Here is a 125,305-nt window from a genome sequence, read left to right as displayed (position 1 = left end):
AACCCTGGGTTTTAGTCTGCAGAGGCTCCTGGAGGCACCTGTTCTCTCTCCTCTCTGGCTAATCCCATTGTAATCCTTTTATAAACTTTCACCTGCCTTTAAAAGTCTGTTGCTGCCCTTTTGGAAGGACAAACTTGTTTTCCAAGCGATAATTGCACTGCCCATCTGCCAAGGGCAGGCATTTCTCACTGCACAGGAGTGACAAGAAGATATTAAAAAATTGTTTGGAGGGCTATCACAGCTCTCTTCTTTTTTATGGACACAGTTGCTATTGTGGTGATGGGCTTGAGCTGGGCTGGAGCAGTTGTATCCTGAACGGGGAGCAGATCCTCTCACAGATCCTGGGTGACTCTGAAAGGCTTGACTTTACTGTTGGACCTGGGAAGTTTATGAGCTCAGGCCTGAGCTGGGAATCTGCTGCTGCTGCCGCCAGGATTATTCTTGCAGCAGTGCTGGTGGGCACTGATAACCCTTGCAGCCCCTTTGGGTGCCCATGTGGGATGCCCAGCAATGCCCCAGTAACTGTTGTGTGTAGATTGGGGTTTTCCCACTCCACCACCTCCACTAGGACATACTGTTGATTGCAGCAGGGAAGCAGGAACCCTCCATCTCTGCTCAGAAACATGGCTATGAAGAGGAGCAGTTTGGTTTTCAGCATTTCTTTTCACATGCAGAATGACACAGAATGATGGGGGTTGGAAGGGACCTCTAGAGATCATCCAGGCCAACCTCGTACTAAAGCAGGTTCCCCTTGATCAGAGGGCACAGGAACATGTCCAGGCAGGTTTAGAAACCTCCAGAGGAGACTCCACACCCTCCCTGGGCAGCCTGTGCCAGGGCTCCCTCAGCCTTGCAGCAAAGTTTTTCCTCATGTTCAAGTGGAACTTCCCGTGTTCCAGCTTGTGCCTGTTACCCATTGTCCTGTCACCGAGTGCTACAGAAAAAAGACCCACCCCAACCTCTTGACATCTGTCCTGTAGGTATTTGTAAGTATTGATAAGATCCCCACTAAGTCTCTTCTTCTCCAGGCTAAACAGCTCCTAGTCTCCCAGCCTTCCCTTGACAGAGAGATGTTCCAGTTCCCTCTGCATCTCGGTAGCCCCCCACTACGCCCTCTCCAGTTCTCCATCACTCTTGAATCACAGAACCCAGGACTGTGCACAGTGCTCCAGATGAGGCCTCCCCAGGGCAGAGTGGAGAGGGAGGAGAACCTCCCTCAACCTGCTACCTATACACTTCTTGATGCATCCCAGGATGCCATTGGCCTTCTTGGCCACGAGGGCACATTGCTGGCTCATGGTTAGTGTCCTGCCTACCAGAATTCCCAGGTCTCTCTCACAGCACTCCCAGAGCTGCTCCCCAGCAGGTCACTCCCAGCCTGTACTGGTGCATGGAGTTGTTCCTTCCCAGATGCAGGACTCTGCACTTGTCCTTGTTGAACCTCATGAGGTTCCTCTCTACCCAGCTCTCAAGCCGGTTGGGATCCTGCTGAATGGCAGCACAGCCGCTGGTGAATCAGCTCTGACAGCAGCCTTATCACTTACAAATACTCAGGTCCTCATGTTTTTTCATTTCCAACCTGGTTTACAGGAGAAGCAGCACCCTGGCCTTGGCAGTCAGTGTTGTGTCAGGCTGCAGGGGCTTGCTCCACAGATGAGCTCCTTCCCAGAAGGTGTGTTGCTACCATTGCTGTTTGTGGTCAGCTAAGTGTTACTGGCCTGGTGGCGAGTGCAGGTGGTGCCAGCTCCTCACCCAGGCACCAGCTAATCCAGCATTTAGCCCTCCCTTATGAAGCTATCCTTACCAGGACCTTCCGCTTCCCCAGTTGCTCCTAAAATTTCAACAAGTGATCAGAATGACTCAAAAAAAGGGAGAAGGTGCCCAGGAGAAGGACACCTGTCAGTGTTTTGGGTGCCTGCTCCAGCAGCCCTTAGGGCTCATGAGCGCCCCGAAGGCTCTGTGCTGTGTCCTGGGGAAGCACTGTGGTTTCACTGCTGGGTCTCATGCTGCTTTCATTTCCTTTGAAATCCCTCCTTACAAGCTGCTTGTATGGTGCTTCCCTCTGGCATTCACTAAGCAATCCTGAGCTGTGATCTCTCCTTTACAATATTCCCCCCCAGCCTCCTAACTGCCCTCCCTGCTCTCTGTCCTTGCATGTCTAAGTTCTCTGTCTGGGAGGCTGTGAGCTGGCACGAGCTCTTCTTGGCTCTTACTAGTCCTCTGCCGTCTGTGCTCGGCCTTTCGCAGTAGTTGCTACACAGTACTGATATAAAAATAATGAAGCATTTTTTTCCTGCCCACCCTTTAGGGAAAGCACACATATGGTCTAAACTTGTGTTGTGCCAGCAGAAAAAAGCACATCGCTTGGTGGGTGGATTCACTGCTGACTGTTCCCAGTGGGTCTGAGCGGCTCTGTGGATGGGCTCTGCAGAGGCTGGTGGGAGGACGGACACGGTGAACGGCCCAAGAGCCTCTGGTGAAATGGGACAAGTGGAAGATCTAGTTCTCTGGTTGCTGAACTGAAAGCCTTACATCACTCCTAGGAGTACAGCAAGTGATCCTCGAGTCCAGAGTGGCGGATAAAGAGAAGGTCATTTGACATTGCTCCAGGCAGGAAGAACTTGTAATATTTGCAGTGTGCGATTTTGCATGCTCTGGCTTTGGGTCATTATGTTAAACTCAGTATTTGTGACATCCAGCACATTGCTGAGATTTGTGATTTCTGGGCCGGGGCCAAGGGGCCATTAGGTCAAGCCCTGCAGGATGCACTGGGGGAAAAGCACCGAAAGAGAGCCTCACAAATCTTGATGGATGATGGTTTGAGCCTTTTCTCACTTTCAGATACCTTGTATCCCTCCCCCTAGCTGCCCTTTTAACTGATTTCATAGCAAACAACCTGCTGATCTCATTGTGTTTTGATGTGTTAGCTCAGGATGGGATTCCTGAGGTGCTGACAGCTACGATACCAAGCATCCCTGGGACTATGCACAAATTTTAGCTGTTCAGGTGTCTCATTTTTCCCTGTCACACCCTCCTCCCTCCCACCCCATGTCTCTTGTCTTAGCAAGCTGGCTGCAGAAAATAAAGCCTAGAGGAAGAGAAAGGCAGCAACTTTACACAGGGAAACATCCTAGGATGTTTCTGACCCTTCTCCTACAAGTCACAGGAGCACACAGAAGCAAGCAATATCCAGGCAGTTGGAGGGACAGGGGCTCAGTTTCACCCTCCCCAGGGCTATCCCTTCAGAAATACCTTATTTCTTCTTTGCCAAAGCTTTCTAAGCTTGAACTCATGCCACAGCTCATACAAAGAGGAGATTGTAGTGTTTGCACAGACAAGTTAGTTCCCTCAGATTCTGTGGCTAAACTGGGCTTTGCAATTGCTAGGGCTGGTGTTAAAGTGCAGAAGCCATGTGGCAGCAGGCAGGGAAGACAGCCCTCAGCCATGGTGCCAGCAGTGATGGAGACCATCTGAGGAAGGGAGAGCATGGCTCAGGGCTGATGGTGCTTCCCAAGGGGAGCTCTGCTCCAGCAGGAACTCTGGGAGCAGCCACCAGCCACTGCCTCTGCCAGGTTAGCGTGGGAGCAATACATCCAGAGGCAACTCCTGCCTGAGTCTTGCAGTGTAATTATGGTTGCCTAATGATTTCCTTCATTTCTCACTGGCATTTCCCTCCATCACCCCCGCGGCCCGTGGCACGGCTTGCTGAGCCTCCATGGGGCACTGGCAGGCAGGTTCCGACCCCAGGAGCTGGTGCAGGAGGGTTTCCTGGCGCAGAGCAGAAAAAGCCCAGCAGCATGGGGATGCAGTTCTGCTCATCTTTACTTGCTTAACAACCTAATATTCAAATCCAAACAGAACGGCCCCGCTGCTACTCAGAGCACCTGGTGTTGTTATGGGAGAGCAAAAGCAGAAGGGATCTGCTGGGTCATTTAGCACAACTATACCAAGCAGCCGTGTTGTATAATCCCCTTGACAAATTTCCCTGGCTCCCCACAGCCCCCAACAGCTAATACCCATTTGTTTGTGTGCCAACGTTATCTGTGGTTTAAAAGCTCTTCTCTCCTCCCAGTATTTCCTTCCTCATCTCTCTCTGCCCCCCTCTCACTGCAGCTGAAGGGAAGGACGGTGCATCCTCTCATGCTGATCCCGCCTGGCACCCTCTGCTTTTGCCTGGGCTGTGGCTGACACTGCGCTGGCACTATGGTGCAAGTAGTGGCACCTCTGCTGCCTGCAGTGTGCTACCCACAGCCGTGTCCCATGGATGGCTTCAGCTTTCCTTCCAGTCACCTGAGATTCCCACATCTCACATCAACTGTGTGGCAGCTAAAGCCACACAGACCTGACTGCTGGAGTGTGCAGCCCCGGCTCCGCTGAGGGTCAGGGCTGAAACCCCTCTGCTCCCCTCGGTGTGTGCAGCCCCAGCCCCACTGAGGGTGAGGGCTGAAACCCCTCTGCTCCCCTCGGTGTGTGCAGCCCTGGCCCTGCTGAGGATGAGGGCTGAAACCCCTCTGCTCCCCTCGGTGTGTGCAGCCCCAGCCCCACTGAGGGTGAGGGCTGAAACCCCTCTGCTCCCCTCGGTGTGTGCAGCCCTGGCCCTGCTGAGGATGAGGGCTGAAACCCCTCTGCTCCCCTCGGTGTGTGCAGCCCCAGCCCCACTGAGGGTGAGGGCTGAAATCCCTCTGCTCCCCTCGGTGTGTGCAGCCCTGGCCCCGCTGAGGGTGAGGGCTGAAATCCCTCTGCTCCCCTCGGTGTGTGCAGCCCTGGCCCCGCTGAGGGTGAGGGCTGAAACCCCTCTGCTCCCCTCGGTGTGTGCAGCCCTGGCCCCGCTGAGGGTGAGGGCTGAAATCCCTCTGCTCCCCTCGGTGTGTGCAGCCCCAGCCCCGCTGAGGATGAGGGCTGAAACCCCTCTGCTCCCCTCGGTGTGTGCAGCCCCAGCCCCGCTGAGGATGAGGGCTGAAACCCCTCTGCTCCCCTCGGTGTGTGCAGCCCCAGCCCCGCTGAGGATGAGGGCTGAAACCCCTCTGCTCCCCTCGGTGTGTGCAGCCCTGGCCCTGCTGAGGGTGAGGGCTGAAACCCCTCTGCTCCCCTCGGTGTGTGCAGCCCCAGCCCCGCTGAGGATGAGGGCTGAAACCCCTCTGCTCCCCTCGGTGTGTGCAGCCCCAGCCCCGCTGAGGGTGAGGGCTGAAACCCCTCTGCTCCCCTCGGTGTGTGCAGCCCTGGCCCTGCTGAGGATGAGGGCTGAAATCCCTCTGCTCCCCTCGGTGTGTGCAGCCCCAGCCCCGCTGAGGGTGAGGGCTGAAACCCCTCTGCTCCCCTCAGTGTGTGCAGCCCCAGCCCCACTGAGGGTGAGGGCTGCAGCCTCTCCGCTCCCCTCAGCCGCCACCTCACTCGCTGTGCAGCTCTTCTACTGACCCTCACCTGCTCCCGTCCCACTGACAACAGCTCCCATCATGCTGTCAGATACACGTCTGAAGAGATTTGATCTGTTGCATTGCCCAGCCTAGAAAAATCTGTGCTTGTAGAGACCTGTTGATTGCACTTTTAACCCTTCCCCTCCCTGTCCAGGACTTTGTTGTTTCCTCCAGGCCCCCAGATGCTGTAGGATCCCCCAAACAGAAAACTGCTTGTAAAGTAAAACCAAATAAAATGTCTCAAACCAATGTGCAGGGCAAGAAACAGCAACTGCAGGTCCCTGGCAGGGCTGGACGGGCAGCACACACCTTCCTTCAATCAGCAGCTGATTGTGGGCAATGTCTTCAGCAAGAACAGGTTTGCTCTGTCGTTGACTTGCTTCCCTGCATTGAGTATTTCCATTCCTGGGCCACCCTTCATTCAGGGCTCACAAAACAATCCACAAACCTGCGGGTGTTGCCTCTCAGAAAACCAGTGACAGAAAGGAATTTCTTCTGTATTTCAAACCGATGAACTCAGTGGCAGATGACTCAGTCCACACCAGCCAGTTTAATCCCCGGCTGAGATGAAACTCTGACGATGATTTTCTCATCACCTGCTGGACCCTTTTGTCACGAGCATCACTTGGAGGATGCTTAGAGATGCTGATTGCAAAGGTGCCCTGCTAAATCTACCCAGAAATACTCTCAGCACCTGCTGGAAGCTGATCCAAGAGATCCTGGTTTAAACCTGCCCCTGATTATTTGTATAACACTGAGAAGACGTTCCAGCCTGAAGCGAGACAGCCCCATCTCTCAGTGCTCACAGCCTCCACGCAACAGAGAGAACAATGATTTATTGGGTGTGCTTGGGATTAGCAACAGGACTTGTCTTCAAAACACTTGGAGAGGTTCAGTGTTGGAGGCTGAGGGATGGAGACGTGGATGTGCTGCAGGTTGTGGCAGGTGAAGCCGGATGGGGACAGCAAATCCTGCCAGGGGCTGGTGTGGGCGGCTAGTGGGGGAACAATCTCAGTGCCAGAGGCTCAGGCACGTGGGCGCTGCAGGTGCCCTAGAAAACCAGGGACGATTTGATGGGTAACTGAGCTGAAGCACTAAAACACAGGGGCATACGGGGCACAGTCACCTGGCGCTGCTGCCAGCAGGAACAGCCTGCTGGGCTGCCACGGCCAGAGAGTGCAGAGACGGGGGCTGCAGGGCAAACGCAGAGTCCTGTGGCCACTGGTGAGCTGACCTGGCACTTCACAGGATGGGCATCACTGGCCATCTGGGCTGAAGCCAAATCGGTGGAAACTCCCTGGATGCCGGCCTCAGCCCTGCCTGCTGCCTGCCCAGCCCTGCCCTGCCCCACGCAGGTTTCACCCGGCCGGGCAGCCAGACACGGTGGAGGTTACAGCAAAGACATAAATAAAAAGGTTAATATTTTCCCCCAGTCTCTCCCAGCTGCCATGCAGATTGCAGCTGTTTCTCCCCAGTCACGTTGGCCGCAATACTCGTTGGGTTGGTATTTAATTGCCTCTCCCTAACGACCCGACAGGCAGGGTGTAATTTGCTGGCGCTGGCCAAACAGTACAGATAAACCCCGTTTGCACACAAAGGCAGCGGAGCAGGGAAACTCCGCCGTCGTCTAATTCTGCTCCCCTTTGGAGCTGGTGGCTCCAGACATGGGTGGGATCCAAAGCCACCATGTCTCAGCCTTTGGGAGGAGGAAGGAAAATGTCAAATAACAGGAGAGCCTGGGTGAAGCCGTAAGTGCCCTCAACGTCACCAGGGCTGGGCTGCCGTCTGCCAGCTCAGGGGCTGGCCACGTGTTGTTACAGCTCAGCACGTCCCTTTTCTTGGACTTTCTTTTATTTTCCCTGAATTTCGGGTGTAAAGATGTTTTAAGCTTTCTATTTGCTATATTTTTTTTAACCTTAGTGGTGTGTGCACTTATATGGGGAATGGCAACTTCACTCTTGCTGGGGAATCACCCAGCTGCAGATTAAAAACCCGACAGGTCTTTAACTCAGGAGGCAGAAGGGCTGCCATAACACCAATGTGGGCCCTCGGTGTTTCTTGGAACCTTGGCTTCAGCAGAAACAGGTAAAAAATGAATAAAAAGGGAAAGTTTCATTCCACTGTCACAATTTCTTCCCCCAGCTCTGCAGCACTGTGATGCTCAGAGCATCTCTGCCCTCCCTGGCTCCCCTCACACCCTGGGCTCTGGCTGGGACAGAGAGATTTCATACAGATGGGACAAATAATTAGAGAGTTCAAATTTACCCTGCCCTCACAATATGATCGCTGAAAAAGCAAAGCACACCCTTCCTTGTACTGGCCCAGGGCACAGACCTGTTTGTGACCATGTCTAATAGAGCCACGTGTTAGAGAAAAAGAAAGAAATGGACAACCCCCAATATTGGTAGAGAGAAAAGGGCAGTTACACAGGTCATGGGTGGATTTCAGTACTCTTGAACTATTTACACAAACTCCACTGTTGATGAGAGTGGCTTTTAAAGGCCTGCACATTTCCAGCATGCACTGAGCTTCAAAACGCTCAGAAAGGAACTATCACCACTAAAACTAATTGGGGAATCACCTGGTTTTGGACAGCCTGAGTGTTTTTAGGATGGTGGGTGTGTGATCCTGCCTGTGTAGCAGTGACCCCCGTGGGTCACCCACTTTGTGCGTGGCTCTGCAGGACTCAGTGCCTCACGCTGCAGAGAGTGTCTGGGATGGTGCCAGGTGCCCGCATCCCGTCTCTGGACGGCTCAGCGTTCCCCTCCCGTTGCTCACATGCCACACACACGATGAATCTGGCTGCTTTATCACCAAGTTGCACATTAACGCCCACACCTACAGCGTGGGGTAATTTATGAGAAACTGTAAGATAACCCTGTCTCGGAGCCTGGCGTCCTGGCAGCTGGTACCTGGCACTCGGGGTGCACCCGGCGCTGGGGCTGCCACTGATGCCTGCTCGGACACAAACTGGGAGGAAGCAAACAAACAACAACAACAACGCGGCGCCGTTTGTTTGAAGGTCTCTGGAACGGGAGGAAGTCGAGGGTGCGTCAAAATGGAAAAGCACAAAGCCAGCAGGGAAACGGGGGTTATTTATAAACTCCTAGAGGACAGCTCTGAACAATGGGGTGGGTGGTTTTTATCCCATCCAGAAATGAGAAAGGAGCCTGGGTCTGGCTGTCGCTGCACAGTGGAACAGGTTTGCTGGGGAGCCCCTGGCCCTGTGCTCAGCCCATGGGACCCAAGGGTCTGGGGGATCCAGGGGGTCCCTGGGTCACACCTCTGCTGGCTCTCCAGAGCAGTACTCTCTGCTGGCAGGCAAGGGATGCTCGCTGGCTTCTTCCAAATCTCCACCACTCCAGAAGTTCTGTGTTGGTAAAGAGCTGAACAGCACCCGCAGCACAAGTTTCCTCCCTGAGGTGTAAGGCAGCACCCATGGGCAGGCAGGTTTGGGGGCAGGTCCTCATTCCTGTGCCACAGCAGCCCTGAGCATGTGCCACAGCAAACCTCTCTCCTGCTCATTGTGTGTCTGGTAGCTGTTTGTGACTTGCTGCACGTCCTCACTTCAGACACGTTTTTGTCCTGTATGCAGGGAGTGTGCAGTGGGCAGTCACACCCTGGTGCAGGTTCCCAGGAGCGGGCAGGGGTTCAGCACAGAGAGTTCACTACACTCTCACCAGTGGGCCCTTTGCCTCTCCACTCAGCCTCTGTGATATTTTGAAACAAGCCCAGAAGATACAGCCAGCCACTCTGGACAGCAGCATGATCTCCTCTGCAAAGTTTAAGCCACGGTGGACGATAAGTTAAAGAGCACTCCACCAAGCCCCAGTGAATGGATGTGATGATCATCTCAGTCCTGTCTTACCTGCTCCTCCCTAGTCAGAAGGGACATCAACATCTATTTCAATCACAAGTTTTTTTGGGAAAGCATTCTCTGCCACTACTGAAGCTGGGGTTGTCCCTCCCTGAGCCCTCGCTGCCGCTCAGCCCTCGGGCAGGAGCCAAAGCAGGAGCCCTCTGCCCTGGCTGGCAGTGCTGGGCTGGGCCTGGCGCAGGGTTCAGGTGCGCTGCTGCCCCGGCAGGAGGGGCATGGCTGGAGCCCAGCAAATCAGCCACCACCTGTTTAAGGCCATGTGGGTAAAGCTGAGTGCAGGGGTGAGCCTTGGCAAAGACAGTTTGTGCCTGCAGCTTCCTGCTGCCCAGGGCAATTATAGACGTTTGTAAATCTCTGTAATGGGAAATTCTTCTCTTTTGTCCAGTGCATACCTACAGCTATCCACATACACCTGTATGCACGCCCTTAAACACACAGTCCCTGTGCTCCCTCTGACAGCTGCAGCTCTTTGGAGCAGTATAGTATGGAGAATGGCACAGTAACTCACAGAGACAGACACCACACCAGTGAAGAGCAACAGGACAAGAGAAGCTGTCAGGAGCTTGGTGGTAGCCCCTGCAGCACCGGGCCTGGCTCTGGGGCAAGGAGCACCCTTCCTGGCTGTGGGAAGCCCCTGGCTGCAGCCCTGGCAGCACTTCAGGTGACACGGGAGCTAAAAGGTGCAGCCATTCCTTTACGACTAGGGCAGTTACAACACCTAGTCTTAAAATCAGTTTGTAATCACATCTATCAAATTCAAGGCAGCTGCCAAAAATGGCACAAATGCACATGCACTCGTGTTCCTCGAAGAGCCTGGCTGGCTTCACACAGGAAAAGTCATTTAATCCATATGCTGACATGGGGGAATGCTCCCTCCGTGCCAGACCTTCTTTCACCTTATGGCAATAGGCTCCTTTTAATTGGAATTTTCCAGATATTAAGCCATTTTGAGGACTACAGAAACTTGGGCATCAGGGCAGGCAGTGGCCTTTGCAGGTTGTCTGGTGAGGGAAAAGCTTGCTGCTGACCCACAGATCTTAAGAATTTGCCCTTTTCAAACCCAGCTACAAACGAGTTAGTTCTGGCTGCCTCCACCTGCCTGTGGCCCAGAGCAGCTCAGAAAGGAGTGCAGTACAGCCTGCACTGCTCCTGCAGCAGCTGGGCTTTGGCTTCACAGTCCATGTCAGCCAAGGGCTGCTGATGGGGTATGGCACCTCCCGCGCTGACACTCCTCCTGCTGCAGCCCAGGGCTGCAGCACACACACCGTGGGTCAGCACGATGCCCAAATGGCAGCTGGGCCCTGAATGAGGCTCAGCCATCCCTGGCCATCCCTCATTGCTCTACTGCAGATCTCAGACTTCTGTTCAAAGTTATTCAGTTACAGTAAGAATCACTTTTCCTCTCTCAAAAGCTCACAGAGCTGGGATCACAGAGGGATAATTTGCAGCCCTTCCTTCAGGCACTTCCTTGGGCACGGAGAGGCTCCTGGTGAGGAGCCTCAGTCATCCTGCCAGGTTGAGCAGGAGAAGGGCTTGGAGCTGCCTCTCACAGCATCCTCTCATTTCATTAGGAGCAAAAGTCAAAGCACTAAAGCTGCTCCAAATCATAAGTTTGTGCTAAAACACAACAGCATTTCATGACTTCACTGCTGCAAAGAGCCACCTGATTTATTGTTCCACGGTGAGGAGTGTGTGAGCTTGTCTCCTCCATGGCCTGGTGCTCCCTCACACTGCACATGGACCCTGCACCTCCTCAACAGCCTCTGCCCAGTGCCCAGGGCTCTGCCAGGGCAGGTGCTGCTTTGCCTGCAGTGCCTGTGGGGTTTACATGGCCGCTGAGGAAGCACAGCATCGTGTTTCCTTTCACCCAAACCCATGCCGTGCTGATGTGCGGCTCAGTGGGGACAGAGGTGCTGCCTGGGAGCACAGTCCCTCCAGGGGAGCCTTTGACCTGCTCACACAAACCCTCCAGGAGTCAAAGGCTGAAATGAGGTTATTTTCACACAGATAAAAGTGCTTATCACTGATGCCCCCAGTCAAACTGGATGCCTCCTGCTGCCCTGTGTGGTGTGGGATGGTGGGCACCTCATGGTGTTCCCACCAGCACCCAAGCAGGACACACTGGAGTAAGAGGCTGAAAGAGAGAAGCAAAGGCTTTTGCATGTGTACCTTGCTTTTAAGCCTAAAATGCTCAATGTAAGAAAATCATCAAGAGTATTTCCCCTTGTCCTCCCTGTTTGCACAAAGCTCATTTCAAATGAAGGGATGGGACAGTGTTATTTCTTGGAGTGTTCATACAAGGCTCAGGCAGCCCCCAGGAAGCAGCTGGTGCCACGGGCACCCTCGCCAGAGCAGCAGGCAGGGGGGCCTGGCAGGACAGCCCACGTAGCACTGGCATCCTGCCTTCATCCTCACCCTGAGAAGACATTAGGGGCATCTCTAGTACCAAAAAGCATCTGGAGAGACATAAATCAAGCCAAAAGGAGTAAGTCAGCCCAAAGTGTCTGGTTATAAGAAAATCATTCCAATACCCAAACATTCTGTCATCACTTGGACCCAAGGTAATGCAAAGTCTGCCCAGCATGCCTCTTCCAGGCCATTTAGGAAGTTGGCCCCATTAAATAAATCCAGGAAGTACCAGCTGCTCCAGCTGCAGGGGCATGATCAGAGAGGTAGGTGACACACCAGCCAGGAGATCAATGCTTAAAGAGATGTGGTTACTTATTAGATGTAAACACTGTTGAATAAATCTAAATAAACTCCAGTTATTTATACAGCACACTCCTAATGCTGGTTCAATGTTGAGTCTTGCCAACTTTCAAATAAAACTGAAGCCAGGCAGGGTAAATGATTTAATGTCTCTGTAGATGTAATTAGCATGTGTAATATGTATATACAAATATAAATAATATATGTAATTATAAGTATTGGTGTTTGAGACTTGTCTCACCAGATGGAAAGAGTGAGTACTGAAAACCCTTTACTGGTGCCTGCTAGAGAAGGAAGGGCAATGGAACCCACTGGGATAAGGAACTGGTAGTTGGTATTTGGGGAAGGGAGTTATTACCCCACGTTCCCCTTCTGCTGAGTGAATCTGACAGGCAATTTCTCCCTCTTTTCCACCTGCCTAAAGAAGAACTGGCTGGAAGCATCTGCCATCCAAGGGCAAAGCACTGTGCATAAACAGCAGCTGCTGCAGTGTACTCACACCCACTTCTGTTGGGCATTGGTGGCACCCAGCAGAGACGTAACTCAGGAAATGCTGAGGCTCTGGTCCTCTGGAGCATCTCTGGGGCTCCAGTGTGGCACCCACCTGGCTACACATCTGTACCCCTCAATACCCTGTCTTCGTCCCTCCCCACTCTGCTGGGCCCAAACACCCCTCTGTGTGGGCTGTTGGTACTGCAAAGCCCAAAGACACCTTCAGACAAGCAGGCTGTTCTGAGAAAGGCTTGCCTGCTGCCACTGCCTTCCCTCCTCCACCCCAAACGCTTGGCACGTGCCACACAAGGATCAGCAACGTAAACTCCATTTTACCTGAAAGGAAGTTGTGGCCAAGCGACGGTCAGTCTGTTCTCCCTAGTAACAAGCAATAGAGCAAGAGGAAACAGCCTCAAGTTGTGCCAGGGGAGGTTCAGGCTGGATAGGAGAAGGAATTTCTTTCCTGCAAGGGTAGTCAGGCACTGGAACAGGCTGCCCAGGGAGGTGCTGGAGTCACCGTCCCTGGAGGGGTTTCGGAGTCAGTTGGATGTTGCACTTAGGGAAATGGTCTAGTGGTCAATAGGGCCAGGACAAAGGCTGCAAAAGATGAACTTAAAAGGTCTCTTCCAGCTGAAACCATTCTGTGATTCTATAATTCATGACCCAGCTGGGCTTCAGGCTTTAGTGAGGGCCAGGCAAGGGTTAGTCCTTGTGCCTGGTCTCACTGACAGGGACATGCAGAGCACTTGCTTGTGCAGCTGATACACGTGCAACTGCACATATTAAATGCCTTTATTTTCCAGTTTTCTCAAGGCACTGGCTGCAGTCTCTCTGTATTCAAGTTTGATGTTTGGACATTGGTGCCCAAGGGAGTGTGGTTTCATGCCCCAGGAGCCTGCAGGCAGACGGTGCCTCAGCAGGAGAGGGGCACAGTGACAGCCTCCCACATGCAGGCAGTGGTGCAGCAGCAAGGCAGGTCCATCCCACCGCCTCAGGTTACAGCTGGGGCTCTTCATATCAAGTATTTGAAAAGCCAGCTACTTCCACAGGCAGGCACAGCTTGGGACTGAGTTTATACACGTTTAATGAAGATTTGAAAGTTTGCAGAACCTCTGTTATTCAGCTGTTATGACAGAGGGAAACGGAATGAGAAGATGTCCCATCAGCTGCTTTACCCCACTGTGTGGCCACTGGTGCAGGGATTTGAAGTGACCCCAAACCTTAATGCCATTGTGAGACATACTGGGACAGGCCCCCAGGCTGCTATTAACACTAGGAGACCCTTAACATGAAGGCATGTTCATTAAGGGTCAATTATCTGCCCTTAATGCCTTGGACACACATAATCAGCCACCTGCAGCAACTTCCCTTTGCCAGTCCCTGTGGGGGCACAGAGGAGGGAGAAAGAGCTCAGCTGATGCGACAGATGTTCACCAGGAGACTCAGCCTCTGTAAGGTCCTCAAGCATGGCAGCCATTCACCATGCTGCTGTCTTTTGGGGGCTGCTACTCCCCCTGCAGCTCAGGGGTCATTTGGCTCATGCATCACAAGCAACGTAATGTCCTGCAGCTCTCCCTGGCATGGGCAAACTCGCTCAGACCTTTGAGAAGAATCAGGTTGTTAATTCAAGCACCTCATTCTAGGTAATGTTTGAACTTTCTATACCTTTGGGAGGAGAGGGATGAGTGCTGTGCCTGGTGAGGAGGTCAGAGAGCAGTCAGCAGCTGATGTGCTGAAGGTCAAAACCAGCACCAGCCGGCAGCATTTGCCAGGGAACAGAAAGCTCCTGCTTTGAGCTGTGCCCAGACACCACCTCCGCCCTGGAGTTTCTCAGCTACTCCTCACAGAGTTCAACTGCTCACCTTTCTGATGACCCAGAGCACAAGTTTTGTTTTTGCAAATGACATTTGCACATCAAGAACTTGCAGAAGCTACAGAAGCATCCAGAGACGTGCAGCTGTACCAAGCTACTGCTGCAAATGCAAAGGGAAAGGCACCTGGAAATGACAACTCTGAAGCAGGAGAGACAGAAAGGTGCAGGATCCTTCAGCACCAGTGCCTTCTGGATATTAGACCTTGGAGTGATGGAGAGCCCTGGGAAGGGCCTTCAGTGTCCCCTGACTGCTCTGGTAGGGAAGGTGAGGGGTCAGGCACCTCCGGCACTGCTGTGTTGAGGCCTCTCAAATCAGCTGCTCCCCTCATCCCTCTGGCATTCCGGCTGGGACTGACACAACACCCTCCCTCCAAACATGGGGAGACAAGGACACAGAGCCAGGAGGGGACTTCCTCTTTCCTGAGTGGTGATGGCAGCCATGAACCAGTAACAGCAAACGTTCCCAGGCGAGGCATCGATCGATCCCAGCACAGGCAGCCAAAGCCCACACATCTCCTTTCCCTGGTGTTTGTTCTCCAGAACAAACCTCTCAAGGAGTTTGTCAAAACATTGCTCAGCGCAGTCCATGGCAATTTCTGTGGTGACATCTGAATGCAAGAGGAGGTTGGAACTCCTAAAACATGAGACTGAAGTGAAAGATCTCCAGTGGCCAGTGAGGCCAGGCCTCTGCAGCCAGATGCAGCCTGAAAGGACACTTCCTCATAGTTAGGGGTGAGGGAAGCTCTTGTTTACATGTCAGCGGCCAATTCAGCCCCTAACTGACTTCCTCTCCACCTCATTTCTCATTGTTGATGGCAGCCATTCTCATGCAACTACAGAAGCCAAGGTGTTTGTCACTTAACTTCTTTGGGTGGAGAAGACAGGAGGCAAAAAATGAAAGGAGAAATCCAACAGCAGCAAGCAGCCTCCCAGCATCGACTTGGGGAGGGCCCTGCAGACAGGCCAGAGTCCTGGGCAGGGGGGTTTGATCCCAGTCCCATTGCTCTGAACCGGGGAGATGGTCAGAGCTGACACACATCTCCTGGAACAGCCAGTAGAGCAGAGTGGGCAGTGGTAGCTGGGCTGGCAGGGAATCAGCTGGCTGCCAGACTTCATTCGCTCCCTCTGCATTTAATATATCTAACCTTAATGTAAAACAGCAGTCAGGAGCTGCTGGCAGCAGAGGGACATGCATGGTGAGGACTGGCTTTGGCATCAGAGCAGAGCAGGGGCTGCCCAGCTGCCTTTGTGCACACGGTGGGGCTTGGCTGCCCTCTGGGGGGACCAAGCACATGTGATGCCAGGCCAGGCATGGCCTCTGCTCACCTGGCTGGAGTCCTGCAGCAGGGCTGCCCGGGGCTGGGCACGGTAGAGCTTTGGCAGGACAGAGTGGAGCAGTCTCACACCTCCAACCCCACGATGTCCGCTCCTGCTGATGCCAGTGAGCCTGTCTCTTACCTCTGTGACAGAGACCCCACAGGCTGTGACAGGGACCAAGTCAGCCCTGGGCACAGGCTGATTGAAAGGTGAGGACCTGCATGATATGGATGCACCAACATCACACCTAAAGGATAAGATCCTAGAGGGTAAAACATCAGCATCTGCTTCATGCAAGCTCAAGCCTCTGGTTTTCTCTCCCTGAGTTTGATCCAGTGCAAATGTTGACCAGGGATAGGAAGGTGAAACTAGAAAAGTCAGGCAAGGCAGACTGAAAAGGAAGTTTTGCTGAACACATGCTCCAGATGTGCCCAGACACCACTTTTCCTTTCCCATGCTTCATTTACAGGCAGATCCCAAGTAAGAAATACTGACAACACTTTCCACTTTTTGTAAGTCAAATGATGTTTTTTTCTCTCGAAGACAAAGGGACAGAGGATCTGTCCCTTTGACCACCACATGTGAGACATAATAGTATGTAATATAATAATATCTTTATTATATACTAGATAGCAAATATATCTATCTCCTTCTTTCTCTCTCTTCTCTCCTTCTCTGATTTTCCATGCACAGCAGTTAACAGCACAAGTAGCCAAGTCTTTCCCTTCTCAAGTTTGACTAATATAGAAAAACAAGGGAAACAAACCAGAATGAAGGTCCAACTTTCCCAACATCCCATTTCCCACAAAGACAAAGGGAAGATGCTGGAGGAAAGCAGACAAACAGGGTGAACACGCAGTGATGCTTCCCCAGACCCTGCCCTCAGCCTCCAACAATGCGCAGTTCAGAGTCTGAGACCCAGATGCCTAGTGTGCCTCTGGCAGTATTTACCTGGTGAAGTGCAAAGAGCCACAAGCCAGCTGGCAGTGGCAATGTGTGGCATTCTCCTTTATGGAGCTGTGAAAATCCGGTACAACGCTCCAAAACTGGTGCTCTGAACTCCCAAAGCAGCAGTTTAATATTTTAAAGGAACTTGCTTCAGTGCAGCTCCTCCCAGAGACCCAGGAAGATGTGCCCTGACTCCTGGTTCTCCATTCACATACCCCCAGGTCACCTGAGGGGGAGATCAGAGAGGCACTGCCCTGATCCCACCACATCGGAAGCTTTGCCACTTCACCCTATCCGCTTCTGCCCCAGACACCAGAAATGCTCAGAGCCCTCTGGCAGGTAGGTAAGGTTGCTAGAGAGAAAACATTGAACATAAGGAGATTCTTCTGTTCAGTGGAGTGAGTTTAACAAGTGCTAAAAGAAAACAACCTGTCCTTGGGTAGCTGCGGCAGCGCGAGAGGCTGAGGGGGCGGAGGAGTGTTGCTGCCTGGACAAAGGCCGCTCCGCTTCTGGGTTTTCAAATGAATCCATAAAGGAGTCCGACAGCCAGATGTCAGCTTTCATCTCCCTGCGCTGGAACCGGAATAAAGCCCACAAAATCTCCACCAAAATACTTTCTTTGAAAGCTCTTTGTGTTAATGGCTTTCCGGCCGCAGAGAAAGAGGGCAGAACGTGAAAGTCTGATGCCACCTAAAGGCCGCTTGTATTTCCACCTTCAAAGGCTGCGCTTGACTTTGGGACTCAACGAAAATTTCAGAGGATGAAATCTAGTTTGCCCTCCAGTTCTCATCATCAAGCTTTGTTTTGTTTGCTTACAATCTGACCAAAGTGGACTGCAACTTCCCATGCTGTGCGCCGGCCCAAGTGCAACGCGCTTGGCTGTGTTGGCACGTGCTGCCTGCATGCAGGAAGGGTAACGTTGCTCAGGTAGGCAAACACTTCCAAAGGACAAGGCTGGTGCCAACTATGAGTTTCTTCACATGATATTCTGGAAATCTTTTCTCTTAGAAACCTAAATTGCTACTGCATTTGCAGCTGAGAGTAGAAGTTGTGGCCAAGGGCTGAGTATATTAGGGACTATTCCTCTGAGAGTCTGTGCAAGTTTGAGGAAACTGCAAGCCTCTAAAAGCAGGAGTTCACACAGGCTCTGTGACAGCAAGAATGTCTGAAGGGCCCATGTCCACCAAACGCCCTCATGGCCCTCCTCACACCATCCTAAATTCCCATGAGACCTGTGTTCCCAGTCTGGGACATGGTGGCCCTTTCTCCCTGCCCTTGGCTACATACCCAGTGGTATGTTGTATTTGAAAAGCTTCCACAGTGAGAATTCATCAGTTTTGACAACTTGGACACGTAGAATATTGAAAATCCTCAACTACTGAGCACCAGAGAGAAGAACAATTTATGCCAGGTGCTCAGCAGTGCACAATAACCCCACCAGCAAGGCAGGAAAATACTGGTCAAAAAGGTGTATTGTGGCCTCCACCATGACATCATCCTGTCTCCTCGCAGCCTCTACAGCCTGATTTAAAGCAGATCTCTTGACATTTCAGCAAATCAAGCTCACCTCCAGAACAGGTGAGAGTCTGTAAAAGGAGTGGGCAGGTGCTCACCCAGGCCACAGCACAGATTTCAGTATGGCCAGGCACAGACAAGATGCACAGCTTCAAAACCTCTTTGTTTTCCTTTGTAAGGCTCCTGGGTGGTAGTTTGCATGTAACTTCTCACAGCATACATACACTGCTGCTTCTCTGTATCGCTCCTTCTCGGGTTAAGCATCCTCATGGCAATAATTATTTCCCATTACTTTCATGTCAATGATGCTCATTTTCAAGGGCTCCTGCTTCCCAAGATTTAAGGCTCTACCTATGTTCTGCCTGTTACAAACATCTACTTTACATCCACGCTTTGGCTTGCAGAATGTCAGATCCTTCTTGTAACGCTGTGAAAGACTGAGATCTAAGCAAAAATGTAGGGTCTGCTGTGGTTCATGGACTCCTGGGGGTAAAGAGATTTTGAAGAAGAAAGCTACAGATGCACTTAGAGCCTTACAGCATAAGCTCCTCGGTGTCGATAGTGTCTACTTGCACGTCAGTGCAGCACTAAGCAGTGTGGAGATGCTCCTGGAGACAAACGATAGTAAGAAAATTACTTGAATTTTGGTTAGGATTTATTTAAAATGCCAAACCAAAATGATCCTCCCACACGGGGACTGAGTTCATGAAACTGTCATCAGGCTCGGAGGGCTGGATTTTTGCTTTCTTGTAAACAGAAACAAAAGGCTGACTTGTGGAAGGACAATGAAAATAAACACTTGCAAAGTCCTTACAGAGGCTTCAGAGAGTTGACACAGCTATATAAACATAACGCTGCAACTTCCACAGCCTCAGAGACTCCAAGGTGTCCCGTATGCTGGCAGGGCACCACACAGATGTCTTCAAGTAACCTACAAACCTCTCTTTGTTTTCATTAATAAAATGAAAAAGAAAAGGTAATTTCCACAAGCTATTTCCCTTCTCTGTGCTTCCACAGCACTTAAACCAGCCAAGTCCTGTGTCTCAGGCCATCATATGTAAATCCTCGCTGCAGAACAGGAGGAGGTGGGGAGGAGTTCCCCAGGAGAGGAAAGCAGCACAGACTGCTTTCAAACCAACAGCCTGACAACACCTTGTGCTCTACCATGGGCCTGTCCTCTTTCATCTCCAGGATCTGTCACAGAGTAAACAACTGTCCTCTAATAAGATCAGGCCATTCCCTTGCATAGCTTTCAGAATAAGCACAAGCAGGAAGCCATCTTCAGAATCCATTCTTCGGCAGGAGCGTGCACAACCACAGCACCTTTCCCGGAGGCGAGGGCCGTAAGAGCGCTGTACGAACAAAAGGCTGCTCTATAGAACCCCCTCTATTTAAAATACTGTTTATTTGTGATTTAACATTAATTAGCATTACATCTATGAGCAACTTCAGATAACATTTATATATTTTCCACAGGACACAAGAGTTGGCTGGCTCATTCTTTATGCCAAAGCAAGTAAATAGAGGCATTAGCAAAAGGTGCAAATAGTTCCACGGTTGCGTTTTAAAAAATATTTATGCACATTGCATTCATTTAGATATAGTTTTAAAAAAGTTATGAAAAGCGTAGTTCACAGGTTACTGTTTCTACATATGTTGTAATACAACACAAAGAATGTAGAACATAAAAAAAACCAAAACCCCAAAGTAAAGCGACTGAAAAGTTTCCACTATGATTAAAAACACTGATTCCAGTATTTAGTGAGAGCTAGGAAATTGTTTCCAGGATCCATTCCGACATTGCATTATCACACTGACACGGTCAAAGCTAACCAGCCCCTGAACATGCTATAGTCAACATTTTTGGCATGCCAAACCACTCTCCAGCCATACTTAACAATGACATATTGTATAATAGTTCACCCGGCAGCTTGGGAATCACATGGATCTTCAAAATGTACTTCCTATTGCGATGGCGGATTTACAGACGGCTCGACACAGCGAAGAAAACCCTATGTTAATTTCTATGTTTAGTTTGTATTTACAATACAGTAAAAGTACTAAAATGACAAGAGCAGTAAAAATGAGTAAGTGGCAGTGCCAGCCTTACCCATGGCACTAGGCTTCGATTTGCTCTGGGTTCATCCAAAGGACAACACAGATTCACGAGACCCTTTTACAACTCGAATGAAAGTGAAGAAAACCCCAAAGTGTTGCACTCTGTATGAATCCAAACAAATTATTTAAAACATCTAATATGGAAATGTCACTTTGCTGATTTAATAAAAATATCCCACAATTCATTTCTTATATTTAAAAAAAATAATCACCAAACTTTTACTTTCTTTGTCTCTTCCTATTTTCTTACTATTTCACTTTCCCTTTTAACAGTTTTGTTTCCTTCATTTGGTTATGTTAAGAGATTAATTTTTCTTCATTCATTAGCAATACCATGAAAGAGAAAAAAAAAATCGAACCCACAGGTAACTCTTGAAGATGAATCCAGTTCAATTTTATATGCTTTTACCCTTTGATTTCTAAGTCCCTGGATTCCTGAATTATATTTAAGTATACTCTAAACCAAGCGTTCTTAAATACATTCTACTATTAAACGCTTGGTTCACATGCTTATAATACCTTTATACTGAATGGTATACAAACATTTGAACATATAAAATCTTCTTTTTGTTTTGCCAGTTAAACTAAAGTATCAATGTTAAGTGTATAAAACCCCCCTTCTTGAAAAATAAGGGTTTCCCCCCCCCAACTGATAGAATAAAAAAAGTCTTCAAAAATTATATTTCACTAAAATGAAATATTTGGCAAAAAAAGTTATTGAACAATGGAATTCTTTAGACATTTTGTATAATTCCAAATAAACTTTCTCTTACACAGTTTTCCCTCTAATATTATGTGCCAGTGTATAATATTTCTATATGATCTAATCTTAAAAAAGACTTAAAGGTGTGCTGTTAAGACGTACCCACTCAAATCAGGGCACAGAAACATAACATATATGGTCAAAACCACAATACCAAAATGTATGGTCTGGTTACCAAGTGAGACAGCAGTTTTTTAAAAAGTCGTGTGATCACTCAACAGCAACTTTAAGAAAGACTTTAACTGTACTGAAAATATTAAGGTCTGCAAAACACTCCAAGCAGAACTTGCTGCTGCATACTGTGATGGTATTTGATCTTGCTATGATGGTATTTGAGCACCTACCAGTGTAGTTCTACATGAAACTAATGATTTTTTTCCAACCCTCATAGCAATTTTGGACACAGTTACGTGAGAGATGAATTCAATTTTCAATTACCACGAAAGGTTTTGGTTGCTTGGTTGCTGCGTTGGTTTTTTACTTAAAGCAAAACCTCTTCCAGTTCCTTTTTGTTTAGGTTAAAAGTCCAGTTCCTGCACACCCCTAACACTATGCTGTTAATGGTCAACTTAAACGTTTTAAATGTGCAACATCTCCCCACAACACAACTGCACTTACGCTTCCACCTTCTCCTTCTTTTTACTCTTTTTCAGGAAAGACGGGGTGCGGAATTTCTTCTTCTTCTTTGATGGAGATTTGGAAGGTGACCCTTCAGGGGACAGGGCCTCTTCTATCTTTTCAGAGCTTTTAATTGTAATCTCTACGCTCTCCACAGTACTAGTGGTTAACTGACTGACCCTCTTGGTGAGATCTTCTTCCACGTCATGTGCATCGTCTTTGCCGTTCACCACCACAAGTGGCATCTCCGCAGATATTAGGTTAGCATTCTGGGTATAGAAATCTTCGTGATTTTCTAAAAGGACAGAGAATTTTGCAATTATTTATCTATATTACCATGCAAAAAAAATGAGTGTTGAAACAAAGTCTGCAAGTCTGGACCATGATCCAAAGAATTAAACCCAAAGTGCTTCACGGTGGGCTTTCCCCCCGCCTTTATCTGCACTCTTACTCCTTGTAAACAGGTAAATAGTATGAAAATGTCATTAAAGCAAAATGGGTTGAAAAAGCTAACCTTATCTCTGCCAGGTACATACACAGCTCAAGCTGTGTGCACTACATACAAATCCAGCCTGCATAGCAGACACACAGAGTCTCACGCACACTCAGAATTACACTTTACTGTGAGACACTAACTGATGAAAACGCAGCCACTTCATACAGAAGTCTTCAGAGAACTCCTCTTTACACATGCCTTATAGACATTGCTGGAAAAGCCTTTGGCAAAAAAAATTATAACATGTGTCCTCCATCTCATGAATGGCCAAGTTGCAGTATCCCCTGTGTTATTTTCTGAGGTAATCACGTATTAGCAAAAAAATACAGGAAGCAGTTTTGTGGACAGCCCCACCCACACTTGGTAAAAAAGGGGTCTTTTTGGCTCAGCCTACTTCATGCAAGTGTGAAGAATGCAGCAGAAGTGTGGAAGATGGATGACTCAGGTTACCAGAGCCATTGGCATCGTATAGAAATTGCACGGAATACCTTCTAATTTTTCTGGGGCATTTTGCGGGGACTGAGTTTGTGACTGAATTTGTGACACAGATGAAGCGTCATCTGAGAATAACTCCTGTTCAGCATCTGCAGGATAAGATTTGAATTAGTAGCCATGCAAAGGTAAAAATCAAGCAAGAATGTCAGTGCTAGTGATACAAGATTTACAGCTCTGCTAGCATTGCGTTGCTCATGCTGATAACCTGAAGAAGATACAGTACACAGTTTAAACCCTACAGAATGCTGGATTTACATGTTTTATATGCTAACAATCACTACATATTAGTTCCTTAATAGAAAGCATTATAAAGAATAGCAGGGTTTCATTCCAGGTAGCATGCCCCATGGTTTTATCTAGGCCTAAGTCACACAGTTTGCTGTTACAGTAAGCTATTATGTTGTGTCCTGAATGTGATCTACAGCAAAGTTGTTTTATTACACAATATTAGTGAGGAAGAGCGCACAGTACGTGTTACTGTTCAAAAAAAACCACATCAAGCAACAAACAACCCAACCCTGAATTAGTAATTCCCTATGGAACAACAGTATTGGAAAAAAACCTTAAGAATAAAAGTAGATGAGCCTTCTGCATTGGGAGAATAAAATGAAAATGAAAGAAGCCAAGATCAAACAGCTCAGTAAGCTGCTGGAAACAATAAGTGACAAATGTGTACTCTAAGGGTCAGAAAAGGGAGAACCAATTGACGTGGTTGTACCAAGTCAAAAGTATGGTGTCATGTCTCACTTTCTAAGTGAGAGTCCAACAGCCTTTTCCTGTGAATCCTGGTATAAAACAGATATAAAGAGAACCCAGAGATCACAAAGCTTTTATCCGCTTTGCCACATCTCTCGGAATCTAAGCAGCAAAGATCAGAGTCAATTGTTCATAGATCATCTAGATTACTTAGCAAAACTTCTGTGAGGTAGAAGGTCACCAGACTGGTTGTGGAATCCTGGTATCCTTATGGGTACTCAAAGCTCAGCTGGACACAGACCTGAGCGACTTCATCTGACACTGAAATGAACTTTGAGGAGGAAGTTGGACTAAGGTGACCTTCATGGGCTCTTTCAACCTAAGTTATTCTATGATTCTGAGAAAAAAAATAAGAGTCACTATACTGAAGTGTGATTCTGCCATCCCAGCCTCTGTGCAAACCTTTCATTGCTTTAATCTTAGCGTTAACCAAAGCAAAAAAAACATTTAACAAAAAATTCTCAAGGAATGAATAGTCCCAAAGCAAAGCAGTTGTCAACAGTGTATGCTAACAACACACACATATACAGTTTTACAGTAGCTATTTTCCAAAGAGATATGAACTCATTTTGAAAATGTAACCCCCAACATTTAAAGCCCCAGCACGGACCTTCTAACCCTTGTTGCTTGCGCTCAATTGTTTTCTTGTACTCTTCCAGCTCCTTTTCTGTGAGATGGCTGAAGGGGTTGGGTGGTGCTGGTGGTGCGTGCTCATCATCTTCAAATTGCATTGGCTGGACAAAAGACAAACACAAAATCTCATCATTAAAAAAAAAGAGGCCAGCGAGATGTACATCTTTAATGTCCTGCTTTTTTGCCCAAAGTCTGGTGACACCAGGCTGCCAGGGAATAGACAAGGAAACCATATGTGCTTTAAGACTGAAATTACCCTATCTGGACCTGCCTCAGCAGTGGGGTTGGACAAGATGATCTCTAAAGGTCCCTTCCAACTCCTACCATTCTATGATTGTACGATTCACATAGTAATGAACACTGACCACTGAGCTGTAAATCACTGTCCTTTGCAGCAGCACCAAGGGGGACAGCCTCAGGAGGACAGACCTGCCTCAGCAGGGACTAATATGCTCTTCTGAGAAGCGAAAATTCTTTGACAACAGGAATCCAAAAATAAGGCTTCCCATATTATCTGTAAATGCCTCAAGCTCAAGGACTTTTGTGGGTTTTTTTGTATGAAAGTAACTGTGCTTAAGCTCCAGTTTAGGAATATAACTTGAAGAGCTCTTCTGAGATGAATCTTACAATGACAAAATTAAGATTATTTTCACATTGCAAGAAAACTCATTTGGAAAATACTATTTTTGTCTGAAATAAATAAGCACACTCAGTGTTCTCTCAAAAGAATGTTGGAAAGCAAAACAAGGAAACAGATGCACTAACCCATGGATGGTGGGAAATGAATTACAATTCAGTACAGTTTGTACAGATAACCTCATTAGGGAGAACTGTATCATTTAGAATTAAGCATACTCTACTCAAGAAATGATGGTGTGGACAGGTAAGAAACTGGAAACCCTCCCTCCCTCCCAATAACAAGCTTGTTTCTAATGAGAGCTGCCTTCTACATGGTTCTATCCCACCTTTTAAACTTGGCTAGTTCTGGGCCTCAATTCTTTTCTTTAGCAGCAGTCCCACAGACTGAGGAAAGGATTATTTTTGGCACCATTCATGGCAAAGTTCATCACTCGTTAGCTTAAACAGCCTTAGACAGGGACCTATTTCATTCATATTAATGGCAGGCAAATCTGCCATACACATCTCCATTGGAAATGAACATTTTAAACCTCTGAAATGAAACATGAACAATATGTATCACACATGCAAAACCTGGCTTAAAATATTCAGTTCTAACAAAGCATTTAAAAAGAAAATGGTTCAAAGTGATGTTTGAAAGACAGGCAGCCAAATAATCCAAATATGTAAACAAATTGATGATGTTCTACTCACTGGACTTGGCTTTTTATCCACAACGATCCCAGCAAGCAGCTGAGACTGTGGTCCTGCTGTTTTCAGGTCATACCGGTTTTGCTCCCTTATCTATAAAGAGGAAAGAAACTGAGTTAGAAACAGACGTTGCTCTGCCAAACCCTGTGCCCATCAGCTTTGCAAAGTCAGTAACACAGGAAGCAGTGAATGGCTGCAGGACCAGTCTGTATACTGCTGCACCTAAAAATTATGACCTCTCCTTCCACCTCTGAATGCATTCCATATCTTATTCAGCCCTTTGAATACCCTCGAATAGCCACTCCAGCCCTTCACCCCAGCTCCTGCCCTTCATGAAAGCCATTATTTAGAAACAAACTCTAAGGAATAGCATATCTCTTGATTTGTCCTCTCCATCACCCCGAAATTAGTGACTCATATTAAGCTACTACAGAGATCTCTGATCACAAAGGCTGGTAAAGTTTTTCCTCCTGTGAATACCTCATTATTTTCCCCAAGCCAACAGCCCTAGCATCACGTTGTCAGTGCTTAAGAGATTGACACATCAGGTACAAATACAAATATAGATCAGGTAAAAAAATTATACAGAAGAAAAATAGGAATAAACTGTCTGATGAGACAACAACATGCATCAATCTAAAAGTCTTTGTCTGAGACATGTATTATTAATCTCTAGATGATTAGTCAGTGCCTTTCCAGTTCTAAGGAAGGGAGTTGCTGCTTCTGACTCCAGTTCAGTCCCTGCGGACACTGATATGGTGCTTTCCAAGAAAGAGATAAAAAACTGTAATCAAATGGAAAGTGTCCAGAGTATCTGTTAATGTAGTTATGTCTAGGGTGGAGTATTTGGTCAGTCTGACAGTCAGTGCCTTATGTGCTGGAAGGGAAAAGCAGTGAGGTCTTCATGTTTACAGAGAGGTCCAACAATATGTTCTGATTTTCTGGGTTTTTTTGCTGCCATTAGGAAACAGACTGGACCACAGAAACTCCACCTTAACAAGTAGGAGCAGAATTAATACAGAATAGAGTGAGATTACAGTCTGAAATTGAGTCATACTGTAGATGACCCACTGTAACTCGGCTCATGTTGACACCTACTTATCCACTAAATACAATGCTAAATAGCAGGGACTACCATTTCTAATCTATCACTTCCACAGTTAATACTCATCCTTCATCAAGCTACTGCATATGTACCTACAGACTTCTTGCACACCATGCCTTTAAATACATGCTTTGTAGTGCCAAAAAGACCACATACAATGTAAGAAATCTCTTAGTAAAAGCAGAACATTTGAAAATGCTATTTTATTGCTGTGTTAAATAATTACTTGAACATATAACTTTATTTGGAAATGTTGCCATTTCCATTTCATTACACTTCTTTTACCTTATTTCTCTTTTCCAACACTTCACTCGGGTTCGTGTTTAGAGGAACAAATTGATTTGGATCTTCAATTTTGATTGGCGTTCCTCCACTAGTCTTGGAAGATTCATCAGCTTTCATCCACTTAAAGAAAAAAGACAAGTTAAAATACTCAGCACGAGGGGAGGAACACCTTCAGTTGCCTTGAACACGTATTATCAAGATTACTTTTTGTAAACACTGAAATATATCCCTGAAAAATGCAGTACTAATTGTGTACTAACAAAGTCTGGCACACAGATCCACCAGTGCCAGAGCCCTTGTTCATGCAGTTGACTTCTACCTCTGTTAACCTCACGTTTTGTCTGTAGTTTTTTTTCCCCCTTTGTAACCAACATTTGAAATCAGTTGCTGAGGGCGTTTCTCTCAAACTTAAGTTTAGAAACTCGCCAGCCTGCCAGCAGGAGGAGCTGACGCTTTTACAATTGTACGATGCAACTGGGAGTAGCCTGAAAGCAAGTAACAGGCTTCATAGTCCCAAGACACTTCTCTCCAGGCTGGAAACACAGTAAAGTATCCAGGAGAAACAAAGGAGAAGGAAAAATCTTGATCAGTAGTAGTAGAAGTAGTAGAATGAACAGACTCTTCATTTTAGTAGACTCACAAACTGGAGAGGGGCACTTGGAGATGCTTTAGAGCTTTGTGTCTCCTTTGTGTGGAGAACAGCCCATGGGGGATTCAAAACCTTACATTTGCTGGATAATTAACAGCACAAATAGACATGCTAGAAAAACTGTTCTCTACTTCAGGAATCAGAAGAGCTAGTAACAAAAGGAGAATCATTGTTAAATTTTATCATGAACTCCTACTCTTCCAAAAAATTAAACTCTGCTTCCCCAAACAGAGGGGATCATTTGTACTAATATCATTCAGTCTCCTCAAGATCTGTTTTTGTCTGCTTGATAAACTTATTTGTTAATCTCATTTAAGATTTCCTCATATAAACTGTGTGCAATTTACTTCCAAGTAGTGCAAAAATTGACTACCTAAAATATCTACCTACCGTGATCTTTGTCCTGGGACTGGTTTCCCCGTTCCAAGATTCCTCAGGCACATTAACTTTCAAGTATGTGTTTGGAGAGTTGAGCCATCTTGTCTTTTCTCTTTGTTGCCTCTGAGCCAGGAATTTCAGGGGGGAAAGTGGGACTGAATCGTCTTCAAAGGAAAAGGCAGTCACAGTGGCTGGGATCTCAACGTCACTCTTATGTCGGGGTTTCTCCCTGACTAATGGTTGCCTGTAGGCATAGCCAGTTCTGTACCCCTATGGAGGTGGAAAACAAAAGTTTAGAAAAGGTTTTAAAAATCAAAATAATAAATAAAATCTGGGAAAGGTATCCAAAGAAGTGATGGAAGCTCTGTGCTGCCCTATATGCACTAAACAGGTCCACTGAGCTCTTCAGAGAATGGGCCAGTGGTGTTGTCCATCGCTCATTCACACTACTAACGTTCAAGAGACTCGTGTAAAATACACAACAGCAGCAGCTGGACAGGATCCCACTCATGCTTCACCGTCCTCCCACCTTCAGGAATGTGTGACCACCAAATGACTCCCTGCTCAGGTTATGAGTTGGGTAGCGTTCACAAGGACATTTATCTGTTTCACACAACTGTACATCCTAGCTCAGAACACTCTCCCGTTCCTCACTATTGGTATTAAGGCTGTTCCAGAACTCACAGTGCAGCAAAATGGACATTTCAAACAAATAATAAATTATCATCTTACTTCCTAATGTTAGAATTGTTACAAAATGTAGGGGAAATCTGCTAAGTCTACTTACTAAGTGGTGACTAAAATATATTTTTACTATTAAGCTACTACAAAGAGCAAATATGTTTGTGAGATGGGTTGGAAAAAATTATGTTCAAAACTTCATAACTTCTTATCAAGACAGAATACTACTGTCAGATACAGTGACATAAAAACTAAACCAAACAGAAGAGGTTTCATACATAATAAAAGCTATTCTGTCTTCATTTTCAAACTCACAAAATAAACCAGAAGAAACACCATTTGCTTTACAGCAGCTAACCCTGCACTCAGCAACTTAGAGAGGCTACATGGACAATGCCATCAACACGCTCTCACCAGGTTGTCCAGCATCCGCATCAGCGCTTCAAATTCTTGCTCCCCAACTTTCCATTTTTGCTGCGAGGCCATATTCACTCCCCCTCCTCCAGTTGCTGCCACAGCATGTGTGGAAGGCTTGAACTTCTGCAGATCCAGTAGTAGAAGATTGTCTATCCCACCTGCTCCAGCTAACGCGTGAACCTACAGACAACGAGTGCACTTCATTTGGGGAAAAGCTTTTGGACTCTCTGCTTTGCTGAATTCACAGGAGAAACATAATTGAACACAGGCTGGTTTTCTGCTGTGCAAAGGATTATTTAAATATATACCAAGTGATTCTTACAGAAAGGATGATAATATCTGCTAAGGGAGTAGGCTCAACCAGTAGCTTTACAAGTTACCTTTCTGCATCATACTAAAAATTTTCCACTTTTTTATTTGTTTCAAAGTGAATGAGTGATTGATCTCAAACTGAATGGCTGGGCAAGGGAGGAAAGGAGTGGAAGGTTGCCACTCATACCTCCAAGCACCTACTTGGGAGGACAGGATCACTGGAGGACAAGAAAAAGCAAAGTAATGAAGTTTCTGGGGATGGCATGAAGAGTTATGAAACAGTTAGAGGACAGTTTCAGTCATGCCTCTCCACAGGACAAACAGTTAAATCTAGATAGTTGAAATCAGACAAAACAGAAGCAACTGATTTAGGGATTCAAGTTTCTCTTAAATATGCTACCCTCTACCATTGCTCCAACGACCTTTATTTTTATTTGGTTTTACAAATCTCTGTGATCACAGGGAGAAGCTTCTTGTCACAATATCCAACTCTGATAAACAGGCTGGATGTCAAGAGATCTTAGATGCAAGCAAGTACTACCAAATCTATTACCTGACAGATTCTCAGCATGAAGCTGACTCTCCACAGCAGGGAACAAAGCCTATACCCTTCACAGTGTAACATCACTGATGTTCATTCTAGGAAAAGTGATACGGTATTTATGCCATTCCTTCTACATTTTCCTGATTGTTCCAGCTTCTCTAACTGTGACCTGGCATATGATTCCACAACCCTAAATATTTTTGTAGTAGTAGAGAACTTCCCATTTGAGATGTAATCTGTCACTCAGCAGCACAAATGTTTGAAATCAAATACAGGCAAATTCTCTCTCACCTGTGTTTCACAGGCCAGTTGAACATTGAAAATATAGTGGAATGCTTCTTCCAGTGTCTCTCCTAATGCCACCACACCATGGTTTCTCAAGACTAATACCTAGTAAATGGAGACACTAATGTTAAATGGTAGAAACTGGCACAGTACATGAAAATTGTTTATGAAGAGCATATGCATGAGGTTGAATACCTTGCAACTGGGTCCAAGAACTTTCTGAAGCTGAATTCTCTCTTCCTGTTCATCAAGAGATCCCTGGTAGCTGTAATAAGCGACATCTCCCAGAATCAGAGCCTCCTGTGATATGGGAAGGATGCCACACTTCATAGATGAAACCTGTTTAAAGAAAATGAAGTACTGATAACTGGGAAGAGACAAACTCTCCTTAGTGAAAGCTTAGAAACAATATCTTTTTTTTTACCCCCCAGTCTAATTTGCAATAGAGTATCAGAGCTGCAGCTACCCAAGCTGGGGACAGATTCATTACAGTAAAACACAAATTATCTCCACTAAGTTATTTTTTGTGAATTTTACCCATGTGTAATTCTCAGCATAAGCCTACTTAATGTTTTTTTCATTCTTTCCCACATTTATGGCTTCAAAAAAGCTAGTGTAAAGTAAGTTATTTATTCCTTTTTTTGCCTGTACTCAAGGAATGCATATATATGCATTTATATTTAAAATGATGTGAATGTATCTATTTATCTCAAACCAATTATTTCAAGTCTCCTTACATTTTTATCATTGTCATACAGACCATTTGTAACTTTTATGTTAACTATGACTTTTTAATGGTGAGATAAATCCAAATTGATCATAACTACTGATTAAAGCCACTTAAAAACAGAGTTGCATAATGCAACTGATGATGTATATATATGCTACATGGCCTAAGATGCTATAAATTAATGTGTGTGAACTATACAGCCTCCTCAACCCGAGCACTATCACATCTGAACATCAGTTTATCCATTTCACTGCCGTAACCCAGTCCCCTTTCTCTGCTTATTTGACAACCTCACACCTTTCTTTACCAGTGTAAAGTTGGTGTCAAAGCAAAAATAAAACTGCTGTGAGCACTGACTCAGATTCAGAAATGTGCTCTAAGTTCATCTGGTAAACCTGCTTTCTTTTAGTCTTTATGCTAGAAGGAAGACTTACAGCTGCTGTTGCAGGGGTGTGTATGTGTATTACACATCTGACATCAGGGCGTGTGGAGTAGATGGCCACATGTGGGCTGAATCCTGCACTGTCAATACTTAGAGACGTACTTCCCTGGTCAACTACATCTCCTAGGATGTTTACTTTAACCTGGAAAAGTCAAAGGAATATTATTCAAAAGTTTGTGACAACTGCCATTATCTACAAACTACACTCCCTTTCTTACTTGGCATCAAATTTCCCCACTCCCATATTTAGGGCTTGAAGCATCAAAAAACAGGAGAGCAGCCATGAATCTGGGTGGCAATAAACCATCCTACTGTCCAAGCCTTTGATAGTTGACGGTAGTCTAGTCATGGAAAAAGTAAAGATAAGACCCTGATACAACACATATTCCTCTTTGGTCTAGCTGTCTTTTTCTTGTTTCTGACTTTCAGAAATGAATTTTGTCCTATATTTTAAATATGAAGAAAATTCGGCCTCTGAGAGATTTCCAATAAGAAAAATAAATACACAGGGAATTCACAATTTCTTGGGAACCTCAAAATAGTTCTAGGATCAACAAAAAAACCCCAACAGGGTCAGATCAGGTCTTCTCATGTTTGTATTTTGCTGCTGTGTTTGCTAGTGTAATATTATCAGTCTCAATGTGCTACCCTTTTTAACTCAGAGGTAGTTTCTTTACAGGCATGTATTGACATGAAGACCATATGGCAGGCTCTGAACCAAGAGAGTCGTGATTTAGCAGCTACCATTGCCTAAATGCCAATCTGTAATTTCACCCAGCTCCTTTGTTGGGCCCGGGGAAGATTATTCTGATTCTATTAACACTACTCCTACAGAGTCATTTCACATGTATTGTCATATTGTAAGGTTGTAAGTGGATGCTATTACACTGAGGCTATTTGATGAGCTTCACTGGGAAAACAAAACTTTGCTGCTCCACATTGAAGCTGAAGACAAAGCAACAGAAAGCAAAGCTAGACCCAAGAATAAATGCTGAGGACAAAGGATGCTGGTATCTCAACAGTTAATCAGCTTTTCATCTGGTGGGTAAACATTGGAAAACAAATAACAGTATGATTATAGTTTAGCTGTCCCTTTCAGCAGACACAAAAGTCTTTTGCAAAACAGGCTGAGCCTTGCTGGTTATCACAGCAGGTGAATCACGTACCAAATTAGAAGCTGAAGCTTCAGAAAATGACAGACCTCTTGGAATGATTAGAATATGGTCATGTTCTTTGCTTACTCTTACCTACAAAGGAGGGAAAAAATGGATTACTGATCTATTTTTGAATTTATGTTATTCAGGGGAAAAAATAATTTGAATTAACAACTAAGATTCCAAATAAAAATTGTTATTCTCTGATATACTTACTGTGATATAGGTATTTGGCAAATGTGCCCATCCAAACAAGTCAGCTAATCTATATAAGCTGGCTAACTTGCAACGAGTAAGTTTTTCTCCCTTTACAAATGAGGAGGTATCTACCCCAGGTAGATCATTGATGGGTGTAATCATTCCATGGCCTGAAAAAAGGATTAGAAAAAGATGATGGTCAGACAGACTATGCAATAAGTTCTAGCTATGGCATGAGCTTCCAGAAGCAGTGTATTTAATTTGTTAACACAGCAGTACCAGCAATTATTAGACTAGAACTGCAGTGCTGGGATTTCAAAAGTCTTTATGGAAAATTGTTACTTTAAAATGGGAGGAACCATAACCCAAATTTAAGTCTTCATCTCTTTTTCAAACATGAGAGAGGTGAAATAAAAGTTCCCTGAAATACAACTTGGAGTTTGATCTGTCTCCTGACTGAAGATCCTATATAGGACTGGAATTGCACTTTAAGGTATTTCCCCCTTTTGAATTATTTCTATATGTTACTTTGAAAATTGGAGGAGAACACCTTCCTGCTGGACTTCTGACACCAGTGTAACTAATTTGAAGAGATATCTCTGTCTTAGCACCTCAATTTAGTCCCAGTGAAAAAACTAGGATTAGTGCAAGAGTTCTTAAACCGTTAGGCATAAGAGATCATCTCTTAACAGAGAAATCACAAAGATCAAATGATCTCTTTGACTTGTGACTCCACAAACACATCCTTCTCCCCTTCATAGATACAGAATATCCCTTTGAGTGCTACAGCTTTTGCTTACAGGACAAGCTATGAACAGAAGAGGTAAAATTCATTTGCTTTTCAACAAAGAGTATGCAGTTGTGATCAGTTGCTCTGCTCCAGTCCTTGGGCAAACGCAGCACACAGAGACAACAGTCTGACCCATAGTCTCATTAATTAAGCAGAGATGTGAAGATGAGATTATTTGGGGTCTCTGTTCTCTTCCACTTGTTTTGTTAAATGAACTCTGAAGTGCCATTTTGGGACCAATTCTTAAAAGATGCTGAATACTGACAGCTGCCACTGTACCTCAGGCTTGTAAGCTCCCATATGATATCTACCCACGGAACTTAAATTGACTTTAATGTTTCAGTGCTTCATGACTTGGAAAGAAGAATTTGGGTGTGAACTGAAAGGTCCCAGTGACATCTTTATAACTAGAGTGCATACTACAGGCTGGTTTTAACTGAGAGCTATTTCTGCAGTGATTCAGTTTGCCAGGCTATTCTCCCTCCTGCTTTATTTTTCAATAACAATTTATATGTAGGAGTAGAAGAAAAAACTCTAAATGGTTATGTATTTCACATTTCAGTTCATGCTCATGTTAAACTGCCAACAGTAACGGGACATAGAATTTTGTTCCCTCAGTTGTACTGTCTAATACTAGCATAATGGAGTGTGAGGACTCCAAACATTTTGGTTGTCATTACACAAATCAAAGAATTTGAGAGAATGAAGCCTAAAGATCTATACTACTACTACATCTATACTACTTCACAGCTGATAGCACTTTTGTTCAAAGAAAGAGGAGATCCCGGCATTGCTATACCCCACTGACAATTGAAATAGCAAGAGAGAAAGTGCAATGTATCATGTATAATGTATAATTCACTTACTGAGTGAAGATGAGGAAAAACCTGCAAAAGAGCTTGCTGTAATGTATTCAGCAATCTGCTGTAATGCAAGCAGTCCAGTGGGGTTATTGCCCTTCTTCATCTGTTCTTGAATAAGGCATTCCAGATCTTCTCTAAAAGCCTGTAGAAACATTTGAGAATCATCAAGGAAACCTGGCTTTGATAGAAATAAGATTATTATAGGTGGGGCTGGTAACTCTGTCTGTTATTAATGTTACATAAAACTTCCCCTTAGACCCTGTTTTTAGCTGCTCATAACTTTGCCAAGTTTCAACTATCTAACTGAAACTTTGTATACTAAGTATTGGTGACTTGGGGGGTGGGAGGAAGGAGTTTGGTCACAGAGGCTTAACTGTTTCCCAGAACAAAACAAGATACAATGTATTTTTGTAAATAATAACAAACCCCCATGTTTTAACCAATAATTAAATTGTTCTCCACGTTTTGGAAGAGGTATTTGACATTCTATTAGGATGTGTTGTTTTTAGTGCTGAGTGGTTTTTAATTCTGTAATCCCTCTGAAAATCCACCCAAATTTGATGGTTATAAACAACTGGAAAACTGGAACTCATCCATGCTCAAGTAGTATCACAGACATGCAAAAACTAGAAGGAAAACTGGGATGTCATTTCTCTTCTTTCCTTTTCTCAAAGGGAAAGACCCTTCACTCTTCCCTTGTATAAAACTCTTCCCTTGTATGCAACCCCAAGAGATAAACTCTTGCAGAATATAGCATGAAAAAGGTTTTTACAGTATCAAATTTAATATGTTACACACTGTGGTCAAAGCCTGTTCCTTCAAGATGACAGAGAGATAAACCACCATTCACAGCAAAGGCCTGCCCTAGGACTACTTCAGTCCTGACACTTCTAGACTGAGTAAATTGTGTTCCTCCAAACTTTCCTTATAGGTTATATTTTCTAACCCTCTCATTCTTTCTTGGCAGCATCTTCCAGCTTTTGTCTGAAGCAGCATATGCAAAGCTGTACACAACACAAGCTGAGGTGTCTTGCGAACACTCTTGCTCGTTCATTCCAGAAAGACACTTGGTGTCTTTACCACACAGCCGACTCCTATTATAACTCCAGGCTATTCCCTGTGTGTAACTGCTCCTTGCAGTTTGCCTTCCTCAGTGAAATACTTGTCCTCAATTAGAAAAGAAAATAGTTCTGTATGGCAAATGGAATTTCTTCACTGAATTTTAATTCAGCCCTCCAAAACACTCACTTTGTTGGGTAAAATCTATCAATCTCATGACATAGCCTGTTCATCAACCAGTTTTAATTCTGAAAGACAGAGTGCTACCAGACTTGCAAAAAACATCCTCAACACCACTTGACACGGCCTCTCAGTTGGACAGCTGAGCATCCATAAGTAATTTCTAAGTTTTTGGACATTCATGTTCTTGCTTAGAGTAATTTTGTCAGGGTTATGTGTACCTGACAGTTGTCAGATTTGTACACCTAAAGCCTCCAAAAATTTGTGTTGACTGAATATGCAGCGATCTGTCAAATGGATGTCTCAGTGTTGAACAGACTACACACGCAGCATCCCCCAGACAGCTGAAAAACCTCTTGCTCAAAATATACGGACAAAATCAGAATTTTCTCTTTGGTGGCTGCTATAGGTAAGATCTATGCAGCAAGGGAAGAGAGCAAATGGGAAAAAGAAACAGCGAGTCAAATAAGGAAAGGAATCTAATTGGGACTGGGAGAAAAGAAGTGAAGGTATGAGAGGTCTGTCAGCACTAGAAGTCCATAAAGGAAAGTGATGAGAGGTAATTATGGGAAAGTAATTGCCAGAAAGGCAAACAAAGCTTTGTGGAAAACAGTTAAGTGGTTAGAACCTTCATCCTTCATCTATCAGCAGATGACTGTGAAACCCACTCCCTTCAATCTGATTCAGCAAAAATGATGCCCAACATCATCATGACTCTGTGCTCTAATGGCAATGTGGGCACTACCCTTACTTGACAAGAGCACTGTCCCCAGCCTAGAACTCAAATGTGGCTGCAAACCCAGACTGCTGTTAAGACATGCAGAGGATGTTTCTTTGCCTCCTCTTGCACACAGATAATAACCTTTAAGTGTACCATACAGTTGTCTTGTCCCCATGACTCATTTGGCACACAGTGGCTAGTTCTCACTAAAAAAGAAATTCAGTACTTTTTCCTCTTCTCATGGCTCAGCATGTGGCTCTGTGCCTTTTCTACATGCTACTCATATACTCTGTTGAGATGACAATTATTATTTATCTAACAAGATTTTCTCTGGGCAGATAATTACTGTAAATCCAAGTGCTTCATAAGCATTAACTTACTAATCCCTGAAATATGCCTTTAAGGTGCTGCAGGGCCCTGGCATCATTTCCATGGAACACCCACCAGCAAGGACGTGGAGGTCAGATGCTTCCAACAATTTGGGACATTCATTCTGAGAGGCCCAGAGACCCATTTGCAGAGCACTCAAAGCACAACTCTGAGTGAAAATTCAAGAGCAGCACTGAGCATTTAATGTGCTGCTGTACTCTGCTCTGCCTTAAAAGAGGGATACACAGAAAATCACAATCTGAAAGACCAGGAAACTGATGGTTCAGCAGCACCTATGACAGCCTGGTTTAAATCCCTGAGGTTGGTTAGCATCTGAATGTGAACACGCATCACTACAGCCAAAGTGGTTTTGTATGAAATTCACATGCACTTGATCAATACAATTCCCTGCAGAAGACATAAGGACTTTTCACATAACTTGAAAAAAGCATTTTAGTGGTCAGACAACTCACAATGCAGAGATAAAGGAGCCAAGGCCTAATCTTTATGCTCTACTAACCTGCCCAAAAGTGCAAAAAATGTAAAATAACAGCAGAGGTACTTGTTTTGCACATCATATTCCTCACATCATAGAAAGCTTTTATTCACCCTCAAAATACATAAACCAGACTTTCAAGCACCAGTCATCCCAGTCAGTTCACTTTGCTGCTAATGGTTCACCATGAGGCTATGGTTTTATGGCACTTTCTCCTCTGTTATAGTGACCTATAAAGACTACAGAGACAACAACTGGCCAATGTATTTTATCAATAAGCTTTACTAACACTTCTTTTCAAATTCTGTCATTCCAAGATATTCTCAATATTCCTGAAAGAAGCCTCCTGTAAGAAAGCTCTGCTATTCACATTCTGCAAAGCTGAAGTGCTTTCAGCTCTTGTTTACTATATGTATATAAGAAAACTGCACATTTGTAGTCTCTTGGGGGCCATGTGGAATAAGGAATTCACAAAATTCATGGAGGTATTTATTTGGGAGGAGATGGAGAAAAATAGTTATCTGTATTACATTAAATCACTCTTGCTTCAGTTCCACAAGGACTATAAAAAGGCTCTGCAAAAACACTCACAGTAAATTCTTATTAGTCATATTTAGCCTTTTTTTTTTAAGCCTCATGAATAATGTCACATCTACAGTAGAAAAAAACAAGGTAGTATATTTCAGGCCATTTTGGACAGAAAAGAATTTCTTACTGTATTTTTAACTCTTCTGCTTTCTGATCATGTCAGTTTCATTCTTCTGATCTTAGCTTCGTGCTCTGATGTTAAAGATAGTATGTTATACACTTGCTGAGGCTACCACAAATGGGGATTTAGCATTATATCAACAATTCTGTTACACCATACAAGCATCTTTCCTTACAGATAATTTTAGAAATACCAGAAGATAGGTAAGAGACAGGGAAAGCAGCAAATACAGAGGTTTGGGAGGAGCTGTAAGCCAGAAGTGAGGATATGGATGAAGTGCACAAAAGTGTGCAATTCATCCAGATGCCAGTGCACAACACTGCTTCCTAGCAGACTGCAGCCCTTACTGTGTCATGCACATGACTCACTCACATGCCTTCGTGCATATTTATGAATAATTCAGTACCTTTCGTTCACTGGCACAGGCCCTTAAAACTTGTATCTGTGTGTCCTTAGCTAACATGCTTAGCACATCTCACACATGCTAACACCACCTTCCTCCATTACTGATAATTCCTAATGGGCTCAGGTGAAGGTCATCACCTTCTTCTGGACAACAACTAACCTTAAACATTAGCCATTAAATAAATGATATTTAATGGAGCTTTCATTGTACAGCACTAATGTCTGTATAACCACTATCATGTGTGGCTTTGATTTTGAGATCTGATCCATTCAGCAGTAGAAATCTGCTTTGCAAATCTAACTGCAGCCTGAAGACCAAGCAGTTTGGTTTTGCTTTAATTCATGAGACTGTAATATATATCTATATATCTATATCTCAAATTGCCCACAAGTGGCCAAGTAAAAGTCATGCTTGAAGAGATGTTTTCAAAAAGATGGCAAACACTCTGTTCTGGCACAAAGCAGGTATTTGACAAAAGGAAAGGACACTAGTGATTTCAGATGTAGCCTTCCACAAGAAAATGTTGACCAAGGGAGAACGGTACTGTCAGATGAATGAAAAATGATGTTATTCACTTGTATCCTCAGCATTGCTTGATAAAGAGAAAGTTTCAGCTTTGGGATTTAAATAGCTCTTTGGATATATGTGGGGGGTTTTTGTTTGTTTTAAAACACAAAAACTTTTAGACATAAGATGATACAATAAGACTTTTCACAGCGGGGTACCAAGTCCCAAAGTGAGAAGCAGAACACCTCATGGCTGCCCATCAACACAGCTGCACCACTTCTGGACTTGGCCAACCTGCCTGTGCCAGTGCTATGGCAAGGGTGCTGCCTGGATAACCCATTCTGCCTTAGCTGAGAGCTGTTTCCTCTTTGCACAAGCATCCTTGGGCCTTCAGTGAGCTCACCTGCCCAGCTGAGCACCAGTGTCCATCTTTGTGCTGCAACAGCACTTCAAGCATCCTGCTGAAATTTTGCATAGAAAACAGCCTGTGGTATGAAAACTAGGCCCATGACAGTTACTGTAAAGGAGGTAAAGCAACATTTCAGACAAGGTGCACAACTAGGAGGATGACAAGTAGAGCTTTTATTCACCTGGCAGCAACCAGGCACCTAAGCGAATAGCCTGATCGTGGTATGCAGAAGGCTGCAAACTCCCCTTCTCCCACTGCCAGCTGAGGTTGCTCTCTTCAAAACTGCACTGAGATGAATTACATTAAGTTACATCAGAAGAAAACACAGTTTTGCACCTACATCATGAACCAAAGCATTGCCTGCACAGACAAGCCTGCCAGCTGCTGACCTGACTGCTCTGGGCTGGCAGTGCCCACCTGCTCTGCTTCCATCTCACCCACCTTCTGAATGCTGCTCCACTACTCATAGCTACTGAGATGTCAATTTTCCCCCCAACTCACCAGTAAAAACATACAGGGCCTATTCCTAAAACAGTTTCTAGAAAAACTTCACTGTTTCTAAAACTCCAACCAGCTCTTTTACACCAGCTGAGACAGACTTACATGGTACTGCAGCCTGCAGAACAGACACAGCTTTTCTTGATAGAGTCATTAGTTGCATGAATAGGTCACAGTCTTTCCAATACCATAAAATCACTTCTCCAGAAATATTTGCAATCATCTTTCAAATATACATCATAAACTCAAGCAGTTTAAATGCAAAAATGTTTCCACTTGGACCTGCAAGAGCTCTTTGAAACTCAAGAGTGAAGTCACAAGCCTGAGTTCTGACTCATTTACTTCACTTTGTTTCTGGACAGTCTAAGTGTGAGCTGTCAGTGTAAATTGGGGCTTTTAAGAATCAAAGCAACATTTGCATGTACCAGTTGACAACTGGTATTCTTCAGTCAACATAAGCAGAAAAACTAGAATAACCAACTTGCTAGAATAACCTATTTTACATGTATACAGATCTATATATAGCACAGAATAATAATGTTGCTAGAAAAGTTTTGTATTAATCTCTGTCTTTGGAGGCAGCTCCCTGCTGATGTTAAGAAGTATGCCAGTTCTGAAGTATTTTGACTATCTTTCTATGCTGTTTCATGTTTGCTGACTATTGATTTCTCCATGTAGTCCTTATCCACTCAAAAGAAGTAGAAATAAGTCATTAAAATAATTATGAAAATGAATATTAAGAATAATATCAATTTCCTGAAAGTAGAGAAAATGATGGTACACAGCTCATCTACAAACACTCCATCCCATTGCAAACCTTTAAGAGAAGAAAGCACATGCTCACATCAGGACTAATTACAGTGAGGTCCAAGCTGATACATTAGTCTAAAGGAAAGCAGCTAGAAAAGGCATGTGAAGTCCTTCCATTCGTGAGCAGCACTACTGTTAGTCTAAAAGCTGTAAGAAATCCCTTCATCCATTCTCACTTTTGCCCATTTTTACCATCAGTTCATATATCTTAAACCCATTTTTCAAGAGGGTCCAATTCAACTTATCTACACATAAATGTGCCCACACAGAGCCTCAAAGCCAAATCACCACCACCGAAGAAAAGTTTCAAACCTTAACTGGTGTTTTGTTCTCGAGAGCGAAGAGATGTTAATTTTCACTGCTGTGCTGTGAATGCAGCTGCCCTCAGAGAGGAAGGACCTTCACCAAAACAGCCGATACAGCTTCGTAACAGGCTGTTTCAAGACTGGAGTTTAGATACAAACAACCGGTGCCCTAAGTGGAAAAGGGTGGAGCTGGCCACAAAAAAACCGCCAGTGAGTAAAGGCTTGTGGGGAGAAGATAAGAGTCACAGCGTTTGTTAGCTCCACCAAAAACAACAAAAAAGACACCTTTTGTGTTAAGGCAGAAATGGGCTCAGTATTAAATATGGGGAATCAGGTAAAGTTATAATAACCTCTTCACTTGCTGCAAAGTATGTGGGTATCTGGGCTGAAGTCAGCAACTTGTCCCCATACAGAGCTCAGCCTGCTCCGGTTTTTCCAGCTCCTCCAAGCTGGTACACAGCAGCTTCCTTCTGTGAGCTGAAGCGTCATGTTTACTCCTGTGATAAAGCAGCCCAGAGATACCCTATGATTAAAGCAAAACCTGAAGCCCCAAACTTGTTTGCCAAGCCCATCTTCAGCACACCCAAAGTGCCAGCGCCAGCAATCCCCACACTCACACGAACTCTGCCGTGGATGGGGGGTAGTTTGGGTCCCTGGCTTGTGGCTTCTCGTGCCATGTTGTGCATCTTGCTAGATGGAACATAACTGCTGGAATTTAAAATGCTACAAGAAATCAAATTGTACTTTGTCAGGGGTCTTACACATTTCTGAGCACAATTAACTCTTTTCTCAGTAAACGCCAGAGTAAGGAGGGTGGGAGCACAAGTGGTGGCGTTGCACCAGGACAGATGATAGGAAGAGCCTTTGTTCTGGGTGTTCTGGATGCACATGTTCCTGCAACCAGGGAGGAAAGTCATCAGTCACGACTTTCCAGGATTTTCCAGGCAGTGTTAAGAGCATGAACTAATCCAAAAGATTATTTAACAGACAACGCCCCAGCTCCCCGACCCCAATCCCATGCAAAAAACAATCAACCAAAAAAAGACTTACAAATTAAGACAGTTAAGTAAGTCCTTTGAATTGTTATTCACTCCTTGTATTGCAATGGAAACCCCTCTTCTTTCTCTCATCAGACCAATTTGACAGAGTTTACAAGACTAGTGAACAAAAGGCAAATGGAGGATTTGGTTACAATGTTTTTATATCTCTTTATCATTTACCTAGGGATTTCATTCCGATCAGAGTGTTATTTACAACAAATAGCTTTAAATACATATAGGACCATAGGAGAGTGGTCAGGTAAAGAAGGAAGGATCTGATTGTTTAATTATTTGAATCATCTAAAAAACATGGTGCCAAATGTACAACAGGATCTACTGACACCCCCCCAAGATGACAGAACCCCAAATGCAGGCACTTAACAATCAGCAGAAGGATTAGAAACATGGGTGGGGAGAGAAAAAAAACAGGAGAAAAAGAAGTTGATTGGGAAAATGTTGGCATTTCTGTCTAATGAACACCACAATTAGAACACAATGGGAAGCAGCAGTGTGGAAGAGTGAAAGGTAACTCATTTTTAACATAAGAGAGTAGGGAAAAACTCACAATTGCACTTGTGGTGCAGGACGTGGGTATGAATTGACCATGCACCATCTCAGCCATGGAAATGGATGTTAGGCAATGGCATTTCTTATGCTGTCACAGAGATGTAGTGGATGGCTTTGATTTAAGATGGCATCACCCCTGAACACCTAAATTCTCCCTCACCTAAAATGCCAAACTTGCCCAGCCTGCCCCGGGCTCAGTGGGATATTATTATGGCTGAGAGGATCTTTAAAGGGCATTTTGTGGCATGTCTTAAATGACACATTTGCCCCCATGAATGCAATGCTGCACAGGTCGTATGATGAAAGCATGTGATTAGATAAGATTTTGCAATGAGAGGAGAGTCATGATTCTCCAGTGGGAGTCAGAGATATGTCAGGGAAGAACAAAGCCAGAGGAGAGACTTGTATGAGGCCTGCCCAGTGAAGAGGTCCCTGGGGGACGAACAAGGTTGTGAGTGTTTCACATGGCAAAACAGCGACTCTCCTGAAGGATCTGAATGGTTTTTGAACTCATAGGTAAAGAGCAGTAGAAGGTGAAACGTGGAACTGAAAGGACTTTGATATTTTAAGAAAATGAACTGCCCTAAAAGGGAGTGGTGTTGCAAAAATACTGGATGTTCACTCCATGCAAAATAAAGCAGAGCTAGACAACTGCAGAAGCTGGGGGAAAAAAGAAAAAAAATGAAATCATCCTTCATCTCTGTCCTGATGGCTTGAAAATAACACAGCCAGAAAAAAAAAAATCAAGTGTGGGTGGATTTGCTTGTTTTTGAGGAGAAAAGTCTGCCTGTATGCTAAGGCAGACCTCTGAATAGATGAGTTGCTAGGCTGGACTGTTATCTCCCCGCCTTTTTAGGGCAAGACCAGCTGGCGTGGGAGGCAGGGGTGTGTGTGTGTGTGTGTTCAAGGCAGGAAGGAAGAGAGGCAGAGAAGTACATTTTTAACCTCAGCAGAAAAAGAAACTGATTTTGCAATAGGGATGGCTTAGACCTCAACCAGTGTCCTCATGCAATGGCAGTGCCGAGACAGAATCGCCCCAAACACGCTGCAAAACCACGATGGATTGGTAGGTGCTCTCTACATCCAGCATGAAATTAAAGCAAAGCATGGTGAGATCCTGCCAGCAAAGTGCTCAAACTAAAACCAAACAAGCTTCCAAATAACTGTGTTTCGTAAGTAAAAACAGCAAGTGCAAATTCAATGGGTCTTGACAAGCCACATAAAACTTGCACTGGTAAGTTCAAAATGTTTATGTATTTCAGCTTTTCAACTCATCCCTTTTTATGCAAAATTGACTACTCCAACTTTTCCCTACGTCAGAAAAAATAATGAAATACATTTCATATTACAGTATATCTTGTGTATAAGGATGCATCCTCTCCTGTTTCCAATCTGACCTGTATCTTTTCTTCAGATACAGTGATATAAGTGGACAAAACATACTCCTCAGTGCAGTTTAAGAAGTGAACCTAATTTCCTGTTAGCTAAAGCCTGTAGTCAGCTGTCCTCCTGGTTAGGTAATCATTTCACATGGTCACACTTCCCTGGAAGCAGTGTGGCACTGCTGCTTGCCCATAGAAACATGTCACGCCTTCCCTGGCTGCTCCGGGAGGGCTATGGGGAGCTTCTCCCCTCTGCAGCTCTCCTCAATGCTGAACTGACTGTTCAATCTTCACATACTGTAAGCTTCTGGTTGCCATGGTGAGGGCACCAGAGAAATGCCAGGAGGAAATGAAGGCCAGGAGGACTTGCATACCCATAACTGAAATGAAGGTTTTGACGATACAGCAAATCAATGTTTACTCTTTGAGAGAGGCAGTTACTCTGTTCAACAGGCAATATATGATTCCTTGACATATAAAACAACAAAGACATGTTTAAAGTTTGAAAAATCTAAAAAAAAATACTCCCTCTTTTCAAATTTTGAATATGTTTCAGATCAAGTACCTCAGACCCAATGTAAAGCAATAAATTTAGTCCACTGCATAGATATAATAATATGTGTATATATAATAATAGATATAAAAGTAATGACACAGCACTCAGACTTTCTGAATATGCATTACTGAAAGAAACTTAGGTGGTTTTGATTGGCCAGCAGTACCTCTGGTTGCTACCAGGCTGCTCAGACCCAGCTAATCTTCATTTCTTTCCACCTTTCTAACAGATACTGAGCAACAAACAGAAGGGTCCTATCAGATTCTTCAGGCTGTCACATGCTCACAAGTTACAAGCTGTACTAAGCAAACATGTCTGAGAATTCACTGATAATGTCAGGATGTTCTTGTGGGCAGTGGTCATAAAATTCCTATAATTTGCTTAAGACTTCTTATGAACAGACTCTTACGACATTGGCAAACACCAAAGGTAATGGGAATAGCTTTTCAGTAGCTTTTAAACTATTTAATTTAGGAAAGGGAAATTGTACATCAGAGAGGAGTAGTCAGATCACACATCAATACGTGCATCAAACAGCACATCAGAGAGATGCAGCAGTTTGATGTCTGAAGATGTCTGGTCAGGGCTGCAGTCCTTGCAATAGCATGCACTGAACAAAATACACTGTGGTTCCTGAAAGATATTCCCTCATTTACTTTCTTGCTAAAGGGTTTAGATTGAAAGAAAGAAAAAAAGATTGTTGATAAACCAGATTAAATCAGTACCTAAGCTTTCTAGTACATGACACTAATTAACCCTTTAGTTTTACACCACAATGCTTTGCTCAGAGAAAGTGCATGTTCAAACAAGCTCACCTCAAGTCCACACATGCCTGTGTATTATTGAAAAAGGTATTACACTTATTACACACACCTCATATTTGCTAATACTTGCCAGAAGATGAGTCAATGACTGTTTCTCTGATCTGAACACATGTATCAAGACTGGGTGAAGATACGAATGCATCGATCTAAGACTGGATAAAGATTTACCAGTGAGCAAGCTCTTCTCAAAAATGTATCTTGATAACCTTTCTTCCTCTTCTTTCAAGGACTTTCAAACTATTTCCTCCCTATCAACTGGAATAAACCAGAGAAGCAACAAAGCTCTATACAAACTTCTAATGCAACGTAATTCTGCAGCTACAGAAAAAAACCCCTTACACAAAACACTCAATTCAATCTTGAACTTGTGTTATGCAAATGGGTAACAGAAAAAAAATGTTCTCTGGCCCTTTTGTGACAAATATATTCAGGAGGAGACAAGGTAACCATTTTCAGTCCTGACTTTCAAGGATGCTGGAACCTGGAAGAAACAATGCAATTGCTACTTTCAAATCTGCTATGAAATTGTCTTGATGGACATTCAGTTACAGATACTGTATTAAAGATGCTTTTATTTTCTCACACAACAAGTTATAGCAGGGTTCCTCTAAATTTTCTGTATGATGAAAAGAGATAATAAAAGGAGATATTTGAGAGGAAGTGGTAGCTCAAACACCTCCTCTCCATGCCTGATCAAACACTCAGCTCCCACATTCCTGTTTCTCCCTGCCAGATGCCAAAAGCCAAGCAGACAGCAGGCCCCTGGCTTATTTGGACAACTGTTCCCTTACATAACAAAACCTTCCAACTTATTGGCAGCTCCAAACAGACACTTTCCAAAAAAGTGCTGGGCTCAGCTTCTCTTGCTGCAGGACACTAACAACAGCCCGACAGCTCTTTGTTCCCCAACCTTCTGTTAGAACAGTTACGTAGATTCAGGGGCTGCCTCTCTTCATCTTACTTCCTAAAATGTGCATGTTGACACAGCATCTATTAAAAAAAACCCACAGAGACTGCATGGAAGAAACGTTTATTTTCTTTGTCAGGCTTGGAAAAAGGTCCCCTAAAATCTTAAGGAAATAGTTAATGCTCATCAGATTCAATACTGCCATTCAATACTACCAAAAAAATAACAGTGAGAAACCCAAACAAGATCTCTCTAACATTTTTATCTGTTAGATGAAAGATCTAGTCTTTGGTGTTAGGCCTGGCTACTTGTAATGTGACTATTTTAATAGGAAGGAGCAGACACTGATCACCTTTTACAATCAAGTGTTTAACATAAAATGATCACGATTAAAGCATTATGCAATACCTCCTTAGAGTATTTTCTTTATAAAAGAGCTTGGCTGTGAAACCAAGCTTGCACAAATTCACTTGAAAGTAATAAATTCCTTAGTCAATAGGTTCACATTATACTCAGAGCAACACACAGATCCAAGAGGCACTCCACGACAACACTTTAGCAAACAATCCTGTTATTCATGGATGACTATAATACAGTGATTACTAACAGCTGTTTGCAATCTCATTACATATGGAAAAGCTTAAAAAAAAATTATAGAAAAAGCACCCCAACTTAGAGAGGAGCTGAAGAGAGAAGGATCTGTAAAGCTGCTTAACCCCATCTCAGTCCCATTGTCCTCATTACTCACACGACACTCCAACACCTCCAAAGGCTCACCTTCACACAGTACTCACTCACGCCCTATGGCTTGAACATACTCAAGGTGACAGTACTACTTTCCAGGGTATTCATCAGGTTAAACCCAAAGAATGTATGTATTAAAATATAAATTAAAACTAATATGAGAGTGGTTCAATAAATTTAATAGTTTTATATGTAGACTGCACAAATACCGAACTTACACAACCAGTAGATGAGTGCTAATATGGCCAAGTATGGCTATGATCACCTCCAAGGACATTAAAACAACACACAGTCTAGCTTTTAAACAAACCTAACCTGAATAGATGCTAAAGAAAGCATTCCTGGTGCTAAATGACAGGTTAATATTCAAACCCAGAAAGCAGAACACAAGGTAATGCCCTAATTTGTTCCTATTTGACCGATGACTCCTTCACCCTCTTCCCCGCCCCTAAGTTTTAATTAAGTACCCTGCAGCCAGACAGACCTTTTTGTAATACTGCAGTGAAGCGTAAGAATATAAAAGCATTAGGAGCAAAAAACCACCACAATAAAGGTTGCTTGTTCACAGACAAAACACTATGCAAACAAAATGCTGGATAATCTGTTTAGTGACTCTTCTCTCAGAAGACAGGCCAGAGATAGTCTAGCTAGTTCTGATGTAGATTTCTTAAGTCTCTAAAAGTTAACCAGGAATCTCAGAAAATAACACTCATTCTCATCCCCACTTAATCCCACTCACGGGGCTCTGCAGTATCTGAGTGACCCTCTTCCTTTGCTCCATCATATTGAAGTCCTGTCTCAGGTCAGGAGACATGTTTCTCTCTCGGATATACTCTGGGTCATTCTCGTTGATGCGATCGAAGTATCGCTCTTTGTGAGGCATCGTGGCCGGGGGAGGAGTGGTGATCACCTGACTGGCATCAGTACTCATGCTTCAACACTGCAGGTGGGAGGCTTCACCTGAAACCAAAAAGAGGAAAGACTGGTTAACCATTGAAAGGAGGGGCATTAGATAAAACTTCCAAGCCTGGACACAAATGAAGTTGGTTTTCATCTCTGCAAAACAACATCTAAAATGAAAGGAGGAAAGTGAATAATTGTCATAATCATAAGTGTTTAAAAACATAAATGAGTTCTCAGTGCATAACCATCAAGTTAAAATAAAAACCTAACAGCATAAAATTAAGAATTACGACATTCAAAATGACCACAATATATTTTATGACAAGCTTTCCTGTATCATTTTACTCGGCACTCATCACCCCAAAGGTGTTTATAGAGTCCTCTGTCCTCACCTGTTCAACCAAACACACCCAGAAGACTGGATCTCTGTTTAACATCCACTCAGACCTCATCTCCCAAAGACATTCCCCAATTACAACATTTCTAAAGCATCTCACAATCCCAGCTTAAAGGCACCAGGCAGCTTGAAGACTGTCAGGGGATCTCTGCAGTGCACCGATCGGTGCCGGCACTTTCACAAGGCACTCTCAGACACAAAGGGAACTGCAGAAGAGGTTGGATGTTGGGTTGCACAGGACTGAGGCTGCATCCATAGCAAGGAGCTGAGATTTAGCTCTTCTCCTCTTGTATGCAATTATATGTAGAGTCTCATCAAAGCCCATTATATTAGGGAAAAATCCCGAAACCCAACAAAAAAAGCCTTTCATGTCTTGGTAGAAAGTTATGTTTAAAACCTCATTAAAAAACCTGATAAGCATTTGTAAACACAAACAGAACTGGATCAAAAGCAAAAGAGCAGACACTTGAATTTTCATATAAAGAATCAGGCTCAGAAGCACACTCAGGAACGCCATTCCTCAAACAGGTACTGAAGAGAGACATTCTCTCAGGTTTGAGGAACAAAGAGGAGCAAGATTTATAAGACAAGATAGTGTACTACAAAAACACATTTTAACATGCAAATGCCTACATCCAATAATATATTTAATATAAAAATATTTGCATGCAAATATATTTGGTATGTAAATACGTTGCGTCTTCAGAGGAAAAAAAGCCAAACATGAAGGAATGAGAGTTGATGAGTAACATTAAACAGTGTGGTTTGACACAGTGGTATTAGGGATTTAATGTGGCACAGTTCACCATCCCTCATTTGGACAGTGCAACTAGTCTTTGGAGCGTTCTGTGAACAGTGAATTGATGTGGACCATATCAACTCCTCCAACTATAACCTCGTGTGTTTTCCAGATGAAACATGTGGAAGCCCTGTAAAAACCAACTTTGGCAGCCCTTGCCTTCCTCCTGCCTGCAACAAGCCCTTTTGGCCCTTTTAGCTGCAGCTTCTGCTGTGCAGCTATGCCACGAGCCAGGCTGGCAGGAGTATGCAAATTAGTTTTCAGCCAGCTTCCCACACTGGCACCCAAACAATTAATCCTGGCATGCTGCAAGGATTAATTCCTGGGGCATTGCAGCCCAGATAGAACATATGAAATCCCAGATAGAAAACAATACAAATACCACCTAAAGAGCTGGGAAAGCATTAGCAGATTAGGTACAATAAATCCACACATATGATTTTGTCATGTACTACACATTATGATAAAATTTGGGACTGAGTTGAAATACAATTGATACTTGACTAAAAACAGTCACTCCAGGTTGCAATTGTTTTTGCTTCTTACATGCTTCCCCCCTCTTTTTTTAAGGAGAGAGCAATCTATGATGCAACATTATCCAGCTGCACACATGGAGCTTCCATGAGGTACCTGACATGCTGAATGAATGTACCACATTCTGGGATGTATAGTTCTAGAGTCAGGTTCCATGAACTCTGATGGCTTTGTTATGGAGGCTGTGGAAGCATACCACTGAGTTCTGCATTTGCCGCGAGTACAGTATGAAGCCATTTAGCATTTGCCGACTGATCATCAGGAAACTTGCTATGTGTGATCAATTTGGGGATGCTGGGAAGAAGACAAAGGGCTTGCTTCATGGAAGTGAGGGTTTGGGGAAAATCTAGTAGAAGTGTAAAAGGAGCTGAAGTTTTTCTAAAGAACGAATTGTTGTCTTTTCCAGATGGACACACTGAAGCAGAAGGATAAACCTCTTGGACACTGGGGATATGATCACAGCTCAGCTTCCTCCTGTTCAGGTTATAAGAGATGCCCTTACAAATTTAATTATGTATTATGTCTCCCCTATCCCTACCCCCCAAAAAAGGCAGGGTTTAAGAGGCAAATTAAAAAAGCATCATGAGAAGATGTAAGACCATGAGCTCACTCTCCAACTGCCACAAGGTACAAAGAGCTTGAGATCAGATCTCTCAGCCTACACTGTTCTCCATCTGTACTGGGGTAAATATCTCCATCTGAGTCAGAACAAGCACCTTCCAGCACCCGCTGGTAACTGAAAACAGTCTAGCAATGCAGATGGCAAGAACTCTGCTTGAATTCATGACCAGCTGCGACCCTGCTCTTCAGTTACTTCTTCCCATGAGTTGTCTTATCCAACTGTTTTTCCTAAAATGCTCCTGAATCCCATTAACCCCAAGTGACAAACTTGCTCAACCACTGATCCACTCGGTTGGCTGGACCAACTGTATGCATGTCTGAACTTCAAAAATCTTTTATTGTTATTATTATACGTTTACAGGACATAATTAGTTCAAGTCTGTTACTTTACAATTCATTCTTACAGTGACAGAAAAGCCCATTCATCTGTTAAAAGACGTAAATGTGTCTGGCAACACCTAAAATCCACAAAAGAGATTTTTCTAATTACTTGGGACATTTTTTCCTCTTTCCTTTCAGGCTGGTTTGTTACCTCTAACCATTAATATTACAACATTAAAGTCCTTGTACTACAAAAAACTCTTCGTTACTGAACGTAATATGGGTATTGGGTCCAGTTGTTCCTATTAGGACTGGTTCAGTGCCCACTCTGTTGGGCCCAGACTGACTAATATAACTCCTACTGTTTGTCTGGGAATTCTTCAAACAAATCAGCAATTCTTTTATTATTTATTTGCATCTTGCACTGATTTTTTTTTTAAGAATACATTTGTTAAAAATGTACTCAGCTTTTGTTGATCTAAAGATCTGTACCTCCTCAGCACAGGACTGGCAGTGATGTAGAATTAAGTAAATAGAGATATCTCAGAATCTCTGAGTTGTGATAGAAGATACTTTCGCCCTCCTCATTTTTTGGTGAGATTTTTTTGCTTAGAAGAAAAGTTACCTTTGCTGCAAAGTTACTTTTGGCTTCCACTCCTTCCAATGATGTTCCTGATTCATAAAAAATGAACTACCATCTTCCTGAGTAGTGCAAGCTAATATTTCTTATACTTGCATACTGGGTAAGTGGTTCCAGAGACTGAGGCACAGGTGGAAATGAGAGGGTGTACTTCCCTATAGCAAGAAGATGCTATATCTAGACTGGTCAGAAAGGATAAACATACACAGAGAAATCAAACCTAAACTAGGATTTGATTGTGTCCTGGTAGGAGCCAGCATGCTTGCTCAGCTGAGACATACGTTTTAGCCCACATTTTGGCGTAACATGTACATGCTGCCATGCCAAAAGGAGATTCAAAGTATACAAAGTGTGTTTTTCCCACCTATGATTCAACTACTCCAATGGGGGCAAAAGAAACTAAGAAGGGCAAATCAGTATGTATAAATATCTGTTATACAGAATCCCTATCTCTGCTGAAAATACTGTGAAACAAAGAGGCTCTAAAGCTCTTGCTACACGGTAACTTGTTATTCTGTCTCCCCCTGTCTAGTTAAACTCTCCTGGTTCATGCTGAACTGCTCTGACACCACTACAAAAGAAAAGAGGCCATGTCCTCTCGTGCTCTGATACATGAGCCGTATATAGCTCATGGGTTTGGCCTCCATATTCTGTTCTGTATTTTATACTTGTAATTGGGCTACAGAGAGAAAGTAGAACATTTCACCTCTTTCAGGAAGCTATGCACCTCTCTACTTAGATATAAGTTTTATTTAACAAAAGCTTCCAATTTTTTCCATGAACTTGGAACTGTTGATTTTCAGCTGCAACATTAAGTCCTGAGCATCTTCATATTACAATTTGTAAAGTCTAAGTAACATGCTGTGATACATTTGCTGGAATGACTCTTCTCAATGTCAAATCACAAAAGCAGATAAAAAATAATAATGGGGTCAGAGAAACTAAAGGGAAAAAAAAAAAAGAGCAAGAGACAAAATGCAAGGAAAATTTACCTTGCCAAAGAACAATCCAGAAAGCATTGACTTGATATATCTTTCCTAATGTAAAGAACACTTAAAAAAGTAAACACCACCACAAGAAAAAGAGCAACTGAAAAGAGAGTAAATCATTAGATCACCTAGCAACGAATCATTAACCTACCTTTTATGCTGATTTTTTATGGCTGGTTTGAGACATTCTCATTTTCTCTACACAGTGCAATCCATCTGTTTTGAGTTGTTTCCAGCACTGAAAACCAGCAGTGTGCGTACCACATCATTAACTGGTAAGACTGATTTCAGGTCTGAGCACTCGAGCTAGACTACACTGCATCTGAGCATTTCTTTTTTAAGGAGCACATTGTGTTATTCTGCTCTTGCTATTTCTCAGCTGCTTGTTTTTAAGGAACAGTCTGCTCTTTCTTCCCACCCTCCAGTATCTTGTCTGCCAGGAGACTTGTTGGAAGAAAACTGGGTGTCTCTTGATCTCAGTTCCAGCCTCCCTGTGAAATAGGCAGGTTCTGAATTAAAGACTTGACTTTAGTCATGCTTCAGGAATATGAAGGAATGGTTAAGAGGGACAGGAAAATATGTATGAGAATATGAACTGAGATGAGAGTCACCATTGCTATCTTCTGGTATTAGAAAGTCAATTCTTCATCCTCCCTCCTATAAATTTCAGTAATAACATATGACTGAGGAATTTCATCTGTTCTAGGACAAAAAATATTTGGATAAAAATCTTAAAATTAAATTATTTTTTTTAATTCTCCTGATCAGGACATCAAATACTATAACTATCTGACAAAGCAGTGCATTTACTGTTACAGTGGGGTTTGGTTTCATCTATCAGTCTCACCTTCCACCCAGGTAAGATGAGATGTATGTTCAGATGTCACTATTTTTTAAACGCAGTTTATGGAACTGAAAACACTTCTGCTACATTAAATGGTGTAATTTGGAACAAATGTTACCTAACTGATTTTACTAAGATACAGTACATCAACACTCAAGCCAAATTGTCAAACTACACCCTGAAAATGACACAAGGCAGAATTTGCAATTAAAAAGAGTCATATGTTGTCCCAACCTTCCCAGCCATTCAACTCTTCTCCCTGCATCACCTCTTCAGATTCATACCAGATGTTTGTAAGGTCAGATGGTAGAACAGAAAAAAGAAGCACTTCAGTTGAGTTTCCAGTTTTTTTGGTTGGGTTTTTTTGTTTGGTTGGGTTTTGAGTTTGGGGTTTTTGTCAACTTTCAGGTTTTTAAAATTTATTTATTTTCAACTGCATCAGTTGCCCCAGTCAGTTAACTGCATGACTACACAAGTGTTTCTCCTGAAACAAAGATGACACAGATTTCTTCCAGTAGCAATGCAGCCAATCACGCAACAATACAAACTGGTTACAAATCAAAGTAACCAGTCCAGCATCCTCCTACTTTTGAACAGAGTAAGCTAATAAAATAATTATCATCCTCTTTCAGACACCACATTAAAGAGACTGTGGCGACTGTATATATTTTTCCTAAGAAATAACAAATTCAGTGTATTTGAACCTTGGTTTTGTGTTTCTGTATGAATTCTAAAGCATTTGTTTTTTGCCCAACTATGTAGTGCAATATTGAAGTCAACATAAATATTCAAGCTATGCATCTCACAGTTTACTTGGTGTAAACTGGAACTGAGCTGGCTACTCTTCGCTGTCAAGGAGTGCGATAACCTAGTGGGTTGCTGACAGTCACCAGAATATGAGGGCTTGTCATTTTTTTCTCTTATTATAAGGGCTCCTTATAATGCACCCAGCTTGTAGCAGGTGCAGTCAGCACCTCCACATTTGCAGGCCAGCCTGTCAACATTTTGCAGCACAAGTAGTGGCGGGGGAAAAAAAACCCCCAAGTTTAAAATGATGGTATGATGCACCCAATATGCTCTACTACATGGCCATAAATGCTGTTTGCATGCATTAAGTCTCAAAAATGAACTTGTATGCTTAACTCTGTGGGCCCAAACAACTAATAATTCACATTTTGGTATTCCTTCATTGCTGTGTGACAAGTTTAAATGGAGAGAGAACATTTGAGAAGCAAGTTATCTAAGTTACCCTTTTCTGGGTGACAGCATGATAAAACAGAAATCTAGTCTCCAAAGGACAACTTCTGGAGTTCACATCCAAGGTCCATCTTGCCCAGGTTCAAACCTCCTGTGCTGAGGAAAGGCTGGTTGTCACTGGCTGTTTCCATTGCTGTGGCCCCTGAGCAGTCAGCACTGTACGGGCTTCTTTGCTTCACTCCATAAAATGATGTTTTCATGTTTTACTAGTAAATTGTTAACCTTGTGCAGACAATAAGAACATTTGGAGATTATACTGTTTTTCACACATCGAGTCAGTACAAACCCAAGTCACAAACCCAGCAAACTGGTTACAGGAAGTAACAGAGGAGCAATTCAGAGTTTGTTGGAATGATGCACATAGGTACTCACTGTACTGCACCAGGAAGAGGGTGGCTGCACCGTGAGAAAGCACTCAAATCTCAGAGTGGTAAAGGAGGATTCATGTCACATGTTGATTATTCACTGTAAATCCTCTTCTGCTGCTGGAAACAGCCTGCCACACCAGTTATCCGTACCAGTGTGACACAAGCAAATAAGAACTATTAATTTGTAACTTTGAAGAGACACAATAGATTGTGTCACTGAAATCTCACTTTAAGAGAAGGAGGTCAGTCACCCACAGATATCACTCTGGCTTGGTTTTTTTCCCCTTTCCCTAAACTTGTTCTTTTAAAAGCAAATTTTCTCTTTGGTAGTTTTATTTCCTGCTTGTATTTATTTGTTAGTTTTAATAATTACTTTGTCCACTGCAATTTACCAGAAACAGTTTTAAAGCTGAGTTACATTTTGCTCATATGTAAGTTTTATTTACATTGCTAAGTGTATGCATGTACTTTGAAACAACATTAAGGTGCATTTTGGAGCGTTGATAGTTGTCACCTCTGCTTTGGTACACAGGGTGACTGGTTCTAAGAAATGGTGTGGAGTCCATGGACAGGGAGTATTTCTAAGGCAATTAAAAAAGAAATCACCTCACTAAATTGAGTCAAAACACCAGAACAGCTAATAAATTAAAGTGGAAATAGTTCCTGTACTCACTAGACTTGAAAAGCAAGTCAGTCCTACCTCACACCCATTTTTCCTCTGTTTTTCCGTCATCTTCTACATTACACTGAAGTTCATGAAAAGCACAGCAAAAATGAGTTTTACAATGAGAATGTACATTTCTCTTGGTTCAAGCTGCTTTTCCGCAGAAGCATTAAAATTTCATGCACAGGATATGAGATCACCCACAAATACCTAAACATTAAGGTTAAATAACCTGTTTCTATCCAAAGTCAAGACTGCTGTCCCAGAAGAGTGTCCTTACTGTAGCAGGAAGCTAAGGAGGTGTATAGTAGCTGCAAGAGAGAAGAAAAGCTCTCCCTATGGCATATGCAAAAAACTGCTCCCACACAAAGAAAAGAGGCACTGAAAAACAGCAGAAATTAAGGTTTTTTTCCCCTCCCTTAGCATTTTTCTGCTCATTTTCACTTTGTTCCAGGGTAAAAACTCACCTGTTGCTTGCAGAAAACCCTCCCTCACCACCACTGCTCCAGAGGACTTGGTAAGGACCAGAGTGGCATGAATTGCTGCAGATTTAAAAGTTGCAAGCTTGTAGCTGCATTGCCTTATGGAGTTTAGGACTTCTACAAAGGAGATGCCTCTAAATGTGGAAGAGCTCTGTCAGAGGGGCCAGTCAGAACTGCAATGGCAGGAATCTCACTGCCCTGGGCACAGTGTTCACTGGTGAGCACCCTCAGTCAGCTCACGGGTAGCAGGAGCACTCAAACTGCAAGAATTCCATCAAGCCTCCTTTGGAAGTGGTTTCTTTTGGCAAATTCAAGTGAAGGTAACAGCATTGGCTCATTCCTGATGTCACCTTGAAGCTTAGATAATATGGAGGATAAACTATGCATTCAAATTTGATCACTTTTAGAGGTACATTAAGAACATACCTATTACAGTCATCTGTAAACAGTCATTGTAGCTGATGAAAGCACATAAATCTGGGTGCAATGTCAGCATGCTGCAGACCATGGGACCACAGCAAGGCCCAGGCAGTCCTGAGCGGCTCCCAGCAGGGCAGCCTGCTTCAGAGAGCTGCCTCATGGGTCAGCCTGACCCTGAAAGGCCAAGTCTGGCAGTGCATTTTGGCTCTTGCTGACCCTGTTTTGTTATCCTCCTTTATAGTTGACAGCCTTTACCCACCCATGTCAAACCCATTTGGATGCAAGGAAGAAAAAGGAATGAACATCATCAGCAAATAGTTACATATTTGAATGAATCCATCAGTGATCTCAGCCCTTACTGGGAATTAATGTCCTGTATTTATCCCTTCCCAACACTGACACCCTGCAGAGTTAGTATCGATAAGGGATACTAAGGGAAACTACACTTGCACAGCAAAAATCAGTGTTTGACCTTATGTAAGTCAGGGAATCCCTTGAAGAAATGTCAGGGAGCTTTAATGACAAATGTATATTTCAGTGTTATTATAAAACCAGAAGATATAAACAGTAAGTTATCAGTTTTAAGTGGGAAGAATTTATCTTTGCTTTTAATTTTAAGGATTCTAAAGAAACACAAATGCTGCAGCACCAAAGCAGCTTCGACTTTTGGTTCTCACGACTCTGCTCATATTTGTACTATCGAGGGTTAGAGTGATTACAAGCTGGGGCTTTGGGGGGACAGACAGTATTTTCAATTCCAGTTTCAGAGATATCTGAGACCTCAGCAAAGAAAAAATAAGGTAGTATTTTTCAAAATATTACAACATTAAGACAATAAAAAGCTGTGGGTTTGTTTCTTTTTTTTAAAGACTTAGCTCTGCTTATCTACATAATCACTTGTGGCTAAGTTACCTAAAAATATTTCACAAGTCAGTAGACACAGAGAGCTAAATTAAAAGATTATGTTCTGTTAGTACTTATCCGTATTAAGCTGTGAAAGTACGCAAACACATAACCCCCACACACAGGCAAGCAATGGCTGAAAAGCCTTCCTAAATCCTCTGGAAAAGATGAAAGCTTGGTTTCTCCATCCCTTGTCTGTGAGAAAAAACATGTTACTGGGAAAGTAACGTTTTTGATTGCAGTCAAAACCTTTCACGTTTTGCAATGCTTTTCCTCTCTTTTTCTTGCAACGCGAAGTCTCCAGTTTCCTCTGGTGTCTTTTTTTCTTGATCTGCTTTTGAACTGCACAGATGCTGGGGGAAACAATTTGACTCTTTACTCAGATCTACAGAGTTGTGGAGCAGAAGAACCAAGTTTGTTAGGTTTTTTTTTAGAGTCCCATTGATTTAAACCAACCTGGAAAGCATCACTGAGAGTAATGACAGCTACTCCCAGTAAACTGCAAGAGCCCTTCTTGGTACCACACTGGTACAATGGGTGACATTATATAGTAGGGAAAACTCTTATTGATCCCAGGGCACATCAAAAGCCATCTTGATTTATGGCAGTTTGGTTATCCTGAGAAATGTCATGGTCAAAGCAGCTGCCTCCTGGGTTTTGCTAGAGGGTCAGAGACTGCAATGATGGGCAACCCAGATGATTGACACAAGGCAACTGCTGGATTTTACAAATGTTTACACAACCAACTGATCTCGTGCACGGCAGCAAGCAGCCAAACCTTTTTATAGCCCAAACCCCTGGAATTCCTCCTCTTCACATCAAATTCTGACCTTTACCACCACCGCCAGCTCGGTGTAGACCCCATTTAAGACCACTGCCACGCACTGACCATACAGAATTGCAGCTCAACGCCCTCTGTAACTCATAAGTGAGGAACGGGAAACCCAGCCAACAGCTAATCTCAGTGAGGACATCTGTAACTGGAGACTTAAAGAAAAGATGAAACGGTGCCAGGGCTTCGATCATAAAGGCCTCAGAACAAATTATATCTTTACTTATATTATGCACCACACCCCACACAATTCCCCCCAGATCACCTTGGGATTTCTGAATCCCTCTACTATAAATTTTAACTTCAGAGCACTAACACAAGTCACATTAATACGTCAGTATCGGCTTGATCATGTCAAAATAAACTGGTTAGCTTCTCAAAAAGGAATTCTAACATTTTACTGACCTGTACATAGATTCTCACATTGAACTGAAAGAAATGCCATTTCAAAAGAGACGATTTATAACAGTTATAGACAAAAACTAAAAACATTTTAGATAAAACACAATTGCATGTACTGATTTCACATATGAAGAACGGGTATAATGAGAATATTACGGTTGTCTTTAGGTTTTTAATAGTAATTTTAGGGATTAAAGTACAAGACAATTGATGCCATCCAAGCTCAGGCCTGATTGCACAGCAGGCACATGCCACTGACTGGCCATGAGAAGCATGGAAAAAACCTAGGCTCTAGCAAACGTTCCAAATGGAGGTGTAGAAGGAAGGCTGTGTTAGTAGAACTTTAACAGATTACATCAACCACAGGATAGATGACACAGATGACAAAAATCTGTAAATCACTATTCCCAAATTAGGCTGACAGTGTCTTTTCACACCTCATTGTCTACGAAGGATCTTGGATTTTTTTCTCCATTATAAAAATTAGTTCTGCCTTAACATATGGAGCAATTTTTGCCCTCCTTGTTCCATTTGCAAACATGAATGTTAAAAAAATCAACAAACACGTTGAAATTTATTGGGGTTATGGTAACATGCTGAATACATACAAAATTATTATCTTAAAAGGACTACAGTTAAGCACACCTTATGCTACATTTTTTGTGTTTTCTTAGCTGGCTTGAGGTGATCCTGTCTCTCCCGACTCACAAGTTTACCTCCCCACCTCTCAAATGCCATGCCCTAGCTATGCCAGCAAACCTCTCAGTGAAGCTAGGGTCTAAACTGGATACATGGTTAAAAATAAGCTGGGGAAGGAGAGAAGGGGAAAAAAAGTATGGAGCAGAGAAGTGCCACACGGACCTTCAGGGGGCAGCCAGGCCTTCCTTGAAAGTTCAAAAGGCAGCTACTTAATTAGCTGTGCTCAAAGCATGTTGCTTTAATTGTCCTTCCCAGGGAAACCCCTGGGATTTACAGTGATGTAGCAATACTTTTTCTGTGTTTGCCCACATTATTAATGTCTTCAGCTTGCTTCAAAATATTTTAAAATACCTCACCCAGCTAGCTAACCAGTAAATGCAAAAAGTTTCATTTGCAGTCAAAGTTTAACCTATATAAATATGTACATTAATCTCAATTGACTTGACCTACATTTGACCTGCTTCTCATTTCTGCCACCTTTTGCTCATGGTACTAGAAAAGCCAATTGAATTTAGAGAACCAAAGGTCATCTACACCTTCAGGAATGGAAAATTACCCCACTGAATTTCACAGGAGCCATTCTGAAGTCAGAAGGTCATTTGGGACTTAAGCACAGCACTGAACAGAGAAGCAGATGTGCACAGAGTGGCAGCCAGCACATCCCTGAACAAGTGCTGAAGACTTACTAACAAAAGCTTTGGTAGGACACACAGCGAGAGGTACAGCGAGACACATTAAGCACAGCAGAAAGAGTAATTTTTTAAAAGTCAAGAGCAGAATATATATAAATATTCCATAATTAAGTTACTATTATATTGCAGTGCAAGCAAGCAATTATTTATTTCCATCCCATAGTTCTCCTTCACTATCACAGCAGCACTGAAAATCTGGATAAAATGATACTCCACAACAAACTACTCCAGTATCACAGAGCATAGATGCTTTCTGGCATGCCACAGAAAATTCTGGGGACTTCTGAACATCTGCAATGGTTGTTTCTGGAATGCAAAAGCAGCATTGAACACTGAGATTTAAACACTCCTCTCGCTTGTTCTAATCACCTGTGTGAAGCATGCCTAAAGAGAAGCCAGTGCAATGTACCTAGCAGCCGAGGCAGCAGAAACACACACCATCCACAGCAGACAGCTTCAGAAGGCATTTTCTACTAAAGCACTGTCATGCAAGTGAAGAAAAGCTTCTTCATGGTTTCTCTTAGAGAAACAAACCAGGCACTTGAATGAGTTGCAGCACCAGCAAGTCCAGGTGCAGAGACCTCGATGGTAATTTTGAAGCTTTAATCAGTCACACATACAACATGAAAGATGCCCCCTCAAGTCCCTCCCCAAACAATTCTGCCAGATTTGACTTCTACCCTTTTTTTTTTCTTTGAGATGTCAAGAAAATTCTGAAGCAAACAATTAGATTAATCTGTCTCACATAAAATTATTACAACACAATGTACTATGATACAAATTCATAAAATAACATAGAAGCTGTTTAACTTCCTTTTCCAAAGCTTGTTTGTAGACCTGGCTTGAGAATGGTATTTGCCTGTTTGCAATTAAACTTGCTTATGTTTATACTGAATACAAGTATCAGACACATTACCCATGGGCTGGAGTTCAGACTCTGAGTGCAGGGAAATGTGGGGGCATTTTTTTTCTCTCAATTACATCATTATGAGTAAAAAGGAACAAATTTAAAATAAATTAACAATTACTGTAAAAAAATACACTGTGTTCTGAGCTCTGGTGATGCTTATTTTTGAGTATTTTAATAACTCATGGAAATCACTCTAAGTAAACGCAGCATTTCAGCTCATACTGTAAGAAAATTACTGATACTATGAAATAAAATATAAAGTCGGAGGCTATACAGGTTCCATCTGCTTGAGGAGTGAAAGTGAATCACAGTTATTTGGTTGCTTATGTGTTGGGTGGGTTTGGGGCTTTTATGTAAACATCTGTAAAAACCTAACACTATTCAAGGAACTAAGGATCTCTGTATGATTGAAAGAACAGGCCAAAAAATAGCACAAAACTTGATTAATCAAGTGCTGAATAAGTGATTAGATGCCTGCCAAAGACTCATTCATGACAGCTTCCACAGACGTGCTGGAATGCTGGGGAGGACACGATCAAGCCATGGTGGGCAGAACTCTGCAGTAGCTACAGCAAGGACACCATATCTTTTTGGGAACTCATTGCCTAATCCAAATGGGAAAAAAGGAACCTGCAGGACAAATCTAGTCTCACTGTCTGGTCTTGAAGGTTTCTTGGAGCATAGCAACAGATGGTGCTTTGAGAGCTAAGCAGTCTTTAGCTTTCAATATTTTTGTTTGCTTTAACTTGCTAATTCACTGCATTATTTGGGGCAGGGAGACAGATGGATTTCTAACATTTTAATCTTAATTATTGAATGAGGCTTCCAGTATGCAATGGAACAAACATTTAAGATGGTAGTTCTAGGTTGCTGTGGGCTTTTTATTTTGCTCTTTTTCATTCTCTGGCAAATTGTGGTGGGGTTTTCATTTCTGCCTGCCTCATCAGTGTTACGTTCTCTCTGTGATAAATTACCAAAACTGATGAGAATTTGTACTGCAAAGCAGCCGGGAAGAAGTGATGAAAAGCATGCAAAGTTTTGTGCTATATGAACAGACTTTTCCCCCAGATTTCTGGCTTCAAATTCAGAAAGCTGGAACTCATAATGAAAACCACTCATACCTAGTACACAACCCCTGTCCCTCAGAGTGCAATTATACAATTATGCTAAATGAAACTCGAAGATAGCTTTTCGATATGTCTCTTCTGTGTTCATTTTCATCTTATATTCAAAGTGGTGTTTGTAATCAGGTGATATCAGACTAGAAGACTGGTGGTTTCTAGAAAACTAAAATGGATGGAGCTATTCCAGCTGGTTTAATTTTTTGAAATTATTTTTAACTATCACAATAATGAGGCACTGGGTAAAAAAGCTTTTCGTAATTATACATATGGTGTCCAAATAACGAAACGAAAAGAACAAAAACATAGCACAGTAGCAGTTGAAAGGGGCCTCCAGAGATCATCCAGTCCAACCCACTGCTAAAGGTTCCTCTCAATCAGGTCACACAGGAACATGTCCAGGCAGGTTTGGAAACCTCCAGAGAAGGAGACTCCACACCCTCTCTGGGCAGCCTGTGCCAGGGCTCCCTCACAGAAAAGTTCTTCCTTCTGTTCAAGTGGATCTTCCTGTGTTCCAGCTTGTTCCCATTATCCCTTGTCCTGTCACTGGGCACTACTGAAAAAAGACCAGCTCATCCTCTCAACACCTGTCCTCTAGGTATTTCCAAGTGTTAATAAGATCCCCTCTCAAGCTTTCTCTTCTCCAAGCTAAACAGTCCCAAGTCTTGCAGCCTTTCCTCATCAGAGAGACGTTCTAGTCCCCTCAGCATTGTGGTTGATACCCACTGGACTCTCTCCAGAAGTTCTCCATCACTTTTGAACTGAGGAGCCCAGAACTGGACACAGTATCCCAGATGTGGCTTACTAAAGCAGAGCAGAGAGGGAGGAGAACCTCCCTTCGAGCTGCTACTGGCCACACTCTTAATGCATCCCAGGAGATCACCGAGCAAACAAACCCATCCCTTTCTGGCCCCTCCTGGCATGGTGCAACAGGTCATGGGTGGTCCCAAAGTAAGCCAATAGCTATCCTGAACCAACTCTATGCATTTCGCCTTTTCATTCTGTATTAAAAGAACTATTGCCCATGACAGTAAGTACTGCAAGTCAGCTGTTTCATCCTTCTATGGGACATACGCAAAAAGTAATTAGTAAGTGCTGCTTAGTGTACTGTGACAGCACAGCTGCGAATGCTTTCAGAGCAGTGTTTGGAAACACAATGTCTCTAGGTGACTTGTCTATATCAGATAAGAATATCTTATCACCTAAGATGGTTTGGTACTTTTTGCAACAAAGCATAAAGAACTTGAAAATTGAGAATCTAATTTGTCTCTTGGTTCTATAAACTTACTTACAAGTTCAATTAATGATGTACACTTATACTGGACTTCTTTTGTAGTTATTACTCTACTATCAGATAGAATGAGTAATTTTGATGCTGAGGTTCAACAGATGTAAAAATCCTACATCTTTCTTGTCTGATCAGGTAGCAATTTTTGCATCATATAAGAGAATTATTTTTTATCTTTGTACCAATTTTGACTTAAAGTAAACAATAGGTTAAAAAGTGGAAGGAATGAGTTATGTATGCAGGGTGACCACGCAAGGTCTCATTTTCATACAGTAGTAGGTGAACAAGCAGGTTCCCGGGTTTCTCACTGACATGCAGCATGAGTCCAGACATGGGAGCAGGGCTGAGTTCAGTCATTTAAAAAACATCTCCCATAATAATGAAGCTGAATCTATAAATAAGTACAGTTTTGTAAATATGGACGAACAAATGGGAACTCAGATAATCATAGAATAGCAGGGATTGGAAGGGATCTTTAGAGGTCATCTAGTCCAATCCCCTTGCCAAAGCAGGACCATCTAGATCAGGCCACTCAGGAACATGTCATAATCATACAGAAAATATTTCAATCTTTATTGTAATTGAATAAATAATAAATTGAAATATTACAATATTTCTCTTTCTTTTAATGACAAATAGTATTTGTCCATGGTGGTAGTGCTTCCTGAAATATGAACAAAGAAAGCAGGAGAAATGTTTGGGAATTTAAGTTTGTAGTATAAATTCAATAACAGCATGAACTGTCAAAGCATACTAAAGACTAGCCAGTATTAAAACTGATATCTATAAACAGCATAGGTTCATACTTCTGAAAGGAAGTGAGAATTAAAATTGCCCAGCTGCACTGAACAATGACCTGAAAGAGTTAGTTCTACCTGAGCAATAAAAGCATTCAATAGAACTGGGAATTGTACTAGTAGGGGTGAGTATCTTGAAATTTTTTCATTCATGTCCTGTTCTTCCAATTGCATCACTATCACTAACAAAGGGACAAATCAAGTCATGGCATTCTATGAAAAGAAAAAAAGAAAACGAAAGCCACATGTTCATTGTTATTCTTGCAGCTTATCTGAGCTCCTCAGTACAACCATGACAAATGCTCAGTCAAATAAAAAAAAAGCCCAAACCAAACCAAAAATCTGAACAAATTGTTACATTGGATGAGAGTATCAGTTAAGAAATATAGCTGCTCTGAAACATTTAAAGAGAATACAAAAGGGCCTCTACAATAGTATAACCTTTGCCTCTTTCTGCTAGCATCACAGTTTACATGGTTTCCATGGAAACTCTCTGCAAACATATGAATGTTCTTGTTGCATTAGATGTCAAACAGAAAATCCTTTGTGGCAACTCTGGAGGGCTATGGCCAGTGCCAACCTCCCGGCGGAATAATGCCCTTCACTATGCCTTGCCCAGCAGGCTCATGACACACTCTCTCACATGGCACAGCTGCTGCCATCACTTGTTTTTCCTCAACGGTGTAAAAAAAAATAAGAGGTGCACATCCTAACTTTTAAATGTTTCCTCCTGCATGGAGAACCCATTTTTGTTCCCCTGTCAAACTGATGGCAAAGTCTCCGATACTGGACTCTTGGATGCAACTCAAGAGCTGCAGAGTGAGGGCACTGACTTGAGAGGTTTCCAGTTGGGGTGGTGGGGAATACATTTACATAATGAGGAGACAATTCCCTAGAAAGGGAGTGCCACAATTCTTCATTATTACATATTTTCATAAAAACACTTTAAAAATACACACATACAATTCTCATCATGCAACAGGTACAGCTGTCCAGGAGAAGAAAATTAGTCTCATCATCTGGTAGTTTGTCATCATGGAAAGATCAATTGATCTACAAATAACTCACATACTGGATTGGGCTCCTCCTCCAGCCACAAAAGCAGGAAAATACTGACTAAGACAGCCTGAAATGTCATCAGGAGAGCTTGTTTCTTTTTCTGTTGTTAAGGGTATGTGTGAAAGTGAAAGCCGAAAGACTAAGAAACTTGTTTCTGTTTTACAAAGGAAGAGCTACACAAACATCTGAACATTGTGTCCTGTCTCATTGTCCTCAAAATGCATGTCTGCTCTGCAGCTCTCTATATATTTTACCAGCATTCAAATAGGTGTTTCTAATAATGCACCTTTAAGACTAATGGCACATATAGCTAGAACATACCTTGTTTGTAGTTTAATACATTTTATCTCCTTATTCCTCTGGAACAACAAATTCCAACTACAGTAAGTTTGACTAATTTCTGAGATATCTATGGCATCATTTATCTAATTGCTTACAGATGTGCACAGTTTCAGGAAGGACAATTGATCCAAAGGGTGCATTAGAGATAAAATCAGGTCTGTAGCCTCTGCATGAGAGGTGAAAGCCTGCCTGTCCATAGAGAACTAGGGAGGTCAGTACCTTTTTGTGTGTGACTGTACACTTCACCTGCAATTCAGCCATTGCCAGCCACTCTTACGGTGGGGAAAAAAAAACAGTGATGTAATGATTTTGTCTTAAAGGCTAAAGAACAAAGATAGATCTTGTACCAGGAAGAAAAAAAAAACCTTAACAAATCACAACAAAGCACTTAGACTTCACCACCAATCTGTTTCATTTCTGTCTGTTTCACAGGGGGCAGCCCTGAGCTGAAGCCTTTCAGGCTCTCTCAAGGCTACCCTCACCTTGCACCTACCACCAGTCTCATACACTAGCCACTAAACTAGGTCTGAGCGTGGCCACTCTCTCCTTTTAGTCTCATCTGCAAAACGAAGAAATGAGGTGGTCAGTCCCTCGTTTTTCTAATGCTCTAATAGCCTATTGTTCCCCTGCGGTTGCCTCAGGGAGATAAAACGTGAAAGCCGTGTTTCCTGAGGGGAAGTGAATTCCCACTGTGTGCCGCAGGACGTTGGCCAAGACTCAGCTTCACAGGGGGCCAGCCTACTCTGGCTGAGAGAGGGATGGTTTGCTTTTGTTAGCAAGGGGTTTGCAGAAACATCTGTTCAGGGAAGTGGTGGTGTAGCTCTTGCCCATCACCACCCGTGGGTCCTTCCCCCTGGAATGTGTAAAATCATGTTTACTCCTTCTGCACATGGCTATCACTATAAAGATGCTACACTGACAGTCCCACAGCTAAAATGTGATTCCTACGTGCTCGATGTTTATGAACTACTCCCTGTCTTACTGAGCTGCAGTAAGTTCTCAGGGAGAGAGACAAAGGCTGAGCTCAGGGCAGAGCACATCGACAGTAGGGCTGGAGCACCCCCTGCATCCTATCCACCATGTTACAGGTAATAATGTTTAAATATCGGGATGGGAGAAAGGGCACAACAGACAAATCAATATGATGATATAGAAAATAAGATCAGGAAAACACTCATTTTATATTTTCACCACATCTTCTCATTCAATAAAGTGCAGTGAACATCATTAAAGTCCCACTAATGAGACATCCAACTGCCCAGAACACAGCAATAATGAACATGAGCACTGTTTCCACCAAATCTACCAGAAAGATTTGTAAGGGTATGCTTTCCCTCTGACACGAACACATGACTCCCATTAGCCTTAATAAAGGATGAGTGCATTCAGTGGGACAGAAATTTCCCAAGGTTGCATAACTGATCTGTGGCATGCTGAAGATACAGACAGACTGCTCCGAGAAGTTAGCCATCCTCAGACTACAGTGATATGTCAAATTATTTCACCATTTTGCCATTAATTTGTTCAACTTTTGTTGTAGTTAAAAATTCCTCAGTTTAGGCCAGCAAAAGTACTCAGAACTTGTCTGAAGTATGGAAGAGCAAATCAGACAGTGGACCGCTTAGCTCCTATTTTTAGGCTGACTAACTTAACTTCAAATAAGCACTTTCTTTATCTTAATGCATTGTCCATGCATACTATTCTTGACTCCACGGTATATAAATTCTTACTTCTGTAACAATGCAAATTGGTTGACAGGATGATAGGTTAAAGTTTATCTTTCAGGCTGCTTCCCTTGCACCAGTCAGAAAAATCTAGTTATGTCAATTTATGTCCCTTTCAGTGCTCAGTGAGGCGAGGAAATGGAGCAGAGTGCCAGAATGTAGAAACAATGCAAAACCACTAATGCCAGAACTGAGCATCTGACTCCTAAAGCTCTGTGTGTCCCCACAAAACTTTGGGATTAATACCACATATTTCAAAACTATGTTTAAGAAAAACCTTTATTCCAGATGCTGAAAAGTTAGAAGCTTTATCTTTTCTCCCCAGTTCATGTTCATGTAATTTAAAACACTTGGGTGCTTTGTCTTTTTTGGGGGGAGTGGGGTGATTTTTGGCTTTTTGTTGAGTTTTTTTGACACCATAAAATTGAATTTCCTAGGCAATTTAAAAATAGTTGGTCATGTGTTTATCATAAGAATCCATCTGATGCAATCTAAGATATTCAATGCTATTATAGTATATGTTCATTAATAAAGGCTGCTTTGTGCATTCTGCTGTGGCTTTAAATGAGAACAGACTTATCTATTCTCTCTCACTGTAATGATTAATACAGGAGAACGTCTAGTCTGCTCCTACTCATACACATGATAAAAGTCCATTAGCACACATACTCACAGAAGTTGAACTACTTTGATACAATAGAGACAGAGAACTACAGGGCAACAATTGCTGTAACCGTGTGACCCTTATTACGCAGCATTTTAGAACAACGTGTTAAAACGCATCTTCCAAATTAATCCCAGGTTACCTACCTATTTGTGCTCAGCTGTTGAAAAAAGGCAAAACCCCAAACCCCACCACAAAACAAACCCAACCTTATTTGATTTATTTCATAGAGTTTAAAAGAAAACAAAGGCCAGTACAGCAAATCCCTGTACTGCACCACAGCAGAATCAGCCCTGTGCCCCACGTGGTTGTGCTTCCTTTAGCTGCCAGCATATCCTCAAAATCCACAGCCCAGTCCTACCAAGGCTGACGTTCTCCTTGACTTCTGTGGAAGCAAAATCAGATTATGTCTCCTAAAAACCCCACAAAAAATGCCACCCCTGTCATGTGTAGAACAGCTGAGGCAAACGGACTGATTTATGGATTACACGGATAATAACTACACTGGAAAACACCATTCAAACAAAGAAATTGTAACTCACCTGTCATGTCACGACATTGAAGATAAAAATCATACAAGTCTCAAATAGGAGACAATCAAAATACAGGACAACTTTCTGCAGCATCCATCCCCAACCATTTTAATACACAACAGCAATAGCACAAAGCATCTTTATGACAGGAATAAAAGGCTCTTTAAAAGCTCCTTTTATTTTTTATTGAATGAATCCACTCTTGCACAAAGTTCATGCAACGATGTCTCAAGCTGTAGTACTGCCAGATCGTGTATTTGATTAGTCAACTAAGGTTTGCAAGTCAGATGCAGAACAACTAGAAATATTCGTTAACTATATTCATTATTTCATGGAGTGAGTCAGGTGGTTGATCAAGATACTAAACTTTTTAGTATGTTGAGATATGTAGTTGTCAGGAAGATTAAATCCTTTCATCCAAAACTTACCAAACACTCCTCTGCTCCGAGGCACTGTCTGGCAAAACCCAATGGGGTTAAAAAACAAAGGCACAGACCCCTCTCAGCTACAATATCAGCATTTTGTCATGGAATTAGCAATCTTTACTAACAGTGTCCCTCCCTCCAAGGAAGCACATTGCACCACACCTCCCAATTGTTTGAGAAGTATATATATACAAAGACTATACTTGAAAGAGATATCATCAGATGGGGTGAGCCCAGAGAAATCTCATCCTAAATATTTTTTCAAGTTTATTCATGAGAAGAGGGTGGAGAAAAACCACAGCTACAAGATTCACAAACACAAAGTCATTTATATGTTTGCAAAGCAAATCATGCCACCAACCTGTCACGTAAGCCCTAAGAAAATGCAGCCTCAGATTCCCTGGGTCAAGATACTATCAGATAAAATTAAATTGCCCAGCTACTGTATCAGTTCTTAAAAACCAGTTGGTTTTTTTAGCCACTTTTACTCTCCCAGTCAAACAAGAATTAAAGTTAATTAGGAAATCACATGAAGTCAGAGCAGAAAACAACCAGTTTGAGCTTTAAAAACATCTTGCATGACAAAGTAGTTAAGAGCACCATTCTCCTATGTTGCTTAGTGCCCTGAAACAGACACAGTTACTGGCCACAAAAACAACTGCAGCTCTGACATTTCTTAAATGTTTACTAATAAGATACACCAGTGTACCAATTCCAGACCTATATTCCTGATATTCAGACCTTTCTGTCAAAACACAAATTTACAAAAAGAGCTTCTAGCAAAAACACTGCAGAAAGCTTTTACACTTTGTTTTTAAAAGTAGAGATCTGTCCTTTTTCCCCTTCTCCAAACACCACCCACTCTTCCAAACAACTAATCCAATGTTGCACAGGAATTTTAATTGTTTCCATAACCTCTGTTACCTGCCAAAAAAAAGTACTTAGTGTAACATAGACAGGACAGGGTGTCTATGATAGATGTATATTTAAAATAAAATAAAATATAAATATACACACATATAACAGACATACAACATATGACTTAAGTAATAGTTAACTTTTGTATAACTACAAACTGGAAGCCTTTTAAAGAGGCAGCCTTTATTCTTTGAAGTAACAGCCATAGTTTGAGCATACTTGACTCTGGCTCAGATTTACAACCGAGTTACTACAGTTGAACTTCCTGCATGTCACGGGAGCCAGGCTCGGTTTGGGGTCTCCTTGCATTCTATTAGCCACCACAGATGCAAGCGGAAGTCCTTTGCCCGAAAGCCTAAATTCAGATGCACTCTTTTGTATTTGCTGCAAGTACACTTGTGCAGATCACTGCAACAGCCTCCGCAAGAGTTTGGGTGATGTAGGTGCTGTGACTGAAAGCCTCGCTCCTTTCAAGAGTTGTGCAACTTCCTTTATTTATTATTTATTTATTTATTTTAAGGCCTTGGTCTGTCAGCCCTTCTTCACTCTGCACAGTATTTCTCACCACAAACAACGGCCCTGGTTTCAGTGGGACCTTTGAAATAATCATCTTGTGGTAAACATAATTGCACAACATAAGCTGCTGGAGACATTTTCAGCATATTTGTACAACTTCATTTACTTATTAGGACCAGGTCGTAAAACAACAAAAACTTTCTGTAGCATTTGTTTAAATAAACAATCCATTCTACATATCAGACTATTTCTAAACACACAATATGCAATTACTTATCAGTAAAAACCCTAGGATAATGCAGTTATTTTGGCAAAAGAACGTAGTGATGTTCCCCTGAGTAAATTGCACGGCAACAGACGCCTGCTAGTAAAGGAGGCACGAAAATCCCACCAAACAAAAAGGTATATAGAAGAGTTTAATAAACAAGGGAAAAAACATCTGTGGGACTTACAGGGTGGAAGCTAACAAAATATTATCTTCAAAAACAGATAGTACACATTTTTCCACTGATTTTACAACTAAGTCCAGCACACAGCAGCTTTTGACACCATTAGTGCTCAGAATCTACCTTTGACAGCATTTTTTGATTTGTGGTGGGTGGTTTGTTTTTGCATTGTGATGGGCTGGGTGAAGCCTCAAGGCAGACACGCAGCCCTGTTGATAACAGGCGTATTTTCCAACCCCGTGATGAATTTCCCATAACTGCTGGCCTGGACAGGACTTTCAGCAGCTTGACTTTCATGTTTGGCTAAAGCAGCATCAGTCCATTTGACATGGTAGTTTCAGGACTATAGATGGAAGACAACCATATTCAGAACAGATTACTTTCAACGCTCAACTGCAGACACTTATTTTCAGAAAGTACTGACTGTTGCTTTCAGAAAGCCAAATTTCCCCTAACAGATTTTTTTTCAAGCTGGAAATCCCAACTGAGAAATTACTTTTGGCAGGTGCAGTTGGAATTTGAATATCAATGTCAAGAGCACTGGTTGTTACAGTCTATGGGAGGTTATTTTATGCAAATCTTAATAAATACTTTTGCATCACTACCATTGAGAAGGTCACCAGTGTTTTCAAAGCTTAAAAACTTGCCTTTCACAGCTGCAAAGGAAATGACAAGAGAAGAAAAACACAGCCAGGGTATATCAGCAATTAATTCCATCCACAACTGCCCAGCTGTTTGTGCACGGAGGAACCGGCCTGTTTCCTCTCTGAGCTTTTGCCACTGAAAGCTGATCTGGCGCTTTCAGAGACGTGGGCTGTTGGTAACATGTTAGGAATGCGCGCGAGATCGCATGGAAACGAAGAAGAAGAAATGAAATCCAGACTAGAGAGCTGCATATCTGTGTTATGAGGATAAAGTTATCCAGGGGAGAGGGCGGCGGGGGATGGGGAGCTGCCAGCTAAGCCAGGCTCAGCATACAGGACAGGACATAACTGTCACTTACTGGCAGAAACAAAGTGATCTCAGAAACCAACGTGTCTGTATCAGCTCTACTGAGATGCTGTTACTTGGCTGACATCAAGCAGGTAGCTTTGGAAGCATTTTACAAAAGCTGTTACTTGTACTCGGGATCAGTGCTTTCCCAATGAATTGTTGGAAACCTAGTTCCATCTATACTAAAGTAAGACTTATTGGTAATTATTATTTATTGTTAAGTACTCTTACCAATCCTTGTAGTCCTGAAGCTACAGAAATGAAGGCAGAATTCAGTCCCTGAGAGTCTTTCCTACAAATAACATCCTCATGTCACCCTTGGGATTTCAGGAAAAGCACAGAGTATACAAAAAGAGGACACTACCAACAACATCGACAAACCCTACCCCACCAAGTGCCTGGAAATTTCATTCCACTCTGGAATAAACTCACCAGGCTACACACACAGTCTTTTTCCACTAACGTGTTTTAAAAACAAAAACATATTTTTTTCCTCCCTTAACTCAGTCCCCATTTAAAACCTCCTAATTATCCATACAAATTTCTTATTGCTGAATAAATTCACACACAGCAAGACTCTTCTAATGTATATTACTGGCCTTTTTCCTTCATCTCCAACACCACCAGTTAAAAAAGAGCATCTTTGATCTTTAGTAACAGCAGGTGACTTTTTGATTTGCTGGACCACTCAACCAGAGGCAACATCCCAAACCACATAGATATTCAGACCACCATCACTAAATAAGAAAATACTGGCATTTGACAGCTTTCAAGACCAGGACTAAATAAGTAGTAACTACCAAAGGACTATTCATAGAATGGTAGAGGTTGGAAGGGACCTTCAGGGATCATCTAGTCAATTGCCCAGCAGAAGCAGGTTCACCTAGATCAGGTTGCATAGGAACATTACTTTACAAAAAGGCATGCTGAAATGTATTTTGCTGACTAAATTGGCTCTGCTAAAACTACCTGCTTGTCCCAGTGTGTAGAAAGATAAGCACTATGCAGAAATAACTTTGGGATACTGTGTCCATACAGTAGTGAAATAAATATGATAGAAATATTCTTTTAGCAAACAAGATTGATGAAATACTTCAACTTTTTTTTTTTTTAACATGGATCTCTAAGTTTAGACTTATGCTTTGGGAAAATTGGTATCATCTCTGAAACACCTACACAAGTGTACAGTGCTACCACTGGGAAAATACTGAAATAGAGCACTGCCACTAATGTGCAGTTTCCCAAGGAAAGTAAATCCAGATCCTATGGTTGACTGGAAAGTATGAATGACTTAAAATACCTTCTTTTTTACTCCCTTGGAACCAATGACTCAATAATGGGTAAACAGAGGCAGCACATTTTTTTGTAAAAAATCAGAATTACAGCGTTCTTTAGACTGCAAGTAATCTCACTATATTGTTGCTGAAATAGTTCCACTGCTGCTTAAAAGCAAGAACAGGACTCATTCTTCCCATAATTTCTCTTTCAGCTGCTCAACATCGGGCAAATCCATCAAGGGATGATTTCTTATATTGCTTACTGTCTGTCATGGAAAAACCTGACTTTCTCACATATTAGAAATATACACATAAAGTTTCTGTATGTGATCAAATCAGTTTTACATTATGGAAGAAGGCACAGAGGGAAGGAGGTGAAAGCAAGGGCACATAGCAACAGTTGCCCTGAGCAATGCCAAGACGTCCAAGGCACAGAAGCCAGCTCTGCAAGACTGTTAGCTCTTTTCACATGAAGTGCTGCAATACAAATAATAAATATTACATCTATATTGTTTATGCTAAATATTGGGCAATACAAGGCAAAACTATACTTAAGCAGCTAAACACATATAAGTTTTTAATATAAAAATCCCAGAAGGATTAAGGTCTTTATTAAATCTACCTAAAAATGTAAGATATTTCAGTAGACTAGGGGTTGGTGACAGTGCTGTAGCAGCCTTTAGAAATTACATCACTTAGAAATGACTCTTGCTCTGCCCATACTTACTAGAATAGGTAACTTCAACAGTAGTTACTGATTTCAAAATTGTTTCTCAGGCTCTGCTTTCAGCAATATTTTGATAGAAAGCTGTGAAAATACTGACAGACATTAAAAGCGACAAAGTTCATTTTACTGTATTAGTAAAACACCGATGAGCATCACAAATAGAAGTCATTCAAGAGAATTTTGCCCATTGTATGTATGCAACTGTCTAGCTAAATGCACCTGTTTGGTAACTAATCTATTTCCTTTTTCATCTCCAGAATAAAACTATTTCTTTTGCAGCAAAAACCTATGCATTGCTTAAAAAGCACAGAAGACATGTCCCAGAAATAAACACCACAATTCTTCTGCTCTTAAGGATTTACTATTTAAAGTCAGGCATAATGCTTCAAGCTAGAGATAAATTTAAGTGACTAAGGCTAAAATTCAGATGCATGGAGGGCTCCAAGCCCGTGTACCACTTATATCTCAAAATAGACTTACGGGTGAGTAGCAGTGATGTTTTAAGTGGTGCACAGCTCTCAGATTTGCTACACAGCAAAGAACTTCACACTGAAAGAATGCAAAAGGAGTTTAAGAAATCCCTAGTTTCCACATTCAGCCATAACATAAGGAAGTAACTGAGAAAGTGTTTACATGAATGAATAGGCAACACATATTACATACATTGGGATAATTACTGAAATATGTAAAGCCTACAAATACATACATTACATAATAGTTAAGGATAAACAGCACCCAACTGAATTTGCAAGGGAAGTTCAAACTATCATGAAATAATTTGTGAGTCACTTGTGATGATTTAATTTTTTCTCTCTGAAATTTGAATCAGTAACAAAGTTGCTCAATGTCTCAAAGTTCCCCTTCTGAAAGGAAAATTCCTAAGCCCTAAAGTTATAGTGTTAATTTATCATTCATATTACGTATGGACTACTGAAACTTGGTATCTTCATGTTCAGCGTTTGTGTTCATTAATTCATTAGATCCTAGAGTATGACTCTTCTTGTCTAACTTTAGATATTTGTGTAACATTTGAATTCATTGTGGAATTAAAGTCTCTCTCTAGGACAAGGCAAGTAATTTTCTAGGCTTCATTGGCTACACTGTAGACTTACAGTGGTTATAACAGAGGCACAAGCAGACATCCATATTGCAGACATCTCAAGTTATGCAAGATGTATGCTGTTCTAAAACACTAACAAGCTACATGTGAGACCCAAGAAACACCTAAGAGATCACTTAGCTATTTAAATACCAAGAGGGAAAAAAGGGCAAATAGTGGATTTAAATATCAACAGTCTACTCATTAAATTCTTGCAGTTCACACAACACAACAGGTAGTACATTTTTCTGTGCACTTCAGTGGTTTCAGAAGCAATGGGGTCTTTTATACTACTCCAGTCAACAAGTCATTCCACACCACACCACAATATAAAATGAGTACCTTGCAGTACCAAGCAAACATCAAGACATAACAACAGTAGTGTGAGTGTGGACTCAAATATGCTGTGAGAAAATGCTACTAGGCACAAATAAACTTTCAGAATACCAAGTGCAGAAGCTGCTTACATAACAAACATTAAGTGAAAACACATTTTATTTCTTAAGAGATATCATTTTTTAAAAAATCAGCATATGCAAGGAATAGAGCAGGAGGGAAAGTGAGGGAAGGGGGAATGGGAGAAAAATAATAGTTATACATTTTATTGGGTTTGTTATCAAAATACAAAATTTACTTGATTAGGAGACTGTACATCCATGAAGACTACTATAAAGCAAACAAGTTTAAGAGAAAATGGTGTCTAACAAGTTTCTTAAGAGATTAAGGCTACCATAATGCTTTCTCTCTGACTCCCACTAAATGCTTGAAGCTGCTGTACATCTCAAAGAACGGATTCTGTCTTTTATTACTGCTTTCAAGAAAGAAAAATGATCCAAGAAGTTTGCAAATGCATTACACAACTAACATTTATGGACATCAACATGGTACTACAGTCTTTACATTGTGTTAGCATGACACGTAAGCAAGCAAAGTACTCTTTTGGACTAGAAATGTATTAACAGCCTGTTGAAAGTTAATGTAATAAATCCCTATACTCACTGCAGCAGAGTATTGCACCAAAATGTATCAAATGTATTGGACTGACATGTACTTGGTAAAAGCTGGGTTATGCTCACCTCCTTTAGGACAGCTAGATGATCCAGGTTTGAATTGGCATGCATCATGACAAACACAAAACATCCTAAGTTACAGTGACAATGCAATGTTTTTTTAATCCTTTCCTCAATCACACAAGCATATCAGTATCCTCCTACAAATACATGCATTCTTCCATATGACACAATGTGTGCAAGATAACAATGGATGCTAACCTGGTGCTTTATGCTTTAAAGAGAAGACCATAAATTCATCTACAGTGTATCTCCCCAAAGTCTAAAGGACAGATTCGGTTAAAGAAAACGTTTCTTTGGAAGTAACCTGACCTCTTTGGTAACCTTTCCTCATTTTATGATTCCTTGGTACAAAACTGGTATATAGCTGACAGATGCAAGAGAAGGCCTTTCATCTCATGTGTTTCACTGTTTCACCATCATCAAAGTATTAATTTTTTTTACACAAATCAGTGTCAAGGCCTTTTTTCCCTATGGTTATTTATCTTTTCAAACAGCCACAGGTCATCAGCAACTTTATACAACTGTTGGTGAAATGCAACTTCTTCCTGCTAAAGATAAGCAACTGAAAAAAAGTCCTCACAGCATACAGCCTTACTGGTTTGTGCAACTGCTTACCCCAAGGGATACAGCATCAAAACAAGCTTATCAAGCCTCTCTTTTTTGTTTCATCAGATATTTTTCTCTTTTGCAGAAAAAAGGAAGTTCATAAAGTGCCCATTTCCTCTTTCAGTTCATTAATTCATGCACTTACAATGAACTACTAGGGAAAAATTATGTTTCATTCTAACTCAAACTTTTTACACTGAAGAAACTTAAAATGTATTTGGTCTACATGCAAACTTAGACACCTTAGGAAGCTGTACCCATGGAATAAATTGCATCAATCTATTAGTTCAAAGAATCATATTCTCCTGAACCCTTGTGTCTCATGCTAGGATTAGATATTCATTTTTTAACCTCTTACTAAGAAGTATGTGTTATCAGCACCATAAAAATCAAAAGGCACATACATTCAGTCTGATGCACGGCAATCGCATCTGAAGACAAGAGAAAATTCAGACTTTGCAGATTTTATAGGAGTCTACTTACTGACCATGCCATATTCCCCACAAGCTAAGCTTCACCTTCATCTTGTGGCCAGAACTCGACCAAAAACTAATTCCTATCTAAATTAGTGTATGTTGACAATCACAGATTTTTTACTACGTACAGGTCATTTGCTGTAATTGACACAATACAGTGAATTTCTGTCCATGATATCTTATGAAGCAATTATTTATTGGCATTCCTCTAATTTAACAAAAAGTTACAATGTGGCACAGTACACTGTTTCTGGTTATGAAGTATATTTTTCACAAAGTTATATGAGGACAGAACAAAAGGGTCGTTGGGGGCTTTTTTTGACACAAGTACAGTTTAAATTCTGGAAGCTGAAGGAGAAGAAAGAAGAGACCAAATTAACTGCATGTTCCACCATAAGGCTAAAGGGTCTTCTATATGAAACGTACACATGCACTTTTCTCAAATCATGCGTTAAACGTGTTTACTACCTCTCTGGTCTTTGTTTGTAAGGAAACATATCAACTTGTCTGTACAGACTTGCTTGGTCTGCGTACCCTGACTATTTCTGGAATGTTTTTAATATATTGAAATTGCATTTGCCTGTTTTCCTGCCTCTGATCTTGCAGCAGTTTTAAGTAACAGATCAGAATTGCCAGATCAGTGTTGTCATATGCAGTTAACTTACAATCTCGGTCAAATGTTATCTACTCCAGGCAACTTGTTACTTTTTTTTTGGTTTAGATTTTAAAAATCTTTTCTACCAACACTGAAATTTGAGACAGATTCTCAAAATACAATCTACGAAGCAAAGTTCCTGCAGTAAAACCTCTCAGGAAAGTCAACATGGATACAAATGACTTAACTTTCATTCTGCACCTTATCTTTGCTGAGCACTTCTTTTATACTTCAGACATCTATCAGCTCTTCAGTCTGTCTGGTAGGACTTCCATCTCTGATGTATTTGAAATGATTCCATATAAATGATTTATTGTAGTCTCACATATCTTCAGTAAATTGTTTCTCAGAATATCTTTTGTCCAGCCTTATTATACTTTAAAATTTAATTTGTGGGAGGTTTGGGTTTTTTTCCTATTTTCTTCAGATAAAGCTTCACCTTCCAAAAGATAGCTCCTTCTTTCCAGGAGATTCCTTAACTCTGCTGTAAAACCCTTCATACCTCATAAAAATAAAAAGTAACAATAAAAAAAGTTGAAAGCCTTTGAGATACAGTATATATTTTATGCAACTTGTAATTCACAGTCTTTAAAGAGCCACTTTACTACCTGTAAGCTTCAACTTATTTATAACCAGTGTTCTCACTTTTATGACTTTTATGACAAGCAAAGGTGGAAGGCTGTCATGGGAACTGCAGTGTTCAGTTTGCCAGCTCAGATGTTACCAGTGAACTTTCAGTTCAACCATACAAGCATACTTACTGGGAGTTAGGTAAGACACAGTTTTGCTATTCAAGATCTCATATGTCAACATATTGAAAGCAACATTGATGCTTCAGGAAATCACTGCTTTCTATAAGATTGAGACTAGTATCAACAGGCTTTCTCTTGAAAACACTCCTGAAACTACCTCCTACCATACCCCCATGGTAGCAGGTTACTGCTCCTAACATCAAGGTTGTTTGTTCAATGTATTATAACCAGGATTGGAACTCACGTGAATTACAATATGTTTCATAATACCATGTGTCTCATTGTGGTTTGGTTTGCTGCTTAAATTGCAATATTTGGGAGCTTGACTGCTTTATCTTACTAGAAGAATGAACTTGATCTTAAGTTACAGCCTATGTCACATGTACATGGCCTAATGTCGTCTCTAGAATTAAAGATGAATGGTCAGCTGAGAGTAAACACATTTGATTCAGTGACAAGCATCCACTGACTGTGTAGTTACACTAATCCTGAAACATGGACAACTTGAACTGAAAATTAAGAGAACCAATTACAGGTTACTCCAATCACTTGTATAGACAAACTTCAAACTGAACCCATTTCATGTAAAAATCCACGTGTCTTTATGTTGAGGTGTAAACACCAGGCAATAGCACAACTGTTCATCACTGAGAACAGTTCCAGAAAGCAGACGGAGGATAAAACCAAAACCACCAGACTTGCACTTATGCTACATTAGAGATTTTTTTTTTAACCCCATCCCCCTTCAACCATGTCAGTCCTCAGCCTAAAGATGACACAACACAGATCATGTTTCCTAGCACTCCATACTGATAACTAGCAGAGATTGTGGTGTTGGTAAAGCTCAGTTAACAACATAAACCCTTTAGAAGGAACAGAATTAAGAGAGTGTTAGCTGCAAATAACTCTCCTGAGATTATTTTAACCTGTTATGCCAAGGTACACAACTAAATCAAATCTTAAAATTAGTTACATGTTTAACGGATCCCTTTATGAAGAGTAACTGCTTAACGGCAGACCAAAAACCCTCATGTTATTACAACTGAACTGTTAAGAAGTAAATCCAGCTTCAGCAGAGGGGAAACAAAAAGCTGTATGTTTAATAAACTGACTTTCTAAGTATCAACATTTGCTGAGGAGATCATCATCACTAAATACTGAAGGGGGAAAAAAAATCCTAAAAATAGAGACTGTTGTTGAAATTATTAAATCAGTATTGAGTGGAAGAGAGTTTTACAGCTTAAAACTACTTTGGAAAAAGTTAAGCTTTTAAACAGTTATCCTTCATTCACTTCACTCAGTTTATGCATAAAGTCAAACCAAACTAGGCTGGATAAAATCCCAACAATCTTCACTGTAAAGTCACAGTGATAAGCTGATGCACAATCTTTGTATCTAAAAAATGTATCTAGATGTGTATTTTTAAGCCATCAAGCCCAGACTTACTTCTAAACTGAAAAGCAATTAAAATTAAGCACTATAAGGTAGAGAGACGGTGACAAGTTTAAACCCATTTTGTTAATAGTTACAATGCTAGCAGAATAGAATGATTTTGCCTTTTGGAAACAAAATTTAATTAAAAGCTAGGTCTGTTCTCCTGTAGTTATAAGCTTATCTATTTAAAATATGCCCGTCTGCAATTTTGAATCAGCATTTTCAGTTTTAATTTCAGCATCATATAGAAAGAGCTGAAAAATCTGATCACCATGTCACACGCTACTGAATATCAACTCTTTTTTGCAGTGCTGTTCTTCATTAATTCATAATTAACAAGATTTCGTAACACAATCTGTCCAACTAACTTTTAACTGCCTGCTTGTGTCAACTGGAAAAGGACAAATGGTTAGTTTAGTGAACTCCAGAGCTCCAGTGCTTCTCTGCTATGCTCAGCAACACTCACTCTATACAATTCTGGAAATGCCCACCGAGGTCCTCTGACCCCTGCTGCAATCAGATACTTTACATGAATGCTGTCCTCTTCCTCCTCCTGCCTCACATGAAACTGCGTTATCACATGGACCGAAGAATTTGACAGGGAATGAGATATAGAGGCTTATCTGCTGCCAGCAAACTGTTTCCACAATAGGGGCATCGGAAAGGGAAAGGGAAAACGGCAAAGAGTAATCCAACACTCTTCAACATGTTCCAGACACTCATAGGAGGGGAAAAAAAAAGGCAATACCACCAATTTAGGATTGAATGCAATTAAAATAATACCTTCAAAAGATACACTGCCTGGGAAAGCCTAAAAGTCTTTTTCCTAAAAGTCTTTTTTTCCTAAATCCACAACAGAAGTAATAGCTACAGAAATTCTGCACAAACCCAAAGGTTAGCACCATGCTGAAGGAAGCAGGATCTTTGCTTCAAGCACTCTATTCACATTTAAAAGGCTACATGAATTTGGGTGAGTCTTTCTACTACTATACATCACAGAAGGAGCAACAATTGTGAAGTTATCCTAGGGTGATGCTTTCCTGTTTTACTGTAAAAGTTTCCTGACGCTTGACTCCTCCAGCTTTCTATCAGTGAAAGAAATAGGGCAATCACTCAAGCTTAGCGTGATCATGCCAGAGAAACGTTGCTTTTGGCTCTTTTGAGACAAGACTATCATCAGCTTGGTGCTGATGATACAGAGAACTAGGTTGTACTTTGTAATGGCAATCTATGTTGAAAATGATAATGTTTAAAAAATAATAATCAAAAGCAATAAACCACCATACAACTCTTTCACATGTGTAATAAAGCAAGAGGAGCTACACACAAAGCAAGTGCTTTTTCAGGAGAAAGGCAACAACTGTAGAAACACTGAATAGGATCTCCTTTAGTCTTTTTTTTTTTTAAATATTCTCTTTGATTACTCTAGCTTGCACAAAACATATCCCACACTGTATTTCATTTGTTTATGAATATCTGGGCAGAGCTCCAGTGCTTTGATGCAACTGGTCACAGCAAACAGCTCAGCTCAGCAGGAGCCCTACCACCAGCAGGGAAAGCTGGGGAGGTGGAAGAGATAACTGTACCATTGTCACAGCCAGTACAGGGTTGAGATCAGCTAAGCAAATAGGATCTAAGTTCCAGAAAGTTTCTTCACCTCAACAGGAAAGAAAAAGTCCAACAAATGAAGGACTCCAGAAAAATACAACGATCTTCAGTCTTTCTCAAGTCTGAATGAGGAAACCCCCGTGTACAGATAAAATATGAATGAATGCTGCCATTCTACTGCCATTCAACTACAAACATTTAGTGAGAAAACTAATTCAAAGACTCAGACTTTTCTGCATTAAAATCTCTCAAGATAAGAACAAAAAAAAAGCTTCAAACTGGTTCACTGTAGAGAACGAGGTATCGGATTACATGATTTTATGAAATGTGCATGAGCCCAACTATGTGTTTAATTTTGCTTTTATTAACAGACTGGAATACCAACTTCTCAAAAATATTTATGGGAAACAGGCATTTAAGGCAGAAATACACTTGTATCACAATTTCTGCTTCCTCATTTATGCACAGGATTGTCTAGACTCCCTGACATTTGAACACCCCATTTGGGCGACTTAAATGGCCCCAGTAAAAATATTGGCCAAAATAAGAAAGTTCACCCTGACCATAAGGCTTAGAGGGGACAATAAAGTCACATTTAAACAGGAGGATCCCAGGCATCTAGGATGCTAAAGTACGATTCCATTAGGGCTGGTAACAGACAGAGGTCAGTGAATATAATCTTTCCACGTTTACATGAATTGCAACACATATACAGGAATAAACACTTTAACAGTTTCTCGTGCTCAAAACTAGGAAGGAACGTGCCTAAATGGATTTTGAGTCCCATATTCATCCCAATTCCTCAGTGCCGGACTGGAAAAATGAGGGCTGGTAGGAAAATGGACACAGACATGTTGGAAGATGTACCGGGGGAAATGAAAAAGAAAAACTCAAGAGTATCCTTAAACTACTCCCACAAACAACATCTACCTTCTCTCTAGGCTTAGAAAGCCTACGGGCTCAAAAGCACCAAAACTATAGCAACCTGTTTATAAACACGACCTGCACCAGTGCTGCTGCATTCATCCTGAAAAATAGATATGCCACTGGACCATGTGTGTGCACACATGGGAGAATAGGATACTAAGGACTGAGACTTTAAGTAGGGTAGTAACAAAAATATTGGTGAATACACATTGGCAATATACAGAAATACTTTGGTAGCTATCCTACTTGGCTCTACTTCGACCTTTTCCTCAGTACTATGTGTAAGGGGAGTTCAAAAGTATAATTTCTAGCAAAATGAGTAATGCTCACCAGGACATAAGAAATATGCTTCTTATCAGAGAATGGCATTAAAAGAAATTAACTTTACAAATTTGCTCAATCTTAAAAGAGTTTTGTGAGAGTTTCAGAAAATGGCTCTAACAGTTCCCTGTAATGGTTTCACAGTTCCGGGTCTCCTCACAGGAACCATGTGGGACAACAGAAGTTGAAAGGAGCACAGCTTGCCCAACAGCTAAGTGTCAACAGTGAATTTTACGTAACCAGGTTAAATGGCTGGTGGTAATGCAGCCAGCCATTCTGCATTTCCAGGAGAGCTTGGGAATTTTGTTATTACTTTTAAAAAAAGAACAATTCAGGCAATACAATTGAACACAGATTTATATTAATCTTCCATCTTACTGTATTTTTGTACTATTTGCTCTTAGACTGTTCTTTAGGGCAGAAAATAGAGGTAGTTGTTCTCCCATCATTATAATGCAATGCACCAGATTGGAATTACTCAATAAGTTTATAAACCCTCAGGTCACATTCTTTTTCATCTGCAGCTTTGCCTTTCAAGTGAGTTCTACTCTTATTTAAACGACCAGAGACTGTCCTCAGGCATACCATGCCTTTGAAGATGAAGCCCCAGCTACATTTTATGGAAAAGACCTCTCAGTTTGTACCTTCGCCAAACTGTGTGGCAGGTTTAAACAATTATGCAGGACAGTGGATTTCAATTCCAGGCTCCTCTTACCCAGACTCAAGTCTTAAAAATAATATTTTTCTTTCTGCTAGACCACTCCTGAAATAAATGTTCCAAACAGTGATGATCCAAAGGCATTAAAGAAAAAAGTTACAGCTTACACAGCGTGACACAGATTATGAATAAAGAAACCCTTCCCATATGGAAAAGTTTTAAAAATTTGACATTTCTTTTCAATATGCATTCATCAGAATGACAGTAGTGAATTCTGATTGCTTCAGACAGAAAAGAATCAAAATTCTTGGGATACATTACACAAATTGAAAAGAAGGAAGAATCCTATAGTTTCTTTTAAAACTTAACTGTTAACAGTGTTTTCTTAAATGGCTGGGAAAGTCTGCAGTTTGGAGACAGCCACATGTTACTTATCAATGCTTCAAATGTAGCCTGAGTAAGAAACGTCTGGTTCCCTTTGCAATAGGGAAAAATCTCTTTTGAAGTCTTTCTGAGGGACCGATGGGGGAAAAGGTGTCAGGAAAAGGATCTGACAGGTTTTGCACAGTGAGGGGCAAAAACTGTCTGGAGTAAAATCTCTTGTCTAAATTGGACAAAGAGATAGAAACCTCTCCTTCAGTGCTGGAGACGCCAGATAAAAAGCCTGAGACTCACTTGTATCTTTTTTCCAGTCATGCATGAATTCCTTTTTATGCTTTTTGCCAGCTTCTCATCTTACCAGGAGCCTGCAGGAGAGGCCAATCCAGCACTGAAAGGAGCATAGCCATGCTGGGCTTCATGTACAGCAGTCTCCCAAAATCCCAGGAAAGCAACGTGTATTTTGAACACCTCAAGCATCACAGAAGACCTCAGTTTAAAGGTTGAGGTGATAAACTGAATGATCTTAGAGTCAAAGGACCAAGAAATGACTGCTTCCTGAAATGAAAGGCATTGTTAATGAACATGGAACTGCCAATATAAATCTTTCACTCAGATTTCTCTTGTATTTTCAGTTCTGTGCAAATAACTAACCTGAGAACTTCCGCATTTTCTGCAATGTAAGTGTAATTAGCCACCAGCAGGTCAAGAACTAGACGCATTTCATTTCTAAGAGGATTGTAAGTTTCTCTGCCTTTTGTTTTACAGTTCCCATGCTCTTGAAGACACCAATCAAAAAGAAAACATTCATTATTAGTTTTCCTCAAACAGAAACGCTTGACACAATCAGTCTCTAAACGTGGTGTTAAAAGTAGAAATTGGAGATGTTAATTCTGTATGAAATGTACTCTTACCTGTAGAAAACTGCTTTTGCATGTGTTACATCATCAACCTACACAGTTAAAAATACGCAAACATAACATTAACGCAGCAGAAAGCTTCAGAGTTCACAATGTCATCACTCACAAGTAACAATTTCATGCACTCTTAGTGCAAAAACGCTCCAGTTTGAAGCATACAGAATGGCTTTTATTAATAAAAGCCATTGTCTTCACATTTTGATAAAGTGATAACATTTTGACTTCTTCCTTGTGTCTGCTTGTGTTGCATTCACAAGGTAGCGTAGCATTTCACAGCTAATATTTCATGGCAAATAAAGGTGAAAAACTTTCTCCAATTAAAAACAAAAATCTCTTAAAAGAATCCTGTCTGTGTTACCACAGACTTATTTTAATATAGTCTTTTTAGTTACAAAGCAGACACAAAACTTCAGTTGTAATGCATTTGTTTCAAATCAAGGCCTAGGAAGTTGTAGAAAACACTGTTAGGAAGAAAAAAATCCTACCACACATCTTCAGATAAGAGATTAGGCACTAAAATCCCTAAAAGACTGCACTGCAAGAAGTTTGCTGTCTGCGATTATTAAAATGAAGACCATGACACAATATATACTAGCTATGCCACAGTAATATTTGCAAAATATAGTAGTCAAAATTCTCTGAAAAAGTTATTGAAAAACTTTAATTCCTCACTCGTAAAACATAGGAAAAAGCTGCAAGCACCACGTTCACTCATCTTTGATGATACTGATCGCCAGCTGGTCAGTGTACTTAGCTGTAAAAAGAGGTAATAACCCTCTCACTCTGGCTGGAACTTTTATTGCAGGGTTGGTTTTTTTGTCTGTGCTTATTAATAAGGCCACTTTAAAGTTACAGTTTGCCAACTCAGTTCCCCTTGAAATCATTACAACAAATGACAAGCAAGAACACAGACAAGAATTCAGACAGTAAAATGTTTCACGTACCTTGACTTTTTCCACAGCTCTCCTTGCTCTAGTAATGCAGCTGACCTGTAAAACAGAAGAGAGAGATTACTGACTTCTGGTAGGCTTTTCAACGTTACTGGAATATATTGTGCACTTAAGAAAGCATTAACACAATGTTTAGCTTCTTGAGCTATTTTTTGAGAATATTTCATTGAATTCCATTTTACTTTATCATATAATGCATTTTTCATACACAAAAAGCTCAGAGAAAAGCCTCACTGAGAGTGTTTAGTTGTGAATCTCACCTTTTTCCCTCATGAACACCAGGTTACAAATCAGACAGTAAAATCCAGGCTACCTGCTGCATTTTTTAAATAGGGCATAACAGTCACAATCCCCAATTCCTCTTCTAGCCCAGTAGAAGCTGAACTCTAGAGAAGCCACTGCACTGCAGAGCAAGCAGGCTCCGGTCGGGTGGGGAGCCGGGGAAAGGAACACAATACTGCTCTTTGAAGGTTGACAACTGCTGGTTGTGCAAAGTTCATAAGGAAACGACTGCTTTGCTCTGACCCTTTCCCACCACGGAGCAGTTATGAGTTTTCCTCTTGCATTCATCTTCTAACATGAAAGTAAAATGAGTAACTAAAATAGCAATTGTTTACTTCCATCACCTTTTGTCTTCTCAATCTTTGAGCACAAGTTATCTTCAATCAAACCTGACAAAGCTGCTTTCATCATCTTCCGTTTTCCTTCGACCTCTCCTCTGAGGAAAATAAGTTATTTCCTGGGGGACAGGGGCCAAACTCCTTGATTTCATACATGCATGCAAAACATACGCTAAATTTGCCTTTTTTAAGATCTATACACTGCAAATTTTATGCATTGTGAAAACACTGAGCTCAGCCTACCATCAGGCACAGGCAGTACTTCTCACCAACCTGTTAATCCATTTTTATTCATCAGGTTGTAGCAGTCTCTTTCAACCATCACCACCTTTTCCTTCTTACACTTTCATGACTTCAGTACGTACCCTCAAGCATTACTGTTTAGCTCTTCTCAGTATATCGTACTACAAATACTTTACCAGTTGCTCCATTTCAGTAGGCTGGCCATTCCATTTCTTATCATCATTAAAGATTGGATTATTCAAAATTTCTATAAATATATTTATATTTCTATAAATTTCAGCAGTCAATAATAATTGCCAGAAAACAGAATGCACAAAAAGAATGCAAATGGATTGATACAAAATTACTCTGAGATGATCATGATACTTTGAAGCAAAAAAAAACCCCACCAAAAAACAACCAAAAAATCCAAAGGCAGCACGGTAAAAAACCAAAAATCTTGCAGGTGTTCTCCAGTTGTCTATTTTCCCTGAGTTACTTTGTTAGAGAAAGCCAGTTCCTTGCTCACTTGAAAATTGCCACAAATATGGCATTAATTTCAGCAAGTTCATATTTAGGAATGAAGAACGTACTTATACTCAGTTTTAATACAGGTAAACAGTTACAAAACTATTATCATCTACTGTTAGACCTGACAGGAATAGAATAGCCAGGTGCTCTGCGTGGGGCTTGAGCATATTTGCTTATCTTGTTGTCCTGCCAACTGCTCCCTGGCAGAGCACACAAAGCGATGGCAGTGACTGGGGAAAGGGGAATAAGTGTATTGGCATCGAAATGTCATGTTAGAGTAGGAGCTCTCCACAGCATCAGGAATTTAAACACTTCAACATGACTGTTCGTTCTTGGCATGAGTACAGTTTATTTTTCATGTACTTGACACTGCTAGAGATAAGGGAATGCTATTTCTATGCAGGATCCTGATACGTTATTTTAAGGGTAGCTGTTACCTGCAAGAGATCACATCTGGCAGCTACTGTTTCTAGAGAGCATCAGCAGGCCACTCTCAGACACGAAAACTCAGTATTTTCTCCAATTTTGGCAGCTTCGGGTCCAATAGCACAGTTTGGTAGAACACAGAGATGCCCATTCACAATGGTGTTTCACACCACTTTAGCCCCTCTGGAGTTGCACAACATTGCTGACTCCCAAGAGGGCCAACGTAGCACCAGGTAAGTGATGGACAGCTGCCCTCAGCTGTGTACACCTCAAGACCCTACAGTCCTCAGCACAAAAAGAGGTGGTGGGGGAAACAGCTGAAGCCAGGAACCACGACACTCCAAACATCACATGCTCTTGGGAGATTTTTTTTCTGCCTTTTATCACAAGCTCTTTGCTAGAATTGTTTTCATTTTCTTCACATGCCTTCTCTCTAGTATCACTCAATAAACTTTCAAAAGCTCTTCCTCCTTCCCCCAGTCAAAATTCCCATTATAAAAAAAAACCCAAAACACAACACCTTGACAACTGTGAAACTGCTATGCCATTTGATGCCATGACCTAATTTACTCTACTGTACTCTATCAGGGTCTTTTCATCCCACTCTACCCATCTCTTGAGTATGGGCAAGAAATTCTTTGATGTAGACACTGGCTAGCAGCTGCCTTCACTGAACTCCACATTGCTTAGGCCCTATTCTCAGCTCTTACTCATTAATTGCCTGCACAGCCAAAATGAAACTATGTATCCAGTAACAAAGGATGCAGATCGCATCAAGAATGGGGAAAAAAAAACCTGAAAAGGAATAAGAGTCAAACTGTGAAGAACCAATTCAAAGCCAGCTCTCAGATCAGAGAAAATAATAATTGAAAGACATTCTTGGATGAATAAATTAGAAAGAGAGATGGATTTTAACTCAAGATGTGACAGCAGTAAGACAAATATTGAATACGAACAGCTTAAAAGAATGGAACACATCTGAATTAATGCATATGTTAAATCAGACATATTACACAAATCCTAACAGGATATTGAAAATACGAGTACAAATCAAATGCTAAATGAAGGCTTCAGCCTGCAACAGGATTTGTATGTCAGAGATACTGTTTCTCTTCTGAGAATTAAAGTGTAAAAACGATTTGGTTACTTGAGAGCTAGCTCTCCCCAGCTGAGAGAAGCAACATTTTAGAGCAGCATCCAGAAACTATGAGTAATCCCAATGATGGATAGTCAAGGAATTGACGGGATATCCCAAAGAAACATCTCCTGGAATGAAAATATAATCTTCAACTACTCCTATTATGACGTCTGATCAGCGTATATTAGGTTTTAATCCAAATCTTGAATACAAAAAGTAAAGCTCTAGTAAATATTCAAGAGAACCTTGAGTTCCAAACTGAAGTGCTGGAAACCAATTTAATTTTTTAACAAACAAAACCCTCAAAGAAGATTGTGCAACTCTTAAGAGTCCTCAAGGAAACAACTGGGAATTTTTCATAACACGGTATTTCCTTATACTGCTGACCACAGGAATGCAAACAGTTCCACCAAACAGAGATTTCTTCATTGGAAACAACTGACAATCTAGCCATGTTTCCATCTTCTCCACTCTTAGCATACAAAATAGATGATCTAATAGGACACAGAACTGTTGTGCCAGAGCCACAAGATCTTTACTAAAAATCAGCACCTGAAAGGCCTTACAAGCAGAGAGAGAACAAATTTGTTTAATTACTGAGTATCTTTGTCTAATTAAAATTTTCCTACTGCAATTTCTACTTATTGGGTTTTCCCAAAATACTGTTGGCATCCCTATCAACCAGAAAAAGAACCTTGTCCCAGCTATAACTCAGTAAGAAGACTCAGTCCTGCAGCATTTCCTGACAGTAAGGCAGGTGATGCTAGTGAGAATCACTGGTATGAAAACATCGGTTGTTACTCAACCTGTCAAGTGGAAGACAAAGAAGTACTAATGCTAGCATACCCCCCTGGATCTTCACACAACATCCCCCATGTTAATATAATGACTATATTTCCCTTACCAACTTCTCTCTTTGGGACTATTATTTGAGCAATACCAGATGACACTATGAGTCTCCCGGAAGGATGCTGGAAATGTTGGCTTATCAATATGGGCAATAGCACTGTTGGTACTCACAGCCTACCAGCTTCCAGACACTGCATGAGCAGACCAAGCACTGGGATACCCCAAGGGAAGGGCAAGACAGGCCTTACAAAGGGACTTAATTTTCCGAACAGTTAATTAATAAGTCACTATCATGAAGAAAGCAATTTATACCACGTGCTTAATGCAGCAAAGAGAGGAAAGAAAAGAAATTAATATAAGCAATAATAAAAACAGAGAGTATGGTAAGAATTCAGGAAGGCAGTAAAAGGTAGTAATCATCAGCATACTGTCAAATATCTGTCATTGCAAATTTGCAACTCAATTAGCTAAGATTTTAATCAGTGCTACAACTGTACTTAATTCTTTTCACTGCAGCTGAAGGAAAGCAAAGGGCACAAGTCATAGAAACAGAACAAAACTGAAATGTCCTACAAAGACCAAATTGTTTTCAGAAGGAAAACCCAAAATAAACAAAACCCATGAAAGACAAAGCTTTATGGAGTTAGTGTGCCAAACAAGAATTTTGGCTACTAGAAAAAGACAGACAAATGTCTTAACTCCAGATAGAGACATTAAAAGATTTTACTTGAGTGGAAGAGTTAATAATCTAAGGCAGAGTAATTATCACTCTAGTAGTCAAGGAAACCACTCTCGCAATTACAAGATTTCAGGCTTTGGAATTCCCCTTTTACAAGGAATTATGGAAAAACTCTCCATGCTCTTCAAAAAGAATGAGATGTGGCTTGGGTGTCCCATATGTGGGCAAACACAGCCATGAGACTTGGACAACAAAGTCATCCCAATGGTACTGCAAAGGAATAGGTCACTATCATAAACGAAACACGTCTACATTAGAGTACCAGAGTTTATTCTGAGTTAATAAAGGAAAAAAAGCTGTTTTCCAGGGGTTACTATACAGAAAGCTAAACATTTCAAGCTAGGCTTTATTTGAACTACTGCATCTCTGATCTTTTCCTTCAGAGGGGCACACTGAACACTCAAAGCACTAACCTTTTGTCACAGCACACTCTTTCGCAACATACAAATCCTCTTTTTTAGAGGATGCTGAAGATCCACATAGGAAATTATACAAAGAAGCAGCTTGCTTCAACTACTAATAGCACACAAAACATATATTTTTCCAGTTATCTCAATGGATAACCAAAAAAACCACATCAGCTGCTATGCCAAAGTCTTTCCTGAGATTTAGAAGACTACTCAAAAACTATTTTTTACTTTTATTACTGTTGGAATTCTAGAGAAAGGCTTTTTTTATTTAATCTTCGTGGTGATGGTATAGAGAACAATTTAAACTCTGCAGACTGCAAGGCAAGGCACTAGTTAGAGCATGCCACATATTTCCACAATTAGCACACAGCAATATCAAGGTACACAAGAAATGATTTGCTGGTTTTCATTAACATGCACGGTTCATTTTTATTTTTTCCTACAGTTGCTGCACTAAAATGCATGTTCAGAATGGCAAAAAACTACTAGGCAGAGTCTATGTAACATTCACACTCAAGCTGAATTGGCACTACTATCAGCAGAAGCTTTTGCGTTGATAAGGGAGCAGAAATTGATTTCAAAAAAGTGATACAAATCAAGAATATCTGAAAATAATTATTTATGACCTCTAGCTGAATAAAACCTATATGAAAATGAAGATGTTAAGTCACATTTACCTTATGGGTTACAGTTTATAATAACACCTGTTACTCCATTTTACACTTGTCAACTGATAAATCCCACTACTAAAAGCTCTATGCTCAACAATTCAGTATTGTAAGCAACATAGCTGCTGTCTGGTATCTACTCTAATTACTAACGCTTTCTTAGTAAGATTGTAAAAATAGTTTCAGGTGGGTTTTAAGTACTGCATTGTTTTCACATAAATACAGTCCAAGTAGTAGGAAATGGAGTTTCAGAAATCATCTGAACAGCTTAAAGGATCCAGATACCAGGTATAGTTACTTCTGCAAAAGACATACAACTGGCCTTAGGAAAATAATTTCAGCATTACATAATACTGTTCCCCTTGCTCTCTTAAGATGAGGTGAAGTCCCTACTGAGATCAGCATTAGTCAAGCTGCATCCACTCATAGTTGTTAATATACTGCATGTCTTTCAGTGACAGCTACTTCAAGCCAGACAAAATATAAGTGCTAATTGTGGCTTCAAAAAGCCTGTCAAGGGGAGGTAGACAGGCTTTAGCCTTTAGCCTTCATTATGGGAAAACGAAAAAGCATATGCTAAAGCTACACACAATACACTTGAGCAAAAGAATTCTCAAGCTATGCTCAAGGTTTGGGTGAGTGAATGATAGACACTTAGCATTGTCCATCTGCTGTTTAAAGCTCCTGAACTCGCATCCTATTTTTTTTTTTTTTTTTGCTGCACTGCATATATATTGTGGTATTCAGACTCTTCAGATTTTAAACCTGCACTGGAAAAAAAAGTTCACTTACATTCATTTTGGAAAGAAATGTGAAAGCCAGGCATGACTCCTCTCTCACCTTTTGTTAGCACAGGTTCCCTGATTTCCTCTTGTCCCCGAGATGTGTCTCTCATTTTCTCCCAGTCTTGCAGCATTAACTCCAACTCAGTTGCTTTTGCTACAATGTCATTACTGTCACTAGATTTCACCTACTAATATATCATACTGTCTCCACATTTTAAAAGTTCCTCTCAGCTTCTCAACAGAAACCAACCACTCCTATCAGCAGTTTGCAGGATCCCACCCTCAGTAATACATACTCTTCAAAAATGTCAAGACTACTAATAGTTCTAAGAAATCCCACCCTCTAGTCCTTGCAGCTCCTTCCTTTCATGCTTTGCTCCTACTTAGGCATTCAATTTTCAGCACCATCCCCTGCACTCACAACACTTCATCTTTGGCCCGCTTCTCCTCTTTCATTGGCATGCATGCTCCTGGTATGAGAGCCGTCCATAAGCATCGCTTTGGCTAACCTTCTGTAAATCATAAATACACCAGTATACCGCTAAGAAACAACCCTGAAACTATCTAGTCTTTTTTATTCTCAATCTGACATGCACAAGAGAACATTTTAATGTTTTTAATCACCTCAAACTCACAACCAGAAGCAACTTCTTTGAGCTGCATGCAGACTATCTTCCTCCTCCTCCACTCAAGACACCCACTACAGCATCAAAACTTCACAAAAGGAATGGGCACTGCAGGGAGAATGACTCTGCTCCCTTGGGCTCCTTTTCTCATACGAGTAGAAACCAACTTCCCAACTCATTCAGGTATGTGCATTTGATACATCATTCTCATTAGAGTTGCACATAAAAAAATGCATTTAAACATTTTCAGCTATAGTACTGGTATAGTGATAGAATCATAGAATGGTAGGGTTGGAAGGGACCTTTAGAGATCATCTAGTCCAACCAGTTCACCTAGATCAGGTTGCATAGGAACATGTCCAGGTGGGTCTTGAAGTCCTCCAAGGAAAGGAGACTCCACAACCCCTCTGGGCAGCCTGTGCCAGGGCTCCCTCACCTCAACAGTGAAATAGTTTTTTCTTATATTTAAGTGGAACTTTTTGTGTTCCAGCTTCATCCCATTACCCCTTTTCCTGTTGCCAGCTACTATAGCAAAAAGGGATGTCCCAACCTCCTGATACCCACCCTTTAGATATTTATAAATGTTAGTAAGATCTCCCCTCAGTCTCCTCTTCTCCAGACTAAACAGCCCCAGTTCCCGCAGCCTTTCCTCATATGAAAGACGTTCCAGTCCCCTGATCATCTTAGTAGCCCTGTGCTGGACTCTCTCCAGCACTTCCCTGTCTCTCTTGAGCTGAGGAGCCCAGAACTGGACACAGGACTCCAGATGAGGCCTCACCAGGACAGAGTAGAGAGGGAGAACCTTCCTTGACCTGCTGGCTACACTCTTCTTGATGCATCCCAGGATGCCATTGGCCTTCTTGGCCACATTGCTGGCTCATGTTTAGCTTATTACCAATCAGGACTCCCAGGTCTCTCTGCAGAGCTGCTCTTCAGCAGTTCAATCCTCAGCCTGTACTGGTGCATGGGGTTGTTCCTTCCCAGATGCAGGACACTGCACTTGTCCTTGTTGAACCTCATCAGGTGATAGTGTGGAGTCTCCTTCCTTAGAGGTCTTCAAGACCCACGTGGACATGGGGGTTGGACTAGATGATCTCTAAAGGTCCCTTCCAACCCCTACCATTCTATGAGTCTCTGATTCTATGATCTGCCTAAGGACAAAAAGCAAGGAAAGTCTCAGGGAGTCTTTCCATACTTTTTTCATATAAAAGTAACAACAATATCTACGACATTTTCACACTACATTTCATTTCACAGCAAACTGTCTTTGCCATTTCACTGCTAAAAAACATCTATTAGGGATGTTTTTACCAAGAAGTGACGCTTGATGCCTTGATCACCTGAGTAACTACGGCTTCCTTTCTAATCACGTATTTTCCTTTAATATTATGTTGTTTTTATTTCTAAGCCATCGAATCTACAGCACTTCCTTACCTGCACTAGCACACAGGTTTCCTCTTTCAGCTGTGATGCTGAAGTGTTACTCTCCTTCTACTTCAGTGACATCTCCAGCAAGGTTACCAGCACTCTACATCTCTTTCCGAGACTGCCCAAACTTGCCTCATAACACATCCGAAAACAAGAAGAGAGAATGGAAATTAAAGAGAAGTCCTGCAGCTGAAGTTGAGGGGCTGGAGAGGATTTTCCCCACACTATCAGTAATGATTGAGGGAATGAGCCCAGTTGCACAAAGGCACAACACTACCTCTCACAAGGAATATCTATGCCTCATGACAGATGATTGGAAGACTTTTCACAACATAAGCTTAAAATGTATGATACTATTTTCTTCCAGTATTTATAGATCAAGTCATAGATGGATTCATGATGTCGTTATTGCTTCTAAAGTAATAATGATCAGTGCATATAAAGATCTTTTATTTTTCCTCAGCCAGAAAGTACCAAAATCCTTATTTAATGGAATAAGCCGTATTTGGAAGTTAAGGTTATTTACAAAATGATCAACTCCACTAGTGAAAGAAAAACTGGTTTTTTATCAGTAGTTTTCCTATTTTATTCTAATATGACAAACAGAAATGTTGTTCTCTCTAGTCTTTAACTTAATCACTCTCATGGAATGCTCAATCCAGCCCCTAAACCTGAGAAAGATGGAGAAAAAAGTGTAGTTGGTTTCTATTAAATTCTGTATCTCACTAGTTCACTTTAGACTTCTACAAAGCTTAATTCATCCAACCTCCACCCTAACCCCTGGGAGCATCTTGTACTTTTCCAGCCATCTGGACTGTATTTACTTTACTGAGAAGAAAGTTAAATTTGTTCATGAACAAAGAAAATCCCCTTACTATCTTCCCATCTTTGCACAGTTTTTTTTCCAAGTTCTTATTTTCTCAAAAAAATCATTGTGCCCTCTGGGGAGCTCACAGAGTGTTCCTTCTGACCTCTACTGAGGTCATACAACTTTTTCATTTACCATTTTTTAGCGTTGTCCTTTTTTTCCAGCTTTTTTAAAAAAATCAAATTACTATTTTTCTCCTCAGTTTTCACTTTCTATTCACAAAACCCCTTACAAACAGCATGGAAGTTCACATATGATGGATTAAGGATAGTAGCAATTGTACCAATGTATTTAGACAGTAAAAGTGACAGTTTTGGAAATAAAATCAACTCTTGCCAAACTAAGATAAGACACAAAATATAAAAGTAGGAGAGATAAACATTTATTTTTGAAGTCACATTCATTTTGATGGTGTTCTTCCTTCCCCCAGTAGGTCACTGCTAGCACATGACTGCTGCACCTCTGTTTCTCTACCTTTTATTAAAATATCTGTGCTGCAACTCTTCTCCCAACACTATGGACACAAATGTGTTAAGGAAGACTTGCAGAATAAGTGCAAACTGCAGAAGACAAGCAACTACCTCAAATGTGTTTTTACTTTCAACCACATGTTCTTAAAACCCACCTACTTTTATCTGGTTTTATGTAAGCTGCTGTATAATGCTTCCCTTTTAGTGCATTTTATAACCCTATTTTTCAAGGCACGCTATTATCTCTTTCAATCAAAGGCAGTCAACTCTAGCTTATCATTAAAACCAATTTCCAGCTTTATTCTACTCCATTTGACATGCACCAGAAAATCTGTATCAAGTTTCAATGAAAGCCAGATTGGCCCCTTTGTTGCAGAGAAAATTAATGAAAGTAATGAACAATGCATGCCATGCTGCTAACTTTAACTAGGAACTGAAGGTTCCTGATGCTCCGTGATGCTTGACCAAAACATCTGATTAATTAAAAATAATTAATTTGGTTTAATGAGCTCAGTTAATATCTGTGATAAAGGAAAAAATGCCAAGGCAGAACTATATCGTAATATTAGAACACAGGCACTAGAAGAAAAATACCTTTCTAGAGGGATGATTGCCTAAAAAAGCCAAAACTATCTACTGTTGTTTATTTTCAGGTTGAACCTCTGAATTTAATCCAAAGAAGTGACCCTTCAAAGGCATAATGAATTTTAATGATGACGTCGAGTATTTTCCCATTTCTTCAATGGTTCTTCTGGAATACCAAGGAGTAGAAGTTCAATCACAGAGGCGTGGGAGGCTGCATACCACAATCACAGTAAATTCATTACAGGAGGAAATACATAGTATAGGGATAACCATGAATTAAAAATGTAATTAAACATAACCATGTGAAAAAATAACTGCTGAAATAACTCACCCAATTACTACCACATATAACACAAAATAGATTTTGCATAAAGCCCTGAGGCCACACAAATGCTTGGACTAGAATATTAAGATGACAAATCTGGAGCAGAAAGACTTGACTTGCCATCATTCACCTCTTCCACATCTATGAAATGAGAACTTAATACAATGTTAACAAAACCAAACATTCAGCTTCCTTGCATTTGTAGTTGCCAGTTTCCAGACTGATTCAACATTATCCTTTCCCAGATTTTTGCCTCCTCACCTCTAAAACCTACAAAGGAGCATCAGTACAAAAAACACACATTTTGTCATTAAAATTACTTTAATCACAGTGAAGATGCAACACATCTGTTTCAGGAAAGCATTGCCAAATTATTTATCAGAAACAAAACCCCAGGAGATCTGTTACCAGTTGAGCAATACCTCCACCAACACTGATTTCCCACTCCCCTCCCCACCCTTAATACAATTTCAAGCTGTTAAATTTTTCTCCAAACTTGTAATATTTTTCTTCTTTTAGAAGTGAAGACATGGACAATAATCTATTAGGCAACAGAACTTCATTTTATTGAGACACAAGCCATGTTTCATGCAAACTACTAAGTTTTACTTCCAGCAATGACAACTCTTTGCAGCCTAATCAAAGGAACAGCAATTGCAGCCTTATGGGCTCTGCCCTCTAGACCATCTGAGTTGGAAAATGATCAGTAAAAGAAAATTCACTGCAGAGAAGAATCTGCAAAGAAGTGAGGTGTAGTGTATTTGCGCATAGTGTGCATCAATTTGATTTTACATCACACAGAGAGAACATGAAGCAACTTGATTCCCAGCTCACAGTTATGGTATGAAATTAGTTTCTAAGGAAACAGAGCAGAATTTGAGGGAACAGAATTTTTGGGGTTTGTTCTGTTTCTGTGGCAAACAGCATCAGCTGAAGAAGATGCAAGTAGCAAATTCCCTCCAAATCAATTAGGGAATTGAATATTGAGCATCCTGAACTAGCAATTTAACTAGTAACCTTGCTGGTGAAGCACACTTCCCTGTCTGAGGAGGGAGAGCACAGAGGTATAAGCAGGAGGTATATCCACTCACTGCTAGTACCAGCCTACTCCACTCAACAAGAGTGCAAGAAGAGGCACTAAAAATAATACAGAATACAGTCAATATAATCTGCTCATTCACATGTGTTGCAGTTCCACTATGACATTTAAAAATCTGACTGCCCACATCTCCTGATTCCTCTTCAGAGGGGAAAAAAAATTTAACACACAAGGCAGCAAACATTTCTTTCTTTCCAGGAACTCAAGGGGAGAGCAAGTCAAAGGTGCCAATTTTCAGGCTTTTCCACATCATGAACCCCAAGGATGTTGCCTCAATGAGTACCCTCAGAGAGGGTTCCCTGGAGACTTCCTGCCAGGGGAGCTGATGACAAGAGCTTCGGGTGCTCTCCCCAGCTGGTGCTGCATCCCTCAGGCAGAGATCACACTCAGGATGCAGACAGGCCCAAAGGGCAGCTATGCCTGGAAACTCCACAAGATTGATTCCTCCAGGTCAAAATAATCAGAATTCTTTGGAGAATTTAAAACTTCTGAACTACATGGTGCACTTCCAAAATGCTGGAATTAAACATTCCTTCTACCAACCAGCCACATAACTCACTGCTTTGCAATGAAGGTTGCACACGTGTATGTATCTGCAGGAGGCAAAACGAGCCTTGTTATCTATCATTCTCACAAAATAGAAAGGCAGTTTCTCTGAGTACACACAGGGTTTTAAAGAAAAAAAATTATCTTAAACTCACATTTCCATATAAACCCAAGTCTCCTTTACATTCAATAAAAATGGCATTGAAAATATTTCTAAAGCCATTTGAATACAGGTGTTTGAGTGAGACTAATTTCCACTCCAGAGAGAATGCTCCTCAGTTTCTGTATGTGCTGAAGTTTTGGGACAGGGAAAATTCTTCTTACATAGCTGTCCAGTTTTCAAAAGGAAAATGCCAATGTACCTCAAACCATCACTGTTAAGAGCCTACATCCAGAAGTGTTTGCCTGAAGGCCAGCAGCCCAGAGATAGCAGTCCAGGCCTGAAATCCCAAATATGTTACCACAGGACAGGATATGACTTCACTGTGCTATTCCACTGCAGACTGTATGTCAATATCCATTTCTGTCTATAAATCAATGGAGCTTATTTTCAGCACAAAAGCCTCGAGACAAATCCTTTTGACCAATCTCCCAAATTAATTATGCAGAAGCTGTGTGAAAGCACATAGATCATTATTACTTCAAATTTTTAAACCCTTGCACAGACACTCTGAAAGGAAAAGAAACTAAATGCCTAATTATACACATTGAATAATCCAGATAATGGCCTGTCACATGCATCACACTGAATGCAAATCAGAACGATGGTTTTAGCTGTAAACACAATGTGGAAATGTCAAATAACTTTGGTTTTGTCTTTGGCAAGAACATACTTCTTTGAGAGACCATTCTGTATTCAATGGAATATATATAAACTCAGCTATTTTTTCTGTGGGTTTCAAAGCCTATCCTTACAAATCATAACCTGTAAGGTATTCCAACAGAGATGAATAACTGCATTTATCCAAACAGAAGGTGGCTGCTGCTTATTACCTTGTTAAAAACACTAGAAGCAACAATACTTTGTTTACTGCACTACTGTCATTCAAGTAAAGCGTTGATTAGTTTTGTATTCAAAATGTCCATACAGTAAGGCTGTACTCAAGAATTCCTGTGCCAAGGAGCACTTACCACTTTGGAGAGGAAGAAAGGCATACCCACAGCAAACAACTAACCATCTAACTCCTGCCATGGAAATGAGCCCATAAGGGGCACTCCAGGAGCGCTTAGCAGGTAGGATTTTCTTTGTTTCAGACTATGTCTTTCTTACACAGCAAGCAAACTATGCACAAATTGAGAGACACACAAAAATGCAGGGCTAAAACTGAAGAGGTAAAAGTACGTGAGAATGCCCAGGTTAGACATGCCATGAAGGCAGTGGGAACCACTGGATCTTTGTTCCTGGTACTACAGAAATTCCTGACGCTGCAGCCCATGCTATAAAGCCATATTTCAGCATGTATTAGAACACATTTCAAGACACTAATTAAGGGGAGATTAGACTTTTAATGAGACCATTTCACAACTCAAGAAATTTAGGCTATCAGTTGGAAATGAACAAATAAAGAATGTCAGTGGTTACATGATGACAGTAGCTATTTTAGACATTTTAGTTGCATTAAACCTTATCTGCTGTACGGCACAGCAATCTTTGCTTCCCCTTGTCCAGGCTTTATTTCCCAAGACCTTTTGCCACACACAGGCAAAACACAAGTTACTAATCTCATGTTGAGATAATACCAGTTTCAAAGTATTAAAAAAAATCGTATCAAAATAATAATACAAGAAAATAAATGCACAACTTATATGATAAATAACTGGAATAGATTTAAGGGTCTGTCCAATGAAAATACTGCTGTTGCATAGTTTTGTCTGGTTGAGACAAAAGACAGAGTCTGTCAGATATTGCTGCAATAGCTACTATAACAAAGTTTACTGATGCAATCCTTATTTGTCATCCACCATAGGGATTCTAGTTCTCCAAAGGGAAAACTTAAAAAAAAAATAAAACAAACCCAAAACATAGAGAACAATTAAAACTACACATAAGTGTTACGTGAGATATAAAGAAGAACAATATCCAAGTTTACTTACATTCACAAAACAAATTCCTAGCTCGGTAACTGCGGGGACTGTGCAAAGCTTCAGAGGAACGCTCCACAGCAGCAGCAAAAGGAAATTTTTGTTTCAACTCCAGAAGAAACTTCATTTCACAATACACAGGTGAAGCCTTCTCAACCCCAGAAATTATGAGGGTACGAGACCAGTTAACCTTTCTTTCTCCTTAAGAAATCAAGCCTTTTTTTCTTTTTTTCTCAGTTGATACAGAACAATACCTGCAACTTAGACAACTGATTCATTTCCACAGACTCCTCCAGCACACTTAAGTCCTTTTGGGACAGGATCAGTTTTCTCCTTTAAAACCATAAATTGAAATTATACTCAAGTGTACAGTTAGAACAGTACAAATATAAATTACTGCAATACAAAAAGGATGCTATTTAGCTTACGTTCCTCCCTTGAGAAAGGAAGGATGAGACCTCATTGGTTTTCCATTCCCCCCTCCCAGCTCTTGCAAAGCTAAACCAAACCATGTCATTCCTCTCCTCACTTCTCTGTAGTCACCTTTCTAAAAAGATTCTCAACTTTGGCTATGGAACTATCATACCTACCTGGATCTCTTGAACAAAAGTTACGTTAAAAAAGGGGGGAAAAAAAAAGCAGACAGCTACATAAAGTGGTGATGCATAAGATATGTGTCAAAGGCCAGCAGAATTAATCCAAATCCAAGTCTAAAATAAACAGTACTACACAACTGTAAGATTTTGTGACAAAGGACACCTCACTGAATTTACACAAGCCCTCAGTCATCTTTGCAACTCACTTCCACTGCTAAACTCAAGAAACACCACAGTTACTTTTACATGCTGCTTATACAACACTACCACGTCAAGAACTTGTAGTTAGAAATAACAGCAAAATTCAGATATAATTAGAATCTTCAACTTGAATCCTTCTGTTGAATATTTTAATGATTTTAGTCTAATCTTGAGGTTTAAATCTAAGCTTTTCTTTTTACTCTTTTATAGGAATATTTATGTATTCAGATTGGGTTTGGAAACAAACAGAGACTTGTCACGTAGTTAAACATAACAAAATGTTACACTGGGTAGGATTTAAGTCAAGAGGTTACTTAACACACTGCCCATCTTCTCCCCTAATTGTCTTCCCAGCCACCCACTCCTTTCTCCTTTGCTGTTCCATTCAACAAGCTCTTGTTGCTTGTTCCATTTCTGTCTGACAAAATGCACAGTTTGGGTCCTTGTACGAAAATAACAGTAACAAATACCTTTGGAATTGCAAGCTGTAGTATCATAATATCTCATGAACTTTCTCCTGAGTTTGCATCAACCTATGGGCTTACTAGCCAAGTGCACTCATGTACTCAGGTTTCCTGTTTTAATTTTCCCCTTCATCCTTTTTTGAACAAGATTATTTTCATCCTTAGAAACAGGAAGTCATTAAGTTCGAAATGTTTATACTAAATGAAAACATACATATTGCCATGACTGCTATTCAGTGCCTATTGGGTGGTCTCAATCTGAATCAACTTTCTGGCCGGCAAGTGCTTCCCTTGGAGAAATTATCAAAGTGCAGCCTCAGAGACCAAGGATTGGAATGGTATAAACAATCAGCTATTATAATTACAGTCCAGGACTATTTTTTTTTCTAAAGGCTTTAACACACCCAGAAGAACCTCCCAAACATCTGTTTTCAATAAGTATTTAAATAAATGTTTTCCCTAAATTATATCAGAAATTGGCTAGTACTGTACATTTCTTGGGATGAGGTCAGCAGTGAGCATTAGTGCAGTGCCTTTTTTGCACTAATTAATATCTTATTTGTGACATTGTGGTTAAAGAGGGAAGATCATAACCTACTGCATCCACTGATAACCTTCAGAACATTGTCTGCAACAGCCTGTGATCAGTGTCTCCAATGTGCCAACTTTTGTTCATTCTATTCTTATTCATAAACTACTAAATCATGTCAAGTTTCTACTTGAATTTAATAAGCATTGAAAATTATAAAAATTCAATATAGTACTTTGACAGTAACACATTAATGAGTGGCCCACAAAGACTTCCCATACACAGAACATCTGCCTATAATTCCCCCTAGACTAAGGAGACAATTCCATCACTTGTGATTCAAGTTTATTGTCACACTAATGACAATTTACTTTGGGTAGCATTTTGAGAATATAAATTAGATTTCAGGAGAAATCAAACTCAAGTTGATCAGTGCAAATTTTCAATTGTTTTTTCAACACCATCTCTCCTTACTACAGGACATCGTACTTCCTACCTACATCAAGATTTTAAGTGATTAAATAGTATTTGGAAGTACTGAAGAACTCTTTTCTGAGAATCACAGATTCACAGAATCTTAAGGGTTGGAAGGAACCTTGCAAGATCATCCAGTCCAACCCCCCTGCCAGAGCCTACCATCTAGAGTAGGTCACACAGGAACATGTCCAGGTAAGTTTTGAATGTCCCCAGAGAAGGAGACCCAAGAACCCATCTGAGTAGCCTCTTCCAGTGCTCCCTCAGAGTGAAGAAATTCTTCCTTGTATTTCTTTGAAGAGAGCTGCAAAGCAGCTCCTCAATTATCATGAGCACTTTCACGAAACTTGAAGTCTCCTCCAGCACGCCTACTTGCTTCCCGTGAAGAAGCAGTGTTCAGAATTCTCTGGAGAGGTCTTCCAAAGTGCTGAGAACATGATTTCTCTGCATTTTGATGCTCTATGAATCACCAAGAGCAGAACATGAAGCCAAGAAACAGTAAAACATGCACACATACAAACAACAAATAAGAGCTGCTAATATTAGACCTACAAAATGTATCCTAAACACATCTGGAATAGATCAATAGGATCTTACACATTATGCCACTTCCACACAAGACTCTATACTTTTGTTTGGATCCACACATCAATACTAATGTCAGAAATTAATAAAGCCTAGCAGTACAGATCAGCTCTCCAGAGACTAGCCACATCTGTTTGGCAGTGCCAAGTTGCCAGCTGGATGGAGTCCCAAAAGCCTTTAAAGCGTCACCGTGCATAGCAAAAAGCTTGTAGTCGGCTAAAAATCTTTTAGCCTAGCAACTAAAAAGGTAATAAGTATTCTGTTAATTATATTAAGTAATTAAGTCATGTTTATCTCTGTTAATTTGTATGCCTCATTTTAAAAGATCTAATAGCAGTAGGTGAACTCCTGTTTTGTTCTGGTATTGCAACAAAAGTCTATCCTAAACCACCGTCATTCTCGTCACAGAGTCAAAAAAGATAAGCTGTTAACTAAGTTAATCAGTTGAAATGGAGTCAAAGAGTATCACTTGTTGAATACTACAGATTCTAAGCTACTTTTAATATATGAATACTCAATTTAAAATAAAAAATTAAAGACACTCTGGATCTCAGATGAGACCATTAACCACACAAGCATATTTTATCTAGGTACAAACTGTCAAAATATCCTTTAATTCCTCATTTTCTAACTGAAATCTGTTAAGGAATGAAATAAAACCTATGGTAGATGACATTTTGCTCCCTCCCCAGTATGTTCCTTACTGACACACAAGGTCTTTCAGGGTAAAAAAGCTCCCATCAAGTCCTTGACACAAGACCCTACTTCTGAAATAACTGCCTGCTGGCCTACATGGAAATAGCTCCTTCTTAATATCTCAAAATCAGGAGTACAGTACTGTCCATGGCTAAACACCATTACCTACAGCTTTTTCCACAGTTGCAGGTGGCCCAAGTTTCACATGGGAAAGACAGAGCTGATGCCTTTAAATACCTTGACCCGCAAGTGCTGAAGAGAGCTGCTGCTTAAGATTACAACAGCATAGCTCCCCTTACTCCAAGGGTATCACAGCACAATACTCTTTTTATTACACAAAATCACACCTCTGATATTCGTAAAGTAGTTCCAATTCTTACCTTCCAGATGTTTCTCAAGTCAAACCCAAAGGGTAAATCGAGGCTGGACCTCTTCACAACCCCCACACACAGCTCATTTTGTAAGCAAAGAAGCCACTTTTAAGAGGATAATTAAGATCAATTTGCTGAAATTAGTCTGAACAATTAACGTGAACAACTGCTGTGCAGTCTGTTTTATTAAAAGCAATCATTGCTCCCAAGTTTTACTTAGAGCAGCAAGCAGCACCAGGGGTTTGCTAGCAGTCCTAAAAGGCACTGTGTTTATGAAGGTTTATCACTACAATACGACATTGCTCTTTCTGATCCCATGCAAAGCTTTAGGAGAGCTACCAGCACCACAGGGCCATGACAGGATGTAGGACATGCCCATGAAGGCACCTGGCACCAGGAGCCCCCATTCAATTAACAATTCAGCTACTAATTTTACATCCCTTTAAGTGGGGCTTATTAATCACACTGCACAGTACTCTGGACTGGCCATCTGGAAATGCAGATGTCATCTGCTCACCTTTGTAATCTGCTGTAAAGTCTTTCAGATGAAGTCAGATTTTATCTTGTGGTGCTATATAAATAAACAAAGTATTAGATACAATCAGTTTTATCTGACTGGGGTTATGTCATATGGCTTGCCTTCCTTATGAAGGAAAACATGTACATGAAGTGCAACCAGATACTGTTGGCAGAGAATCAATTTATTGTGGACTCATTTCTAAAAACATGATTACAGATGTGGCCTGCATCTTGAACATAACATTTAAGGAAAAATTTTCTCTGTATAATCATTCCACTCATCTTCCATGTTCCCTCCAAGTCTCTTAACTCACAAAAAAAATGTTCCTAGAACTAAAGAAGTTACACACATCCCCTCTTCATACATCTTCCACAAAAACAATTCAAGCACACCCTTATCAAAGTAATGCTGAACACGTTGCTGAGGAAACTGCTTTGTAGCAGCTCATTGCTATACCAGCTGTGAGAAGGCAATGTTATAGGTTAGAACTAAGTTTAGTCTAAGCTTCATTACAAACACCACTTACCTAGGACTGCACCTGACTTGTAATTTGATTTTCAAAGTACAAAAATAGTTACTACAACTCCACTCACAGGACAAGATTGGCTTAAGACACTTCAACTAATTGTTTGTGTTTTGAGTAAAAAAGATAATTAACAAGAAACTGATGTCCACATTTTTGATCACCAGTAACACCCTTAAAATCTCTTACTAAATTACAGAGCCCTCAATAAGGTAACTAAAGTCTACGATAAAGGTTTAATTGGTGTAGTTTAGCATTGCTCAGAACATAAATGGTAGTTTAATTCTGATAAATCCCCAAAAGGGACAGAAACAAGAAGTTTTTAATTCAAAATTAGTAAAGTCTGAATATGTTGGTTCTTTAATGCACACTTCTGAACCAGCTCAGACAAGTTCATCTTCATATAAATAGATAATCCAATGCTTTAAAAAAAAAATCTCAATATGTATAACTTTTTTACCCTACATTCATGCTTATTAAAAAAAACTAGTAAAACCCCCAAGTCATTCATAGTTATATACATAGTTACACCTTGACATTTATTGAAGGAATTAATGTGCTTAAACTAGGTTAGTTAACTACCAGCAACATCACTTAAAATCATCAGTTGAAAACAACTCACTTCCTCAAATTATCTTTTGATTGGGCCTTTGAAAATAAAACTACATAACTTTCAGTGGTCACTGCCACTTATGAGCACTCACATTTATTGGCAAAGCTCACGTATTTGATTAATCTAGATTATCTTTTCCAAGCAAGGTTTTAAAAAGGTCATATGAAATGACAAAAAAGTTGAAGAATAAAAATCAAAACAGGGAAAAGTCTCATTTCCACCTAAGAAATACAGTGTCAGACAATGTGAACAAAGCTTCAATTTTTAAAATCTTCTCATGACAGCTGATGTCTAATCAACAGATACATAGCTGTATTTGCTTCTTGAGGTGGGAAGATTGGACAACTGGATTTTTTCACAACTGTTTAAAATGTCTCAAGTAATCTGCAGTAAGAACTTTAAACATCTATTACAGATGGATTGAGCATAATTTTCAACAGGATTTTAAAAAAATATATAATATACAGTCATATAAACACCTTCTTCAGTGGTGGAATCAGATTTATTTAAAGTGTGGTTAGACCTAATGACTTGTTCAGAGAAGAAACTTTGGCAAGGACAGATAAACAAGGCAATTGGAGCCCAGAGGTGTGCAAAGCACTTGTTTCTGCTCCACAAAGAAAAGGTTATTTTGGCAAGAGAGGCTGCTAGAGCACCCAAGCTCTGAGGCTCAGCTAAGCTCTCACCCAAGTTGTTTGCAGATACTTTGGTTCAGGTGAGTGAGGCTGGCGATCAGCTCTGCCCACATATGGCATAAAAGTTACTTCCAAACTCCAACTGCTACAGCTTCATGTAAAAACAAGAGCCCTGCTGGGTAGGTGCACTTATCTACTTTTTATACCAGAAGCCTGGCTAGCAAAGCCTTTTCTTCAAGCATTAAGAGAAGCCACGATATGAACATACTTTGACTTGTCTAATTCTGAAGCCTACGGATGAATAGGAGGCAGGAGAAACAAACAAGGATGTGTGTGCATTTGTTTATTTTCTTAAGACAAACAAAGTGAATTGCTTGAGAACTGAAAACATACACATAGACACATTAACAAATCAATGGCAAAACCTTAATTCATGTACTAGGTGCCCACTATTTCACACAAAGTGTTTCACTGTCCCCAGGATGGGTGAACATCAAATATGCAGCCGCTGCATCAATGTGGAATAACATATCTTCAAAAGGAGAAAGGTAGCACACTGCAGTATTTACACAGCTTGTATTAACAGGTTTTTAAAGAAACCCAAACCCTCATAACCCAAGTTTTTCCAGTGGTTAAGCCAATATGCAGACAGTATATTTAAATATGACAGAAATCTGAATAATGAGCTGAAAACAAAACAGAGAATTGCTATCTGGGTGAAATCTGCACGGAGTCAGGAGCACCCAGGGATCCAGGCCCCATCATACAAAGAATTTGTATACAGGCGTAATAACCCAGTGTGCTATTCAGTACTCTACCTTAATTAGCCAGCCAAGCCTGAGCTGAGTTCACTTGTTCTAAAGGCTTCCGGCATCCATAGAGAGTTCTCCCAAACACAATTCAAAGCAGGAGTGTGAATAAGGGAAAAGCTCAGCAGTGTGAATACCTCCTGCCTTTCCGTTCCTTTACGGACTGAGCCAAAGAAAGATGCCGTGGTTCAAGGGAAAGCCTCAGCAGCTGTAGATTCGAGTCCAGTGCAAACTTTCCCCAATGAGATACTACAAGGAAATCACTGCATCTCACAATCAAGATAGTTCAACTTTCCTGCTTTTATACTTAACCCCTCCGATCCAAACACACTCAAGAAAGTGCTCTAATTGATTAAAAAGCTTCACAATTGCACAGTTTTGGTTAAGTCTGAGGCAGTTGTTTACCACATAGAATAAACAACTAGAAGATCACATCCTCTTACACTATCACTCAGATCTCTCAGGAAACTTAATTTCACACAACTACAAGATAAATAATTTGAAGATACCAGCTGTAACCTTTTATGTTTTTCACACCAAGTTACACAACCTTGCAAGCCCCAAAATTTACGGATGCCTGTAAAGGACAGTAATTTTACAATTCATCCATACTCATATCTCCTCGGGTCAGAAATGGGCATCACAATAAATTTCTAGACAGATAAATTCTACTTTTACAAATGTCTTCATAATATAGGCACCTCAGGGCAAACTTTTTTCTTTCTTATGTAACACCCATTGCTGTAATCCACAGAAACATTTCAAAAAGTTTATCCTTGAGGCATTATGCAGTCTTACGCCTTCTGTCAACTTACTTTTTTCATAAAGCAGAATCCTACTGTAGCACCTGCATATTATGGTACAAAAAGAAAATTTAAAAGACACAAAAGCCGTGTTTGTTGAATTTGACCCAAGCACTAATCTCAAATCACATACAGCTTTTTGCTCCATGAGGATTCCAGTTTGCATTTTCCAACATGATACACAATTAGCCACTGGAAAAGTTTTAATTTTTACAGAGTAACTTCTACTTCTAACATGGGTAGGAAAGTCATAAGAATAGAGAAAGTTATGCAGTTGAACTTGAATTTTAAAAAAAGAGCATTAGCAAAGTTTCTCCTAGATTTCTATGAGCAATGGGGATAAGGTATGTTGCAGAGCAGGTGCAGAAATAGATGGGAGAGTAAATGGTTTTCTTAACTGATTCGATTGTTCCAATTCAGTATGATTAAATTTTTGCACCTAGTTTCATCAACACACACAGAAAGTATTGAGAATAATAAAAAAAACATTCTAAAAGAACTAAAAAGGCATTAAAATGATGCCCACAATTTTTACTTCAGTAGCCTTACTATGAGATCTACTAGTTTGCAAATGTCAAAGTTAATATTATATTTTTTCCTCCTGTCTCCTTGAGAGATTTCTCCAGAAAAAAAAAAGAATCACAGTACTGCACTTTCCTTACGCTGAAAGACCAATGTTCTGGCATTGCAGAGGCAGTGAGAAAGACTCATCACTATTCCTCTTCTTGGCAATGCTCAACATCAGAGAGAAAGCAAGCCACCAGTATACTCTGCCTTCTTGCTTCACACTATTTCTGGCTGAGAGACACAGTCATTTATTTATAGGTTCTCTCAGCAAATTTGCTTGCACCCTGAAGTATGTTTTGATGATCCTATCTCCATTTTAGCACATTACAACTAATAATATTTTATAACTGTAGTAGAAGGCAAAAGATACCATCAACAGGTAGCAGATAGATGCAGCAAGTCAGAGGTAACAGCAACAGCAGCAAAAGTCGGGTACTCACCGTGTCAGATGGCAGCACTGCTTCTCACCAAGCACGAGTGAACGTTTGGAACAAGGTTTCAGGAACCTCAGGCATAGCCAGATCTATTATGCTGGCTTCAGTTTTAGTCCTTTCAGTGAATCTGGATGTTTCCCATTGAATTTACTGCTCTAATGGCATTTGAGTCAAGGAGACTCCCTGAGTAAGCCAGAATTCAGGGTAAATGCATGAAGAACACACGGATTAAAAGTATTGTCCAAATTGTCTGCTTTTGGTCTTTTAGTTACTTCAGGCACTCAAGCTGCCTCAGTTTTAAATGCTGCTTCAAGCAAAATGAACAAATGCCAATAAAAAAAGTATGATGGAAAATCCAACATCAGCCAAATCTGGCATTGTTTGTTTCAGTTATACAGAATCATTATGTTCGGTCCTTGGATCCTCTTTATTATACCCTCATTTCCCCTGACTGAAGAAACCTCTGTAACAGAAAACCCTCAGGAGCCATAACTTAACAAAGACAGCATCCAAACTTGCTACAAGGACCTCATGAATGAAGCTAGTAATCTGGGTACAGTTAGAGTTTAAAAAAAGAAATTTCCAATGGACAAAATGAAAAACTATATTTGATAATAAAGCATCTTTTTATGAGTAAGCTTAATACCCTTCCTCTTGGTATAAGAATGTAATACTGTCCTCCTTGCCAAGAAATAAAAAAGGACAGAAATCCTCCACAGAATAAGAACTGTAAGAAATGGAATAAATATTAGGTACACATAGTATTTTCAAAGAGTTTTACTCTTTTTTTTTTGAATATGGCCTATATCTCATCAACTAAGACTTTTTAAGAATACTAGTGTTTGAAATGAGTCTTCAGAAAGGTAGCACGAGTCAGAGCCAAACCAGGTACGGGACGAGATGAAACAAATACAAGGGATTAACTAACAAGCTCCTCCACACACTTCACTATTACAAGAAAACAATAGCCTACACATGAGTAAGCACAGCAATGACACACAGACCCCAGGCTGGTAGTGTACACACCATCACCTTTTTCCTACAGAAATGGCTGAGAACCTCAAACCACTGAGCTTAGATGAAGGTGGTGTTTGCACCCAAGCCCAGACACCACTGTTGAGACAATCTGAAGCAAAAATGCTGTTACTCCTGTTTGTGTATTTCAAAGGTGCACTGTACAACAAGTTCTCTCTGAAATCATTTGGCTAATCACATTTAAAATTCAAGGGCTCTAGTTTGGTTCATCCAACACCAAAACACTACCAACAAACACCAAGTTCATTCTGGGGCTGATACATGCAACAGGAAATGTAATTTTCAGAAGCTCTTTCTGTTGAAGTCAGTATCAGGTCGTCCAACCCGCTGACACAGCCAGAGCTGTTATTTTTAAACACAGCCATAGTCTGTTTAACTAAAGCACCTTTACTCTGACTGAGCCAGTATTACTTTGATAAGACTCCTTAAGTACCTACACTGAAGCCTTCATATCACATCAAACAAAGAAAACACAAACTTTTGAAGATGCTGCTTTGTTGCAGTTAGGAAAAAGAGGAAAACAGAGTGGTTCGAGACAAAACTAAGAGGACTCAGCATTGACGACTACGAAGTGCAACTTGCAGGACAGCTATTCACCCTGTGAATTTGTGTCGTTCACCACCTGCACAGAGACTAACTGGAACGATTTCAGTCAAATTAAACAGCAAACAGCTTTCTGCTCTTGGAAACTCAGTATTACACTTCTGAAGCAACTTTTCTGCCAAATGTGTTGGTAGCAACACCAGGTTTTCTTATACATCATTTAACTGATGAGAACTTGGATGGAAGGAGAAGGAAGGCAATATAATTTTCAAATATATGTAAGACGCTGCAAGTTATAGCTACACAACATTTTGGGAGGCAGACTGAGCTATACTAAACAACTTATTTAAATCCATTTTCCTACAAACAAGCCTCCTTGCAAAACACTGAATGCAATCTTCCACTTATCACACTGCCTCCCAGGCAGGACCCTGCCAAACTGTCACCACTGAAGGATTAATGGGCTGGAGCCAACCTGAAGCTCAGCACTGACAGTCTCCCATCTCCCTATTCCCTCCTTTCCTCATAGGTTCTCACCATTGCCTTAGATACCTTCCATCCAATTCTAGTGCTCACTCAACCCTCTGTTGAGCTTAATCAACTTACTAAAGAGCGTTAATGCAGACAGAGGAGGCACTCAGCTGCAATTCACAGTTGGCAGTAGGGCTTACACGATAGAGGATGTAGCAGGACTACATGGCCAAGAGGGAAGAGCAGGATGTCCCTTTTAGCTTGGTTTTAATGCACAATCCTCATATTTCAATCAGGTGGAAAGCAGAATCTTAAAGACAGCTGACTATATTAAACAGGTGATTATATTTGTTGGAACAGTGACATTCAGACTTCTTATTTGACTGTGTTTTTAAATAAGATTGCAGCACTTTGTTTCTTTTCTTGTTTTGGAGAGTAACCTCCCAAAAAAGTTTAGAGGGTGGAATAACCTTGGAGGGAGTACACTACATTATACCATGTCAACCATACTAGCTTTCCCCAGAACAAATATATGCTAGTACACATTCTTCAAGTTAACTAATAACCAGAAGAGCCATAAAAATGTATTACTTATACTACACATTTGCACATTGTAACTGGTAATTCTGGAGCTTTAATTTCATCTTTGAACTATCGGTTATATTGACATGTAACAGCAGCAGCAGTGTATATTATGAAAGGAGTAAACAAATGACCTTTATCTAACTTTATTAAAGTAATAAAGGGCACACTTTTTTTAAAAAACAAAAACCAAACAACGTTCTTCAAAGAGTTTCACAGCTAACTACCAGCAGGGTGTGGACTGAAGCTAAAAAACTTTTAAATAGGTCCCTCTGAAATCTGAAACCAAAATACAGCAAAGGTCACCTCTCTGTGAAGAACCATCTTGTCTGTATGTACACTATAAGCAAAGCTCTGTTAGCTCAGCTTCAATAATAATGGAATTCAACATATCCCCTGGGAATAGCAACAACGTCGGGTTTCTACTACAGAGATAAATTTACTGCACACAATACCTATCACTAGACATTTGCAGTATGTTTGACAGTAGTCAGACACTGGTGTTACATAGTACACCTGAAGCTATTCTTTCTTGTTAAAGGCTAACCCAGGCTATAGATATGACACTGTTATTCTTACTCCCACCATTAGCTAATTGTTTGGTCGCTATTGTACATACAGTAGAGTCTTATGCAAGGTATTAGTTGATATCATTAGGAAAGGAAGCAACATATCTGATTTTTATGTTTCTTTACTATTTTCCCGTCAAAAGGAGAGGATTTCGGTCCTTTTGAACCAGAAAATAGACAATTTTTGCAGTGGAGAGGCAGGATCTCCTAACACAAGTATTGGAACAATAAGACTACTATACTTTGCCCTATTTTGTGGAATCCCGTGAAACAGTTCACAGATCCAAGATCAGAAGCAAGTGCAATATAGGAGCTGAGGTTCTTGAAAAGGATTGCCCTATGCACATTGCTTTGAGGATATATATGGGCTAGGGCTCGTCTATTTTTTGCAGCTATAGGAAAAAAAACCTGACAGTCAAAGTTACTGGCACTGGAACCACTGGGTGAGCTTTTGTCCCTGCTCACCTTGCTTACAGAGGAGAGTGCCTCTACCTCCTGTATCTCCTCTCAGCGCTCTCCCTTTTGCTCTAAAATACATCGTATGTGTTTGCTACCTGAGGAGAGATTTGACAATCTTCACCTCTGAGCAGATTTCACAAAGCATATGACTGAAATGTTGGCTGCTCTTGCTGGAGGCCTCTTCTGTGGTATAGAAGACATCCTACCGCACTAACAATCCCTACTGGTGACTTTGGGTCTATCACTGGATAGACAATGTCCTGATCCAGGCAATTGGAGATATTTAGACATAAGGTATTTTGAAGGACACAAGATCTCACCTGGCAATAAATTAAGTCACTTGATTTGATTAGAGGCACTGTCAGGCAATAAAATACTCACATTAGGAATGGTGTGAGAAAGAACATTTTCTGCTGACCAGACAGTAAAAATTTCCACTTTGCATGACAAGGTGCTCAAGAAGAACCAAGAGTCTTTGAAATCTATCCCTTAACCAGGAGTTGTCCTAGGGCATGTAGAATTCGGGACACTGCTGTTTAAAAACATCTAAGCTTGGGTGAACACACACAAAGAGCGTAATATGTATGCAACAACCATTTAAAGAGGAAGCAGTACTTCAGTTTTTCCCTCCCAAGTGCTTGGCCCACAGGAAAACATCTGATGTAAAAAGGGAACCCACATTAGCTCTCTGCCACCTAAAGGCAAATTATCCAGGCATCTATTGAAAAAAAAAACCCCTCCTGGTGTTTTACAGCTTAAATGTTTTATATAGTTAAACTCAGCTGCCTTGAGCTCACATGCTTTATGTTACTTGATATGTTTTAACTAGGAAGCTACCTGGATTCATTTCAAGATTTTTTTTAAAAACCTAAAATGTTTTTGAGTACAGACTCACTCACTCACTACACAGATGTGTTCAATCCCTTTGCATGCTGCAAAACTATTTAAACAAAGTTTGAAACAGAGTGAGTAACAAAAAAGAAAAAAAAAAAAAGAGGAAGGAGGAACCTGGCTGCCAGATCACTGTGTTTAGTTTCTGGTTTGGTTTTGTTAATTTGGTTGTGGGGTTTTTTTTTTGAAAATCCAGAAAATTCAATCTATTTGCAAGTTCTTCCGTGCTTTTCCTCTTTTTTTGTTCAAAATCATAGATCTGGAATTGATCAGGTTGATAAGAAACAAGCCAAAACGTATAAAGAGGGCTTTGCTGGTTACAGGCATACTTCACAAAACATTGTACTAGACATTATTAAAGCATGTATCACAACTTCATTTTTCTTCCTCAGCTGTTCAGGATTAAGTCTCTGCAATAAAAATATTTATGAAAATTTGACTGAGCGATCTGCTTTGGACATTTCATCACTGAGGACGCAGTTTTTCGTTCCAAATCATGCACACACAGAGGTATCTGCCAAGCTCTCCAACTGTGTCACTCCAGTCCTTAAGCTGTTTAACACAGAACATGCACGTGTTCTTTGAATGCCAAGTCAGCTATGCATCAAAGACAAACAGCTCTGAAGAGTCAACCCATAACAATCAGCACATCAGCAAGAAATCTAATTTGTATTCAATAGTATTTCCATCAATGGGAATGGGGAAAAAAAGTAGAAAATTCAACACACCCCCACAGATTCTTACACAACCTCAATAACTTCATGAATAAGAAAATTACACAATCTTTAGCTTGAAAATACACAGTTTATCCTAAGAGACATCAGCTTCCATTTAGTAAATGAATTAAAGATCACGAACATCTTTGCTTTCTCCCTTCTATCCCAACAGCTGGGTCAAAAAAATATTTGACTCAACAGTTTTGCCTTTGCATATACTTTTAGACAAACAGACATTTAAAGCCAGCTGTCATTGAAAGCCAGAAATTTTACAGATTAATTATGAACATTACAAAGATAATCACTCTGTAACTGAGTACTTATTTAGTACAATGCTTCATATGTGATCAAGATCTGAAACAGGATGATGGGCTTCTTGTGGGCACCATCAAAAGCTAATCATGATACAGAAAAAAACCTATTTGACTAGTTATTCATTTATTTTGGCAGTAATACTGCATCAAAAGGGCTAATGTTGTCTTCAGTTAACATGGGAATGACAGGTATTAATTTTGTACACAGCTTCCTACACCCTAAACTTCAGAACCATCATAGAGAGTGCAGATAATCTAACTGAAAACAATCCTAGAACACTTGCTCTTACCACTCTCCACAGGCTACCGCATCATGCAAGCTCCAAACAAAGCTTGTTTGCTCTAAGAACAAAGTGGTTTGGTTTGGTTTTAGTGGTTTAGGACAGACAGCAAATACGGTAGGTAGGTAGTTTTGTGTGTAGCAGTAAATGGTACATTAAAAGAGAGTTGGATTATATTTTGTTTTACTCCTGTTTTAGAATTGATCAGGAATCTGGAGAAACTGTTATGCAATTCATTAGCAAACCTAAAAATGGTTGTGCATCTGAGTCAGGAAAACACAAAGGTACTTGTGAGGTCACTACTTTTGTGTCATTGTATTCAATTCTGGACAGAGCTGGATGCACTGCCTAGTATTGTCTGCCGCTTCCGTCCCAAAATCCTATTTTCAATTTCACCTAATTTTTCACTCGTTAGGCTGAAGGTTGCCTCTGCTAAGTGTCTGCTAGATCTGAAGTATCTGAGCCAAATCATTTATCTTCCTGACATGAGGGCACATAAGTATACTTTCCAATGCTTTAGTTTAGTTTTCATTTTTAAATCAAGGATATTTTCTTTGGAAAGCACTATCCAGCTTTCAAATACTTGACTTTGTGGCCTTACTGATGCTCTTTATAAATACAGAGTTTCTTGTATATAAATCCATAAAGACTAAAATGTCCTACAGGTTGCTAAGGAAGTACTGGGATAGTGGATTATATGAAACAACTTAGGCTAATATCAGCGGTGCCTCCAAATCCAGCCAACTCACAATTTTCATTGCTCTGGAAATGATTTATTTGAATCACATAGACAACTTCAATACCTAATCACTTCCATAGCAATTCTGTCAAGACCTCTAGAGCTGTGAAAAAAAGCATTTCTTCCACAAAAGCCAGTCCAGACTTGGAGGAGGAAAACAGAATATATTTATCTTTCAAACTGTATTTTTCCTTCCTTGTTTTTTTACTGTATTAGAACAAGTAAACCAAGCTTTTATCCAATAAGAAAGCTTTTCTACTTTGCACTCTACTTGCCCTCAGAAGGACATGCCCAGGAACGCTTGGTTAGGTGGCAAGTACCCTGCTTCCAGAACTGACATTTACTCCACATCAGCAAACATGATGCAGATTTAACTGGCTTCTAAACTCTGCCATGTTTAGTGTAATAGCTACAGATTACATGCATAGGAATGCTGAAAACTCCAAAACAAAAAACCCCCCAAACACCCCAGATAATGTAACAATTAAATACATGCACAAATTTGTAAAAATATCTTGAGATCAATTATTACAGGTATAAATGAAAACAAGTAGATTTTCGAAACAATTCAATCCTCTTTCTTTGGCCCACACAGCAGATAGTTCAGCTCTTGGCTGAAGTGCCAGCTGCCATTAACACCGACACTATGCTGAGTACTCATTCAGGGCAGCACAGACAATAAGAGCTGCAGTAAACTGCTATTAACTCTACAGTGTTCAAGATTGCCACGTACTATGCTGAAGAAGTAACTTCAGGAGGTTCTGACTGCACAAGAGATTTACCAGCTGTTAGCTGCTACAGGTCAAGAAAATACTGAGAAAATCTGCAAAGTAAGCCGGAGTTCATACCAGCTTGGGATTTACTGATCTGCACCTCAACTTGCTAACTCACATGGAAAATACCTGCTGCTTTGATGTCACTAGGATTTTAACACATTAAATAATACAAGGCAAGAAAAGAGTTTTTTTCTAGCCAAGACCAGGACAGTTGAAGAGATTGGAACAATGAGTGAGGCTATTACAATATTTCCCTAATTAGCACTTTGTAACAGCTGATTGTGTCCTTGTCAAGCAGAAGTAGCTTTACCACCATAAGACAGCACTCTGAGAGTGTATTAAACATGGTGCATAACTAAATACCTACATCACATTTACCAAACTGTGAAGATCCAGGGTAGAAAAAAATGAACCAGAAACCATCACCCTCACACTGAACTCTGAAGTTCTCAAGCCACCTTTCACTGACTTCTCAGTGAGTCTCAAGAAAATCTCAACTTTTTAGGACTAAACATCTTCTAGTTTACTGATGATTTTGAAGTGACCACCTCCCTGAAGCCCAGAGTAAGAGCATGTCATAACTATACTTTATCTAACCAAATTGATTAAAGCTGGTTTGTCTTAGCTAATAATCCAAACCACAACTTATCCACAGAACAACCATGTACTTGCTAAGATGTCTTTTAAAGAAATACCTCAAAATCTGATTTGTGATGATGTACAATGACTTGGGTTATCTTGAATGTAGAAAAGAGTTTCCCTACAGGCCAAGTGACTCAAAGTTATATAGGAAGCAAAATAGACTGTGGCAAACAGACCTAACATTAACATACAATTAGTAAGTTGCTGCTTGTTCCCTAAGGGTCATACAGCTTTTATTCATCTTTCTCTGGCCAAAAAAAAGCTACACAAAAGACAACTACCCCCAAGAATCCTACCAAAAGCCACATCACCCCCTGCCATCATCTCTCATGTGGCAACCAGCATTTCAAAACATAGCTTGAAGTAACAGGAAGCAATTTTATGAAATAATATAGATTGCATTCTTCTAAGTCAATACCAAAACAATGACCGACTCAGTTTTTTGAAACAGCAGCATTATGAAAATGCAAAATTGATTTACAAGGGAAATAATAGCCAGAGGATGCTATGGCTGCTAAAGTTACAGGACATTTTTTTAAGAAACAAACATTTCTATCCAGTGTAAAAAAATGCTAACAATTTTACGCACCAAGTCACATAAGTTATTCTCCCCAATGAAAACTGGGGGGTTTTAAAGCATTATCATTCCAACACTATCCACAGCATGGTAAGGATGTTTGTTGCAGTTTTAACTAGCAACAATAATTTTAAAAGGAAACAAACATTGTCATGTCTTTAAATATTTTTCCTTTTTCACCTCTTACATGTCAATTTCTGCCAATTTCCATGACAAATAGTGCCTTACACCAGGTCAACTGGCCTGTAACAAGTGGAGCTGAACAAAAGGAGGCAGCCCCGCTTGCAATGTCACCTCTAACATCACATGCAACAGAGACAGTTCCAGCACAGTTACACTGTACTGAGCTCAGTTCATCCAGCCCTGTCGAACAACTGACATTCATTTCATAACCAGCAAAGGGTGGACAGAAGAGCTGCAGTTTGATAACAGTGAAACATTCCCAGGCACCCACATCACTAAAGTCCACCCTTTCTACAAGCAACTCAAAGTCTCTAGCGTGAGAGGAGAGGCACCACCTGAACTTCCTCTTTGGGTTAGATGATCACAGTGTACACCGCAGCCCAACTGCACCACCCTAAACTCATCATTTCCTTAAATACAAATGTCAGCTGCCTCAATCCTCAGGCAAGAGTCAAGGATAATGACTGATTTAACCAAGAGACCATTAAATCCCCAGATATCCTAAAGCGTAGCAGCACTCCATCTATTGGTCAAGAATTAAGGACGTGCTTAATCATCATCATCATGCACTAACCTCAATCATCACTCAACCCCCAAACTGCCCACCCCTTGCTACCTGCTTAGGGCTTCACATTCTCCCAGCAAAAACTATACACAAGTAGTGCCTTCTAAAAAAAAAATAAGTACCACTAAAAGCACTAACGTGAACATTTCTAAGTTAAAACATCACACAATCATCATTTCATTGAGGAGCGCACGCACTCCTTACTCAAAGTGGCATTGAGGAGCTCATCTGATAACATCCATAGAGCCCACAGCATTCCCAAAGTCAACACCTTCTTTCCCTGCAAGCACTGGATGCCACCAACAAGGCTGGAATGAGGAGTTCACACACCATTTCCAACCAGACCACTCACATGACAGAGCGTGCAGACCAGAGAACTCCCTGGTACAACAGAACTACCGGCAAACCCTGGCAGAGAGGAGAAAGAGAGCCTTTCACAGCAGATCTGCTGCCAAAGCAGCCACGTGCACAACTGCCCCAGTTTGTGCCGCTCCACTCCAAAGCCACCACCGTTGTTTCCCAGCAGATCACATAGAGCCATACATCTGCCACACCTGTGCTTTACTCCAGCCACCTGCAACTGGACCAGGAGGTGGGTGAGACAGCTTGAAGCTGCCCCAGGCATGGCAAAGCCCTTTTTTAAAGGCTGAGGTCACATTTGTCAGCTTCATTCCTCTGGTACCGAAATTCATTTAAGCAGCAACTTCTCCCACACAACTAGTAACTCAGCAATTTTTCATACGTTCATGCTTTTGTAACTGTGGGACAGTTATTTTTTTGCCCAAATATTCGATTGCCATTGATTTTATCAGTTTGTTTTACAAGTTAACTCCTCCACATAGTGGCACCACACAGAGGATGCATAATCCTACCTGCTTTGCCACTGCCTGGTTTCACATCACTACCCCCCCAGACACGAGTCCAGAACCCATGGATGAAAGTCAGCAAATTCTGCCTCAATCTGCCTATAACATACCGATGCTAAGACAGATGCAAACCGCCTCCATGACCGTCTGCAGCGGTTGTTTCTGAGGCATGCTCTGCTCCCCTTACAGAGCCAGCCCTACTCAAATCATACCATTTGTCCATGCAGACCCTGCCTTGCCTGCCCTGAAGCCCAGACAAACAGCGATTCATAAATCTGCTCTGAATTCCTAAATACGCTTCCAACGCGAGATGAAAACGGTTTCGAGATGAGACCAAAACTGAGGGAGAAACTCCCAAAAGGCCCCATCGTAAACCTCATTTCTAGAGCCTAAAGTTCAAGGCAGCAATCTCCAATTTGGTCTTGAAACACACCATGAAAATAACCCCGAACTGTGAACACAACGCGCCTCTGCGTGAGCGCAACGCGTGTCCCGGGAGGCAGCAGCGCAGGGCAGATGCTCGTCACGCCGGTGGGTACGCATTGCCGTGAGCGGAATGCGTGTGCCCGCGCTCGAAAAATCGCATTCCTGGGCTCCCCCTCCCACCATCACCGACGGCAAAGGTGGAGCTGTGCGCGATTAAACATACGAAAAGCCTAAAGAATGTAAATTTTTAACAAGTTTTCCCGAGACTGAGCGGGAGTCCGGAGCTTGCGGTGGACCAAGGACAGTCCGCAATGATAATAATTACTTTCAAGGTTTTATTTGACGAGCAGAGCTCCCGAGCAGAGGCGCATTATTTAAAGCCCCGTCCTTTCGAGCTCGGCACTGAAGCGGAAAGACGGCACTGCAGCATCTACCCCTGGCCAGAGAGCTGGCGGCTACCTCAGCCCCACGGCGACCGCAGACTCTCCCCCCGCACCGCCCCAGCCCATCGGCGGCCGCGGCCCCGCAGCCGTGAGCCGGCTGTGGGAACGGAGCGGGCAGCTGAGGGAACAGAGCGGGGGTGCGCGCCAGGCCTCCCGCCGCCCCTTCCCCCACAGCGGCGGCGGTTCGGCCACAGCCCCGCAAACGGCCCTTAACCACCCGCGTTCGGCGGGAAAGGACGGAAACCGCCGCCGCCGCCTCAACCCCGCTGCGTCGGAGCGTTACCTCAGCGGGCCCGCGCCTTTGTGCCTCAGTCCATCCCTCCTCGCCGGCGGCGGGAGCCCCAGCACCACCGCGGCGGGCGAGCGGGCGGGGAAAGGGGCGGCGCACTATGTGGCAGGAAGGGACACCTGGGCTCCTCCTCCCGCGCCCGCCCGCCCGCCGTGGCTCACTATCTGGCAATGAGGGAGGACTTGCCCAGCGCCCTCCCGTAGTCGCCCCTCGCCCAAGTTTGCAGCCGCGGAAGCGAGGGGGCGGCAGATGCACCCTCACCCTCCCGTTCCCGCAGCTGCAAACTTGGCCGGGGGGCGGTGATACTGCCAGCGTCCTTCCTCCCGCCTAGTAGCCCCATTGTTATCTGTGGCCCAACTCGCCCCGCTTGTACCCGCAGTGCAACACCGTTTATCCCCGGCGAGGCTGCCTCAGCGGACCATCTATCTCTGAAAGGGCCACAGCGAGCAAGGCCTGATGTGGGGAGATAGTCCGGCGCACAGCTGATGGAAGGGATTAAAATGAGGTGTATATGGGAATAATAATTTTTTTTTAAGGCACCAAACAGACAAACAAAAGACTTGTTTTGGAATGAAATTTTGGGAGATTTTAAAACAGTCATCGGGGCCAAAAGGCAGCAGAAGGTTTCTCCAGATGGCATGTGCTGCTGAGGAGAAGGCTCTCGCACCATCATTGGGGAAAAACCAGCCCTGGCTAAAAAAAGGCTGAACAAAATGCAAATCTCATTTTGGCAAAAGCTGTCCTTTTTTTTCCCTCTTTCTTTCTTTTTTTTTTTCCTGTGCTTGTTCTGCTTTGGAGCTGAAATAATCTCTGTCTTGGTTCCCCACCCAAAGTTACTGGTTTCTTGGTTTTTTGGCTGATTTGCTTATATCTGAGCAGTTCTGAAGTTACAGAAGCATTGGGTGACAGTTGTCCTCTATGTGCAAAAAAAAAATCTGTATTTTAATTACATTTTAATTTCTTTTAAGTAATTTCTTTAATTTCTCAGAAGTTGTCTAAAATGGGCTTGAAAAGCTTAAAAGTTCCCTTTGAAATCAGCAATATTGTTTAAAGTTATAAAATTACTCGACTAACTTTCTATAGGTTTGGGGACAAAACCTTTTAATTTTGTGTACTGCTTGCTGACTGTGATCAGCATGAAATTATCAGGGCTGGAGCAAGGGCAGGGTGAAGCCACTGCAAGCCTGGGCCCCTCACCAAAGAGCCTCCAGCCCTGCCAACTGCAGCTACCACATCCATATAGGAGCTACAAGTCCCTCTCAGAAAGGCAAGCAAGAGCCCTCCAAGGCTAGAGAGGTCCTTGGAAAAAAACCTGCTTGAGGCACCAAACTACCCAGCCATGGGGTATTTGATTTGGATAGGATGAGGATGCAGAAGATGTTTTACTTTGCAAATGTATATACCTAGCACTGAGATGGCTCCATATGACTGGATGAGCACTATGGGAACCTGTAGGTACCAGACACTAATAATGGGGTGAGATGGTACAGCATCTGTTGTTTAATGGTAGACCTCTAACTATGTGGTGGTTGAAGGAAATTAAAACTTACCTTAGGTGCTGGAAGAATACATACCTAAACGCAGAGCATGCAGTGAAGGCCGAAGCAATTTGCCTTCTCCAATTTGCATATTTATTCAGTATAACACTCATGGAATTAGTAGGGTTGTTCCTTGCATGTTCATCCCCTCTTTTTTAAATTTCCTTTTAGAAAAAAAAAAAATATACTTAACAAACTTTCAACCTGGAAAGGCCAAGAAGTTAAAAACTTTGAACATGGTTTTGAAAGTGAAGCTGATATTGCAGTGAAATTGGTGGATCAGCACTTGCCTCAACCTGCATACAAATTTCAGCTGAAAATTAGAGGAGGGTTGTTAACCATTAGAGCAATCAAATTTCACCTTTTCCGGGGGCAAGTATTGGGAATGGAAAAATCTCACTGTTTTTGAGACGAAGTTTAATCAAGTCATTATATGATGCATTGTCTGCAACAGCAGGGGACAGACTTGATGTTTCAGGTGGTTGATTTGAGTGCTAGTTGCTGCATGACATTGATCACACACCTTGAGATTTGAATTTCAGAGGCAGCAGTTGCTTATCCAAACAGATGGCTTTTGTGTTTATGGTAGGGTGAGTTTTCTTCTCCTAGGCATGTGGATGAGTTTTACTTTAGCCCTGAAAACATTAAGGAGATGACAAGTCTTCATGATTCAAGCTATAAATGGATTACAAGCAGGATCAAGAAGAAAATTTCCTGCATGGGACAGACTTCTATTAGTTCTGGAGGGTTTGTTCCCTCCTTCAGAATAACTGCCAGGTGCTCCTGAAGAGCCTTGGCCAGTTCTAGTTAGGCAGTTAGACAGTTCTCTGTGCTGCAGCTCCTGCAGATGATGCAGCAAATGGATATCTCTGCCTGTGCTGCCTGCTCCTGTGGTACCTGGGGGCTGCTGCCTTCTCTGCAGTGGGAGAGGTAACATCTAGAGCAGAGAGATCAGACAACAGCATTATCCTCGTCAGCTGTGTCAATGAAACCCTCTCTCTGTAAATTTCCTGCTAAATACATTGCAAACAATCTGTATGACAGGTAAAGTGTTTCCTTTTTGGGGACCCAGTCTGGCAGAAATGCTTTACCACTTTACACAGTGCTGCTGCCTTTTTTACCCTCTGTAAAGCCATGTGTTTAATCAGTGGACCTAGCTGAGCTACTCATTAGAAACTTGGCCAAACCACAAACATTTGTTTCCTTGCTTTATGCCAAACTCTGAGAAAGGAGGAGGGAGTGGCATGGAGCTCATGGTAATGAGTTCTTCATTCCCCACAGAGAGATAATCAGAGCACTGCTCAGAGATTCATCAACATTTTTTATTAGCACTTTAATGACCTACATGTTGGGATTTTTTTTTAAGGAGTTACTTCAGCTAAGAGCAAGATAATTCCGCATGCAGCTGTGATTTAGGGAGCAGCTCAGGGGACATGCATGCCAAATTACTTTAGCTCTAGTTAAAAATATATATATATACCACAAGTTTCCTCCTTTTTCAATCAAGGGCATTATGTTCTCAATCCATCTCTTCTGGGTTATGTGGAGGGAGTTTGGTTTCTTTTGCAATCTTCACAGCTTCATGAGCTGTACAGCAAAATGCCAAATACTGATGGTACTGCACGTTCCCCACGGACAAAGGAGCGTAACAGCTCCCTGACCCCGGTCGCTCTGGGAGGCACGCTCCCTCGGGACCGATGAAAGGCATTTCCAGGGTCCAGCACTGATCCTACAGACTGCTTCAGCTGGCTGTATGGGGAATATTTCTAAATGCTGAGGGCTGGGGCCTTTTCCATGCTACTGCAGGGTGAACTTCTAGCCAAGGGATTCCCTGGTGCCTGCTGGGGAGACTGCGGCCTCACATCCATGGTGGAGGACCATCTGCGTGCTAACAGTGAGAGCTGACAGTGGGAGAATGTTCTTAAAGGCTTAGCAGAGACTTCTCAGAAATTACCCGAAGTTTGGTATTCGCAGCTCTCCTCCTGTAAGGAACCACCCTGGTGGCAGTCAGTAATGGCAGCTGCTACATAGTCCCTTTGGTTTGAAAGGGAGAGAGCTGATGGCCTTTTGCTATCACTTAAGAGGGCTGTCGGCTGGAAATTTCTGCATGATCTCTTCCCATGCCTCCCTCGCTCCCCTGTGGCCAGATTTCCTTCTGGTCTTCTGGAAAGAGCTGTGAGAATATATACATTAAAGACAGGGATGTAGTCAGATACTGCAGGATAACCGGAGTTATGAGAGTATTATAAAGGAATACTATTTACTGTTTCCTGAATCAAACCCCAAGTGTTTCCTGTCAGACCTCAGTACAATGGGACACAAATGTACAGTCTATTACGTTCACATTTCCTCCAAAAAGCTGTCTCTTCCCTTCAGAGGACAGGAAAGGATGCTTTTTGCCTCCACTTATGTCTCTCAGCTGATTTTATCTCATTTGAAAAAGGATTTAAGACATTCAGCATTCACTGTCTTCAGTAGGTTGCCTCTCTTCTGCTGCCTACTGCCATAGAATGGGAGAGGTTGTAAATATGGAGGAATTACTTTGAAGTCAAAGAGAACTTCACCAGAGTAGCATCAGCATGAATGAAAGCAAAATAAGGTCCATGGGGAATAAAATGCTAAGGCTGGGGAAAAAGAAAATAAAGATTCACAGCACTAGTCCAGAAGAATAGAAGCTCATATAATATAAAAAACTCATAGTTCTCATTTCCTCCTTATCCCTTCAGGACAGGAAAGAACATCCTGCTCTTCTAATATGAGCAAAATACGAGTTATTTTTGGAAGCAAAACCTCATGTTCAGAGCACAATTTTAAAAAGACATCTCTGATCTGTGTTTCAGATGATGCATTTGGAGCACAGCACATCCTTTTGCTTCAAGAAACCCATGTCTGTTGTCTCAGCACCATTTACACGTGGACAAAAGGTTTATGTTGATTGAACAACAAGTTGGGAATTCTTTGTCAGCACATTGACTGTGTCCTGAAGCTGAACTGCCACCTCTGAGAGCGATGTGCTGTCACCAGACACACACCTGGTTGGAAGCCCAGTACAATTGCCCAGCAGAGAGGGGCATGGAAGTACTGGAGCGTAAGATCATGGGCTGAGGGATGTGAGTGTTGATTCAGTAGCTCTGAAAAAAAGCTTTCTGTACCTATCCTGGACTCCAGAGTAAGCATCCTCTTTTGTCTTCATTATCCCAAGATAAATTGGACATAAGACAAAGCCAGAGTCATCCTCCACCCTCAGGGGTGATGTATCTTTGCATGCTGTGTTTGTTGTTCTAACTCTGAGCCCGCAGAGGAGCATGTGGTGTAATTTCCTGGACAAAAGTTTTGAAGTTTAGAGCAGCAAGTCAAATTCAGGGCCTTTTGAGCAAACTGTCGCTTTTCATATTTGATGGATTACTTGAAAGGGCAGCACAGAAATGAAATCAACAACAAATTTGTTAATATGCATAAACAATATTAATTCATACATAATGTTTGATTTTGGATTGGGCACAGGTAACTGTTACTCCCAAAGCCTCTTTTGAAGCAAGTAAGTTCAATGAACATATGTTATCACAATCTCTAACGATAAGGATAAACAAATTGTAGAGGAGTTAATCATTTACCCATCCAAGATTAACAAACGGCTAAGGTACTATAAAAAGAGTTCCACTTTCCCTTTAAAACGATTCATAGAGTGTAAGATTTTAGCTCCTTTCAGTGTCAAGGGCCTCAAATACCTTAGCAGACTCTTGGGAATGACCTCATCTGTAGTTTCTGAGTGTATTCCCAGAGATGCAGAATGCTAGGGAAAGCCAGATGGAAGGCTGGGGGGCAGGAAGGGTCGGGCTGGAAGGAGTGACTGTCCCATGCAAGGCTCCCCAGACAGGCCAGCCGTGCCTATGGGAGCTCCCTGGCACTTGCCCCCAGCGAGCAAGTGTGTGCTCAGCCCAGTGGCTTTCTCTCCCTGCAGCCATTGAGAGCATACTTAAAACATCCATCCAGAGGTATTCCTATGAAGTCAGTGGATTACTTATATGCTTAAAGCACCGATTTCCCCAGCAAGTCAAACCATGTGTGGTGATTTTCATACTAAAGGCCGTCAGATTGCTTCTGCTGACTGTCTCTGTTCTCAG

The 125,305-nt window shown here is 41.4% G+C and overlaps 1 protein-coding gene across 10 annotated transcripts; it reads right to left on the bottom strand.

Moving 5' to 3' along the window:
* Positions 1 to 19,531: 19,531 nt before the first annotated feature.
* On the bottom strand, positions 19,532 to 119,740 carry ADD3 (adducin 3). 10 transcript variants are annotated; one of them, XM_062000939.1, is made up of 17 exons: positions 119,638 to 119,740; positions 85,034 to 85,078; positions 84,084 to 84,121; positions 47,415 to 47,635; positions 34,190 to 34,328; positions 32,552 to 32,703; positions 32,348 to 32,428; positions 31,174 to 31,323; positions 30,205 to 30,348; positions 30,016 to 30,114; positions 28,866 to 29,048; positions 27,783 to 28,040; positions 26,744 to 26,863; positions 25,357 to 25,446; positions 24,002 to 24,125; positions 22,629 to 22,724; positions 19,532 to 21,939 (listed from the first exon to the last, which is right to left on the bottom strand). In XM_062000939.1, exons 4-17 carry the CDS (start codon positions 47,604 to 47,606, stop codon positions 21,641 to 21,643), a joined length of 2,127 nt encoding a protein of 708 aa, XP_061856923.1. In that variant the 5' UTR covers positions 47,607 to 47,635; positions 84,084 to 84,121; positions 85,034 to 85,078; positions 119,638 to 119,740; the 3' UTR covers positions 19,532 to 21,640. The 10 variants fall into 10 exon arrangements, with proteins under 10 accessions (XP_061856923.1, XP_061856922.1, XP_061856924.1 ...); XM_062000938.1 differs by lacking the exon at positions 84,084 to 84,121; XM_062000940.1 differs by lacking the exons at positions 84,084 to 84,121; positions 119,638 to 119,740 and adding an exon at positions 91,483 to 91,670.
* Positions 119,741 to 125,305: the final 5,565 nt, after the last annotated feature.

Source organism: Colius striatus, chromosome 8 (assembly GCF_028858725.1).
Source record: "Colius striatus isolate bColStr4 chromosome 8, bColStr4.1.hap1, whole genome shotgun sequence".
In the NCBI taxonomy this organism is placed as follows: Eukaryota; Metazoa; Chordata; class Aves; order Coliiformes; family Coliidae; genus Colius; species Colius striatus.
Note: the sequence above shows the minus strand (reverse complement) of the source record. Positions and strands in the feature narration are given on the sequence as shown.

Bases quoted from the DNA above. Each gene is read 5' to 3' on its own strand.
- ADD3 (XM_062000939.1), bottom strand. From the start codon at position 47,606: ATGAGTACTGATGCCAGTCAGGTGATCACCACTCCTCCCCCGGCCACG. The intron at 25,447-26,743 runs GTAAAAGAAGTG...TCCTCTTTATAG, and splicing joins TGTTGGAAAAGAGAAATAAG to ATAAGGGAGCAAAACCGGTA. The intron at 22,725-24,001 runs GTCCGTGCTGGG...CTTATCCTGCAG, and splicing joins CAAGCAACAAGGGTTAGAAG to ATGCTGAACAGGAGTTATTC.